The sequence below is a fragment of the Coregonus lavaretus genome, assembly GCF_964263955.1.
Source record: "Coregonus lavaretus genome assembly, chromosome: 27".
In the NCBI taxonomy this organism is placed as follows: domain Eukaryota; kingdom Metazoa; phylum Chordata; class Actinopteri; order Salmoniformes; family Salmonidae; genus Coregonus; species Coregonus lavaretus.
The window spans coordinates 42686415-42814571 of record NC_140014.1 but is presented as its reverse complement, the minus strand read 5'-3'; the positions used below and the strand labels follow the sequence as shown (position 1 = coordinate 42814571).

The 128157-nt window shown below is 43.9% G+C and overlaps 6 protein-coding genes across 8 annotated transcripts in view; 2 read left to right on the top strand and 4 right to left on the bottom strand.

Moving 5' to 3' along the window:
• Nucleotides 1-46812, bottom strand: part of trip11 (thyroid hormone receptor interactor 11) — a 61230-nt gene extending 14418 nt beyond the window's left edge. Inside the window, exons 1-24 of the mRNA XM_084144517.1 lie at nucleotides 46166-46812; nucleotides 36907-36962; nucleotides 35799-35909; nucleotides 34856-35167; nucleotides 34618-34686; nucleotides 33165-33333; nucleotides 29216-29548; nucleotides 28902-28939; nucleotides 28696-28809; nucleotides 26229-26432; nucleotides 25250-25975; nucleotides 22770-22928; nucleotides 21982-22149; nucleotides 21496-21580; nucleotides 19488-19873; nucleotides 19192-19320; nucleotides 18861-18974; nucleotides 13627-13829; nucleotides 13002-13140; nucleotides 8221-8325; nucleotides 3268-3783; nucleotides 1123-1233; nucleotides 655-825; nucleotides 49-198 (exon numbers count right to left, since the gene is read on the bottom strand). Coding sequence (XP_084000643.1) covers nucleotides 49-198; nucleotides 655-825; nucleotides 1123-1233; nucleotides 3268-3783; nucleotides 8221-8325; nucleotides 13002-13140; nucleotides 13627-13829; nucleotides 18861-18974; nucleotides 19192-19320; nucleotides 19488-19873; nucleotides 21496-21580; nucleotides 21982-22149; nucleotides 22770-22928; nucleotides 25250-25975; nucleotides 26229-26432; nucleotides 28696-28809; nucleotides 28902-28939; nucleotides 29216-29548; nucleotides 33165-33333; nucleotides 34618-34686; nucleotides 34856-35167; nucleotides 35799-35909; nucleotides 36907-36962; nucleotides 46166-46304 — 4707 coding nt within the window. The 5' untranslated portion in view covers nucleotides 46305-46812. The remainder of the gene's footprint in view (nucleotides 1-48; nucleotides 199-654; nucleotides 826-1122; nucleotides 1234-3267; nucleotides 3784-8220; nucleotides 8326-13001; nucleotides 13141-13626; nucleotides 13830-18860; nucleotides 18975-19191; nucleotides 19321-19487; nucleotides 19874-21495; nucleotides 21581-21981; nucleotides 22150-22769; nucleotides 22929-25249; nucleotides 25976-26228; nucleotides 26433-28695; nucleotides 28810-28901; nucleotides 28940-29215; nucleotides 29549-33164; nucleotides 33334-34617; nucleotides 34687-34855; nucleotides 35168-35798; nucleotides 35910-36906; nucleotides 36963-46165) is intronic.
• A 6114-nt stretch (nucleotides 46813-52926) lies between these two features.
• Nucleotides 52927-70206, bottom strand: golga5 (golgin A5). 2 transcript variants are annotated; one of them, XM_084144430.1, is made up of 14 exons: nucleotides 70030-70197; nucleotides 68922-69644; nucleotides 68493-68729; nucleotides 68066-68285; nucleotides 67353-67476; nucleotides 66458-66640; nucleotides 65908-66078; nucleotides 65489-65617; nucleotides 62322-62420; nucleotides 60700-60925; nucleotides 57010-57109; nucleotides 56561-56624; nucleotides 56160-56288; nucleotides 52927-54470 (listed from the first exon to the last, which is right to left on the bottom strand). In XM_084144430.1, the coding sequence occupies exons 2-13, from the start codon at nucleotides 69634-69636 to the stop codon at nucleotides 56202-56204; spliced, it is 2355 nt and encodes a 784-aa protein (XP_084000556.1). In that variant the 5' UTR covers nucleotides 69637-69644; nucleotides 70030-70197; the 3' UTR covers nucleotides 52927-54470; nucleotides 56160-56201. The 2 variants fall into 2 exon arrangements, with proteins under 2 accessions (XP_084000556.1, XP_084000555.1); XM_084144429.1 differs by lacking the exon at nucleotides 52927-54470 and having other exon boundaries at nucleotides 56045-56288; nucleotides 70030-70206.
• Nucleotides 70207-78498: 8292 nt separating this feature from the next.
• On the bottom strand, nucleotides 78499-102409 carry rtf1 (RTF1 homolog, Paf1/RNA polymerase II complex component). Of its 2 annotated transcripts, XR_014610038.1 has the most exons (18): nucleotides 102265-102409; nucleotides 100807-100950; nucleotides 100393-100552; nucleotides 99306-99504; nucleotides 98400-98544; nucleotides 98176-98287; nucleotides 97720-97861; nucleotides 97109-97286; nucleotides 96773-96855; nucleotides 95942-96029; nucleotides 95018-95125; nucleotides 92729-92806; nucleotides 90387-90508; nucleotides 89437-89494; nucleotides 89106-89180; nucleotides 84442-84664; nucleotides 78828-79251; nucleotides 78499-78764 (listed from the first exon to the last, which is right to left on the bottom strand). XR_014610038.1 is itself a non-coding variant. In XM_084144192.1 (17 exons), the coding sequence occupies exons 1-17, from the start codon at nucleotides 102346-102348 to the stop codon at nucleotides 79145-79147; spliced, it is 2106 nt and encodes a 701-aa protein (XP_084000318.1). In that variant the 5' UTR covers nucleotides 102349-102409; the 3' UTR covers nucleotides 78499-79144. The 2 variants fall into 2 exon arrangements, 1 of the variants encoding a protein (XP_084000318.1); XM_084144192.1 differs by having other exon boundaries at nucleotides 78499-79251.
• Nucleotides 102410-103580: 1171 nt separating this feature from the next.
• Nucleotides 103581-106129, top strand: ndufaf1 (NADH:ubiquinone oxidoreductase complex assembly factor 1). Its single transcript, XM_084144516.1, has 4 exons — nucleotides 103581-104055; nucleotides 104717-104895; nucleotides 105165-105169; nucleotides 105385-106129. Exons 1-4 carry the CDS (start codon nucleotides 104053-104055, stop codon nucleotides 105459-105461), a joined length of 264 nt encoding a protein of 87 aa, XP_084000642.1. The 5' UTR covers nucleotides 103581-104052; the 3' UTR covers nucleotides 105462-106129.
• On the bottom strand, nucleotides 105576-113969 carry nusap1 (nucleolar and spindle associated protein 1). Its single transcript, XM_084144194.1, has 12 exons — nucleotides 113771-113969; nucleotides 113520-113591; nucleotides 113110-113331; nucleotides 112714-112885; nucleotides 112441-112536; nucleotides 112228-112340; nucleotides 112016-112066; nucleotides 111638-111834; nucleotides 111206-111369; nucleotides 110171-110287; nucleotides 109931-110048; nucleotides 105576-106240 (listed from the first exon to the last, which is right to left on the bottom strand). Exons 1-12 carry the CDS (start codon nucleotides 113846-113848, stop codon nucleotides 106153-106155), a joined length of 1488 nt encoding a protein of 495 aa, XP_084000320.1. The 5' UTR covers nucleotides 113849-113969; the 3' UTR covers nucleotides 105576-106152.
• A 246-nt stretch (nucleotides 113970-114215) lies between these two features.
• On the top strand, nucleotides 114216-127898 carry oip5 (opa interacting protein 5). Its single transcript, XM_084144195.1, has 5 exons — nucleotides 114216-114405; nucleotides 126050-126116; nucleotides 126765-126887; nucleotides 127015-127096; nucleotides 127408-127898. The coding sequence occupies exons 1-5, from the start codon at nucleotides 114222-114224 to the stop codon at nucleotides 127504-127506; spliced, it is 555 nt and encodes a 184-aa protein (XP_084000321.1). The 5' UTR covers nucleotides 114216-114221; the 3' UTR covers nucleotides 127507-127898.
• The last annotated feature ends 259 nt before the right edge of the window (nucleotides 127899-128157 follow it).

Sequence of the window (128157 nt, the reverse complement as noted above, 5' to 3'; positions counted from 1 at the left end):
CCACCATTTTCCTAACGGAAACCCCTGGTTTGTGTCCATCTATCCTACCTCTGTCTGTACGGCTGTGGTCTCCATCTGTTTCTGTTTGAGCGCCAGCATGACCTGGTCCCTCTCCTGCTGGAAGGCCACAGCTTTCTCCTGCATGGACCGCAGCTCATTCAGGAGTTGGTTCAGCTCCCCAGACTTTTGACTGTTGCCCTGGGAAACATATAAATAAAATCAATCAATCAATCAGCTGGTTCTGCTTCCCGGGCCTTCTGACTGTTGCAATGGGACACCGCAATGGAACGGTCAGGTAAAAAAAATATAAAATATTGTCACATACACCGGATAGGTGCAGTGAAATGTGTTGTTTTACAGGGTCATGCAAATTATCAGTTTGTGAAACAGCAATGGAAGGGTCAGGAAAGAATACAACCATTTTGATCTGTTTGTGAAAAGATTCAACCGAGTGTTTCTCAATTTATTTAAACTATTTAATAGCCTATTTTACTGTGATCGCATTTCTCTGTCCTCCTCAACTAGATCTGTTATCTATTCCTAAATAAAGGATGTGAGTTATGGCATTACAAGTCTCAAATGATCATTATTCCCAGAAAAATAGTTAGTTAGTAGTTTACATTAACTGATGTGGCACAGTACAAACATCCTAACCTGTTCTCTGTCCTTGAGCATCTTCTCCATGGCGGCAGCCTTCTCCGACATGGCGCTCCTCTCAAACTCCTTCTCCCTCATGAGGAGGGACACCTGCATGTTGGTCTCCTGCAGGGCTCTGAACTCTGACTCCTTCTCCCTGCTCCGCTGGGCCACAGCCTCGTTCTCATCCTTCAACACAATACAGTAACTTTATTGTCCAGGTTTCAGCCAACAACGGAAATGTATCTTCCCTCCAGACAGCACACATACATTTGAGACAAGCAGAAGCCGCTGGATGGAGAGCATGTTGTGGGGTTAAGGGCCTTGCTCAAGAACCCAATGATAGAGAAATGTATTTAGGATGTGAACTTAGCAGCCCTCCAGTTGCCAGATCAATTTCCCCCTTTTTTTTTTGCACCCAGCCCAGGATTCGAACTGGCTACCTTTCGGCTACAGGTTTAACTCCTTAGCCGCTGGGCTACCTACCTTTAGCTTCCTGGTATCCATCTCCAGGATAAGGGCTCGCTCCTTCAGGTTGGTCACGGCCTGTTTTAACACCTCGTTGTCGCTTTCACGGTTCCTCAGGCTCTCACTCACCTGGAGAAATGAACAGATGCACAGATTGAATGCCTGCTTGAACGTCCTGTTTTGCACCTATGTGGACACTCAAAATGGCTGCCAGTCCACACTGTCATGAATCTCCTGGCTGAGGCTCAAAGGCCTAAGATCAGCTTTGGCAAATGGCTGACAACAACCAGACCCTCTTACCCACAGAAGATGGGAGGGGGGAGGGGGGCTGTGCTGGTTTTGACACCTTAACACTCTGCCATAAATTAGAGAGGGGGATCATCTCTGGCCCTCTAGTATGGTGAAAGGAATGTGCTTTGTCTCCAGAATACTTTTGCCGCCAAAACTTTTAAGTCCAAAAAGTAAACACTGGAACAATATTCCTAACATCCGAATGTTTGGAATGGCCAGTGGGGATCTAAAGACTAATCATGTCATATTGTTTATTATTTTGTGATGTCATTAAAAATGTTAAAACAATAATACTGTAATTTGGAAAGTATACACACTTTATCTGTCAAGTTTACATCCAATATGTTGTGTATATAATATGGAGAATTACAAGATTATTTTTGTTAAGGTAGGAATGTGATTTTAGTTTTCTAACGAGATCATAGGTTTTCATATAAGCTATGCGACAGTGACTAGACACGCCCCCCCCCCCCCCCCCGAGTGAGCTCAGAGTCCGTGTCAGCAAGTAGGAACGCCCCTTTCACCAGAGTGCATAAAAAGCCTTGGTAACGAAATTTACATTAGACCAGAAAGTGGTGTGGAGCCGTGGCTACACGGCTTAAAAATGGTTAGACCAGAAAGACCATAAAGCGTGGAGACGGTAGTCCACAGTGGATTGAAACGGTTAGAACTTTGAATCCCAACACGAGGAGAAGACGATAAACCCACTAGACCAGAACGTTGCCAGCTGGGCGTGTAAAGCATTCTAGAACTTTGACTAAAGACACGAGGTGGGAAGGAGAAAATCCCATCTCAGACAATCACCGAATATCTGCTGAGTACACTCCACTACATTTACATTCACATTTTTAAGTCATTTTAGCAGACACTCTTATCCAGAGCGACTTACAGTTAAGTGAGTGCATACATTTTTCATACTGGCCCCCTCCCCCGTGGGAAATCGAACCCACAACCCTGGCGTTGCAAACGCCATGCTCTACCAACTGAGTTACACGGGGCCAGAACAAAGAAGGAGGACATTGCGACCTCTGGTGGACAGTCAGAGCCTCACAAGTGAGCTGAGCGAAGACCCAGCTAAAACCATCCTTTCCCAAGAGGGCTTGGGTCTACTGAGGTTGACGAGCGGCAAACACGTAAATACATTCGTTGGTTTCTTACTCCGAATGGGCGGTGGTTAGGGTGCTAAGTATTACGATTACTTTGAGGGCTTCCAAATGTCTCAACAATGAGACTCTCTCATTTTGTCCCTCCTTCTATTGACCCCTCCCTCTTTTGATAACCAAGCAGTCGTGCTGCTGTTAGTCCGCTAGGGACTTTTTCTCATGTATTATGTATGTATTCTGTGTTATTATTTAGTTAGCTAGTAAATAAATAATTAAGCCAGTTTGTGTAGTGTTGAATGATAAGTAAAGTTGGGGTTTGTGCAGATCCAAGAAGTCTACGACCGTTCAGAATGACGACTGATAAGAGGTAATGACTGATAACGTTGACTGTTTTATACATATTGATAGGTAAAGACCTTTTAGAGTTTAATTCAGCAGATGATAACTCTATAAACAACTTATTCCGTGGTGCCCCAAATCCTAATGAGTTAATTGTTACATGATTCATTTAATAAGAGTGACAATTAAACATAGTTAGTTGATTCGATAAATAACAGTCATCATATTAATGAAAGTCACGTCACGACAACCCATTATGACATAATTGACCTGAATTGACAGTTGTACTCATTCTAATGAAGGGGTCATTACTCACTTGATTCAGTTGCAATTGAAGCTTTGTTTAATAAGATTTTTTTTTTTTAAGTTACATGTCTTAATAGCGCACCCGCTGTGCCTTCCTCACACACACACACACACACACACACACCTGGTTGAGTTGATCTCCTTTAGTCTTGATGAGCAGGTCTTTCTCCCTGACAGAGCGCTGCAGAGCGTCCAGTCTCTCTCTGACCTGTCTGGCCTCGTCGGCCTGGCCGCGCTGCTCGCTCTCTGACGCCTGGGCTGAGTTAGACAGGCGGTGGTTGTTCTCCTGCAGGGTCCTGATCATAGTCTCCCTCTCAGACAGGAGGGCTCTCAGAGACTCCAGCTCCTGTCTCAGTCCCTCCTGGTTCCCTGGAGGTGGTGCTGCCACCTGGTGTCTGGGAGGTTCTACTGCAGCAGGAAGCTGGGCAGCAGACAGCGTGGTGACTTCAGGACTCTGGGCCACACTGTCCAGTTTCCCCAGGAGGACATCTTTAGTGCTGCTCAGCTGGCTGATGGTCTGTTGGACGTTGGCTAGCTCATGACTGAGACTCCCCAGCTTCTTCTCCTTCTGCTCATAGCTGTGGATCAGACGGCTGTAGTCCACGGAGAGATTGGAGGTGCAGTCGTTGTCTGCATCCACCTAGGATTAGAGCAAAAACAGTCCCTTATTTCATCCCAATAAGGCTTCGGAATGACAATCACTAGTAGGTCCAGCGGGCTGGACACTTCACATTGGGTTGTGATATAATACGATGCCATCACCCCCATTGGCCAACCCCCCAAAAAAAACTAAACAGAAAACTCAGCTAAAACATGACAAAAGATAATGTTGGTGAAAGACATCCTTTCTGGTGGAGGAGAAGAACAGGTCTGTCTGTCTGCGGCGCACGCACGATGGAGCAGTCGCCGTCTGATGAGGAACAGGCTGTCTTCCCGTAGTGAGCTAGGTTATAAGGCTGTCTTCCCGTAGTGAGCTAGGTTATAAGGCCGTCTTCCCGTAGTGAGCTAGGTTATAAGGCCGTCTTCCCGTAGTGAGCTAGGTTATAAGGCCGTCTTCCCGTAGTGAGCTAGGTTATAAGGCCGTCTTCCCGTAGTGAGCTAGGTTATAAGGCCGTCTTCCCGTAGTGAGCTAGGTTATAAGGCTGTCTTCCCGTAGTGAGCTAGGTTATAAGGCTGTCTTCCCGTAGTGAGCTAGGTTATAAGGCCGTCTTCCCGTAGTGAGCTAGGTTATAAGGCCGTCTTACCGTAGTGAGCTAGGTTATAAGGCCGTCTTCCCGTAGTGAGCTAGGTTATAAGGCCGTCTTCCCGTAGTGAGCTAGGTTATAAGGCCGTCTTCCCGTAGTGAGCTAGGTTATAAGGCCGTCTTCCCGTAGTGAGCTAGGTTATAAGGCCGTCTTCCCGTAGTGAGCTAGGTTATAAGGCCGTCTTCCCGTAGTGAGCTAGGTTATAAGGCCGTCTTCCCGTAGTGAGCTAGGTTATAAGGCCGTCTTCCCGTAGTGAGCTAGGTTATAAGGCCGTCTTCCCGTAGTGAGCTAGGTTATAAGGCCGTCTTCCCGTAGTGAGCTAGGTTATAAGGCCGTCTTCCCGTAGTGAGCTAGGTTATAAGGCTGTCTTCCCGTAGTGAGCTAGGTTATAAGGCTGTCTTCCCGTAGTGAGCTAGGTTATAAGGCTGTCTTCCCGTAGTGAGCTAGGTTATAAGGCTGTCTTCCCGTAGTGAGCTAGGTTATAAGGCCGTCTTACCGTAGTGAGCTAGGTTATAAGGCCGTCTTCCCGTAGTGAGCTAGGTTATAAGGCTGTCTTCCCGTAGTGAGCTAGGTTATAAGGCTGTCTTCCCGTAGTGAGCTAGGTTATAAGGCCGTCTTCCCGTAGTGAGCTAGGTTATAAGGCTGTCTTCCCGTAGTGAGCTAGGTTATAAGGCCGTCTTCCCGTAGTGAGCTAGGTTATAAGGCCGTCTTCCCGTAGTGAGCTAGGTTATAAGGCTGTCTTCCCGTAGTGAGCTAGGTTATAAGGCTGTCTTCCCGTAGTGAGCTAGGTTATAAAGCCGTCTTCCCGTAGTGAGCTAGGTTATAAGGCCGTCTTCCCGTAGTGAGCTAGGTTATAAGGCTGTCTTCCCGTAGTGAGCTAGGTTATAAGGCTGTCTTCCCGTAGTGAGCTAGGTTATAAGGCCGTCTTCCCGTAGTGAGCTAGGTTATAAGGCCGTCTTCCCGTAGTGAGCTAGGTTATAAGGCTGTCTTCCCGTAGTGAGCTAGGTTATAAGGCCGTCTTCCCGTAGTGAGCTAGGTTATAAGGCCGTCTTCCCGTAGTGAGCTAGGTTATAAGGCTGTCTTCCCGTAGTGAGCTAGGTTATAAGGCCGTCTTCCCGTAGTGAGCTAGGTTATAAGGCTGTCTTCCCGTAGTGAGCTAGGTTATAAGGCTGTCTTCCCGTAGTGAGCTAGGTTATAAGGCTGTCTTCCCGTAGTGAGCTAGGTTATAAGGCCGTCTTCCCGTAGTGAGCTAGGTTATAAGGCCGTCTTCCCGTAGTGAGCTAGGTTATAAGGCCGTCTTCCCGTAGTGAGCTAGGTTATAAGGCCGTCTTCCCGTAGTGAGCTAGGTTATAAGGCTGTCTTCCCGTAGTGAGCTAGGTTATAAGGCCGTCTTCCCGTAGTGAGCTAGGTTATAAGGCCGTCTTACCGTAGTGAGCTAGGTTATAAGGCTGTCTTCCCGTAGTGAGCTAGGTTATAAGGCTGTCTTCCCGTAGTGAGCTAGGTTATAAGGCCGTCTTCCCGTAGTGAGCTAGGTTATAAGGCCGTCTTCCCGTAGTGAGCTAGGTTATAAGGCCGTCTTCCCGTAGTGAGCTAGGTTATAAGGCCGTCTTCCCGTAGTGAGCTAGGTTATAAGGCTGTCTTCCCGTAGTGAGCTAGGTTATAAGGCTGTCTTCCCGTAGTGAGCTAGGTTATAAGGCTGTCTTCCCGTAGTGAGCTAGGTTATAAGGCTGTCTTCCCGTAGTGAGCTAGGTTATAAGGCCGTCTTACCGTAGTGAGCTAGGTTATAAGGCCGTCTTCCCGTAGTGAGCTAGGTTATAAGGCTGTCTTCCCGTAGTGAGATAGGTTATAAGGCTGTCTTCCCGTAGTGAGCTAGGTTATAAGGCTGTCTTCCCGTAGTGAGCTAGGTTATAAGGCCGTCTTCCCGTAGTGAGCTAGGTTATAAGGCTGTCTTCCCGTAGTGAGCTAGGTTATAAGGCCGTCTTCCCGTAGTGAGCTAGGTTATAAGGCCGTCTTCCCGTAGTGAGCTAGGTTATAAGGCTGTCTTCCCGTAGTGAGCTAGGTTATAAGGCTGTCTTCCCGTAGTGAGCTAGGTTATAAAGCCGTCTTCCCGTAGTGAGCTAGGTTATAAGGCCGTCTTCCCGTAGTGAGCTAGGTTATAAGGCTGTCTTCCCGTAGTGAGCTAGGTTATAAGGCTGTCTTCCCGTAGTGAGCTAGGTTATAAGGCCGTCTTCCCGTAGTGAGCTAGGTTATAAGGCCGTCTTCCCGTAGTGAGCTAGGTTATAAGGCTGTCTTCCCGTAGTGAGCTAGGTTATAAGGCCGTCTTCCCGTAGTGAGCTAGGTTATAAGGCCGTCTTCCCGTAGTGAGCTAGGTTATAAGGCTGTCTTCCCGTAGTGAGCTAGGTTATAAGGCCGTCTTCCCGTAGTGAGCTAGGTTATAAGGCTGTCTTCCCGTAGTGAGCTAGGTTATAAGGCTGTCTTCCCGTAGTGAGCTAGGTTATAAGGCTGTCTTCCCGTAGTGAGCTAGGTTATAAGGCCGTCTTCCCGTAGTGAGCTAGGTTATAAGGCCGTCTTCCCGTAGTGAGCTAGGTTATAAGGCCGTCTTCCCGTAGTGAGCTAGGTTATAAGGCCGTCTTCCCGTAGTGAGCTAGGTTATAAGGCTGTCTTCCCGTAGTGAGCTAGGTTATAAGACTACATCATGGGCTGGATAAAAGCACTCTATCATCTTCAGAACTGGATAATCATTTCTTTAATTTCCCTCATAAAATAGAAAAATAAATGATATTGTTTGTTCTGTCTCTCATATATGGAGGACTAAAAGTGCCACAATTAAATAAATAAATACACCATTAAATAATTACTTAAATGTGTCATTAATCAATTAAAATTAGAATTAAATACATAAATGTGTTATTAAATGTGTCATTAATTAATTCAAATACCGATTCATTTTATGTAAAATACATATATAATAATTTCACTATTTACATTTACATTTCATGGTCCTGCGTTGGAGTGCTTCCTGAATTACTTAAAACTGTCAAACTGACCCATCAAAAGTTGGTAGGCGGAACCTAACGCCTGATTGGTTACCCTCTGCATCAAGCCAAGACAAATCAATTCCGGATAATGTCAGCAGGTCCTGCTTCTACATCCTCTGCTAAGTTTAAAATGTCTCTAACCAACTCCCTGGAAAGTTCACGGAGATCCTCCATTGTCTCTATCCAGGTTGGCCTACTCTACTTCAGACCAAAGCAATGGATCAGACTAGATTCGCGTTAGCCCCGCCCACTGACTTTGATGGGTCAGTTTGACAGTTTTAAGTAATTCATGAATCACTGCAATGCAGGATCATGAAATGTAAATGTAAATAGTGAAATAATTATATATGTATTTTACATAAAATGAATCGGTATTTGAATTAATTAATGATACATTTAATTACACATTTATGTATTTAATTCTAATTTTAATTAATTAATGACACATTTAAGTAATTATTTAATGGTGTATTTATTTATTTAATTGTGGCACTTTTAGTCCTCCATACTCATAAAGCTGTGATTGAGAATAGCCTATCCCAAGGCTATAGACTTTCATTCTTGGTATTTTTGAAAGCCACAACAACTTCAGGACAACACCTTTGTAGGCTAGAATATTTAGGAAATAAGCTACCGTTCATAACTGTAACTTGTTCGAAAAACCTTTTATGACAGGCCAGTAGGAGGATAGCTTATTGGACGTCAGTACTTTATCTCAACATCATTACTGCTGGGCAGACTCATTATCATTACGTTAGATAATCATTAATTATTCTAATATATTATTCTGGTTACCTGTCCCTGTAACTTGTGGAGTTCCTCTACCAGCTGGGCTGATTCATGCTGCATGTTCTTTACCGTGGTGATCACCTGCATCTTCCACTCCTCCATCTTCTTCACCTGGATACATCACAATATATACATTAGACACAGCTAAATTAGACCCACCTTTATGCACGGAATTGCACTATAAACAGTGATTCCTCATCTGTGATGTGAATCATTTTTTATGTCCTTGTAAGGTTTTATGACACAAGGCACAGTTCTGTAAAAACAGACAATAAAATGCTAATATCTTATCTTACCTGCTGTTTCAGTGTAATGCTAATATCTTATCTTACCTGCTGTTTCAGTGTAATGCTAATATCTTACCTGCTGTTTCAGTGTAATGCTAATATCTTATCTTACCTGCTGTTTCAGTGTAATGCTAATATCTTATCTTACCTGCTGTTTCAGTGTAATGCTAATATCTTATCTTACCTGCTGTTTCAGTGTAATGCTAATATCTTACCTTACCTGCTGTTTCAGTGTAATGCTAATATCTTATCTTACCTGCTGTTTCAGTGTAATGCTAATATCTTATCTTACCTGCTGTTTCAGTGTAATGCTAATATCTTATCTTACCTGCTGTTTCAGTGTAATGCTAATATCTTACCTGCTGTTTCAGTGTAATGCTAATATATTATCTTACCTGCTGTTTCAGTGTAATGCTAATATCTTACCTGCTGTTTCAGTGTAATGCTAATATCTTATCTTACCTGCTGTTTCAGTGTAATGCTAATATCTTATCTTACCTGCTGTTTCAGTGTAATGCTAATATCTTATCTTACCTGCTGTTTCAGTGTAATGCTAATATCTTATCTTACCTGCTGTTTCAGTGTAATGCTAATATCTTATCTTACCTGCTGTTTCAGTGTAATGCTAATATCTTATCTTGCCTGCTGTTTCAGTGTAATGCTAATATCTTATCTTACCTGCTGTTTCAGTGTAATGCTAATATCTTATCTTACCTGCTGTTTCAGTGTAATGCTAATATCTTATCTTACCTGCTGTTTCAGTGTAATGCTAATATCTTATCTTACCTGCTGTTTCAGTGTAATGCTAATATCTTATCTTACCTGCTGTTTCAGTGTAATGCTAATATCTTACCTTACCTGCTGTTTCAGTGTAATGCTAATATCTTACCTTACCTGCTGTTTCAGTGTAATGCTAATATCTTACCTGCTGTTTCAGTGTAATGCTAATATCTTACCTGCTGTTTCAGTGTAATGCTAATATCTTACCTGCTGTTTCAGTGTAATGCTAATATCTTACCTTACCTGCTGTTTCAGTGTAATGCTAATATCTTATCTTACCTGCTGTTTCAGTGTAATGCTAATATCTTATCTTACCTGCTGTTTCAGTGTAATGCTAATATCTTATCTTACCTGCTGTTTCAGTGTAATGCTAATATCTTATCTTACCTGCTGTTTCAGTGTAATGCTAATATCTTATCTTACCTGCTGTTTCAGTGTAATGCTAATATCTTATCTTACCTGCTGTTTCAGTGTAATGCTAATATCTTATCTTACCTGCTGTTTCAGTGTAATGCTAATATCTTATCTTACCTGCTGTTTCAGTGTAATGCTAATATCTTATCTTACCTGCTGTTTCAGTGTAATGCTAATATCTTATCTTACCTGCTGTTTCAGTGTAATGCTAATATCTTACCTTACCTGCTGTTTCAGTGTAATGCTAATATCTTATCTTACCTGCTGTTTCAGTGTAATGCTAATATCTTATCTTACCTGCTGTTTCAGTGTAATGCTAATATCTTATCTTACCTGCTGTTTCAGTGTAATGCTAATATCTTATCTTACCTGCTGTTTCAGTGTAATGCTAATATCTTATCTTACCTGCTGTTTCAGTGTAATGCTAATATCTTATCTTACCTGCTGTTTCAGTGTAATGCTAATATCTTATCTTACCTGCTGTTTCAGTGTAATGCTAATATCTTATCTTACCTGCTGTTTCAGTGTAATGCTAATATCTTATCTTACCTGCTGTTTCAGTGTAATGCTAATATCTTATCTTACCTGCTGTTTCAGTGTAATGCTAATATGTTATCTTACCTGCTGTTTCAGTGTAATGCTAATATGTTATCTTACCTGCTGTTTCAGTGTAATGCTAATATGTTATCTTACCTGCTGTTTCAGTGTAATGCTAATATCTTATCTTACCTGCTGTTTCAGTGTAATGCTAATATCTTATCTTACCTGCTGTTTCAGTGTAATGCTAATATCTTATCTTACCTGCTGTTTCAGTGTAATGCTAATATCTTATCTTACCTGCTGTTTCAGTGTAATGCTAATATCTTATCTTACCTGCTGTTTCAGTGTAATGCTAATATCTTATCTTACCTGCTGTTTCAGTGTAATGCTAATATCTTATCTTACCTGCTGTTTCAGTGTAATGCTAATATCTTATCTTACCTGCTGTTTCAGTGTAATGCTAATATCTTATCTTACCTGCTGTTTCAGTGTAATGCTAATATCTTATCTTACCTGCTGTTTCAGTGTAATGCTAATATCTTATCTTACCTGCTGTTTCAGTGTAATGCTAATATCTTATCTTACCTGCTGTTTCAGTGTAATGCTAATATCTTACCTTACCTGCTGTTTCAGTGTAATGCTAATATCTTATCTTACCTGCTGTTTCAGTGTAATGCTAATATCTTATCTTACCTGCTGTTTCAGTGTAATGCTAATATCTTATCTTACCTGCTGTTTCAGTGTAATGCTAATATCTTATCTTACCTGCTGTTTCAGTGTAATGCTAATATCTTATCTTACCTGCTGTTTCAGTGTAATGCTAATATCTTATCTTACCTGCTGTTTCAGTGTAATGCTAATATCTTATCTTACCTGCTGTTTCAGTGTAATGCTAATATCTTATCTTACCTGCTGTTTCAGTGTAATGCTAATATCTTATCTTACCTGCTGTTTCAGTGTAATGCTAATATCTTATCTTACCTGCTGTTTCAGTGTAATGCTAATATCTTATCTTACCTGCTGTTTCAGTGTAATGCTAATATCTTACCTTACCTGCTGTTTCAGTGTAATGCTAATATCTTATCTTACCTGCTGTTTCAGTGTAATGCTAATATCTTATCTTACCTGCTGTTTCAGTGTAATGCTAATATCTTATCTTACCTGCTGTTTCAGTGTAATGCTAATATCTTACCTGCTGTTTCAGTGTAATGCTAATATCTTATCTTACCTGCTGTTTCAGTGTAATGCTAATATCTTATCTTACCTGCTGTTTCAGTGTAATGCTAATATCTTATCTTACCTGCTGTTTCAGTGTAATGCTAATATCTTATCTTACCTGCTGTTTCAGTGTAATGCTAATATCTTATCTTACCTGCTGTTTCAGTGTAATGCTAATATGTTATCTTACCTGCTGTTTCAGTGTAATGCTAATATCTTATCTTACCTGCTGTTTCAGTGTAATGCTAATATCTTATCTTACCTGCTGTTTCAGTGTAATGCTAATATCTTATCTTACCTGCTGTTTCAGTGTAATGCTAATATCTTATCTTACCTGCTGTTTCAGTGTAATGCTAATATGTTATCTTACCTGCTGTTTCAGTGTAATGCTAATATGTTATCTTACCTGCTGTTTCAGTGTAATGCTAATATGTTATCTTACCTGCTGTTTCAGTGTAATGCTAATATCTTATCTTACCTGCTGTTTCAGTGTAATGCTAATATCTTATCTTACCTGCTGTTTCAGTGTAATGCTAATATCTTATCTTACCTGCTGTTTCAGTGTAATGCTAATATCTTATCTTACCTGCTGTTTCAGTGTAATGCTAATATCTTATCTTACCTGCTGTTTCAGTGTAATGCTAATATCTTATCTTACCTGCTGTTTCAGTGTAATGCTAATATCTTATCTTACCTGCTGTTTCAGTGTAATGCTAATATCTTATCTTACCTGCTGTTTCAGTGTAATGCTAATATCTTATCTTACCTGCTGTTTCAGTGTAATGCTAATATCTTATCTTACCTGCTGTTTCAGTGTAATGCTAATATCTTATCTTACCTGCTGTTTCAGTGTAATGCTAATATCTTATCTTACCTGCTGTTTCAGTGTAATGCTAATATCTTATCTTACCTGCTGTTTCAGTGTAATGCTAATATCTTATCTTACCTGCTGTTTCAGTGTAATGCTAATATCTTATCTTACCTGCTGTTTCAGTGTAATGCTAATATCTTACCTTACCTGCTGTTTCAGTGTAATGCTAATATCTTATCTTACCTGCTGTTTCAGTGTAATGCTAATATCTTATCTTACCTGCTGTTTCAGTGTAATGCTAATATCTTATCTTACCTGCTGTTTCAGTGTAATGCTAATATCTTACCTGCTGTTTCAGTGTAATGCTAATATCTTATCTTACCTGCTGTTTCAGTGTAATGCTAATATCTTATCTTACCTGCTGTTTCAGTGTAATGCTAATATCTTATCTTACCTGCTGTTTCAGTGTAATACTAATATATTATCTTACCTGCTGTTTCAGTGTAATGCTAATATCTTATCTTACCTGCTGTTTCAGTGTAATGCTAATATCTTATCTTACCTGCTGTTTCAGTGTAATGCTAATATCTTACCTGCTGTTTCAGTGTAATGCTAATATCTTATCTTACCTGCTGTTTCAGTGTAATGCTAATATCTTATCTTACCTGCTGTTTCAGTGTAATGCTAATATCTTATCTTACCTCCTGTTTCAGTGTAATGCTAATATCTTATCTTACCTGCTGTTTCAAGGTGTCCCTCTCCTGCAGCAGCTCTTCAAACTGGTTGGAGCTGACTCCTCCGGAGTCTCCTGCCTGCAGTACCGAGACCAGGGTATGGCACTTCTGGGTCAGCGCGTCGATCTCAATGTCCTTCTCTCTGATGATGATGATGAAGATGAAGATGAAGAAGAAGATGAAGAAGACGAAGAAGACGAAGAAGAAGAAGAAGAAGAAGAAGAAGAAGAAGAAGAAATTGTATTTGCACCTTTCGAGATACTCAATGATCATCTGTAGCTCAATTGGTAGAGCATGGCGCTTGTAACGCCAGGGTAGTGGGTTCGATCCCCGGGACGTAAAAATGTATGCGCACATGACTGTATGTCGCTTTGGATAAAAGCGTCTGCTAAATGGCTTATTATTATTATTTACACTAGAAAAAGGGGCATGATGGCACCAAAACACAACAATATATATAATTTATCGGACACTTTTATCCAAATGAACTTACAGTTAGTCATGCACGCATACATACTTTACGTATGGATGGTCCCGGGAATCAAACCCACTATCCTGTTGCAAGCGCCTTGCTCTACCAACAGAGCTACTGTCTTTTTGGCCACCAAATATTACAACACAACTACACCTGATGATCCGGGACAGGTTCTGGATGGTCTCTCTGAACATCTCCTGGCTGCCTGAGGGGTCTGACATGGTGGACAGCCGCTGGTTCTCCTGCTGGACCTTGAGGAGCACAGCCTCCTTCCCTGCTACGATGTCCATGATGCGGTGGTAGTCTGATCTCAGCTGACTGTTCTCCCGTGTCTTCTCATTCAGCACCGCCAACACCTACATTCATAATAATAATAATAATAATAATACATTTTACTTTAAAAGTCTACATACATTTGACTCTATACTATATACTGTATGTAGACTACTACATCTATACTATATACTGTATGTAGACTACTACATCTATATTATATACTGTATGTAGACTACTACATATATACTATATACTGTATGTAGACTAATACTACATATACTATATACTGTATGTAGACTACTACATCTATACTATATACTGTATGTAGACTACTACATCTATATTATATACTGTATGTAGACTACTACATCTATATTATATACTGTATGTAGACTACTACATATATACTATATACTGTATGTAGACTACTACATCTATACTATATACTGTATGTAGACTACATCTATATTATATACTGTATGTAGACTATTACTACTACATCTATATTATATACTGTATGTAGACTACTACATATATACTACATACTGTATGTAGACTACTACATCTATATTATATACTGTATGTAGACTACTACATATATACTATATACTGTATGTAGACTATTACTACTACATCTATATTATATACTGTATGTAGACTACTACATCTATACTATATACTGTATGTAGACTACTACATCTATATTATATACTGTATGTAGACTACTACATCTATACTATATACTGTATGTAGACTAATACTACATCTATACTATATACTGTATGTAGACTAATACTACATATATACTATATACTGTATGTAGACTACTACATCTATACTATATACTGTATGTAGACTACTACATCTACAGTGGGGAAAAAAAGTATTTAGTCAGCCACCAATTGTGCAAGTTCTCCCACTTAAAAAGATGAGAGAGGCCTGTAATTTTCATCATAGGTACACGTCAACTATGACAGACAAATTGAGGAAAAAAAATCCAGAAAATCCCATTGTAGGGTTTTTAATGAATTTATTTGCAAATTATGGTGGAAAATAAGTATTTGGTCACCTACAAACAAGCAAGATTTCTGGCTCTCACAGACCTGTAACTTCTTCTTTAAGAGGCTCCTCTGTCCTCCACTCGTTACCTGTATTAATGGCACCTGTTTGAACTTGTTATCAGTATAAAAGACACCTGTCCACAACCTCAAACAGTCACACTCCAAACTTCACAATGGCCAAGACCAAAGAGCTGTCAAAGGACACCAAAAACAAAATTGTAGACCTGCACCAGGCTGGGAAGACTGAATCTGCAATAGGTAAGCAGCTTGGTTTGAAGAAATCAACTGTGGGAGCAATTATTAGGAAATGGAAGACATACAAGACCACTGATAATCTCCCTCGATCTGGGGCTCCACGCAAGATCTCACCACGTGGGGTCAAAATGATCACAAGAACGGTGAGCAAAAATCCCAGAACCACACGGGGGGACCTAGTGAATGACCTGCAGAGAGCTGGGACCAAAGTAACAAAGCCAACCATCAGTAACACACTACGCCGCCAGGGACTCAAATCCTGCAGTGCGAGACGTGTCCCCCTGCTTAAGCCAGTACATGTCCAGGCCCGTCTGAAGTGCATTTGGATGATCCAGAAGAGGATTGGGAGAATGTCATATGGTCAGATGAAACCAAAATATAACTTTTTGGTAAAAACTCAACTCGTCATGTTTGGAGGACAAAGAATGCTGAGTTGCATCCAAAGAACACCATACCTACTGTGAAGCATAGGGTTGGAAACATCATGCTTTGGGGCTGTTTTTCTGCAAAGGGACCAGGACGACTGATCCGTGTAAACGAAAGAATGAATGGGGCCATGTATCGTGAGATTTTGAGTGAAACCCTCCTTCCATCAGCAAGGGCATTGAAGATGAAACGTGGCTGGGTCTTTCAGCATGACAATGATCCCAAACACACCGCCCGGGCAACGAAGGAGTGGCTTCGTAAGAAGCATTTCAAGGTCCTGGAGTGGCCTAGCCAGTCTCCAGATCTCAACCCCATAGAAAATCTTTGGAGGGAGTTGAAAGTCTGTGTTGCCCAGCGACAGCCCCAAAACATCACTGCTCTAGAGGAGATCTGCATGGAGGAATGGGCCAAAATACCAGCAACAGTGTGTGAAAACCTTGTGAAGACTTACAGAAAATGTTTGACCTGTGTCATTGCCAACAAAGGGTATATAACAAAGTATTGAGAAACTTTTGTTATTGACCAAATACTTATTTTCCACCATCATATGCCAATAAATTCATTAAAAATCCTACAATGTGATTTTCTGGATTTTTTTTTCTCATTTTGTCTGTCATAGTTGACGTGTACCTATGATGAAAATTACAGGCCTCTCTCATCTTTTTAAGTGGGAGAACTTGCACAATTGGTGGCTGACTAAATACTTTTTTTCCCCACTGTATATTATATACTGTATGTAGACTATTACTACATATATACTATATACTGTATGTAGACTACTACATCTATACTATATACTGTATGTAGACTATTACTACTACATCTATATTATATACTGTATGTAGACTACTACATCTATACTATATACTGTATGTAGACTACTACATCTATATTATATACTGTATGTAGACTACTACATCTATACTATATACTGTATGTAGACTAATACTACATCTATACTATATACTGTATGTAGACTAATACTACATATATACTATATACTGTATGTAGACTACTACATCTATACTATATACTGTATGTAGACTACTACATCTATACTATATACTGTATGTAGACTACTACATCTATATTATATACTGTATGTAGACTACTACATCTATACTATATACTGTATGTAGACTACTACATATATACTATATACTGTATGTAGACTACTACATATATACTATATACTGTATGTAGACTATTACTACTACATCTATACTATATACTGTATGTAGACTACTACATCTATACTATATACTGTATGTAGACTACTACATCTATACTATATACTGTATGTAGACTATTACTACTACATCTATACTATATACTGTATGTAGACTACTACATATATACTATATATTGTATGTAGACTACTACATCTATACTATATACTGTATGTAGACTATTACTACATCTACAGTTGAAGTCGGAAGTTTACATACACTTTAGCCAAATACATTTAAACTCAGTTTTTCACAATTCCTGACATTTAATCCTAGTAAAAATTCCCTGTCTTGGGGCAGTTAGGATCACCACTTTATTTTAAGAATGTGAAATGTCAGAATAATAGTAGAGAGAATTATTTATTTTAGCTTTTATTTCTTTCATCACATTCCCAGTGGGTCAGAAGTTTACATACACTCAATTAGTATTTGGTAGCATTGCCTTTAAATTGTTTAACTTGGGTCAAACGTTTCGGGTAGCCTTCCACAAGTTTTCCACAATAAGTTGGGTGAATTTTGGCCCATTCCTCCTGACAGAGCTGGTGTAACTGAGTCAGGCTTGTAGGTCTCCTTGCTCGCACACGCTTTTTCAGTTCTGCCCACACATTTTCTATAGGATTGAGGTCAGGGCTTTGTGATGGCCACTCCAATTCCTTGACTTTGTTGTCCTTAAGCCATTTTGCCACAACTTTGGAAGTATGCTTGGGGTCATTGTCCATTTGGAAGACCCATTTGCGACCAAGCTTTAACATCCTGACTGATGTCTTGAGATGTTGCTTCAATATATCCACATAATTTTCCTTCCTCATGATGCCATCTATTTTGTGAAGTGCACCAGTCCCTCCTGCAGCAAAGCATCCCCACAGCATGATGCTGCCACCCCCGTGCTTCACGGTTGGGATGGGGTTCTTCGGCTTGCAAGCTCCCCCTTTTTCCTCCAAACATAACGATGGTCATTATGGCCAAACAGTTCTATTTTTGTTTAATCAGACCAGAGGACATTTCTCCAAAAAGTACGATCTTTGTCCCAATGTGCAGTTGCAAACCGTAGTCTGGCATTTTTATGGTGGTTTTGGAGCAGTGGCTTCTTCCTTGCTGAGCGGCCTTTCAGGTTATGTCGATATAAGACTTGTTTTACTGTGGATATAGATACTTTTGTACCTGTTTCCTCCAGCATCTTCACATGGTCCTTTGCTGTTGTTCTGGGATTGATTTGCACTTTTCGCACCAAAGTACGTTCATCTCTAGGAGACAGAATGAGTCTCCTTCCTGAGCGGTATGATGGCTGCGTGGTCCCATGGTGTTTATACTTGCATACTATTGTTTGTATAGATGAACGTGGTACCTTCAGGCGTTTGGAAATTGCTCCCAAGGATGAACCAGACTTGTGGAGGTCTACAATTTCTTTCTGAGGTCTTGGCTGATTTCTTTTGATTTTCCCATGATGTCAAGCAAAGAGGCACTGAGTTTGAAGGTAGGCCTTGAAATACATCAACAGGTACTCCTCCAATTGACACAAATGATGTCAATTAGCTTATTAGAAGCTTCTAAAGCCATGACATCATTTTCTGGAATTTTCCAAGCTGTTTAAAGGCACAGTCAACTTAGTGTATGTAAACTTCTGACCCACTGGAATTATGATACAGTGAATTATAAGTGAAATAATCTGTCTGTAAAGAATTGTTGGAAAAATTACTTGTGTCATGCACAAAGTAGATGTCCTAACCGACTTGCCAAAACTATAGTTTGTTAACAAGACACTTGTGGAGTGGTTGAAAAACGAATTTTAATGACTCCAACCTAAGTGTATGTAAACTTCCGACTTCAACTGTACACTACCAGTCAAATGTTTGGACACACCTACTCATTCAAGGGTTTTTCTTTATTTTCTACATTGTAGAATAATAGTGAAGACATCAAAACTATGAAATAACACATATGGAATCACATAGTAACCAACAAAGTGTTAAACAAATCAAAATACATTTTATATTTGAGATTCTTCAAATAGCCAATGTAGAAAATAGTTTTTAAAAAATATAGAAAAACCCTGGAATGAGTAGGTGTGTCCAAACTTTTGACTGGTACTATAAATGTAGTCTACTTGGCGAATAAAGTTGATTCTGATTGTGATTCTGACCTGCTCTCTCTCAACAGCATAGGCCTGCAGCTGCTGCTGAAGAAACATCATGTCCTGGCTGTGGCTTCCTCCCCCCAGGGAGACTCTAGCGTGCAGCGCCTGGATCTCCAGGTCCTTGAGAGAAAAAAAAATGGTATATTTCAATAAGACGACGTTACATAGCCTCAAAAACATGGTTCAACTATACATCTGATATCATGGATGGTCAGTCCTTGCATCCATAGGTCAGTCTATGAATTTAGAGAGATTTTACATTTCTCCAGCCCCATCGTTCAGCTTTTTTTACCAAAACAGTTGTTTGAACTGCATATTGCGCTTTTAAAATACATACCTTCTGCAAGACCATCTGGGAGAGTTTCCCAATCTCCTCTCTGGAGACCGTCAGCTGGTCCAACTGTCTGGTCAGGTTCAGGTTCTTCTCATTCAGCTGGCTGATCTCCGTCTCCTTCTCCTTGATGCCCTTCAGATTCAGATTCAGATCAGATGTATTAGCGAGAAGGCCACCGCAGCTTAAGCCAAGTGAGATGGATGATGTCATTAAATGTATATTCACATTTTTGTCATTTAACAGATGGCAGATTATTTAGTAGATTCTTATAATAATAAATAATAAAATGCAGGAAATACCTTCACCAGACGGTCTATCTCCACCTTTGACAGGTCATGTTTCTCGTTGCAGTTCTCTCCGTTATTCAGAGACGACTGGGTCTTGTCTTCCTGTTGGAGGATGACCACTTCCTGTTCCTGGGAGGAGCGGGTGTGGCCGAGGTGATCTACTTCCTGCTGCAGGCGCCCAATCTCCTCGTCCTTGGCGTGGATCAGCCTATCGTAGTTCTCTCTGCTCTGCTCGTGGCGTTGATGGGCCTGATCCAACTCATTCTGCTGCGCCTGGACAGACTGCTGGGAGGAGAGGAGGCGATCCCGCTGCTCCTCCATTCTCCTCCTCAGGGCCTGCACCTCCTCCCCCAGCCCGTCTCTGGAGCTCTTCAGCTGGCTGATCTCAGTCTCCAGTTCTGTGATTCACATTTTCTGAATGTGACTGTCCTCAATGAGGTAATTCCTTTTGCAGCACTCTCAATACAATCAGGGCTCCAGACTGCAACCTTTTAAATTCGCATTTCGCGACCCTTTGTGCGAGTTAACATTTTTATAAAAATTGGTCGCACTGGTGTGAGCTGAACAGTCTACCTGGTCACCTCAATCAAAAACGTCCTATTTTTTTTGCGACGGATAAAACCATGAATTTGTTAAACAGTAAAATGGGGCTGGTGCCACCAACTGAAAAAGTTAGTGTCACCGGTGCCACCAGGGGAAAATGTTAGTCTGGAGCCCTGACAAAACATACAGACGGAATCACATATTTAAAAACAACAGCAGATAGCAAATTACAGTGCATTCGGAAAGTATTCAGACCCCTTGACTTTTTCCACATTGTAATTTTTTCCCTCATTAATCTACACACAATACCCCATAATGACAAAGCAAAAACAGGTTTTTAGACTTCAGCAAATGTATTAAAAATAAAAAACCGAAATACCTTATTTACATAAGTATTCAGACCCTTTGCTATGAGACTTGAAATTGAGCTCGGGTGCATCCTGTTTCCAATGATCATCCTTGAGATGTTTCTACAACTTGATTGGAGTCCACCTGTGGTAAATTCAATGGATTGGACATGATTTGGAAAGGCACACACCTGTCTATATAAGGTCCCACAGTTGACAGTGCATGTCAGAGCAAAAACCAAGCCATGAGGTCGAAGGAATTGTCCGTAGAGCTCTGAGACAGGATTGTGTCGAGGCACAGATCTGGGGAAGGGTACCAACAATTGTCTGCAGCATTGAAGGTCCCCAAGAACACAGTGGCCTCCATCATTCTTAAATGGAAGAAGTCTGGAACCACCAAGACTATTCCTAGAACTGGCCGCCCGGCCAAACTGAGCAATCAGGGGAGAAGGGCCTTGGTCGGGGAAAAGGGCCTTGGTCAGGGAGGTGACCAAGAACCCGATAGTCACTCTGACAGAACTCTAGAGTTCCTCTGTGGAGATGGGAGAACCTTCCAGAAGGACAACCATCTCTGCAGCACTCCACCAATCAAGCCTTTATGGTAGAGTGGCCAGACGGAAGCCACTCCTCAGTAAAAGGCACGACAGCCCGCTTGGAGTTTGCCAAAAAGCACCTAAAGGACTCTCAGACCATGAGAAACAAGATTCTCTGGTCTGATGAAACCAAGATTGAACTCTTTGGCCTGAATGCCAAGCGTCACGTCTGGAGAAAACCTGGCACCATCCCTACGGTGAAGCATGGTGGTGGCAGCATCATGCTGAGGGGATGTCTTTCAGCGGCAGGGACTGGGGAGACTAGTCAGGATCGAGGGGAAAGATGAACGGAGCAAAGTACAGAGAGATCCTTAATGAAAACCTGCTCCAGAGCGCTCAGGACCTCAGACTGGGGGCGAAGGTTCACCTTCCAACAGGACAACGACCCTAAGCACACTTATGTAAATGTGATATTTCCTGCGGGTTTTATTTATACATTTGGGGGACTTGTAATCCATTTTAGAATAAGGCTGTAATGTAACAAATGAGGAAAAAGTGAAGGGGTCTGAATACTTTCCGAATCCACTGTAAATTTACCTGTGATGATGTCCAGGGTGCGTGGCTCGGCCAGGCCGGGGTGCTGGGGTCTGCTCTGCTGGTCCCTGAGGCGGTCAATCTCCTCCTGATAGGATGATAAGAATTTATTAAACTTTTATTTTATATTTTACTTTTCATTACATAAATTAATTATATCAAAGTACTTTAAAGCGGGGGGAGGGGGGGGGGAACAACAATGCAATTTAAAAAAACTTAAACAAATAATTAAATGGTTAAGATGGACAATCATGGCAGGACGGGTGGTTCAGTCAGTGAGATTTGTAAGAGTGGCGGTGAGGTTTAAGTTTAATTTCCCGAGGGGAAAAGTATCTTAGACACACAGTACTGCTGTATACAAAACAGACACTGTACATTCCACACTCAACATGTGTCAATGTGTACTTGTCACTATCCAAATAAACCCAAAACGCATAGCATAATAGATCCATTGCACGTTACCCCACGTCATTCATACTGTCGACGAACCTTCAGGTGACTCTTGTCTTCCTTCATGCCTCCCAGCTGCTTGTCCTTCTCCTCCAGAGCTGCCCTCAGGGCCCCAGCCTCCTCTGTGGCTGCCTGGACCACGGCCTCCATCTCCCTCTGGGTGGCGGCCATGCTAGACCTCAGGCTCTCCATGAAGGAGTCCTTCTCCTGGAGATTCACATTTAGAATCAGAAACATTTAAAATGCGCAATCTAGCGATTGCTACATACATTTTTGGAATTTTAAATTAACGATATATAGTCATTGATTATAAAAAATATATATATAACTTATAAATGTGAGCTTAGTTCAACTTCAGACTAAAGACGTTCTACTCCATTGTTTGTAAACAACGTAATTGTAAACAAACACTATATCTCCAAACCATGGTTAAATGTATCATGTTGATCTCATGGTCAGTCCTTGTATCCATAACCGTCTAAGAATTTGAGCGTCGTTACATTTCTTCAGCCATATCCATCCCTAATACCCCAAAAAAGGTGGCGGGGTGACCGCTTTGTTGTTGTTTTAAACTGCAGATTGCCCCTTTAATGTACTTAATGTGGTAATTCCTTTTGCAGCAAACACAATACATACAACCAAAATTATACAATCCAAAACAACAGATTGCAAAGGATATTTACAAGCAAACTAGGCTGGATAAGTGCTATAATTTCATAAAACATGTCAGAAAGGTCTGTCACATATTTAGATAGAGGACTCATTGATATACCCATTATAACACAACAGATGAGTCCTCTATCTAACTCTATGGAAGGTCAGCTGACCTGGAGGAGGTCGGTCAGCTGTTTCTGTCCGGCCACGGTGATGGACAGCATCTCGTTGGTGTCTCGGTGGTCGGAGGCCATCTGCTCCACGTCTCTCCTCAGCTGGGAGATCTCCAGATCCTTCTCCTGGTTCAGCCTCACCGTCCTCTCGTGCTCCGTCTGCAAGTAATCAAATCAAAGTTTATTTATATAGCACTTTAAACAAAAAATGTGGTTCAAAGTCAACGCTTAATGAATTAATTTAAATAATGATGAAAGTGAGAAAGATAAAAACAACTTTCTAGATAAATATGAAATGAAGACAAATATGAAATGAAGACAAATATGAAATGAAGACAAATATGAAATGAAGACAAATATGAAATGAAGATTAATATGAAATGAATACAAATAAATATGAAATGAAGATAAATAAATATGAAATGAAGATAGATATGCAGGTGTACAGCAATCTTTAAGTCATACCACATATTCTCAATTGGATTGAGGTCTGGGCTTTGACTAGGCCATTCCAAGACATTTAAATGTTTCCCCTTAAACCACTCGAGTGTTGCTTTAGCAGTATGTTTAGGGTCATTGTCCTGCTGGAAGGTGAACCTCCGTCCCAGTCTCAAATCACTGGAAGACTGGAATAGGTTTCCCTCAAGAATTTCCCTGTATTTAGCGCCATCGATCACAATTCTGACCTGTTTCCCAGTCCCTGCCGATGAAAAACATCCCCACAGCATGATGCTGCCACCACTATGCTCATCTGACCAGAGCACCTTCTCTTCCATATGTTTGGGGAGTCTCCCACATGGCTTTTGGCGAACACCAAACGTGTTTGCTTATTTTTTTCTGTAAGCAATGGCTTTTTTTCTGGCCACTCTTCCGTAAAGCCCAGCTCTGTGGAGTGCACGGCTTAAAGTGGTCCTATGGACAGATACTCCAATCTCCGCTGTGGAGCTTTGCAGCTCCTTCAGGGTTATCTTTGGTCTCTTTGTTGCCTCTCTGATTAATGCCCTCCTTGCCTGGTTTTGGTGGGCGGCCCTCTCTTGGCAGGTTTGTTGTGGTGCCATATTCTTTCCATTTTTTAATAATGGATTTAATGGTGCTCTGTGGGATGTTCAAAGTTACGGATATTCTTTTAACCCAACCCTGATCTGTACTTCTCCACAACTTTGTCCCTGACCTGTTTGGAGAGCTCCTTGGTCTTCATGGTGCTGCTTGCTTGGTGGTGCCCCTTGCTTAGTGGTGTTGCAGACTCTGGGGCCTTTCAGAACAGGTGTATATATACAGGTGGACTTTATTTAACTAATTATGTGACTTCTGAAGGTAATTGGTTGCACCAGATCTTATTTAGGTGCTTCATAGCAAAGGGGGTGAATACATTTGAACGCACCACTTTCCCATTATAAATTTATCGCATTTTTTGAAACAAGTAATTTTTTTCATTTCACCAAATGAAAAATATGAAATGAAGATAGATAAATCTGAAATGAAGATTAATAAATATGAAATGAAGATAGATAGATATGAAATGAAGATAGATAGATATGAAATGAAGATAGATAAATCTGAAATGAAGATAGATAAATCTGAAATGAAGATAGATAAATCTGAAATGAAGATAGATAAATCTGAAATGAAGATAGATAAATATGAAATGAAGATAGATAAATATGAAATGAAGATTAATAAATATGAAATGAAGATAGATAGATATGAAATGAAGATAGATAAATATGAAATGAAGATAGATAAATATGAAATGAAGATTAATAAATATGAAATGAAGATAGATAGATATGAAATGAAGATAGATAGATATGAAATGAAGATAGATAGATATGAAATGAAGATTAATAAATATGAAATGAAGATAGATAGATATGAAATGAAGATAGATAGATATGAAATGAAGATAGATAGATATGAAATGAAGATTAATAAATATGAAATTAAGATAGATAGATATGAAATGAAGATAGATAAATATGAAATGAAGATAGATAAATCTGAAATGAAGACAGATAAATGAAGATATTAAGTGTCCTAGCCTGATGCAGCAGCCTCCGCCACACATTGTCTACAACCCATGTCAAACTCATCCCACGGAGGGCCGAGTGTCTGCGGGTTTTCACTCCTCCCTTGTACTTGATTGATGAATTAAGGTCACTAATTAGTAAGGAACTCCCCTCACCTGGTTGTCTAGGTCTTAGTAAGGAACTCCCCTCACCTGGTTGTCTAGGTCTTCATTGAAAGGAAAAAACCAACAACCTGCAGACACTAGGCCCTCCGTGGAATGAGTTTGACACCCCTCGCCTACAATGTCTGCATAGGTTCGAATCTGGCCTACTGCCCTTTGACACAACCTCTCTCTGTACCTCCCCACTGACATCCTCTCCCTCTCTATCTGTTCAATAAAATACCTTAAAATATAAAAAATAAAATGAAGATAAATAAATTGATTAAACAGTAAAACTAATGAAACAGCGGACCTGCAGTGCCGAGGCGTCCATGGAGCGGGCAGCGGTCAGCTCCTCGACGGTCTGCTGGTACTGCCTGGTCTGCTCCTGGAGGCCCCTCTCTGCCTGAACCAGCTCCCCTTCCAGCTGGCTCTTCTCCAGCTTCAGAGCCTCGATGCGGGTGTCTTTCTCCAGGACCGTCCTGCTGAGAGCGGCCTGGACCTCCCTGACCTGCCTGGCCAGCTCCTCTATCCTCCCCTGGGCCTGCTCAGCCTCTGTCTTCAGCCTCTGGTTCTTCATCTTCATCTCGTAGTCTTCTGACATCACCTTCTCCTGGGAGCTCCTCATCTCAGCCAGCTCTCTGCTGAGCTCCTCTAGTTCCTTCTCCAGTTGCTCTCTGGACCCACCGGATTCTCTCCCTCTCTCCCCAGCCTCACACAGCTCTGCCCGGGCAGCAGACAGCTGCTCCTCCCTCTCCAGTAAGGTTCTCTGGAGCTCCTGGGTCTCTCTGCGTGCCTCATTGCCCATCTCCGCTGCCTGTCCCAGTTTGTCTCTCAGCGCCTTAACGGTGCCCTCCAGCTCCTGCTTGCCCATGTGTAGGTCGTTGAGAGTGAAGGCACTCTGGCTCAGTTTCTCCTGCTGGGCCTGCAGCGCCACCCTCTGGTCGGTGGCGGTACTGAGTTCTGACTTCAGCCTGGCCACCTCGGCCTCAGATTCCTTCAGCTGAACGGAGAGCTGCTCCTTCACTGAGATCACATGCTGTCACGTGGAGACAACACAAAACAATAACAGCATGTCAATAACCTTGTCTAGGTAGTGTTACTTTGCTGTGTCTCTACCTAATATAGACCTTTGCCTTGTTTGATAGCATAACACAAATGTGAGTGGAAAAACCATAACCCGATCTTGCAACCTTGTCTTTAAATAAATTCAAAATGAGATGACCATTTCCCTTTCCATTTTCAACATGTTCTCAAAAACCCAGTGTGGTCTGTACGAGTTCAAACCCGACCTGCGTAGCCTCCTGGTTCTGTCTGTCCAGTTCTTCCAGCTCGTTGAGGAGGGTATCTCGTTCCTCCTGGGTCTCTCTCAAGGACTGCTCGCTCTTCTCTAGCTCCGCCCTCAGCCCCGATAGCTGCTCCGAGGACTCCCCTCCGTCAAGGCTGTCCGACTCCACTCTCCCCTCGGCACTGGCAAGTCTCTCCTGTAGAGTCAGCTGAGGAGTTAAAAAAAGAAATGCATAACAAAATGTGCACAATAATGAAATAATCCAACTGAATCAAACACCATTGTAGAAAATCCTTCTCAGGGCCATCTCTTACCCTCTCTGAGACAACGGTCTACTATGTCACTTTGTTTCTAGTTATATGCACAGTTGAAGTCGGAAGTGTACATACACCTTCGACAAAGACATTTAAACTCAGTTTTTCACAATTCCTGACATTTAATCCTAGTAAAAATTCCCTGTTTTACAGTGAGGGGGAAAAAAGTATTTGATCCCCTGCTGATTTTGTACGTTTGCCCACTGACAAAGACATGATCAGTCTATAATTTTAATTTTATAATTTTGAGAGACAGAATAACAACAAAATCCAGAAAAACGCATGTCAAAAATGTTATAAATTGATTTGCATTTTAAATGAGGGAAATAAGTATTTGACCCCTCTGCAAAACATGACTTAGTACTTGGTGGCAAAACCCTTCTTGGCAATCACAGAGGTCAGACGTTTCTTGTAGTTGGCCACCAGGTTTGCACAGATCTCAGGAGGGATTTTGTTCCACTCCTCTTTGCAGATCTTCTCCAAGTCATTAAGGTTTCAAGGCTGACGTTTGGCAACTCGAACCTTCAGCTCCCTCCACAGATTTTCTATGGGATTAAGGTCTGGAGACTGGCTAGGCCACTCCAGGACCTTAATGTGCTTCTTCTTGAGCCACTCCTTTGTTGCCTTGGCCGTGTGTTTTGGATCATTGTCATGCTGGAATACCCATCCACAACCCATTTTCAATGCCCTGGCTGAGGGAAGGAGGTTCTCACCCAAGATTTGACGGTACATTGCCCCGTCCATCGTCCCTTTGATGCAGTGAAGTTGTCCTGTCCCCTTAGCAGAAAAACACCCCCAAAGCATAATGTTTCCACCTCCATGTTTGACGGTGGGGATGGTGTTCTTGGGGTCATAGGCAGCATTCCTCCTCCTCCAAACACGGCGAGTTGAGTTGATGCCAAAGAGCTCGATTTTGGTCTCATCTGACCACAACACTTTCACCCAGTTCTCCTCTGAATCATTCAGATGTTCATTGGCAAACTTCAGAAGGGCCTGTATATGTGCTTTCTTGAGCAAGGGGACCTTGCGGGCGCTGCAGGATTTCAGTCCTTCACGGCGTAGTGTGTTACCAATTGTTTTCTTGGTGACTATGGTCCCAGCTGCCTTGAGATCATTGACAAGATCCTCCCGTGTAGTTCTGGGCTGATTCCTCACCATTCTCATGATCATTGCAACTCCACGAGGTGAGATCTTGCATGGAGCCCCAGGCCGAGGGAGATTGACAGTTCTTTTGTGTTTCTTCCATTTGCGAATAATCGCACCAACTGTTGTCACCTTCTCACCAAGCTGTTTGGCGATGGTCTTGTAGCTCATTCCAGCCCTGTGTAGGTCTACAATCTTGTCCCTGACATCCTTGGAGAGCTCTTTGGTCTTGGCCATGATGGAGAGTTTGGAATCTGATTGATTGATTGCTTCTGTGTACAGGTGTCTTTTATACAGGTAACAAACTGAGATAAGGAGCACTCCCTTTAAGAGTGTGCTCCTAATCTCAGCTCGTTACCTGTATAAAAGACACCTGGGAGCCAGAAATCTTTCTGATTGAGAGGGGGTCAAATACTTATTTCCCTCATTAAAATGCAAATCAATTTATTACATTTTTGACATGGCTTTTCTGGATTATTTTGTTGTTATTCTGTCTCTCACTGTTCAAATATACCTACCATTTAAATTATAGACTGATCATTTCTTTGTCAGTGGGCAAACTTACAAAATCAGCAGGGGATCAAATACTTTTTTCCCTCACTGTAGGTCAGATAGGATTACCACTTTATTTTAAGAATGTGAAATGTCAGAATAATAGTAGAGAGAATGATTTATTTCAGCTTTTATTTCTGTCATCACATTCCCAGTGGGTCAGAAGTTTACATACACTCAATTAGTATTTGGTAGCATTGCCTTTAAAATGTTTAACTTGGGTCAAATGTTTTGGGTAGCCTTCCACAAGCTTCCCACAATAAGTTGGGTGAATTTTGGCCCATTCCTCCTGACAGAGCTGGTGTAACCGAGTCAGGCTTGTAGGCCTCCTTGCTCGCACACGCTTTTTCAGTTCTGCCCACACATTTTCTGTAAGTCATGTAAGGGAGTTTATTTAAGAATTAACATTGTGGCGTGCAAAACAATGGGAACGTTAGGACCCATTAAGCAAGCTGAAATCACCTCATATAGAACTTTAAGTTTTTGTTTCACCAATTCTTCCTCCTTCCTCAACGTCCCGGTGACGGTGTTGAGTTCTAGAACGTCTGCGTGTTCCACCTCCATCTTTGGTTCACTCTGTTTCAAACAATCAACACAACCATAAAATCAATGAAGAAACAACATATTTCAACACCATTGTAAATACAGTACGTGATCAGGATGCACACCTGAAGACTCTTCAGCCTCGAGATCTCCTCCTCTGCACCTTGAAAAGATGACCCCAAAAAAAGTTTGAGTTAACCTGAGCTTTTGACAAATAACTAAAACCCACTAAAGGGATGGAATCAATTCCATTTCAATTCAGTCAGTAACTGAATGGAAAATGTGAATTTCAGTTTTCCCCTCACTATACTTTGTGTATAATGTGTATTTTATATTGTATTATACAGGACGCATTTGGAAAAGAGACCTAGGTCTCACAATATGTCTTCCCTGTTAACGTAAAGGTTCAATAAAAAAAAAATCAATACTGAGACTGTACCTGCGAGAGCTTTCCTCAGCCCCTGCATCTCCTGGTCTAGCTGGGTCTTATTCCGGGCTTTCCCCTCCTGCTCCTGGACACGCGTCTGGAGCTCCGTGACAGACGTCTGCAGCCGAGTGTAGTTCTGCAACAGCTCAGCGTTCTCGGCCCGCGCCTCCTCTTTCTCCTGCTGCAGCGTGGCCTGTCTCCTCCCTGCCTCCTCCAGACCGGCTGTCAGCTCCTTCAGCCGCTCCTCCTGCTCCTCTGCTGCTTCCTTTAAGGTCTGGATGGTGCTCTGGAGGTCAGAGGGCACGGAGGAGTCCTGAGGAGCGTTGGCTGTGGCTGGACTAGTACCTGGAGGGTCCGGATACAGAGGGTAAACATGTAAGGGAAATCTGTGAGTCTTAGGTCAGGGTGGAGAAATCAGGCAGTTACAGTGCATTCGGGAAAGTATGCAGACCCCTTCCCTTTTTCCACATTGTGTTACGTTACAGCTTTATTCTAAAATGGATTAAATTAATGTTTTTCCCTCATCAATCTACACACAATACTCCATAATGACAAAGTGAAAACAGGTTTTTAGAATTATTTGGCAAATGTGTTACAAATAAAAAACAGAAATACCTTATTTACGTAAGTATTCAGACCCTTTGCTATGCGACTCGAAATTGAGCTCAGGTGCATCCTGTTTCCATTGATCATCCTTGAGATGTTTCTACAACAATTTAATCTATTTTAGAACAAGGCTGTAAAGTAACTAAATGTGGAAAAAGTCAAGGGGTCTGAATACTTTCTGAACGCACTATATGTGTTGTACAACAGCTGATGAGACTAACATTGTAAAAGTTTGAAAACATTTAAAATCAGTTTTATTTCCTGATAATTGCTGGTTGAAAATACAATCTGCACAGACCCTTTTAAATCAGCAGGTTTGCATGGGCAGGAGTTTTGGCTTTCCATGGTGACATCCCATACGGCAGTGCTGTAGTACTCGAGTTCGGTCTCCAGACCACATATTGAGTGTCTCTGTCTTTTCTCAGTGTTGGACACATTTTTACTGGGTCTTGACTCGGACAATAAGGTCTCGTAACCAGCCGAGACCAGTGGAGTAAAACATTGTTTGGTTTTATAAAACCTTTTGCCAGGCCAACTCTCCACACTTGTAACCTCAAACTTTGTCACGCTCGTTGGAATATTCGGTTTATTTTATTTTTAATACATTTTTTACCCCTTTTTCTCCCCGATTTCGTGATGTCCAAATTGGTAGTTACAGTCTTGTCCCATCGCTGCAACTCCCGTACGGACTCGGGAGAGGCGAAGGTCGAGAGCCATGCGTCCTCCGAAACACGATCCTGCCAAGCTGCACTGCTTCTTGACACAGTGCTCGCTTAACCGGGAAGCCGCACCAATGTGTCGGAGGAAACGCCGTAGGGCTGGCGACCGTGTCAGCGTGCAGGCGCCCCGGCACGCCACAAGGAGTCGCTAGAGCGCACGATGGGACAAGGACATCCAGGCCGGCCAAACCCTCCCCTAACCCGGACGACGCTGGGCCAATTGTGCGCCGCCTCATGGCACAGCCTGGGATCGAACCCGGGTCTGTAGTGACGCCTCAAGCTCTGCAGTGCCTTAGACCGCTGCGCCACTCGGGAGGCCCCTTGTTGGCATATTCTTGCTCTTTTAGTAGGGGAGACTGGGGGATGTCGTCTTAAGATGACTGCACTAATAACTAAGTCGTTCTCGATAAGAGTGTCTGCTAAATGACTCAAAAGTACATGTTTGAGTCACTGGCTCGCGAAGGGGAGACCGGGGATTGTAACATATCTAGTCATTTTTATCTATTATTTAGTGATCGTTTGTAGAGTGACTATTTGCCTTCAACATTGCATTGTTTTACCATTTTAAAAAGGCTGAAGAATCCATATGTTCTTCTGAAATATTAAAGATTTTTACTGCATTGGACCTTAAGGCATTCATTCCTACTGTCTCCGGTACTGTCTCCGGTACTGTCTCCGGTACTGTCTCCGGTACTGTCTCCGGTACTGGCTCCGGTACTGTCTCCGGTACTGGCTCCGGTACTTTATTGACTAGTAAGTCTTTTTTAAACCTCCCGCTTTGGGCTGGATGTGTCACTATGTGTTTTTCATACATGCAGAATCTATGAGCAGAATTACTGTACCTCAATTAGCTACGAACTCCCTAGTTTGAAAGCGACTGTTTTCTGGAACCTGCGCGGCAACATTTACCCTACATTTACCCCCCCCCCCACGTGGGCCAGCCCCCCTAGCAATTCAAGTTTCAGCCCCTCGCCATATGATTGACAGCTAGCAAGAAGCACACTCAGTAGAGCAAGAGAGAGCGATGAAGTGGTGCTCATATTTGGTAAAAGGTCTTTTATGTACTCTGCGCCATCGTCTTGGAACACCTTACAAAATAATTTTAAACTGGAAGAACTTGTCCCGATTGGTGTTTTTAAATCTCTGATGAAGGATTTTGAGGCTGATTCCCTGACCTGTCAATGTTTTTAATTTGCTGTTTTTGATATTGTTATACTCTTGTGAATTCATGAATGTTTTTTTACTAGATTACTTGTAGTTTTTTATGTTGTCTGTCTGTAATTTTTTGTAATGACTTGGTGCTGCCTATCTTGGCCAGGACGCTCTTGAAAAAGAGATTTTAAATCTCAATGAGCCCTTCCTGGTTAAATAAAAAAAAATATCTACACATTCTGTGTGTGACGTAGAACACAATTTTCCAGGACCACTTTTGGCTCGTTGGCGCTACTTTCAGAACTACTGGCTAAAAAGTATACAAAAGTACCGGAGAATCACTAACCCAGAAATACTCTTATTATGGTGACGACCTGACAAAATTACATTCATGGTCTTGAATTGGACTCGCATTGTTCTGGTCTTGACTCGGACTCGGTTTAGGTGGTCTTGAACACAACACTGCCATGCAGTAAATAGTTCCAAACCTCTCTGCCAATAACAGATAGTTTTCAGTTTACCTCTCCCCACTGCAGTAAGGTACTTAATTGTTACCCGGAAATGATTTGATACTGATATAAAAACAGCTGCATTGGGCCTTAAACTAACAGAAATATACTTCACTATACTTCCTTACATGTTTTTGAAAATGCGAAGACAGAGTAAGCTAAAGCCCATGCTTCCTCCCCCCCCAGTCTGTTTCTGTTCCTCCAGCTCCTCTCCTCCTACCCCCAGTCTGTTTCTGTTCCTCCAGCTCCTCTCCTCCTCCCCCCAGTCTGTTTCTGTTCCTCCAGCTCCTCTCCTCCTCCTACCCCCAGTCTGTTTCTGATCCTCCAGCTCCTCTCCTCCTCCCCCCAGTCTGTTTCTGTTCCTCCAGCTCCTCTCCTCCTCCCCCCCAGTCTGTTTCTGATCCTCCAGCTCCTCTCCTCCTCCCCCCAGTCTGTTTCTGTTCCTCCAGCTCCTCTCCTCCTCCCCCCAGTCTGTTTCTGATCCTCCAGCTCCTCTCCTCCCCCCCAGTCTGTTTCTGATCCTCCAGCTCCTCTCCTCCTCCCCCCCCAGTCTGTTTCTGATCCTCCAGCTCCTCTCCTCCTCCCCCCAGTCTGTTTCTGATCCTCCAGCTCCTCTCCTCCTCCCCCCAGTCTGTTTCTGATCCTCCAGCTCCTCTCCTCCCCCCCCAGTCTGTTTCTGATCCTCCAGCTCCTCTCCTCCTCCCCCCAGTCTGTTTCTGATCCTCCAGCTCCTCTCCTCCCCCCCCAGTCTGTTTCTGATCCTCCAGCTCATCTCCTCCTCCCCCCAGTCTGTTTCTGATCCTCCAGCTCCTCTCCTCCTCCCCCCAGTCTGTTTCTGATCCTCCAGCTCCTCTCCTCCTCCCCCCAGTCTGTTTCTGTTCCTCCAGCTCCTCTCCTCCTCCCCCCAGTCTGTTTCTGATCCTCCAGCTCCTCTCCTCCTCCCCCCAGCCTGTTTCTGATCCTCCAGCTCCTCACCCCCAGTATGTTTCTGTTCCTCCAGCTCCTCTATCCTCTCCTCGTACTCTGCCAGCTCGTCCCGGTGGCGCCGGGTGATGTCGGCCATCTTCTGTCTCTGTGCGTCCTGCAGCGCTGCTAACTCATGCTGGTGTTCATCTACCTCACGGCCCATCTCCTCACGCAGCTCCTACAATCAAATAGAATGTTCCACAGACATTCTCTTAGTCCAAGCAGGGTTTTTAACAATCATTTAAATGTTATTCACAAAACCCTTTTTACATAAACAAAAAGGTTCTATAGCAAGGCTCTCCAACCCTGTTCCTGGAGAGCTACCCTCCTGTAGGTTTTAACTCCAACCCTGTTCCTGGAGAGCTACCCTCCTGTAGGTTTTAACTCCAACCCTGTTCCTGGAGAGCTAACCTCCTGTAGGTTTTAACTCCAACCCTGTTCCTGGAGAGCTACCCTCCTGTAGGTTTTAACTCCAACCCTGTTCCTGGAGAGCTACCCTCCTGTAGGTTTTAACTCCAACCCTGTTCCTGGAGAGCTACCCTCCTGTAGGTTTTAACTCCAACCCTGTTCCTGGAGAGCTACCCTCCTGTAGGTTTTAACTCCAACCCTGTTCCTGGAGAGCTAACCTCCTGTAGGTTTTAACTCCAACCCTGTTCCTGGAGACCTACCCTCCTGTAGGTTTTAACTCCAACCCTGTTCCTGGAGAGCTACCCTCCTGTAGGTTTTAACTCCAACCCTGTTCCTGGAGAGCTACCCTCCTGTAGGTTTTAACTCCAACCCTGTTCCTGGAGACCTACCCTCCTGTAGGTTTTAACTCCAACCCTGTTCCTGGAGAGCTACCCTCCTGTAGGTTTTAACTCCAACCCTGTTCCTGGAGAGCTAACCTCCTGTAGGTTTTAACTCCAACCCTGTTCCTGGAGAGCTACCCTCCTGTAGGTTTTAACTCCAACCCTGTTCCTGGAGAGCTACCCTCCTGTAGGTTTTAACTCCAACCCTGTTCCTGGAGAGCTACCCTCCTGTAGGTTTTAACTCCAACCCTGTTCCTGGAGAGCTACCCTCCTGTAGGTTTTAACTCCAACCCTGTTCCTGGAGAGCTACCCTCCTGTAGGTTTTAACTCCAACCCTGTTCCTGGAGACCTACCCTCCTGTAGGTTTTAACTCCAACCCTGTTCCTGGAGAGCTACCCTCCTGTAGGTTTTAACTCCAACCCTGTTCCTGGAGAGCTACCCTCCTGTAGGTTTTAACTCCAACCCTGTTCCTGGAGAGCTACCCTCCTGTAGGTTTTAACTCCAACCCTAATCTAGCACCACTGATTCTAATAATTAGCTGGTTGATAAATGAATCAGGTTAGTGACACCTGGGGTTGGCGTGAAAACGTACAGGAGGGTAGCTCTCCAGGAACAGGGTTGAAGAGCCCTGCTTGACAGTAACCCGGTCCTAGACTCCCAAAGAGAAAGCACACCTTGATGATCCTCTGAAGCTTCAGGACCTCTCCCTGGTCACCGTTTCCTGCTCCTGGGGGTATGGATGCCTGAAACATATAAATATCAGAATTAAACTTTAATATGGGTTTTACGTGTATGTATTGCAAGGCTTTTCGTTGGAATTTGACATGAACCTTTAGAAATCCTTACAGTAAAACAGTAATAGATCAAATGTGTTATATTCTATGTAATGAACGGTGTTGCAACGAAACCTACCTGAGACACGCTTCTCCAGTGGGAGACCTCAGCCTCCAGCCTCATCAACTCTGCAGACAGACGGTTAATCTCCTGCTGAGACCAGATGACGTCACTGAAGTCCATCTCGTCGCTGCTGCCATGGAAACCCTGGTGGAGGGCGGCCCCCGGGGGGCGGGACATGTAAGAGGAAGAGGTAGTGGTGGTGGTGGAGGCGGTGGTGGTGACCGGAAGTACAGCTGGGTCGGAGGTAACCGATTGAGCAGAGTGCTGCAGCTTCCGGACCTCTTCCTGTAGTCCACTCTGAAGGGCTTTCAGGTGGCTGATCTCCACCTGGACAGGTAACATCATGACATGACACGATGACACAGTTAAGAAGTAGCGTAGACACATCCAGTATCTTGCAGGGTGCATGACACAAGAAGTAATGTCCTGAAAGACGGGGCAGCAGGTGGCTTAGTGGTTAAGAGCGTTGTGCCAGTAACCGAAAGGTCGCTGGTTCTAATCCCCGAGCCGACTAGGTGAAAAATCTGTCGATGTGCCCTTGAGCAAGGCACTTAACCCTAATTGCTCATGTAAGTCGCTCTGGATAAGAGCGTCTGCTAAATGACTAAAAAAAAAATATATATATATATATATTTTTAAAAAAGACAAATGGATACCAGCACACTGTGGAATGCTCCCTCAGAAGACCGTGGCTATTTTACATTTACATTTTAAGTCATTTGGCAGACGCTCTTATCCAGAGCGACTTACAGGAGCAATTAGGGTTAAGTGCCTTGCTCAAGGGCACACCGGCAGATTTTTCACCTAGTCGGCTCGGGGATTAGAACCAGCGACCTTTCGGTTACTGCCACTGAGCTCTTAACCCCTAAGCTACCTGCCGCCCTATCTATCCTTATTTCAAGATGATGACGTTTCAATTTCATAGTGTATCATATAGTTCCATGTATCAGCCCCGTACATCTTTCTGTTGCATCAGGGTCCTGTACTCAGCAGACTGACGTTTAATCTGGATCTCTGAGGCCTCCAGCTTCTCCTCCAGCTCTGCATGGATCCTCTTTAAACGCTCGTGCTGAAACAAGAGGAAAGGTAGCGTTAAAGTCCTCCCTCCAGTCTCCTTTTCACATCATTTAATAACCTGATTTACTTAACAAACGGGCACATCTCAATAGGTGGTCCAGGTGTAACATGACATGGGGGGGGGGGGGGGGGGGGGGTTCCTCTTTTGTTCTTCAAGCAAGGGGGGAGGCCGTTGACATCACAAATTACCATCAGACTCTGAATGCCCTACTCCTTGACGTTTGCAAAAAATATATTTGTTTTACCCTTAAAACACTCATACTGCAACACAGAGAGAACACAGCTTAAAACACTCATACTGCAACACAGAGAAAGCAGAGATGTAAAGGCTTGTACTGCAACACAGAGAAAGCAGAGATTTAAAGGCTTGTACTGCAACAAGGAGAAAGCAGAGATTTAAAGGCTTGTACTGCAACACGGAGAAAGCAGAGATTTAAAGGCTTGTACTGCAACACAGAGAAAGCACAGATTTAAATGCTTGTACTGCAACACAGAGAAAGCACAGATTTAAAGGCTTGTACTGCAACACAGAGAAAGCAGAGATTTAAAGGCTTGTACTGCAACACAGAGAAAGCAGAGATTTAAAGGCTTGTACTGCAACACAGAGAAAGCACATATTTAAATGCTTGTACTGCAACACAGAGAAAGCACAGATTTAAAGGCTTGTACTGCAACACGGAGAAAGCAGAGATTTAAAGGCTTGTACTGCAACACGGAGAAAGCAGAGATTGAAATGCTTGTACTGCAACACGGAGAGAAACAGGAGTGAGGACAAACACAATTATCAGAATCAGATGAACAATGAACACACAGGGAATCTGTTAGAAATCTATACTTTTAGGACTGGTTTCACAGACACAGATTCAATCTAGTCCTGGACATAAAAGCAGAACTCAAAGGAGAATCTGAATTAAAATAGCCGTTTAGTCCATGACTAGGCTTAGTCTGAGTCCGGGAAACCGGCCCTATGATGGTGAGAACCCTCGTACCTCAGCCTCCACTTGCTCCAGTTTAGAACTGGACGCCAGCAGCTCAGTGGAAGCATCTGAAAGAAAAGTATGAAATACTGTGTAATAACAAGTAGAATACCATTCACAGCCATGCACCCTCCATATACCCATGTGCCACATGTAAAAAATAAACCAATCTAGTTTTACTTCAACACTCTTTATTTCTACAGGGTGTGCCCTGTCCTATAATACAGGGTTGCCGTTAGCCGGTAATTGTATCTACTGTCGTATAATACAGGGTTGCCGTTAGCCGGTAATTGTATCTACTGTCGTATAATACAGGGTTGCCGTTAGCCGGTAATTGTATCTACGGTCCTATAATACAGGGTTGCCGTTAGCCGGTAATTGTATCTACTGTCCTATAATACAGGGTTGCCGTTAGCCGGTAATTGTACATACTGTCGTATAATACAGGGTTGCCGTTAGCCGGTAATTGTACCTACTGTCCTATAATACAGGGTTGCCGTTAGCCGGTAATTGTATCTACTGTCGTATAATACAGGGTTGCCGTTAGCCGGTAATTGTATCTACTGTCGTATAATACAGGGTTGCCGTTACCCGGTAATTGTATCTACTGTCGTATAATACAGGGTTGCCGTTAGCCGGTAATTGTACCTACTGTCGTATAATACAGGGTTGAAGTTAGCCGGTAATTGTACCTACTGTCGTATAATACAGGGTTGCCGTTAGCCGGTAATTGTACCTACTGTCGTATAATACAGGGTTGCTGTTAGCCGGTAATTGTACCTACTGTCCTATAATACAGGGTTGCCGTTAGCCGGTAATTGTACCTACTGTCCTATAATACAGGGTTGCTGTTAGCCGGTAATTGTATCTACTGTCGTATAATACAGGGTTGCCGTTAGCCGGTAATTGTACCTACTGTCGTATAATACAGGGTTGCCGTTAGCCGGTAATTGTACCTACTGTCCTATAATACAGGGTTGCCGTTAGCCGGTAATTGTACCTACTGTCCTATAATACAGGGTTGCTGTTAGCCGGTAATTGTATCTACTGTCCTATAATACAGGGTTGCCGTTAGCCGGTAATTGTACCTACTGTCGTATAATACAGGGTTGCCGTTAGCCGGTAATTGTACCTACTGTCCTATAATACAGGGTTGCCGTTAGCCGGTAATTATACCTACTGTCCTATAATACAGGGTTGCCGTTAGCCGGTAATTGTACCTACTGTCCTATAATACAGGGTTGCTGTTAGCCGGCAATTGCCGGCTTTTGGCCTATAAAAAAAAATGAAAAGCTGATAAATAAAATAGTTGCTGGCAAAATTGTCCGGGAGAAAAAAAACAATCCCATTGCAAATATATCAGCCGATGTAAATACATTTCACAGTCATGCTTATCAGTCTATAGGTTAATTAGCTAATCATTTTGGAGTGTTGTTTAGGGTCATGGCACCCCTTACAGGACTCCAATTTCTTCCAAATACCCTAGGCAACACACTCCCCTGTTCCCACTCCCCTGTTCCCACTCCCCTGTTCCCACTCCCCTGTTATCACTCCCCTGTTCCCACTCCCCTGTTCCCACTCCCCTGTTATCACTCCCCTGTTATCACTCCCCTGTTATCACTCCCCTGTTCCCACTCCCCTGTTATCACTCCCCTGTTCCCACTCCCCTGTTCCCACTCCCCTGTTCCCACTCCCCTGTTCCCACTCCCCTGTTCCCACTCCCCTGTTCCCACTCCCCTGTTCCCACTCCCCACTCCCCTGTTCCCACTCCCCTGTTCCCACTCCCCTGTTCCCACTCCCCTGTTCCCACTCCCCTGTTCCCACTCCCCTGTTCCCACTCCCCTGTTCCCCCTCCCCTGTTCCCACTCCCCTGTTCCCACTCCCCTCCCTTCTTCACCCCTTTTAATCCCCATATAAGCTGCATGCTCCTTCCCTACTTACCAAGGCCCGGTTTCCCGATAGCGATGGAACTTAACGAGTGTTTTTAACGATGCATCTTTCCTACAACGGCCGAAGATGTAACACGCTTTATTACCAAACACCACGCACGCAGAGAGAACGGTTGCTAAGTGCGTAGTTGGAGCAAGTGTCGATACTGATAGGCTCGAAAGAAAGGGAGCGCTGCTCTCGGAGCAGCTTTCTCCATTCAAATCGTTCCTTAACGTTATAATTATTTACCAATACTGAGGACGGATCAGCTCCTAGAGAGATATTACCACCTACCGATGCAAATATTGAGGCGGCTTATTCTAATGCCTTACGCCCAAATAAAATTCATAAAAATCCCTGATTTGGCACATCATTACGCACACGTTAGGCTACACATCATGAAATATATTGAGACAAATTACAGACAGTAGCCTACAAGTAGCAAAATAGAACTCCATTGATTGAACATGAAATGTATTTCAATATGATTTAAAATAGGCCTATAGCCTACTGTTGATATTTTAACGCAGTCATCTCGGTTTTCTCCCCACTGTATGAAGCATCATTTCATACAGTGGGGAGAACAGGTATTTGATACACTGCCGATTTTGCAGGATTTCCTACTTACAAAGCATGTAGAGGTCCGTAATTTTTTATCATAGGTAGTGTGTTACTAATGGTTTTCTTTGAGACTGTGGTCCCAGCTCTCTTCAGGACTTTGGCCAAGTCCTGCCGTGTAGTTCTGGGCTGATCCCTCACCTTCCTCATGATCATTGATGCCCCACGAGGTGAGATCTTGCATGGAGCCCCAGACCGAGGGTGATTGACCGTCATCTTGAACTTCTTCCATTTTCTAATAATTGCGCCAACAGTTGTTGCCTTCTCACCAAGCTGCTTGCCTATTGTCCTGTAGCCCATCCCAGCCTTGTGCAGGTCTACAATTTTATCCCTGATGTCCTTACACAGCTCTCTGGTCTTGGCCATTGTGGAGAGGTTGGAGTCTGTTTGATTGAGTGTGTGGACAGGTGTCTTTTATACAGGTAACGAGTTCAAACAGGTGCAGTTAATACAGGTATTGAGTGGAGAACAGGAGGGCTTCTTAAAGAAAAACGAACAGGTCTGTGAGAGCCGGAATTCTTACTGGTTGGTAGGTGATCAAATACTTATGTCATGCAATAAAATGCAAATGAATTACTTAAAAATCATACAATGTGATTTTCTGGATTTTTGTTTTAGATTCCGTCTCTCACAGTTGAAGTGTACCTATGACAAAAATTACAGACCTCTACATGCTTTGTAAGTAGGAAAACCTGCAAAATCGGCAGTGTATCAAATACTTGTTCTCCCCACTGTATGTCGCTTGTTTGTAACAATTGCAAAGACATTGGCAACTTTGTATTTGTAGTCAACTTTTTTTTCTGAAGTTATCAGCGTAACGAAGAGACGGGATAAACCATGTGATTCAATGTTTAGGGGAGATCTGTGTATAAAGTGATGCGGAGGGCAAAAAAGCATCTAACAACGCTCTTAGCTTCTACGCGTGGTCTGAGGCAGGCGTTGGATTTCAAGCTTTTTCAAGTGCAACATTTTACATTTTTAACCTTTATTTAACTAGGCAAGTCAGTTAATAACAAATTGTTATTTACAATGACGGCCTACCCCCCCGGGCCAATCCCGGACGACGCTGGGCCAATTGCGCGCCGCCCTGTGGGACTCCCAATCACGGCCGGTTTCGAATACAGCCTGGAATCGAACCGGGGGGGGGGGTCTGTAGGTTCTAACGATTAACTTAGTCTTAAAAATGCTTTTAGGGAAACCGGGACCATTTCAGTTCATGCTTTGTGATGGGGCGGCCCTATCCTTCCTCCTCCGACTGCGCGTGATAGGATGATGCAAGTGCGCTCTGTTATGATCCCGTTTGCAGAATGTACAGTGGGGGAAAAAAGTATTTAGTCAGCCACCAATTGTGCAAGTTCTCCCACTTAAAAAGATGAGAGAGGCCTGTAATTTTCATCATAGGTACACGTCAACTATGACAGACAAATTGAGGAAAAAAAATCCAGAAAATCACATTGTAGGATTTTTTATGAATTTATTTGCAAATTATGGTGGAAAATAAGTATTTGGTCACCTACAAACAAGCAAGATTTCTGGCTCTCACAGACCTGTAACTTCTTCTTCAAGAGGCTCCTCTGTCCTCCACTCGTTACCTGTATTAATGGCACCTGTTTGAACTTGTTATCAGTATAAAAGACACCTGTCCACAACCTCAAACAGTCACACTCCAAACTCCACTATGGCCAAGACCAAAGAGCTGTCAAAGGACACCAGAAACAAAATTGTAGACCTGCACCAGGCTGGGAAGACTGAATCTGTAATAGGTAAGCAGCTTGGTTTGAAAAAATCAACTGTGGGAGCAATTATTAGGAAATGGAAGACATACAAGACCACTGATAATCTCCCTCGATCTGGGGCTCCACGCAAGATCTCACCCCGTGGGGTCAAAATGATCACAAGAACGGTGAGCAAAAATCCCAGAACCACATGGTGGGACCTGGTGAATGACCTGCAGAGAGCTGGGACCAAAGTAACAAAGCCTACCATCAGTAACACACTACGCCGCCAGGGACTCAAATCCTGCAGTGCCAGACGTGTCCCCCTGCTTCAGCCAGTACATGTCCAGGCCCGTCTGAAGTTTGCTAGAGTGCATTTGGATGATCCAGAAGAGGATTGGGAGAATGTCATATGGTCAGATGAAACCAAAATAGAACTTTTTGGTAAAAACTCAACTCGTCATGTTTGGAGGACAAAGAATGCTGAGTTGCATCCAAAGAACACCATACCTACTGTGAAGCATGGGGGTGGAAACATCATGCTTTGGGGCTGTTTTTCTGCAAAGGGACCAGGACGACTGATCCGTGTAAAGGAAATAATTAATGGGGCCATGTATCGTGAGATTTTGAGTGAAAACCTCCTTCCATCAGCAAGAGCATTGAAGATGAAACGTGGCTGGGTCTTTCAGCATGACAATGATCCCAAACACACCGCCCGGGCAACGAAGGATTGGCTTCGTAAGAAGCATTTCAAGGTCCTGGAGTGGCCTAGCCAGTCTCCAGATCTCAATCCCATAGAAAATCTTTGGAGGGAGTTGAAAGTCCGTGTTGCCCAGCGACAGCCCCAAAACATCACTACTCTAGAGGAGATCTGCATGGAGGAATGGGCCAAAATACCAGCAACAGTGTGTGAAAACCTTGTGAAGACTTACAGAAAACATTTGACCTGTGTCATTGCCAACAAAGGGTATATAACAAAGTATTGAGAAACTTTTGTTATTGACCAAATACTTATTTTCCACCATAATTTGCAAATAAATTCATTAAATATCCTACAATGTGATTTTCTGGATTTTTTTTCCTCAATTTGTCTGTCATAGTTGACGTGTACCTATGATGAAAATTACAGGCCTCTCTCATCTTTTTAAGTGGGAGAACTTGCACAATTGGTGGCTGACTAAATACTTTTTTCCCCCACTGTAAGTCCTAAATAATTTCTAGTTGTTGCTCTACGTTATATATATATATATCCATGCCCTCAGTTGGTAATGATGCTAAATACTCTGGCAGAAAGTTGTTTCTCCTGGCAGTCTCCTACGTGTGTAGTTACAGTATATTAAACCCATATTATCCCCATAGTTACATGGCACTAGTTCGTCAAGTCTGCACCTTTATGCGACGTGTTCCTAATGTTTCCCTTTTGTATCTCCCTTGTAGACCACCTCATCCTAACCTCATCCTAACCTCATCCTTCCTGGCTTCCTACAGGCCTTACAAGCCACAACTCCTAACCTCATCCTAACCTCCATCAAAAACCCTCCCCCATGTGCTCTGTTCGTTCCAGTGTTCAACTGTGTGTGTAATAACTCCCCCTAAACCTGGATCCTGCTCCATCTCCTCATTTGCATTCTGACCATGGTGGCAGTAACAGTCCTGAACCTAGCTTACAGTCCATGGTGGCAGTAACAGTCCTGAACCTAGCTTACAGTCCATGGTGGCAGTAACAGTCCTGAACCTAGCTTACAGTCCATGGTGGCAGTAACAGTCCTGAACCTAGCTTACAGTCCATGGTGGCAGTAACAGTCCTGAACCTAGCTTACAGTCCATGGTGGCAGTAACAGTCCTGAACCTAACTTACAGTCCATGGTGGCAGTAACAGTCCTGAACCTAGCTTACAGTCCATGGTGGCATCAACAGTCCTGAACCTAGCTTACAGTCCATGGTGGCATCAACAGTCCTGAACCTAGATTAAACTCCCATTAGACAGCTCTGCAAGCGATATAATGTCAAAATGTGTTAATTACTCACCAGATATGCATCTTCGCTTAGCAACTATCTTCATTTACTGCCGTTACGGCCGGAAACACTGATATAATATTGATTTCTGTGCCTTTCAAATAGGCTACTGTCATTCCGAGGGAATCTGATATTGTCTGGAAGGAGATGAGGTATTTCATTTATCCGGCAGCTATGAGGCTCTACCAGGGTTGTCAACTACATGTGACACATATAAAGAGATCTGCTTAAAAGTAATTCACATGACAAAACAACATTCTAAGGCAAACAAAAAAAAAACATTCTAAGGCAAACAAACAAGCCTTCACCAGCACTCTCTACACGATCCCACAAACAAAAATAGACTTTCTAACTAATCTCAGTCCAATTAGCCTAAGTTCTCAATAGTTACGTAATATACTTATTTAATTTAAAAATCTACTGTAGGCTGTGCATTGATTTCAGAACTGAAACAGCCCTCCCTGAGCTACTGACATCAGTCATGCCTAATCTTGCTTTGCGTACAGTATGTGTCTGTTGGAATGTAGTGATCAAAGTTCTCTGTGGTTCCTGTCTGTCTGTCTGTCACAAGTTTATCACTCAAACCTTGTTTACTTATGGCAGCAGCACTCTTTCTTGACAACATAAGTGGACTAATGAAAGCGCCCACACACTAAAGTATGGAGACAGAAATCTCTTGAAAAAACGGCTGTCCTTTAGTAGTGGTTTCTTTGCAGCAATTCGACCATGAAGGACTGATTCACAGTCCTTTGCCAAAGGACTGATTCACAGTCCTTTGCCAAGAGTGTGCAAAGCTGTCATCAAGGCAAAGGCTGGCTATTTGAAGAATCTCAAATATAAAATATACTTTGATTTGTTTAACACTTTTTTGGTTACTACATGATTCCATGTGTGTTATTTCATAGTTTTGATGTCTTCCCTATTATTCTACAACGTTTGTGCCAGACATAGCGTTTTCCTTGATGGCCCAAAAGCTCAATTTTAGTTTCATCTGACCAGAGTACCTTCTTCCATATGTTTGGGGAGTCTCCCACATGGCTTTTGGCGAACACCAAACGTATTTGCTTATTTTTTTCTGTAAGCAATGGCTTTTTTCTGGCCACTCTTCCGTAAAGCCCAGCTCTGTGGAGTGTATGGCTTAAAGTGGTCCTATGGACAGATACTCCAATCTCCGCTGTGGAGCTTTGCAGCTCCTTCAGGGTTATCTTTGGTCTCTTTGTTGCCTCTGATTAATGCCCTCCTTGCCTGGTCTATGAGTTTTAGTGGGCAGCCCTCTCTTGGCAAGTTTGTTGTGGTGCTATATTCTTTAAAAATGTTAATAATGGATTTAATGGTGCTCCGTGGGATGTTCAAAGTTACTGATATTCTTTTACAACCCAACCATGATCTGTACTTCTCCACAACTTTGTCCCTGACCTGTTTGGAGAGATCCTTGGTCTTCATGGTGCCGCTTGCTTGGTGGTGCCCCTTGCTTAGTGGTGTTGCAGACTCTGGGGCCTTTCAGAACATGTGTATATACACTCAGATCGTGTGGCACTTAGATTGCACACAGGTGGACTTTATTTAACTAATTATGTGACTTCTGAAGGTAATTGGTTGCACCAGATCTTATTTAGGGGCTTCATAGCAAAGGGGGTGAATACATATGCACGCACCACTTTCCTGTTATTTATTTTTTTGAAATAAGTTATTTTTTTCATTTCACTTCACCAATTTGGACTATTTTGTGTATGTCCATTACATGAAATCCAAATAAAAATCACATAGCCTGTCTTCTCTTGAGAGCCAGGTCTGCCTACAGCGGCCTTTCTCAATAGCACGGCTATGCTCACTGAGTCTGTACATAGTCAAAGCTTTCCTTAAGTTTGTGTCAGTCACAGTGGTCAGGTATTCTGCCACTGTGTACTCTCTGTTTAGGGCCAAATAGCATTCTAGTTTGCTCTGTTTTTTTGTTAATTCTTTCCAATGTGTCAAGTAATTCTCTTTTAGTTTTTTCATGATTTGGTTGGGTCTAATTGTGTTGTTGTTGTTGTCCTGGGGCTCTGTGGGGTCTGTTTGTGTTTGTGAACAGAGCCCCAGGACCAGCTTACTTACGGGACTCTTCTCCAAGTTCACCTCTCTGTAGGTGATGGATATTTTTGCAGAATTCTGCATGCAGAGTCTCAATTTGGTGTTTGTCCCATTTTGTGAATTCTTGGTTGGTGAGCGGGCCCCAGACCTCACAACCATAAAGGGCAATGGGTTCTATAACTGATTCAAGTCTTTTTAGCCAGATCCTAATTGGTATGTCGAATGTTATGTTCCTTTTGATGGCATAGAAGGCCCTTCTTGCCTTGTCTCTCAGATCGTTCACAGCTTTGTGGAAGTTACCTGTGGCGCTGATGTTTAGGCCGAGGTATGTATAGTTTTTTGTGTGCTCTAGGGCAACGGTGTCTAGATGGAATTTGTATTTGTGGTTCTCTCTCTCTCTCTCTCATATATATATATAAGAAATCAAATACTATTCGCATGTTAAAATGTAGGCCTCTACCGAGATGCATTTTCTCCATGGTTTATGTTTTGGTTGGTGCTGATATGTATGCTCATATTGCAATCTTGGAATCTGATCACAGCTCAAATAGAAAGCTCTCTTGATTAGGCATACTGTAGTCCGGTTATAGAATAACCAACAAGCAACATGGCATGTAGCGCAGTGCTTCTCAAACCTCTCCTCTCCCAGAGGTTTCACAATTGTGTAGTAGCCCTGAACTAGTTCGGCTGATTCACCAAGTCAAGGGCTTGAGGATTAGTTGACGAGTTGAATCAGGTCTGCTAACTCTGGAATAGATTAAACACATGGAACAGCTGGGGGTCCCCGAGGAGAGGTTTGAGAACCACTGATGTAGAGAACTGAAACCGCTTCTAGCTATTACTTTCCTGCTGACTTGAGTGCCCTGCTGGCTGTTACTGGGGGTACCTACCGTAGGTAGCTTCTGCCATACGATTTCACTCACCTCCGACTTCTTCAACTCCTTCCAGAAGCATATCTTTGGTGAAGGTGGATATTTGTCCGGTGAATGAGGAGAGGCTTCCTCCGACCTGGCCGAGAGACTGGCCCAGGCCGGAGCCCAATCCACCCAGCCACGATGACATCTTCGAGAATAACTAGCTAGCTAGTTAGCTAAACAATAACAAACAGGCCGAACACTGGCTAGCTGAAGTTAGGCTAGCTAGCTGGTAAGGTGGCGATCGACTTTGACCCTACCCTCATACAATTCAGCTCTCTTGTCAAAACTCATAGAAACGTTCTTTGTGAATTCTTGTACTTTTTTTTTTTTAAACTAGCTTTTGTCACCTTTGTGAAGTTGTCAATTTGGTAGAGTGAAACTGGTTGGCAAGCTAGCTACTGTAGTTGGCTGGATAGCTAGTATGCTAACCTCGGCTTGCTAGCAGGACATGTCACTCACTGCAGTCAGACTAGTCCGGTGGATTTACGAACCTAAACAAGCTCGATACTGGATGATCCGCATAACATTAACGAGAAAGATTATCTGGTCTGTTATATCAGTCGTCTTTATCGTGTATGTATTTACCGGTTCAGACAACGCACTAAGTCTGCCATCTCAGCTTGGTGCTGTGCTGTCACCAGAGAGAGCTTGACGTGGACAGCCCAGCCGCAACACGGAATCATGGGATGTTGGAGGGACACAACACTAGGAGCGCATTCAAGACAGCAATGCTTTCCACACTGTTATTAAATGCTGTCATGGAAATTATAATGCGCTTTTCTCCATAATGTAGATTTCATACATAGATTCCAGTCAAAAGTAAACGCCCACAATATGTTCCTATGATATTTTTTTGCAAGTTCATATGACCTTTTTGTAAGGCAATGATCAAATCAAATCAAATGTTCAAATATAATCAAATCAAACTATGTATAGATAATAAACAGCGAGTAACAGCAGCAGGGGGGTTAATGCAAATAGTCCGGGTAGCCATTTGATTAACTGTTCAGCAGTCTTATGGCTTGGCGGTAGAAGCTGTTAATTGAAATGCATTCCAGGTGACTACCTCATGAAGCTGGTTGAGAGAATGCCAAGAGTGTGCAAAGCTGTCATCAAGGCAAAGGCTGGCTATTTTAAGAATCTCAAATATAAAATATACTTTGATTTGTTGAACACTTTTTTGGTTACTACATGATTCCATATGTGTTATTTCATAGTTTTGATGTCTTCACTATTATTCTACAACGTTTGTGCCAGACAGCGTTTTCCTTGATGGCCCAAAAGCTCAATTTTAGTTTCATCTGACCAGAGTACCTTCTTCCATATGTTTGGGGAGTCTCCCACATGGCTTTTGGTAGAAGCTGTTAAGGAGACTTTTGGACCTAGACTTGGAGCTCCGGTACCGCTTGCCGTGCGGTAGCATAGAGAACAGTCTGACTAGGGTGGCTGGAGTCTTTGACAATTTTGAGGGCCTTCCTCTGACACCGCCTAGTATAGAGGTCCTGGATGTCAGGGAACTTGGCCCCAGTGATGTACTGGGCAGTACGGACTACGCTCTGTAGCGCCTTGCGGTCGGATGCCGGGCGTTGATGCAACCAGTCAGGATGCTCTCGATGGTGTATCTGTATAACTTTTTGAGGATCTGAGGACCCATGCCAAATCTTTTCAGTCTCCTGAGGGGGCATAGGCATTGTCGAGCCCTCTTCACGACTGTCTTGGTGTGTTTGGACCATGTTAGTTTGTTGGTGAACTGGACACCAAGGAACTTGAAGCTCTCAACCTGCTCCACTACGCCCCGTCGATGTGAATGGGGGCGTGCTTGGCACTCCTTTTCCTGTAGTCCACGATCAGCTACTTTGTTTTGATCAAGTTGAGGGAGAGGTTGTTTTCCTGGCACCACACTGCCAGGTCTCTGACCTCCTCCCTATTGGCTGTTTCTTCGTTGTCGGTGATCAGGCCTACCACTGTTGTGTCGTCAGCAAACTTAATGATGGCGTTGGAGTCGTGCACGGCCACGCAGTCGTGGGTGAACAGGGAGTACTGGAGGGGACTGAGCACGCACCCCTGAGGGGCCCCCGTGTTGAGGATCAGCGTGGCAGATGTGTTGTTGCCTACCCTTACCACCTGAGGGAAGTCCAGGATCCAGTTACAGAGGGAGGTGTTTAGTCCCAGGGTCCTTAGCTTAGTGATGAGCTTTGAGGGCACTATGGTGTTGAACGGTGAGCTGTAGTCAATGAATAGCATTCTCACATAGGTGTTCCTTTTGTCCAGGTGGGAAAGGGCAGTGTGGAGTGCAATAGAGATTGCATCATCTGTGGATCTGTTGGGGCGTTATGGAGTGGGTCTAGGGTTTCTGGGATGATGGTGTTGATGTGAGCCATGACCAGCCTTTCAAAGCACTTCATGGCTACATACGTGAGTGCCCCTAGGTCGGTAGTAATTTAGGCAGGTTACCTTGGCGTTCTTGGGCACAGGGACTATGGTGGTCTGCTTGAAACATGTAGGTATTACAGACTCGGTCAGGGACAGGTTGAAAATGTCAGTGAAGACACTTGCCAGTTGGTCAGCGCATGCTCTGAGTACACGTCCTGGTAATCCGTCTGGCCCTGCGGTCTTGTGAATGTTGACCTGTTTAAAGGTCTTACTCACATCGGCTACGGAGAGCGTAATCACACAGTCGTCCGGAACAGCTGGTGCTCTCATTCATGCTTTAGTGTTGCTTGCCTCGAAGCATGCATAGAAGTCATTTAGCTCGTCTGGTAGGCTGGTGTCACTGGACAGCTCGTGACTGAGTTTCCCTTTGTAGTCAGTAATAGTTTGCAAGCCGCTCTACCCTTTAGCTCAGTGCGGATGTTGCCTGTAATCCATGGCTTCTGGTTGGGGTTTGTACATAGGGTCACTGTGGGGACGACGTCATCAATGCACTTATTGATGAAGCCAGTGACTGATGTGGTGTCCTCCTCAATGCCATCAGATGAATCCTGGAACATATTCCAGTCTGTGCTAGCAAAACAGTCCTGTAGCTTAGCATCTGCATCATCTGACCACTTTTTTATTGGCCAAGTCACTGTTGCTTCCTGCTTTAGTTTTTAATTGTAAGCAGGAATCAGGAGAATAGATTAATGGCAGATTTGCCAAATTGAGGGCGAGGGAGAACTTTGTACGGATCTCTGTGTGTGGAGTAAAGGTGGTCTAGAGTTTATTTTCCTCTGGTTGCACATTTAACATGCTGGTAGAAATTAGGTAAAACGGATTTAAGTTTCCCTGCATTAAAGTCCCCGGCCACTAGGAGTGCTGCCTCTGGATGAGCGTTTTCCTGTTTGCTTATGGCCTTATAAAGCTAATTGAGTGCGGTCTTAGTGCCAGCATTGGTTTGTGGTGGTAAATAGACAGTTACAAAAAATTTAGATGAAAACTCTCTTGGTAAATAGTGTGGTCTACAGCTTATCATGAGGTTCTCTACCTCAGGCGAGCAAAACCTTGACACTTCTTTAATATTACATTTCGCGCACCAGCTGTTGTTTACAAATATATATGTTCATGACAAATAGACAGACCACAACCCCTCGTCTTACCGGAAGTAGCTGTTCTGTCTTGCCGATGCACGGAAAACCCAGCCAACTATATATTATCCATTGAAACATTTTATACACTATATATATAAAAGTATATGGACACAATTCAAAGTAGTGGATTCAGCTATTTCAGCAACACCTGTTGCTGACAGCCATGCAATCTCCATAGACAAACATTGGCAGTAGAATGGCCTTACTGAAGAGCTCAGTGACTTTCAACGTGGCACCGTCATAGGATGTCACCTTTACAACAAGTCAGTTCGTCAAATTTCTGCCCTGCTAGAGCTGCCCCGGTCAACTGTAAGTGCTGTTATTGTGAAGTGGAAATGTCTTGGAGCAACAACGGCTCAGCCGCGAACTGGTAGGCCACACAAGCTCACAGAACGGGACCGCCGAGTGCTGAAGCGCGTACAAATCGCCTGTCCTCGGTTGCAACACTCACTATTGAGTTCCAAACAAGCAACCTCAGCACAATAACTGTTTGTCAGGAGCTTCATGAAATGGGTTTCCATGGCCGAGCAGCCGCACACAAGCCTAAGATCACCATGTGCAGTGCCAAGCGTTGGCTGGAGTGGTGTAAAGCTTGCCGCCATTGGACTCTGGAGTAGTGGAAACGCATTCTCTGGAGTGATGAATCACACTTCACCGTCTGGCAGTCCAACTGAAAAATCTGGGTTTGGCGGATGCCAGGAGAACGTTACCTGCCCCAATGCATAGTGCCAACTGTAAAGTTCGGTGGAGGAGGAATAATGGCCTGGGGCTGTTATTCATGGTTGGGACTAGGCCCCTTAGTTTCAGTGAAGGGAAAATCTTAACGCTTCAGCATACAATGACATTCTAGAATATTCTGTGCTTCCAACTTGGTGGAAACAGTTTGGGGAAGGCCCTTTCCTGTTTCAGCATGACAATTCCCCTGTGCATAAAGCGAGGTCCATACAGAAATGGTTTGTCGAGATCGGTGTGGAAGAACTTGACTGGCCTGCACAGTGCCCTGACCTCAACCCCATCGAACACCTTTGGGACGAATTGGAACGCTGACTGCGAGCCTAATTGCCCAACATCAGTGCCCGACCTCACTAATGCTCTTGTGGCTGAATGGAAGCAAGTCCCCCGCAGCAATGTTCCAACATCTAGTGGAAAGCCTTCCCAGAAGAGTAGAGGCTGTTATAGCAGCAAAGGGGGGACCAACTCCATATTAATGCCCATGACTTTGGAATGAGATGTTTGACGAGCAGGTGTCCACATACTTTTGGTCATTCAGTGTAGATTATGCAGTTGGCCAGGTAGATTATGCAGTTGGCCAGGCCAGGTAGATTATGCAGTTGGCCAGGTAGATTATGCAGTTGGCCAGGTAGATTATGCAGTTGGCCAGGTAGATTATGCAGTTGGCCAGGTAGGTTATGCAGTTGGCCAGGTAGGTTATGCAGTTGGCCAGGTAGGTTATGGAGTTGGCCAGGTAGGTTATGCAGTTGGCCAGGTAGGTTATGGAGTTGGCCAGGTAGGTTATGCAGTTGGCCAGGTAGATTATGCAGTTGGCCAGGTAGGTTATGCAGTTGGCCAGGTAGGTTATGCAGTTGGCCAGGTAGGTTATGCAGTTGGCCAGGTAGGTTATGCAGTTGGCCAGGTAGGTTATGCAGTTGGCCAGGTAGGTTATGCAGTTGGCCAGGTAGATTATGCAGTTGGCCAGGTAGATTATGCAGTTGGCCAGGTAGGTTATGCAGTTGGCCAGGTAGATTATGCAGTTGGCCAGGTAGATTATGCAGTTGGCCAGGTAGGTTATGCAGTTGGCCAGGTAGGTTATGCAGTTGGCCAGGTAGATTATGCAGTTGGCCAGGTAGATTATGCAGTGTGCCAGGTAGGTTATGCAGTTGGCCAGGTAGGTTATGCAGTTGGCCAGGTAGATTATGCAGTTGGCCAGGTAGGTTATGCAGTTGGCCAGGTAGGTTATGCAGTTGGCCAGGTAGATTATGCAGTTGGCCAGGTAGGTTATGCAGTTGGCCAGGTAGGTTATGCAGTTGGCCAGGTAGGTTATGGAGTTGGCCAGGTAGGTTATGCAGTTGGCCAGGTAGGTTATGGAGTTGGCCAGGTAGGTTATGCAGTTGGCCAGGTAGATTATGCAGTTGGCCAGGTAGGTTATGCAGTTGGCCAGGTAGGTTATGCAGTTGGCCAGGTAGGTTATGCAGTTGGCCAGGTAGATTATGCAGTTGGCCAGGTAGGTTATGCAGTTGGCCAGGTAGGTTATGCAGTTGGCCAGGTAGGTTATGCAGTTGGCCAGGTAGATTATGCAGTGTGCCAGGTAGATTATGCAGTTGGCCAGGTAGGTTATGCAGTTGGCCAGGTAGATTATGCAGTTGGCCAGGTAGGTTATGCAGTTGGCCAGGTAGGTTATGCAGTTGGCCAGGTAGGTTATGCAGTTGGCCAGGTAGATTATGCAGTTGGCCAGGTAGGTTATGCAGTTGGCCAGGTAGGTTATGCAGTTGGCCAGGTAGATTATGCAGTTGGCCAGGTAGGTTATGCAGTTGGCCAGGTAGGTTATGCAGTTGGCCAGGTAGGTTATGCAGTTGGCCAGGTAGATTATGCAGTTGGCCAGGTAGGTTATGCAGTTGGCCAGGTAGGTTATGCAGTTGGCCAGGTAGGTTATGCAGTTGGCCAGGTAGGTTATGCAGTTGGCCAGGTAGGTTATGCAGTTGGCCAGGTAGGTTATGCAGTTGGCCAGGTAGATTATGCAGTTGGCCAGGTAGGTTATGCAGTTGGCCAGGTAGGTTATGCAGTTGGCCAGGTAGGTTATGCAGTTGGCCAGGTAGGTTATGCAGTTGGCCAGGTAGATTATGCAGTTGGCCAGGTAGATTATGCAGTTGGCCAGGTAGATTATGCAGTTGGCCAGGTAGATTATGCAGTTGGCCAGGTAGGTTATGCAGTTGGCCAGGTAGGTTATGCAGTTGGCCAGGTAGATTATGCAGTTGGCCAGGTAGATTATGCAGTTGGCCAGGTAGATTATGCAGTTGGCCAGGTAGGTTATGCAGTTGGCCAGGTAGGTTATGCAGTTGGCCAGGCAGGTTATGCAGTTGGCCAGGTCAGTGCTTGCAGGGGCTCACCTCTGGTTGTTCGACAGAGTATATGAAGGCCTACAATAGTTTCAAAATCAGTTGAGTATAAAGAGGAATTATTATTATTTTTTTTATTAATTTTTTTAGCAGACGCTTTTATCCAAAGCGACTTACAGTCATGTGTGCATACATTTTTACGTATGGGTGGTCCGGGGTTCGAACCCACTACCCTGGCGTTACAAGCGCCGTGCTCTACCAATTGAGCTACAGAGGAACACATCTCACTGCAAGTTCTTCTTTTGGTCAGAGTGAGGAGGAAATGCCCCAGAGATATTTCAGATGATCAAAAACGTATCATTTGATTATCAATCAAAACCTATACAAGTTGTATACATATTATAGAAGTTGCCACAATAAACAAAAACATCCATTGTACAATAAAACAAAGACATGTACACATTTGAAAACAGGCTGATGGTGATAGCAGAGGGAAAGGCTTTCAACAATTCTCATTATTTTAAACTCACAACAAAATGCACACAGGGGTAACTCAAAATCCAAAACATCAAAAAAGCACCTCACCGCCATGTAAGAAAGGTTTTAAATTAAGTGCTTAATAAAACAGGGTGGTATTCACAACACATACAGAACACAAATGCATGTGACTTGGGTAAACATGGCAGTGGAAGTCCTGGAACTCTGCCAGAGACTTATTATTATTATTATTATTACTATGATTCATCTACAGCATGGTAGTTTGCACTGCTAAGAAAAGCAGTGATGTGTTTTAACTGAAGCAAATCATTTATGCATCCACAGATAAATGAAACAAAAACAAAAAACATCGTTTTCATCTTGAGAGTTGATGTTTATTAAAATAATCCTTTTCACATTTAAATACAATCTCAGTAGCTAGGTTTCCATCCAGTTGGAGACAGATTTTCATGTGAATATTCTAGAATCCGCATAAAGAAAATATGCACATTTCTATTTGTCAAACAGCAGTCAAGCGTCGATCATCATGTCACCAGAATAAGAGACTCTCAATATTTATTGGAAAGGAGCATCAAGCTCATCACCCGTGGCCCTTTCACCACCCTGTGAAGTTCATCATAACTTATTTCATCTGTAGCCTAATAAACTGCATGGTTTCCCGAGTCGTAGTGGGAGGACCACACACCATATCATCGCGTGACTCAAAGTTTACGTCGATTTGATAGTTATTATATCGATATTTGCGCATAAAAAGACGTTTTCCACTTCAATTTCTCGCGTAATTAATTTTACACAGACAAAAAGATCGCACCGAAACTTTCAGGTTTCCATCACAGCTTTGCTTGCATAAAAACTGTGGATGGAGACGTCGTTTCTAAGGGGGAAAATAAACAGATTTAAGATAGCGAGGGTAACGTCATACAGGAGAAGGGATGAGGAGAAATTAATATAACTTTAATGAATACGCAATCATCACTGCACCGCCCACCAGCATCTGACTGCACAATAGCTATAAAAACCCATTCTACTGTGAATAATCTGTGGATCTTCGGGTAGGGTTGCACCAATTCTGGTAACTTTCAGAAAAAGTCCCAGGTTTTCCAGAAATCCTGGTTGGAGGATTCCAGTTAGTTGATTCCCTCCTTGGTTATTCTCCCGATTCCAGGAAACCTCCAACGAGGATGTCTGGAAAACCTGGGAATTTGGGGAAAGTTATATGAATTTCGCAACCCTTAGAGGGGGATAACAGGGAAAAGGTGATTATAAGTCAGTCAGTGTCCCATAGAGTAGCCATCATGTCAGTTCTGTACAAATCGAAAAGGAACCAACGAGCTCCAAGAGTCATTATCAGCAGCTTGCCCCATCCCTACTCCAACTAGCATCTGGTCCCAGATCTATTTGTGCTGTCATTGTCATGCGGGGTCCGGAGGGGTCAGTCAACTTCCCCCTCAGGAAGTTGGAGCATTTTGAATTTTTGGAGCATTATGAATTTTTTTAATGATTTCTTTTTTAAACCTTCAACTGCCATTTCCTGAAACCTAGAGTCTTAAATTATATCAAACAATGTAGTCTTGTGTTTGATCCTAAATTAAAATTGAGGTGGCCTCAGTGACACTTGAAATTACATTTAGGGGCAATGATTATTCTAATGAATAGGTGTCTTTATGTGGATAGTCTTATGAAAGTGTAAATTGGCTTCATTTTTGTTTGTGGAGAATATTCTGAATAATTAAATTACTGGATGCAATGTATTAGTCTAGCTTACTGTAGGCTATTTGGAATATGAAACAAATTGAACGAGGCCTAGATGAGCTTGTTTCAGATCTCCATCCCTGACCTCATCCATCAGGTCAGACTACTAGGCTACCATTCATTCAACATGCCTTGTGGCGGCAGTTAGCTTAGTGGTTAAGAGCGTTGTGCCAGTAACCGAAAGGTCGCTGGTTCTAAAGGTCGCTGGAAAAATCTGTCGATGTGCCCTTGAGCAAGGCACTTAACCCTTAATTGCTCCTGTAAGTCGCTCTGGATAAGAGCGTCTGCTAAAATGACTGAAATGTAAATGTAATGAAAATGTTGTCGTCATTGGTGAACTGGCTATTATGACATCATTAGCAGCCTACAGTTGACCTCCAGCTATATGACGAGGACAGATCCACAACTGATTCATTAAAACACAGGCCTGCTAATCTTTACACGTCCAACATGGCTTTCTTATTGGGTACTAGGGGAAGAGCCCTCCCCGCCATGTCTGTTTCCATCCACGCAGCGAAGCGCACGTTTCCGTGCTCGTCAACGCGCTCGTGCCTACCACTGTTTGCGGGGGATCAAAGCATGTGCGGGGCAACGAAAGCGTTCTCGGTTAGTTTCATAAACGCTGTAGCTAACTACTTCCGTCGTAATGACACGCCTTGACTAAGGAGCGAACTAGGAAATAATAGTGGTTATGTGCTTGAGTAACACATAACATTTTGGAAAATGGTGTTAAGCAAACAATTCTTTCTCCATTTTCCCTCACACATCAGTGGTATCAACGGACGAAGTGGAGTGCTGCCATCTAGCTTGAGGGAGGAAAATAGTACAGCGACTTTGGGGTGGGGGGGGGGGGGGGGGGGTTGGGCTGGAGCCCGAGAGCTAGAGATTTTTCCTCCTCGCCCAAGTCCTCCGATTGGCTCTGCTCCAACTTCAGACGGTTGAGTCAAAAGCCACAAATTTGCCAACTAAAAGCCTATTTTTGCTATTATTTTAGGGTCGTTTTTTTTTTTTTCTTTCATACCAGCGTACTTTGACCTAAAGTTGCGTGCATGGTAGGCAGGTGTGAACAGCAGAAACAGATCTGGCACCAGGCTAGTCTTCGACGACAAGGAGAACACGTCTTCACCTTACCCCAGATCACAACAACATATCTATTATGACATCATTCATGTTCTATCTCCCTCCAGGAACGTCGTGGATCTCGTGCATCTCTGGTGAATAGGTCAACAGGACAACCATGACCCACAGGTGCAGTAGCGCCTGAAACAAACACAAAATGGGCCCACAGACATTTCAGTTGATTCAACTGGGCTTAAGATCATTGTGACATTTTGAACAAAAGAGTGTGTAAAACAACTTTAAAAACAGCAAGAGACTGGTACTGGTTTTATTGGTATTATTCAGTTAAAAAGGAGTAGAGAATTTCAACTTACATTTCGGTTAGCCTTACTATGTACAGTAATTATAGTGGTTGCAATAAAAGTTTGCATTACAAAAACATATGAGTAGCATTAGAGCAAAAAGACACTCACCATATACAGTATTACAAAAACCCGAGCCATGGGGTAGCGTCTCAGGAAGATTCCTAATCGGATGCTGGAAGGACAAGATTTTTTTTGGTTTGTTGTCGAATTGTGAGATATGATGCGACACTCGTGTGGTTGAATGGTAAACATTTGTGTCTATAAAATCTGAATACAGCGTCGCAAAATATATATTTTTAAAAAACGAGAATGGAATTCCAATGTTCTTTAACAAAACAAAACACAAAAATAGCTCATGTATTTGTGACAAGTTAACAATACCAAAACAATTCCTCAAACTTAACTTGAGGTAAGGCCTGTGTGGTTGAGTGGTAACATTCCAGAGACTAAGAACAAACATAACAGAGACCTGAAGGTCTCTGGCCTGTCTACCCGTTTCTGTACTGTCTGTAAAAAGTGTGTTTTGATCCAGCCAACCCTCTGGTGTAATAGCTCACCTGAACCGGTCGATAGTGCTGGCAGCCTTCCGTACCTGGCCATACACTCCTGGACTGTCATGGTCATTGAACAGGATTGGTGCATTCCTCTGTCGTGTCCCTGTGTGAGGTCAACATACAAAAGGCTTCAGTCCTGCCATCCAAGGGGTTATGGTGAAATCATAAACAAATCTCAGAAACATATTTTGCTAGTAACATCTCAGCTTCCAAATCTGCTCAATCGCCTTTTTTTTTTATTAAAACCTGCAAATGCATTCTCTTGGACTGGATAAAAAGACCAGAGCCACGAACGATAAATTAGTGGATCTTTAAAGTCCTGCCACTGGAGAAAATTAGTGCTATATTTAGGAACAAGGAACAAGACTTATGGGATTCCTTTTTGCTATCTGTTCCCGCTAATCTTGCAGATACCTCGAGAAGTGTCAATATAAAAAAAATATTGTGAATCTATAGGTCTTCAAAATTTACAACTGGACTCTGGTCATTTTGATTTCGCTTTCTTGTTGTATAGCTGTACTTTTCCTTGTTGTATAGCTGTATTCTTTGTTGTATAGCTGTAATTTTTTCTTGTTGTAGAGCTGTATTTTTCTGGTTGTAGAGCTGTATTTTTCTGGTTGTATAAATTTACTTTTTTTGTTGTGTATAGCTGTAATTGTTATTGTTGTATAGCTGTAATTTTCTTGTACAGCTGTATTTTTTCTTGTATAGCTGTAATATTTTTGTTGCATAGCTGTAATTTTCTTATTTTTCTTGTTGTACAGCTGTCATTTTCTTGTTGTACAGCTGTCATTTTCTTGTTGTACAGTTGTATTTTTCTTGTTGTATTTTTCTTGTTGTATAGCTGTAAGGCCTCTGATACACTACGCTACAGTTAACTTAATAAAGACAATAAAAATAAATAACTTTAGGGGTAATGAAACATTGTACGAGCAGAGAACTGAAAGTGAATCAGTTTTGTTTAGTTCTGTTGGTTATGCCATGTTTAATGTCATCTTGTTTCTTCTTGTTATTGAAAGATACGTACAATTTGTTATGATGTTGATCTGAAACAAGGACAATTAAATAAATAAAAATATATCTAAAAAGAACCAATGACATTCAATTGGAGGCGGGATTAAGAAGATAACCAGTATGGTTGAAGCCCATTAAGAAGGAAGTCATACAAGGGTCAACAACCAACGATTTTGAAACGCATCTCGCTTTGATCCAGTACGTCTATGTTGAGATATGTCTGTGCACCTGTTTGCTGTTGTAAAGAGTATGTAGCTTGGGGCTACACATTATTTATGGACGTATGTCTGGTGGCTGAGTGGTAACACTGGGTGGTCCTCTGTAGCTCAGTTGGTAGAGCACGGCACTTGTAACGCCAGGGTAGTGGGTTCGATCCCCGGGACCACCCATTACGTCAAATGTATGCATGCATGACTAAGTCGCTTTGGATTTAAAAAAAAGTGTCTGCTCAATGGCATACTATATAATTAACATTATTATAGATTATGACAAACTGGTGTGCTTTTGTTAAACGCTAGTCGTTTCCTCAAATCCTAGCAATGGAATTTCACATAGCGGTCTTGATAGACGCTCCCTCATAAGTGGCAGTAGTCTCCAAGGTTACAATGTTGCAACAATCTCTGAAAAAACGTTGTGCAGACTCAAATTTATATTTCAATTAGTATTCTGAGCAGTGAGCACACACACTGCAAATTTTTCATCTACACTGCAAATTTTCATCTACAGATTTCTTTGATGAAACATTTCTCAGTTATGATTTTATGCAGATGTCACAAAAAGCTCATCTAGAAACACCTAAAGCATGCTGTCTATGTTCTAAAAAAAAGATGCATTTCATGGCCATGTTTAGTCAATTTCACATGGAATAACACTGTTTTGTTGTGTGCTTTCATATAGCATCTAGCTGTGAGGCGAGTTGTGGCTTGTTCACCAGAACCAGCCTTCCTGCTTCCTGTTTTTGTGAAAAGTGAGCCTGATTCTGGACCAGCGGCTGACCAACAAACAGGCTTTTCTTCCTGACAGGAGAGTGAAGAAGCCTGGTCACATGCTGTCAGCACATCAGTATTACTCCTGGGCCTTGGCCAAATCTTCACATCAAAACTGAAGCAACAGGGAGCAACAGAAGTGGGTTGAAAAGTCACCCGGCTGAATGCTTTGATGACTTAAGAGACTTTGAGAAACAAAGAATTATACAGGAATCTGAACATCTAAAATGAAACGGGCTGAGGTCTTGTTGTTACAGTGGCTTGGGGATGACAGAGATTAGAGTTTGTCTCTAAATAGACAGAGGACCTCCTAAATGCACCACAATGTCAGACAGAGGACCTCCTAAATGTATAATAATAATAATATATAATATAATATATAATATGCCATTTAGCAGACGCTTTTATCCAAAGCGACTTACAGTCATGCGTGCATACATTTTTACATATGGGTGGTCCCGGGGATCGAACCCACTACCCCTGGCGTTACAAGCGCCGTGCTCTACCAGCTGAGCTACAGAGGACCACATGCACAGAAGATCTGAATAAAACAGGTTCTCAACCCACCAAAACACATGGAAATGATCCGAGCAAAACACACAAAGGAGATGGAAAGATAGATTGAAAAAAAAAATCATTTTTTGTGATCTGCGTGGAAAGAGTGATCTTCACAAGCGACACCTTGATGTGCATCTGCAAACACACACAGGAGATAGACCACACAGTCGCCAGCAACGTGGAAATGCTTTCTGTCAAAAACACCTGCTGAAAAGACACACGATAACTCACACTGGGAAAAGACCATACATCTGTGACGGATGCAGGAAGAGCTTCACCATCAGATAAAACTTAAAAAGAGACACCAGGCACGGCACACAGGAGAACGCCCTCATCACTGCACTGAATGTGGGAAGACATTTGCCGACACCAGCGATCTTAAAAAGCCACCAGCGGATCCACACAGGATCCGAGTGTGGAAAGAGTTTCCGTCATTCCTGTACGCTCAGTGAGCACAAGAGATTTCCCTCCCTCTGCTCTTAATGTGGGAAACGCTTTACATGTACAAAACATTTGAGAGGCCATCTGAACACAAAAGAAATCAAGGAAAGAGCTCGAGTGTTGAGTGCTTGTTCATCAAATACAAAAAAAAAAAGCTTCTTAAATCTCAAATCAATGTATTTATTTACTTGCAATGACGATCTATCAAATAAAGTTAGCTTTTGGCATCAAGAAAAGTACTACTTTAAGCTGGCTGACCATTTAGTCCAGGGGTGGGCAATCATTTTGTCTCGAGGGCCACACCAGGATTAGAAAATTCAGCGGAGGGCAGCAGAGATTTATTTCCGGACCAATTTGTTCGTCAAAAACAAAAAGGGCAGTTATTTGAAAATATATAGGTCTATTATAATTTCGACATACTTTATCTAGTTTTAGACGTTCAAGAGTGGCCTGGAGTGTTTAAAAAAACAAAATAAATTATAATTCCCCCCCCCCCCCCCAAACTAGCCATTAGCCTGGACCCAGACCAATACACCTAAAGGAGTTGGCTATACATCATTACCAGATCTGGGACAACCAGGCGACCTAGTCATATCTATCCACATGACATTAGTCTCACCTGAGCTAGTCAAAAGTAGTGTACTACCGTACATAGGGAATAAGGGGGCCATTTGAGACGCAGTCCCAGCCTCACCTGGGCTCTCCATGCTGCTCATGTTAATGGCCGGCCCCCCGGTCTGCCCTCCTCCCTGGACGCTCTTCAGCTGGGCCTCCAGCCTCTCTAGCTGGACGAGCAGTGAGCTCTTCTCTGTTCCCAGGGACTCCAGCACGGTCTGTTTCTGGATCAGCGTCTCGGTCAGCTGGTGCAACCTGCTCTCCAGTTCCACCTGGCTACTGCTGCTCAGAGCCTTATTGGTCAACTAGGGAGGAGGGGGAGGGAGGGGAGGGAGGGAGGGAGGGAGGGAGGGAGGGAGGGAGGGAGGAGGGAGAGAGAGAGGAGGGAGGGAGGGGGGAGGGAGGGTAGGGAGGAGGGAGGGAGGGAGGGAGGGAGGGAGGGAGGGAGGGAGGGTAGGGAGGGGGGGAGGGAGGAGGGAGAGAGAGAGGAAGGGGGAGGGAGGGAGGGAGGGAGGGAGGGGGGAGGGAGGGAGGGAGGGGAGGGGAGGGAGTGAGGGAGGGGAGGGGAGGGAAATGTAACAACATTACTTGTGCTACTTCTAAAATCAAATACGTTTGTTGGTAGCATACGGTCTAGCAGATGTTATAACGCGTGCAGTGAAATGCTTATGTTCCTAGCTCCTAACAATGCAGTAGAATGTCAATAAAGTACACAATATTATATATATACACTACCAGTCAAAAGTTTGGACACACCTACTCATTCCAGAGGTCTTCTTTATTTTTACTATTTTCTACATTGTATAATTATAGTGAAGACATCAAAACTATGAAATAACACATATGGAATCACGTAGTAACCAAAAAAGTGTTAAACAAATCAAAATATATTTTATATTTGAGATTCTTCAAATAGCCACCATTTGCCTTGATGACAGCTTTGCACACTCTTGGCATTCTCTCAACCAGCTTCATGAGGTAGTCACCTGGAATGCATTTCAATTAACAGGTGTGCCTTCTTAAAAAAGTTAATTTGTGGAATTTCTTTCCTTCTTAATGCGTTTGAGCCAATCAGTTGTGTTGTGACAAGGTAGGGTTGGTATACAGAAGATAGCCCTATTTGGTAAAAGACCAAGTCCATATTAAATGGCAAGAACAGCTCAAATAAACAAAGAGAAACGACAGTCCATCATTACTTTAAGACATGAAGGTCAGTCAATCCGGAAGATTTCAAGAGCTGTGAAAGTTCCTTCAAGTGCGGTCGCAAAAACCATCAAGCGCTATGATGAAACTGGCTCTCATGAGGACCGCCACAGGAAAGGAAGACCCAGAGTTACCTCTGCTGCAGAGGATAAGTTCATTAGAGTTAACTGCACCTCAGAAATTGCACTTTTTTTGATTCCATATGTGTTATTTCATAGTTCTGATGTCTTCACTATTATTCTACAATGTATAAAATAGTACACATAAAGGAAAAACCCTTGAATGAGTAGGTGTGTCCAAACTTTTGACTGGTTCTGTATATATTTACAATAATATATATTGGTGGGATTGGAAGTGATGCAGACAATTACATTGATGAAAGTTACAATCTACAGTTTTTCTTCTCCTTCATGTTTTATTTTATTTTATTTTTATTGTGTTTTTGAATGCACTTTAAATAAAGATTGGATTTGACGATGAATAAGAGTGATTGTTTACCTGGTTCCTGAGCTTCTGCATCTCATCCTCCCGATCCTTGATGCGACTCTGCAGTGTGGTCTTGGAACGGTGGCTTTCTTCCTCTGCATACTGCAGCTCCTACGTGACACAAAAAGGCACACACTTAAAACGTTCCCCTTAGCCCAGATACAGAGAATGAAACAGACTGGGACTACCTGGACCTGTGGTCGAATAAAAAATAAAAAAAACGCACATTTTCCAATTGCGAAACGCTTCGTAATGTTTTTCCGTTACACACCTTAAATGAATAGGACCAAGTTTCACGTTTTATTAGTCGTATGCATTGGATATGCTTGGTCCATTGAAATGCTTACTTGCAGGTTCCTTCGACAGAGCAACAATAAGAAATAAAAACACAAATAAAGTAAATGTCTCAGTAGAATAGAATATACATTTTAGCATCAGTATAATACAGGAAGGAACCATTTATAATATTTACACGTGTATTGGGGAAGGGGGGGGGGGGGGGGGGTAGTGTATAAAGTATAATAAGCAGTATAATAAGAGTCTGGTAGCAGCAGGTGTGATGTGTGTGTAGCATGAATGTACACTACATGGCCAAATGTATGTGGACACCTGCTTGTCGAACATCTCATTCCAAAGTCGTGGGCATTAATATGGAGTTGGTCCCCCCTTTGCTGCTATAACAGCCTCCACTCTTCTGGGAAGGCTTTCCACTAGATGTTGGAACATCGCTGCGGGGGACTTGCTTCCATTCAGCCACAAGAGCATTAGTGAGGTCAGGCACTGATGTTGGGCGATTAGGCCTGGCTCGCAGTCGGCGTTCCAATTCATCCCAAAGCTGTTCGATGGGGTTGAGGTCAGGGCTCTGTGCAGGCCAGTGAAGTTCTTCCACACCAATCTCGACAAACCATTTCTGTATGGACCTCGCTTTGCCCACGGGGGCATTGTCATGCTGAAACAGGAAAGGGCCTTCCCCAAACTGTAGCCACAAAGTTGGAAGCACAGAATTGTCTCGAATGTCATTGTATGCTGTAGCGTTAAGATTTCTCTTCACTGGAACTAAGGGACCAAGCCCGAACCATGAAAAACAGCCCCAGACCATTATTCCTCCTCCACCAAACTTTACAGTTGGCACTATGCATTCGGGCAGGTAGCGTTCTCCTGGCATCCGCCAAACCCAGATTCTTCCGTCGAGCTGCCAGATGGTGAAGCGTGATTCATCACTCCAGAGAACGCATTTCCACCACTCCAGCCGATGCTTGGCATTGCGCATGGTGATCTTAGGCTTGTGTGCGGCTGCTCGGACATGGAAACCCATTTCATGAAGCTCCCGACGAACAGTTCTTGTGCTGATGTTGCTTCCAGAAGCAGTTTGGAACTCGGTAGTGAGTGTTGCAACCGAGGACAGACAATTTTTTTACGCGCTTCAGCACTCTACTGAAGTCCCGATGATGTGGATCGGGGCATGTTCCCTCCTCTGCTTCCTGAAGTCAACAATCACTCCTTTGTTTTGCTGACGTTGAGGGAGAAGTTGTCATGACACCACAACGTCAGTTCACTGACCTCCTTGCCTATAGGCTGACTCATCGTTGTTGGTTACCAGGACTACAACCGTGGCGTCGTCAGCAAACTTGATGATGGAGTTGGTGTCGTGCAAAGCCGCGCAGTCGTGGGTGAACAGGGAGTCCAGCAGAGGGCTGAGGACACACACCCCTGGGGGGGCTCCTGTGTTAAGGGTGTTGTTGCCAATCCTCACACCATGTGGTCTGCCCATCAGGAAGTCCAGGATACAGCTGTAGGGGGCGGTGTCCAGACCCAGGGCTCTGAGGTTGGGGGTCGAGCTTGGAAGGAACAACAGTGTCGAATACTGAACTGTAGTCACCAAACAGCATTCTCACATAAGTGTTCCTCTTGTCCAGATGTGGCCGTGTGAATAGCCGTGGAAATGGCATCTTCCGTGAATCTGTTGGAGCGGTGGGCAGATTGGAGTGGTTCCAGTGTGCCGGGCCTTGATGTGGGCCATGACCAGCCTCTCGAAGCACTTCATGATGACCGAGGTGAGCGCGACAGGGCAATAGTCATTTGGGCATGTCACCTTGTTTTTCCTTGGGCACTGGAACGATGGTGGTTTCCACAGCCTGGGACAGGCACAGGTTGAAGATGGTCAGCAAACACTCCGAGGTGGCTCAGGGATGCCATCTGGGCCGGTGGCTTTGGGAAGATTCACTCTTTTGAGTTTTCCTCACGTTGAACCTCGGAGAGTGAAAGCACCTGGTCGTCTGGAGCAGTGAGAGTCTTCCTGGATTGTCAGCGGTTTGCCTCGAAGCGAGCATAGAATGTGTTAAGCTCGTCTGGGAGGGAGGCGTCGGTGGGCACCGCACAGCTGGATTTTGCCTTTGTAGTCTGTGGTAGTCTGTAGTCCTTGCCACATACGACGCAAGTCTGAGTTTCACATTAATTCAAGTTAGAGGCTGTATTGTCTTTTTTGTGTCCTTAAATGGATTTGCCTTGTACGCGTCGCTCGCCACCGAGTCATCGGGGTTCGTTCTGCTGACATTGAATGCTGCAGTACGGGCTCTCAGCATTGGACGGATTGTTATTGGAAATTACTGCACGAACATTCTGCGCAAACAAAGTAATAATTAAAACGCAAAAAATCAAAGTCGAGCAGGAACAGGGCAAGACGCGCTCCCTCCTCAACGCCGCCATCTTTACCCACTAGTAAAGCCACAGGTGATTCCTCCCATCTCTGTCCTCCGTAGCGGGGGTCGACGCGTTAGCAGAGTGCCACCCACTTTTCACGGAGTCGCAATACATTCCCCGCTTATACCAAGGCTGTATTTGCCGCTAAACAAAAATGTGTTCAACATCCACTGACGTAACTAGCACTTTTTTACTAGATAGCTACAGTAGTTGCCTTGGTAACCAAACAAACAGACTCCCTAGCTTAGCTAACTAAACCGTCAGTCCTAGCTTGATATTATGAAAATCGAATTCAACATTTCAAACTACTTTTGCTTTCAACAGCAGCTCAAACATAAAACATGTAAGAACGAACTTCATAGCCATTAAAAATTATACCGTACATTACAGGGAAATAAAGCATGCTCTAGAATGCCCATCAAGCCAATCAGAAAGGAGTATTCAACAATGCCATGGTATAATATTGTATATTACGCTACCTGTTTGTAGCGCTCCACCTCGGCCTCCACTTCCTGCTTGGCTCTGGTCTGTTTGGCCTGCTGCTCCTGCATTTCCAACTGCTGCTCTCTCCATGTCTCTGCCTCAGTTAGGGCTGCTACCTCCAAGTACTGAGAGAGAAAGACCACAACATCGCACTCTTACAGCCAGGCCATCCGACCACCAAGGTTGTCTTGAAATGAGCATGTTCTGTGTGGCTCAGTAGGTTGCTAACAACGGCAAGGACACGAGTTCAATTCCCGCCGCAGGGATACCGCAGGAATCACATAAACACACTAAGAATGCATGCACTCACACTGTACTTTAAGTTGCTTTGTATGTGTGCTAAGCGGGTCTGCTAAAAGAGGGTCTGCTAAAAGAGGGATATATATCATTGCAACCGTCTCCAGTCCCTTCTCACCTGTATCTCAGCTCGGAGCGTCTGCATCTGTCCCTGTAGTTTCTGGATCTCATCTCTCTGCAGCTCCTTCTCGTGTCTGAGCTCCTCAAGCTCCAGAGCTAATGTTCCTCCTCCCTCCAGCCCGTCCAAGCCTGACCCTTCCTTCAGACTGCTGATCAGCTTCTCTTTGGACTGGAGGGGGGACACACACACGGGTGGGAGAAAAATAAAAAATAAAAAATAAAGCATTTGAAAGGAAATAGTGACTTGTGTCCTAAATCTAAAATGTGTAAGTGGCTCTGGATAAGAGCATCTGCTAAATGACGAAAATGTAAATGTAAAATGTGACAGATGAGAGTTAAATCTCTATCTCTTGAAAAAGAAAAGGAGAGCCTCTCACTCTAGCAGCTCAGATGCAATAATTTAATATCCTAATGACCAACGTTTCGACAGACAAGCTGTCTTCATCAGGGTATAATTTCATTTTTCAAGACTTTTACGCCGTCAGCTAGCACCTCCCCTAAATAGGTGAGCGTTTCTTTCGCCTCTTATCTAAATCTCTCTCTCTTGCCTGTAGTATGCGGGAGGCCTTGTGCTTATAGTCCTGGAACTCCTGCTTGGCATTCTTCAGCTGCTGTTGGAGGTCCTCCACCCGGTGCCTATCCTCCGACGCCCGTCTCTCGGCACCCGTCACAGCCTCCGCCAGCGTCTGCCTCTCCGCCTCCACCTTGGACAGCCGCGCCGCAAACTCACTCTGTGGGTCCCAAGCAGAGGAAGGACGTGTTACAGTCCATGGTTGACTTACAGGAAGAACTTGCCCTGTTACCACTAGTTATCTGTATTTGACAGATTAAAGATTCATAAAAAAAAAACTGTCTAACAAATATCAATGTGTACTTGACAGCTGGGACCGTGTGTGTGTGTGTGTGTGTGTGTGTCTGTGTGTCTGTGTGTCTGTGTGTGTGTGTGTGTGTGTGTGTGTCTGTGTGTGTCTGTGTGTGTCTGTGTGTGTCTGTGTGTGTCTGTGTGTGTCTGTGTGTGTCTGTGTGTGTCTGTGTGTGTCTGTGTGTGTCTGTGTGTGTGTGTGTGTGTGTCTGTGTGTGTGTGTCTGTGTGTCTGTGTGTGTGTGTCTGTGTGTGTGTGTCTGTGTGTGTGTGTCTGTGTCTGTGTCTGTCTGTGTGTGTGTGTGTGTGTGTGTCTGTCTGTGTGTGTGTGTGTCTGTGTGTGTCTGTGTGTCTGTCTGTGTGTGTGTGTGTGTGTCTGTGTGTGTGTGTGTGTGTGTGTCTGTGTGTCTGTGTGTGTGTGTGTGTGTGTGTGTGTGTGTGTGTCTGTGTGTGTCTGTGTGTGTGTGTGTGTGTGTGTGTGTGTCTGTGTGTGTGTGTCTGTGTGTGTGTGTCTGTGTGTCTGTGTGTGTGTGTGTGTGTGTGTCTGTGTGTGTGTGTGTGTGTGTGTGTGTGTGTGTCTACCTGCATCTGTCTGTAGCTGTCCTGTTCCCTGCGTAGGGCCATGTCTGCCTCCCTCAGTCTCTCCTGCATGGTCGCCATGGCCTGGGACTGCATACTGCTGCCTTCCGTGGTGTCCTGGAGGATCCTGGACATGAAGGGGCTACAAAGTTAATTTACTTGTCGTCTCCCTAGTGCTATAAAAAAAAAAAACTTCAGTGTGATGCTTCACTTCCTCCACTGTCCCGGTTCCCTTACTTAGTGGGCTCGGACCAGTGGTCCTCTGATCGTAAAGACATGTGACCGCCGTCCTTGACAACATACCAACCAGTTGTCCTCCAGAAAAGGATGCGATTCACTGGCTCCGTCGGCGACATTTCAAGCTAGCTGTGGAGTGATCCTACGGCACGTTCTTACCTCCGTTACACGTAGACTACCCTATTCAGAGAGCGCCTCACACAGAGCCTTCCGGAACAAGCCTTTACCATTTCTACCCATGTAAGTGCTGTAGCACATTGTTTATTCTCAGACTTTTCTGGGGGTTTTTAAAACTAATATGTAAATGTTGAAGCAGCAGGACATCCCCATTGAATACATCTATTAATTCACAAAGATTTGGTTCATTAAACGTACCTGGACATATGTCTGACAAATTGAGTTGTCTTTTACTAATAATGAATGAAGCAGCCAGATTTAGTCCTTACAGGCCTATCCATCTACAAAGATTGTAAACATACCGGGACCTCTCAGTCTGTGCCTCCTCCAGAGCAGAGCTCCGTGACTTCAGTAACTGATCTGCCTCATCTAGCCTGATCTTCAGCACAGCCAACTGCCCGTCCTTAGCACTGAGGGCCTCTGTGAGGTCATCAACCTGCGACCGCAGCTCCCTGACCGTGCGGTCTGTGCGAGACTGGTCCGAATTCCACTTCTCTGTGCGTAACCGTGCCTGGTTCAATTCTGTGGGAAAGAGTTTATGACCATACAGTTACACCCACCACAGATACACATACATGAGCATAGCCTGATCCCAGATCTGTCAGTGCCGTCTTGGCATGACAACATCCATCATCATGACAATGACCATAGGAGTTGGCAAGACAGCAGAAACTGATCTGGGACCAGACATGAGTCTTCTTCCTAAGCCTTCTCTCTCAGCTCTCTCACCCTCCTGAGTGTCTTTTGCTCTCTGGATGATGGAGGCCAGTTCCTGGTTGAGGGAGGTGACCTCTGACCTCAGCAGCTGGTTCTCCAGACGCAGACTAGACATCATCTGACTCTGCTGCTCCACTATAGGGGGCGGGGCCTGGGCTGGGGGAGGGGCCTTGTATGTGGGCGTAGACTCTGATAGGTAGCTGATAGACTGGGGAACAGCCAACCCAGAATCAGAACCATCAGGTGTGTCTGGGAAAAAAAGACAGCAGATATATAAAAGGAGGGAACTTTGAACTGATCTCAATTAGCAATTGTAACTTTAACACTGTCTTGATTACTTCATAAACGTGTATGATGTCGGCCAAACATTCGAGATCAAAGAACAAAACAGCATACATGTTGTGCCTTGACATTAAAAATTACCAGTTTAAGTGTCAGTACCTTGACTTTCTTTGGCAGAGCCATCCTCTGAACCCCCTGTTTTGGCACTGTGAGTACTGGTGGATAGAGAGCTGGAGCTGGAGGTACGAGACATGCCCCGTAGGGAGGGGGGCGTGGAGGGGGCAGAGGGGACCATGAGGGGGGCAGCTGCCAAGGCAGGAGGTGCTGGCTGGGGGGAGCCTGATCCTTCAGGAGACACTCTGAGAGGATCTCTGGGTCTGACCTCCCTCCTCTCATTGGCCGGAGGGTCTGAGCTGTTAAGGAAGTCAAACAACAGGTCATCATCCACATCTTGCTCACTCTGACTCTTCTTACTGGGCCTCACGAAGCTGGAGGACGGTTTGATGGAGCTGGAGGAGGAAGCAGTGCTGCAAGACCCCAGGGGAAGGGTGCTGGTGGTGGAGACGGTGGCTGAGCTAGTCAACAGGGAGCCTTTGGATTTCTTGATGTTGCCAGCAGCTGCAGTAATGAAACCAGATCCTGATGCATTGTGGGAGGTGGAGTTCCCATAGGGGTGTTGCTGTGTCTCTGATGTGTTGGTGCTGTAGCCAGTGCCGGTGCTACTGTACTGAGAGTTGTCGGTGGAGTCAGGAGCATCGTAGGCTGAGGAGAAGGAGGAGGTGCGGCCTTGGGGTTTGGTCAGGCTGGCAGCTCCTGCATCCACTTTATTCAGGAAGTCTTCAGCTTTCCCTGCCAGGTCGGCGAACCAAGACATTCTGCATCCTAGAAACACAAATGAACCAAAACCTAAATGAATCAGTTTGTCAGATTCGAGAATTAAATTACAATAAATAGCTTTTTGTGACAAAAGACATTATCCTAAAACCAAAACATCATGCTAAATGTTATGATGACATAGCTTCTACCGTACAAACAGATAGCAAGATTGTTGATGTTATGGCTAACATCTTTGAAGGTTAGCTAGAAATCCGGGTAATCACTTAACCCTCAAAATAGTACAAATGGTCTGTGTGGGTAGGTTTAACAACATACTGAGATATCAACTTTCAGCTATTGGCATTAATCACGGGTGGATTACACAGGGTTCGACAACTAAACTAGCTTAACATACTAGCATCCATTAGCGCTAACTAGCTAGTCGATTTACCGTATAACAACAACGACGTCCAAAATTACAAATATCCCAGACGATTTATAAGCCGGGATTAATCATCAACAATAGACTGTAGTGTCACATTTACACATTATCTGGTAAATCTTTGTTAGCTAAGTATTTGCTTTGGATCTGGCTCATACGTGGACCAGGAACTACCGCAAGGACCCCAAAACAGAACGTCTATCTCAACGCCTGATTAAAAATACAAACCAGCTGTCAGAGTTTTGACACAGATAAAACAATGAGCCAGATGTTTCACCGGATGTATAAAATCTGAAGCATCCGGTTGGCAATTCCACTCACCACCAAGGTGACGAGAGGAAGCCCAGTGGCCGGCAGTGGGAGAATTGAATTTGGCCGATATTCTGCTAATTTTCCCTCATCGATGGAACATTTGATCTCAATATAGTTTTCTGTTCCCAAAACTAGAATTTGTTAAGAACAGAGTGGACTAAGTTTGGTAGACTTTACCATTTTCCAATGTTTCAAAATGTGTGTTTGTTCTTTAGCAGGAGTACAAGGGTGAATTGAGTTATTACACGCGCACACTTAAGAGTAGGCGTTCCCTAAAGGAAATATGCAAATAATGCTAAAACGCACCAATAGGATCTCGATAGCTCGTACTTGGGTCTGCCCACTATGATTCATTGGTCCATCTTGGGTTAGTTATAACAAAATATTTGTTTTTTAACACGTCACTGGAGAGAAATTGTTGACCACTGTGATATTGCAGTGGGCTTTGAGTATTACTAATTCCCTAATATTCATTTTTAATTTAAATATCAGTAGTCCAAATCCCTCATCTAATCCCTGATACTGAAAATCAAATCCCCGTTTATTTGATCGAACAGAAATGTCGTAATGTTTAGGCTGTTACAAACGTACTGATATGAGTGAATGCAGGTGGCATTCTGGCAATTGTTCACACGCATATCTGCCATCTCATTGGCTAGAATGGTCCCACCTGGCCTCACGCCTTCACTCGTTTCCATTTTCAATATAACAAATAATATTTTGCCCTGTTTAATTTGGGACTGCGGTCAAGTGACCAGGCCTAAAACTAGTGACTGGTCGTTTGCGAACTAACCGCTCTTTTTTGAACGAATTGCATCTTTGAAAGAGCCGTTCAGCTATCATAAATTGAATGCACCAATTTGTAAACCGCTCTGGATAAGAGCATCTGCAAATGTTTTGGCTCCCTGATTTACATACTGCTACTACTACTGCTTTTTGAGCTCATAACTCCGTATGATGCTTGCTAAAATGATAGGTTTACAGAGTCACGTATAACAATACAAAATCAGCGTTTTCTACTCTATGTTTTGGGTTAATAATGGATTTTTACGGCGTTATAGCGATTCACTTTTCACACATAACAATGTTTGTTTTTACTCCGTTGCTATGGTCGCCGGCGGTTGTCGCCCTAACACGCCTGGTGGCTAAATTGATGATGTAGTTAGTGGCTACTGCCTAGCCAGTTTTTTTCTTTTTCATTTTAGCAGACCCTCTTATCCAGAGCAATTAGGGTTAAGTGCCTTGCTCAAGGGCACATCGACAGATTTTTCACCTAGTCGGCTCGGGGATTAGAACCAAGCGACCTTTCGGTTACTGGCACAACACTCTTAACCACTAAGCCACCTGCCGCCCAGTGATCTAGCTACCTATATTTCAGTAATTAGCTATCCTTCTAGATGCGGTAGTCAGTGGATAAACTAAATTGAATAGTTGGAGATATTTGTCTGAAAACGAATTAGTCGCCAGTTATTGTTGCCCGTGGTGTAACGTCAATCATGCCCCCTAGACGATGTCTTTCCGTCACACTTTCATACCAACATCACCTTAGCCACTGTTCCTCGTGAAACATCAGCAAGTTGAGCAGTCTTGGCCCTAAAATTGACCCTAAGCATGATGGGATGTTAATTGCTTAAACAACTCAGAAGCCACACTTGTGTGGAAGCGCCTACATTGTATCCCTCATTTCCTCAAGTGTTTCCTTTATTTTGGTAGTTACCTGTAATTCCATGGTTGATTTAATTGACCCTCCCTTTTAACTGCCCCTAATTGACCCATTTTTATATACAAATTCCGAGTCCGTTGGAGAGGATCAGACTGAGAAAAGTGAGGTGTAGAATCACTGATCTACACATAGAATTCCAGGCCGAATAATAGACTTTGTGTGATTAAGATTCGCAGATTAAGATACGCCTCCCCTGGCTTAGGCGATCCCCCCACCAAACACAACCAGACATTGATTGATTGATTGATTGGAGACAGCTTGTGTCAATTAAATAACATTTCCTAGGATGTCCTACCTGCAGCAAACATGTTGGAAATACCGGTAAAAGGAAAGCGCCAACATTTTTTTGTGTGAAATCATGGCCCTAATCAAGTATCAAATAGGGCTAAATTGTAGTGTATGTACAGAATGCCCCTGTGTTGTACACTTTAAGCCACTAGATGGCAGTAATGTGCTATTACCTCTACTGAAAGTCCACCACACCTGTATTGAGTTACAGTGCCTTCAGAAGTATTCACACCTCTTGACTTTTTCCACATTTTGTTGTTACAGCCTGAATTTAAAATAGATTAAATTGAGATTTTGTGTCACTGGCCTACACACAATACCCCATAATTTAAAAGTGGAATTATGCTTTTAGACATTTTTACAAATTAATACAAAATTGAAAAGCTGAAAAATCTTAAGTCAGAAAAGTTTTCAACCCCTTTGTCATGGCGAGCCTAAATAAGTTCCGGAGTAAAAATGTGCTTAACAAGTCACATAATAAGTTGCATGGACTCTGTGTGCAATAATAGTGTTTATATGATTTTTGAATGACTATCTCATCTCTACCCCAAACATACAATGATCTGTAAGGTCCCTCAGTCGAGGAGTGAATTTCAAATACAGATTCAACCATAAAGACCAGGGACGTTTCCAATGCCTCGCAAAGAAGGTATTAAATATCCCTTTGAGCATGGTGAAGTTATTAATTACACTTTGGATGGTGTATCAATACACCCAGTCACTACAAAGATACAGGCGTCCTTCCTAACTCAGTTGCCGGAGAGGAAGGAAACTGCTCAGGGATTTCACTGTATTATGTACTGTGTTCTACTATACTGTATTTTAGTCAATGCCACTCCGACATTGCTCGTCCTAATATTTATATATTTCTTAATTCCATTCATTTAATTTTAGATTTGTGTATTGTTGTGAATTGTTAAGATACTACTGCACTGTTGGCGCTAGGAACACAAGCATTTCACTACACCCGCAATAACATCTGCTAAATATGTGTATGTGACCAATAAAATTTGATTTGATTTGATACAGAGTTTAATGGCTGTGATAGGAGAAAACTGAGGATGGATCAACAACATTGTAGTTACTCCACAATACTAACTTAAATGACAGAGTGAAAAGAAGGAAGCCTGTACAGAATATAAATATTCCAAAACATGCATCCTGTTTGCAATAAGGCACTAAAGTTAAACTGCAAAAAAAAGGAAAATAAATTAACTTTATGTCCTGAATACAAAGCGTTATGTTTGGGGCAAATCCAACACAACACATCACTGAGTACCACTCTTCATATTTTCAAGCATGGTGGTGGCTGCATCATGTTATGGGTATGCTTGTCATTGGCAAGGACTAGGGAGTTTTTTAGGATAAAAATAAACTGAATAAAGCTAAGCACAGGGAAAATCCTAGAGGAAAACCTGGTTCAGTTCGCTTTAGAAAAGACACTGGGAGACAAATTCACCTTTCAGCAGGACAATAACCTAAAACACAAGGCCAAATATACACTGGAGTAGCTTACCAAGACGATATTGAATGTTCCTGAGTGGCCTAGTTACACTTTTGATTATATCGGCTTGAAAATCTATGGCAAAACTTGAAAATGGCTGTTTAGCAATGATCAACAACCTTGAAGAAGGTAAAAAATAATAATGTGCAAATATTGTACAATACAGGTGTGCAAAGCTCTTAGAGACTTACCCAGAAAGACTCACAGCTGTAATCTCTACCAAAGGTGATTCTAACATGTATTGACTCAGGGGTGTGAATACTTAGTGTGTAAATTAGATTTCTGTATTTCATTTTCAATAAATTTGCAAACATTTCTGGTCATTATGGGGTATAGTATGTAGGTGAGAGAAAAAAATCAATTTAATCCACTTGAATTCAGGCTGTAACACAACACATTGTGGAATAAATCAAGGGGTATGAATACTTTCTGAAAGCACTGTAGCTGTTTCAAAAGGGTAATGTGAGCATAAAGCCCATTTTCTAGCGTGTTTTACTAAGAGACAAAAAAAAACCCGAGTAAAAACACACCAATCTCAGTCCTAATTTCAATGTAGTAAATGTTCGCTCATTTCTCCCTGATAGTCAAACTGAGCCATATATTTCCTATATGCAACTTCAGTACCAAACTGTTCTTGCTGCTCCCACAGGACAATCCTAATGAAAAAGGTGTACACCACAAAGTAGAGACTGGATTTAAAACCTCCCGTAGTGGGGTTTTGACACTGGCAAATTTGGTGGGGTGCTATGCGTGGTCCTCTGTAGCTCAGCTTAGCGTCTGCTAAATGGCATATTATTATTATTATTATTATTATGCTGGCCCAATGGTTCCATGGCCACATTGAAATAATGAATGAGACTGTCATGGTCATTTTTAGTGCCAAATTTGGAGAATAGTTTGCCTCACTGCTCTACCCCTGCCTACTCAGCGTAATATTTCTGTTGCTGCTAATGGATTTAGGGATTGAGCCTAGTCCTAGTCTAAAAAGCGAGATCAATGGAGTTTTATTCATTGAAAAGTGCTTTTTTTTTAGCTTAATCTGTATCAGGGAAACCTGCCCTTAGTGTACGGCAGGTAGCTTAGTGGGTAAGAGCATTGTGCCAGTAACCGAAAGGTCGCTGGTTCTAATCCCCGAGCCGACTAGGTTAAAAATCTGCCGATGTGCCCTTGAGCAAGGCACTTAACCCTAATTGCTCCTGTAAGTCACTCTGGATAAGAGCGTCTGCTAAAATGACTAAAATGTAAAATGTGAAAAATGTACCACGGGTAGGCTTTACTTTCTTCCAGTTGTTTCCTAGACACCTCCTGGTGTATATATTGCTGTGTCTGTTGTAACGTTGTTTAGCTCCTGGCTGATATCGTGTTTTATCTGTTGTAACGTTTACATTAAATGCTCATCAAATAAGCCAATAGGCAGAGGGGTAGCCTACATAGTCTAATTCTCTGCATGGTAATAATAATTAATTGTATTTTGTAAAGTGGTTTCTTGCATCATACAACACAAAAACAATGCAATTTACAGTCAGCTATTTGTGCCCATGGTGTTACAGACCAAGTATAAAATCAATAATTCATGTCAAGCCCTTCATAATGTAAAAACGTTTTTAGAAGTATCACGCAATGTAGGCCTGCATTGAACACCACATAGTGCATTCAGAAAGTATTCAGACCCCTTCCCTTTTCCCACATGTTGTTACATTACAGCCTTATTCAAAGATGGATTGCATTTATTATTTTCCACATCAATCTACACACAATACCCCATAACGACAAAGCGAAAACAGGTTTTTATAAATTTTTGCAAATATATAAAAATAAAAATAAAAAAATACCTTATTTTGACTTTTAACTTATACAATATTCAATTTCATTAGATTTTGGATCACAGTTAAAATGCAGCAATTACTCATCAAGAGAAGGAGGGAAGATGGTAGAGAACTTCAAGTCAGACATTTTAAAGTGAAAGTTACAAACTTTAGACGCCTTTTATACACTACAAGTTTGGAAATTTCATACAACAACAGGGTGATCAAACTAATATCCTACACCCGATCAAACTAATATCCTACACCCGTATACATTCAGAGAAGTAAGCCAATTGTTGCAGCAATAGTCGTGTTCACAACAAGAGTCTAGCCTACGTATAATAAGCTTTTCAGTGAGCAGGAAAGGATGTTGGTGAAGCATACCCATACCAATAAAAAATAAGCTTATTTTAACTGACTGTAATTGGCTGATTTTAACTACATGAAGTTCATGATGATCAGCTGAGATGCCATACGGTGTCCTTCTCCTGCGGGAACATTCAGAACACACACAGACACATCAGCACTGACTATAGCTTTAATTTGATATTGTTGAATGTGTGAGCAATAGCGAAGTTAGCTATTCAAAGTGCCAGATAGGTAACCATGTACATTAACTGCTCATCATTATTACTCACGTCAATAAGCACCATCAGCTGACAGAATATCTCGCTAAGTTAGCTACAGAAGTAATGGAGAAATCTGACCTTTCTGTAGCCGGTACCTCTGGCCAGGCAGCTTCCTCTACTAGCAGGTTGACCTTTCTGTAGCCGGTACCTCTGGCCAGGCAGCTTCCTCTACTAGCAGGTTGACCTTTCTGTAGCCGGTACCTCTGGCCAGGCAGCTTCCTCTACTAGCAGGTTGACCTTTCTGTAGCCGGTACCTCTGGCCAGGCTGCTTCATCTTCTAGCAGGTTGAGGGACTAAGTTACTTCCACTAGCTAGCATGACTATAGCCAGTAACCAGGTAGCTAGCGCAAGGCAACTTTGTTCAGTTGTTGAGTTTATTCTATTGGCATGCTAACTTCATAAGTTTTGCATCATGAGTATTTTTAACTTCATGTCACTCACAGAGTCTAGCCCTTTCTTTGTGATGCCAACCTAGGCTTTAGACACATCCCCTAAGCCCTGTGAATATTCTATGAGGGGGGAGTGTACTTCCGGGTATGAACAAAACATTAAACAAAAAATATAAAAAAATTGAACACATTTTATTGTTATTTGTTTTGTTATTCCATGTCCAATTTTGACACAATAAATAAACAAACTCTCCGTTTTGACTCGGAAATCAAAACGGAGTCTGACGCAAAGTTTACTGTGTAGCCTATGCGAAGGTTCTGAATTTCATTATAAAAAATAAATCGAAGCCAAATTATTGTTCAGATGGAAGACAGTTCAAATAAACATTTGCTGCTTTTCAGCCAACATCTGCACATTGCTTTAAAGTAGGAAGTAACTCCAGAAACGTTTTGGTCGTCGGTAGCCTAAGTCTGCAGCGCATGCTGACAACGATGAGAAATGAAATGTCAACATGACCGGGCGGAGCCAGCAGCAGTGTAGGATGATATTATGCAAATATAAATTGAACTATCATTGGTCTATTATAATCAGATCGCTGTGTGACGTTATGCGGTTGGTAAAAAAAATACATCCCACCCAAACACTCTGAAATACCAGGATTTTTTTTTCAAACAGCTGTTACAAAAATAAGGCGTTATCATAGTTTTCTAAATTTTGTGTGGAAATATTTAAAATCTCATTTGACTTCACTGCCCCTTTAATGAAATACAAATAAAAACAATTGTGTGTCTTCAACTGAGTACCTTCGACTCAGTTTCCGGAAAACATGTGATACCATAAAGTGTTGTGTATTCGTGCACCCAAATTCAGGAGGGGACTGAAGCGTGAATGGCTTGACTGCAGTAATTTGGGGGACCCTACAAAAAGCACACAAAAAAAACTTGGACAGAACATTTTGTGAATAATTGGATGGGATAGAGCTAGGGTTAATATTTCTGTTAAAAATGACCATAGACCAAAAATCACTCATGGGGATAGTTCCAACACCCCCAGTTATCTCAATTGTTTTTCCAAATTTTAGTCATTTAGCAGACACTCTTATCCAGAGCGACTTAGAGGAGCAAATTAGGGTTAAGTGCCTTGCTCAAGGGCACATCGACAGATTTTTCACCTAGTCGGCTCGGGGATTAGAACCAGCGACCTTTCGGTTACTGGCACGACGCTCTTAACCACTAAAGCTACCTGCCGCCCCACTGGTAATGGGGAGAAAGACTAAAACACAAATTGGACACAGACGTTACGAAACAGCGCCTCTCTTTATTCTGCCGTATTATTTACATGGCATGCCACATCAATACAGGAACTGACTTAACGACACAATCGATAACACTTAGAATCTGCTCTGGAAATGGGGAGGTACCAAAAAACTAGATATATATAAAAAAAAAAAATCAACAATTCTCTCTGTGATCCATGTAAAATGGATTAATTTTAAACCATTTCTTTTTGTAGACTTTACAAAGTGCTGTCCAGGCAGATAATGGGTCAGCGCTGCTGTCTGAGAGAGAGAGGGTGATCAGGTGATACTGTCCTCAAAATCTTAGGTTGGGGGGAAAACCTAAATCATGTACGAAAGAAAATCCAGTCGGTGTTGACGACAGGGAAATCAAGATTGAGCCCCTAATAAATGTTGACAGTCCAATAAAATCTCAAATGATCTCAATCTAAGTCTTACAAGACCGTGTTCTTCAAGGTTAGAATCCACAACCACCGTGCCCCTTGCAAAAGAACTGGACACCAAAGGAGTGAACTTCAGATCCGTACGAGGGAGAACCAACGTTAGATTTATTTATAAAAACGTAGAAATTACAAAAGAAAAATAACACAATTCCAAGTACGATTTACCACATAATACCGGAAAAAAAAAAGTAAAGGTGGACAACTGTCTTCTAAGAGAGAACCTTTGAGAAAAAAAGTTGTCTTCTCTTAATTAATATTTCCTATCATTTTAAGATGGACAGTATCTAGCATACACACTCAAGTTTACGGTCACACACACACACACACACACACACACACACACACACACACCCCTTCACTCCCTCAAACACTCAGTCATACAACACACACACACACACACACACACACACACACACCCCTTCACTCCCTCAAACACTCAGTCATACAACACACACACTCAAGCACAAGGTCATACACACACACACATACACTCCTTCACTCACTCAAACAACACACACTCACTCTCTTCCCTTAAACACACACACACACACACATCTCTCAAACACACACACACATCCCTCAAACACACACAGGGACCCTGGGGTGAATGGCCAACCAACACATGCAGGTGGTTCTGACTGAATGAGGTTTTAGGCCATTAGATCATAAGATGAAGCCCCTCATCTACTTCCTGTAGTTCTTTAGACCAAGCCCCTCCTCTTCCTGTAGTTCTTTAGATCAAGCCCCTCCTCTTCTTGTAGTCCTCCAGGTTGAGAGACCTGCGCGGAGCACCGTCCTTCACTGCCAGGGTGTTAGCGCTCACTGACAGAGACTTGGCTTCTGAAACACACCGGAGGAACAACATTAGTGTGACACATTTGCTGTTACAGTACAGGTGCCCCCAGACGCTGAGCTTGAGTGAGTTTAGCATTTTCCTGACTAATGGTTAAGGGTAGGACTCGGGGAGGGGATAAGGTAGGACTCGGGGAGGGGATAAGGTAGGACTCGGGGAGGGGATAAGGTAGGACTCGGGGAGGGGATACGGTAGGACTCGGGGAGGGGATACGGTAGGACTCGGGGAGGGGATAAGGTAGGACTCGGGGAGGGGATAAGGTAGGACTCGGGGAGGGGATAAGGTAGGACTCGGGGAGGGGATAAGGTAGGACTCGGGGAGGGGATAAGGTAGGACTCGGGGAGGGGATAAGGTAGGACTCGGGGAGGGGATAAGGTAGGACTCGGGGAGGGGATAAGGTAGGACTCGGGGAGGGGATAAGGTAGGACTCGGGGAGGGGATAAGGTAGGACTCGGGGAGGGGATAAGGTAGGACTCGGGGAGGGGATAAGGTAGGACTCGGGGAGGGGATACGGTAGGACTCGGGGAGGGGATAAGGTAGGACTCGGGGAGGGGATAAGGTTAGGACTCGGGGAGGGGATAAGGTAGGACTCGGGGAGGGGATAAGGTAGGACTCGGGGAGGGGATAAGGTTAGGACTCGGGGAGGGGATAAGGTTAGGACTCGGGGAGGGGAAGCTGATCCCTTAGCTGGTAATAGCCGGCTTTTGGTCGATAAAAAATAAAAAGGCGATAAATAAAATTGCCACCGGCCAATTGTTAGAAAACAAATAATAATCCCATAGCGAAATAATGCTTTTTAGCCGATTAATTTATGTAAATACAGTGAGGGAAAAAAGTATTGGAGCCCCTGCTGATTTTGTACGTTTGCCCACTGACACAGAAATTATCAGTCTATAATTTTAATGGTAGGTTTATTTGAACAGCGAGAGACAGAATAACAACAACAAAAATCCAGAAAAACGCATGTCAAAAATGTTATTAATTGATTTGCATTTTAATTAGGGAAATAAGTCTATAGGTTAATTAGCTTAATTTAGTGGAAATAATTGGTGCATGTGTATATTCATTATGTATCTTATTTATTACATGCACACAGATAAAGACTTCTGTCAGACAGCGCGAGAGCTGCTACAGCTTCTCAAACACTGGAGTGAAACGTGCTTTTAGAAGCCCAAATCATTGCGCGATGTTGTAACGAGAGCCCACGATTGAGGTCACACACCCTCCAGGCAAAGACGGCGTTTCGTTGTTGACAAATGCCCCTCAATTACGAATGGTGGAGAACAGATTTTCCCTATGTACCACGTTCCAGAGCCAGAGCGAGTGTTCTGTTATTGACAGCGCTTCCTCAAGCTATGATTGATGAAGGAACCAGAGCTCTTTGACTTCTGGCAGAAAGCCGTTATAAAGATATCTGACGGCAAACATTTAGTAGTGAATTGCCTCATGTGCCTCATCACCTCATGTGTGCCACACAGAGACTCGCCGATAGATACATGACTGTAAGTCGCTTTGGATAAAAGCGTCTGCTAAATGGCATATTATATAGAACGCTATGGACTCACCCGCTCCCGCTGTGTTATTTACAAACAAACACGCGACTGGCTCAACTGTTCTGGGGAACTACGGTAAGCTTCATAATGTAAAATAGTGTGACAGTTGAAATGAAGAACTCAACCTGCTTTATCTCCTAACGTATTGCACAAGTTGACTGCAGGTATAAACTTAAAAAGTAGCTACAAATATTCACATTTATTTAAAAAATGTCAAATAAATAGTTTTCACATTATTGAAAAACCATCCTGTGGCTTTTTCCAAATACCCCGGTATAATATATATATATATATATATTGTATACCGCCCAAGCCTGTTGAGTATGTTAAGACTGCAGGTCTAATTGACAAACCAATTACCAATACTGTCCCCATCGGATGCTAATTGGTAGCCTAGTTCATGTCTGTTCCTGGTTGGTGTGCTGTAGCCCTCTCACATCTTCTCTTCCCATGAATAAGATCACGTCATTAACAACTACGGATACAGTTCATTCAAGGGTCTCACTATATTCAACACTTAATGGTGCCCTCTTAGAATCATTTACATTTTAGTCATTTTAGCAAACGCTCTTATCCAGAGCGACTTACAGTTAAGTTAGTGCATACGTTATTCATACTGACATGAGACATGATATGATATATGATATGCCATTTAGCAGACGCTTTTATCCAAAGCGACTTACAGTCGTGCGTGCATACATTTTTTTTTGTGGAATGGGTGGTCCCGGGGATCGAACCCACTACCTTGGCGTTACAAGCGCCGTGCTCTACCAGCTGAGCTACAGAGACATGAGGGGTGGGATGTGTGTTCTGGGTGACGGGTCCACAGTGTCAGAACCACAGCGTCCCCGTGCTGACTAGTGGGTTGGCTGGCTGTGGACATCTTTTTTTGTCTTGTTACTGTGCTACATTTGGACATGCTTAATTACCCTATTTTCCTAGCTGTGGTTAGTTAGTTAGTTAGTTAGTATATTACCGTAGCTGCATATCAGACGAGGTTAGCTACTCCTGAAACTCACAGCCAGAGCTAACGCCACCAGCAGCCTAGCCATGCCGCGCAGCTAGCTAACCGTTTATTCATTAAAAATCAGACTCAGTCACTCTTTGGATACGATAACCAAATTATTCAAATCAGATAAATGAATTATTTTAGTAATTAAATCAGTAAATGATCTTGAATATTAATTAGCCAAGTCAAAACAGCAACAATTCTAAATGTAATCGCATGTAAAAAAAAAAAAAAAAAAAAAAAAAAAAAACGTTTTGATGGCCACGATTAAAAATAGGTATTTTTATTTCTCAACTGGTAATTGAAGTGCGCTTCCCATTCGCCTGTACATACGAAATGGAAGGCAGGTTTCATCAGCGCGTCACCACTTTGCATTGAGCTGGAGGCAGTATGCATTTTGAAAACATTTACTTAATTGTTTGAAAAATGAATGTTTTACTACATATTATGAGGCATATTTTACCTTGCTTCTAAGTAGACTAAATCTGACCATATACGTAGAGGCAATTCTCTTATAAAGACTTCCACATGCCATTGAAACCAGTAGCCTAATTCTCTCATGTTGCATGTGTGGTGCACTTTTGACAACGGTATTTTCCAGCTAACTGCGTTACGGAACGAACATTCAAGCGTAGACTACTGCCTGGTGCACATTGCTGTGCTTAAACTGTGAAGAAATAATTGTTTATTAAAATGTTAAGCTAAACGTTCTTATCTGCCTAATAGCTTTTTTTATATATATATATATATATATATATATATATATATATATATATATATATATATATATATATATATATATATATATATATATATATATATATATATATATATGTAGCCGAGGCCTATTGGTTGTATGAAATTAGGATCTATCTTCCCACAACTGTCCCAGAGTCTGATTGGAACAGGCCATTTCTTTCTCGACCAATACAACGTGGTCCTCAGTAGCTCAATTGGTAGAGCATGGCGCTTGTAACGCCAGGGTAGTGGGTTCGATCCCCCGGACCACCCATACGTAAAAACGCATGCACACATGACTGTAAGTCGCTTTGGATAAAAGCGTCTGCTAAATGGCATATTATTATATTATATTATTAGAATAGGTAAACGTTTCTACTATGGGGGATAGTAGATTGACATAGGCTACTGATTTTGATGTTCGTTACTTGTCTTGTTGGCTGAGGAAGAGTACATTTGGACAGTTATTGTAACATCTTCAAAGTGTGTATCGGAATTGCATGTTCTGTTAAGATGAATTACCGTAATCTAAAATGTGATTTCTGTCATTCTGAGCACAGTGAGTGGACACCCTAATCAAGTTACGCACAAAATGCATATGGGTCTGGTAAATTTCTCAAATGTCCGGTCAATTAAAATGATGCCGGTCAAATGTCCGGCAACACATTTTCCCTAACGGAAACCCTGATCTGATCTGAACCTGATCTGATCTGTACCTGATCTGAACCTGATCTGAGGCCTCCCCTATCATTGCTACGCAGACGACACACAATTAATCTTCTCCTTTCCCCCTTCTGATAACCAGGTGGCGAATCGCATCTCTGCATGTCTGGCAGACATATCAGTATGGATGACGGATCACCACCTCAAGCTGAACCTTGGCAAGACGGAGCTGCTCTTCCTCCCGGGGAAGGACTGCCCGTTCCATGATCTCGCCATCACGCTTGACAACTCCGTTGTGTCCTCCTCCCAGAGTGCAAAGAGCCTTGGCGTGACCCTGGACAACACCCTGTCGTTCTCCGCTAACATCAAGGCGGTGACCCGATCCTGTAGGTTCATGCTCTACAACATTCGGAGAGTACGACCCTGCCTTACACAGGAAGCGGCACAGGTCCTAATCCAGGCACTTGTCATCTCCCGTCTGGATTACTGCAACTCGCTGTTGGCTGGGCTCCCTGCCTGTGCCATTAATCCCCTACAACTCATCCAGAACGCCTCAGCCCGTCTGGTGTTCAACCTTCTCAAGTTCTCTCACGTCACCCCGCTCCTCCGCACACTCCACTGGCTTCCAGTTGAAGCTTGCATCTGCTACAAGACCATGGTGCTTGCCTACGGAGCTGTGAGGGGAGTGGCACCTCCGTACCTTCAGGCTCTGATCAGTCCCTACATCCAAACGAGGGCATTGCGTTCATCCACCTCTGGCCTGCTGGCTCCGCTACCTCTGCGGAAGCATAGTTCCCGCTCAGCCCAGTCAAAACTGTTCGCTGCTCTGGCACCCCAATGGTGGAACAAGCTCCCTCACGACGCCAGGACAGCGGAGTCACTCACCACCTTCCGGAGACACTTGAAACCCTACCTCTAAGGAATACCTGGGATAGGATAAAGTAATCCTTCTATCCCCCCCCCCAAATAAATAGAGAATAATATATTGTAAAGTGGTTGTCCCACTGGCTATCATAAGGTGAATGCACCAATTTGTAAGTCACTCTGGATAAGAGCGTCTGCTAAATGACAAAAAATGTCAAATGTAATGATCTGTACCTAGGGGAAACGTCACCCTGGAGAGCCATGTCTAGCAGTAGTGTTACCGACCGCACATTGACTACCCTCCTGGAGACAGGGATCGAACCCACCACTTTGTGCTCGGTCCATCTCACCTGCATTGGGAACCTGTAGGTCTATCTTGACGTCAAAGTCGTGAACTTTAAATAGGTCCTCTGAGAGGTCGCTGGTGTTCTTAGTAGGGTCAATGACTTTCAGGGCAGCCTGTCCCGCTCCCCTGCCCATCTCAAACTCCAAGTCCATCTCTTTGCCCGACCCTTCTCCGTACTTCTCATTGAGGTGTTGGAGGATAGCTGCATGGACTGAAGGGTCTCTGGCCTGTGGGAACACAAAACACAAAACGTAAATACTGCAGACAGACAAGTTATTCTGAATATTACGTGTTACATACAGTTGCTTCTGGACTCAAAGCACTCAAACCATGCAACCATGGGCTCCCGAGTGGCGCAGCGGTCTAAGGCACTGCATCTCAGTGCTTGAGGCGTCACTACAGACCCCCCCCCCCTGGTTCGATTCCAGGCTGTATCACAACCGGCCGTGATTGGGAGTCCCATAGGGTCGGCGCACAATTGGCAGGAACCCAGACTTCATCAAAGAAATCGGAAATACAGACATTGTCATCCTACAAGAAACATGGTATAGAGGAGACGGACCCACTGGTTGCCCTCTAGGTTACAGAGAGCTGGTAGTCCCATCCACCAAACTACCAGGTGTGAAACAGGGAAGGGACTCAGGGGGTATGCTAATTTGGTATAGAGCAGACCTAACCCACTCTATTAAATTAGTCAAAACAGGAACATTTTACATCTGGCTAGAAATGTATAAGGAAAGTATCTCAGAGAAACATGTCCTCATGAGTGCTACCTATATCCCCCCACTAGAATCCCCATACTTTAATGAAGACAGCTTCTCCATCCTAGAGGGGAAGATCAACCATTTCCAGGCCCAGGGACATGTACTAGTCTGTGGCGACCTAAATGCCAGAACTGGACAAGAACCTGACACCCCCAGCACACAGGGGGACAAACACATACCTGGAGGTGACAGCATTCCCTCCCAAATATGCCCCCCTAGACACAACTATGACAAAACAACCAACAAAAACGGGTCACAACTCCTGCAGCTCTGTTGCATGCTGGGTCTGTACGTAGTCAATGGTAGGCTTCGAGGGGACTCCTATGGTAGGTACAGCTATAGCTCATCTCTTGGCAGTAGTACTGTAGACTACTTTATCACTGACCTCAACCCAGAGTCTCTCAGAACGTTCACAGTCAGCCCACTGACAACCCTATCAGATCACAGCAAAATCACAGTCTACTTGAACAGAGCAATACTCAATCATGAGGCATCAAAACCAAAAAGGTACTGCATAATATTAAGAAATGCTATAGATGGAAGGAAAGTAGTGTAGAAACCTACCAAAAAACAATTAGGAAACAACAAATTCAATCCATTCTAGACAACTTCCTGGACAAAACGTTCCACTGTAATAGTGAAGGTGTAAACTTCGCAGTAGAAAACCTAAACAGTATACTTGACCTCTCAGCTTCCCTATCAAATCTAAAAATGTCAAGCAGACAACCTAAGAAAAGTAACAACAGTGACAAATGGTTTGATGAAGAATGCAAAAACCTAAGAAAGAAATTGAGAGACCTATCCTACCAAAAACATAGAGACCCAGAAAACCTGAGCCTACGCCTTCACTATGGTGAATCACTAAAACAATACAGAAATACACTACGGAAAAAGAAGGAACAGCACGTCAGAAATCAGCTCAATGTAATTGAAGAATCCATAGACTAACCACTTCTGGGAAAATTGGAAAACTCTAAACAAACAACAACACGAAGAGTTATCTATCCAAAACGGAGATGTATGGATAAACCACTTCTCCGATCTTTTTGGCTCTATAACAAAGAACAAACAGCATGAAGCTCCCGACAAACAGTTATTGTGCTGACGTTATTTCCAGAGGCAGTTTGGAACTCGGTAGTGAGTGTTGCAACCGAGGACAGACAATTTTTATGCACTACGCGGTCCCGTTCTGTGAGCTTGTGTGGCCTACCACTTCGCGGCTGAGCCGTTATTGCTCCTAGACGTTTCCACTTCACAATAACAGCACTTACAGTTAACCGGGGCAGCTCTAGCAGGGCAGATATTTGACAAACTGACTTGTTGGAAAGGTGGCATCCTGTGACGGTGCCACGTTGAAATTCACTGAGCTCTTCAGTAAGGCCATTCTACTGCCAATGTTTGTCCATGGAGATTGCATGGCTGTGTGCTCGATTTTATACACCTGTTAGCAACGGGTGTGGCTGAAATAGACGAATCAACTAATTTGAAGAGGTGTCCACATACTTTTGTATATATAGTGTATCAACGAATTGGCGAGGGCACTAGAACAGTCTGCAGCACACGGCCTCCCCCTACTATACTGAACTAAAATATAAACACAACTTAAACAATTTTACTGAGTTACAGATCATATTTTAAAAATCTGTCAATTGAAATAAATTAATTCGGCCCTAATCTATGGATTTCACATGACTGGGGAGCCAGGTCCAGCCAATCAGAATTAGTTTTTCCCCACAAAAGGGCTTTATTACAGACAGAAATACTCGTCAGCAGCACCCCCCCCACAGACAATCCCGCAGGTGAAGAAGCCCCATGTGGAGGTCCTGGCTGGCGTGGTTACGCGTGGTCTCCGGTGTGAAGTCGGTTGGACGTACTGCCAAATTCTCCAAAACGACGTATGGTAGAGATATGAACATTCAATTATCTGGCAACAGCTCTGGTGGACATTCCTGCAGTCAGCATGGCAATTGCACGCTCCCTCAAAACTTGAGACATCTGTGGCATTGGGTTGTGTGACAAAACTGCACATTTTAGAGTGGCCTTTTATTGTCCCCAGCACAAGGTGCACCTGTGTAATGATCATGCAGTTTAATCAGCTTCTTTATCTGCCACACCTGTCAGGTGGATGGATTATCTTGGTAAAGGAGAAATGCTCACTAACAGGGATGTAAACTAATTTGTGCACAAAATTGTAGAGAAATAATATTTTAGTGCGTATGGAACACTTCTGGAATCTTCTTTTTCAGCTCATGAAACATGGGACCAACACTTTACATGTTGCGTTTATATTTTTGTTCTGTATAGAATCTGAAGTCAAATGTATACTGTTTGCTGATGATCTGGTGCTTCTGTCTTCAACCAAGGAGGGCTTACAGCAGCACCTAGATCTTCTGCACAGATTCTGTCAGACCTGGGCCCTGACAGTAAATCTCAGTAAAACAAATATAATGGTGTTCCAAAGAAAGCTTGCATCTATTTGCCAGGACCACAAATACAAATTCCATCTAGACACCGTTGCCCTAGAGCACACCAAAAACTATACATACCTCGGCCTAAACATCAGCGCCACAGATAACTTCCACAAAGCTGTGAACGATCTGAGAGACAAGGCAAGAAGGGCCTTCTATGCCATCAATTCACAAAATGGGACAATCACCAAGATGAGGCTCTGCATGCAGAATTCTGCAAAAACATCCTCTGTATACAACGTAAAACACCAAATAATGCATGTAGAGCAGAATTAGGCCGATACCCGCTAATTATCAAAATCCAGAAAAGAGCCGTTAAATTCTATAACCACTTAAAAGGAAGCGATTCCCAAACCTTCCATAACAAAGCCATCACCTACAGAGAGATGAACTTGGAGAAGAGTCCCGTAAGTAAGCTGGTCCTGGGGCTCTGTTCACAAACACAAACAGACCCCACAGAGCCCCAGGACAACAACAACAACACAATTAGACCCAACCAAATCATGAGAAAACAAAAAGAGAATTACTTGACACATTGGAAAGAATTAACAAAAAAACAGAGCAAACTAGAATGCTATTTGGCCCTAAACCGAGAGTACACAGTGGCAGAATACCTGACCACTGTGACTGACCCAAACTTAAGGAAAGCTTTGACTATGTACAGACTCAGTGAGCATAGCCTTGCTATTGAGAAAGGCCGCCGTAGGCAGACCTGGCTCTCAAGAGAAGACAGGCTATGTGCACACTGCCCACAAAATGAGGTGGAAAATGAGCTGCACTTCCTAACCTCCTGCCAAATGTATGACCATATTAGAGACACATATTTCCCTCAGATTACAGCGATCCACAAAGAATTTGAAAACAAATCCAATTTTGATAAACTCCCTTATCTACTGGGTGAAAAACCACAGTGTGCCATCACAGCAGCAAGATGTGTGACCTGTTGCCACAAGAAAAGGGCAACCAGTGAAGAACAAACACCATTGTAAATACAATCCATATTTATGTTGAGTTATTTTCCCTTTTGTACTTTAACTATTTGCACATCATTATAACATTGTATATAGACATAATGTGACAATTTAAATGTCTCTATTCCTTTGGAACTTTTTTGAGTGTAATGTTTAATGTTAATATTTATTATCTATTTCACTTGCTTTGGCAATGTTAACATATGTTTCCCATGCCAATAAAGGCCTTTGAATTGAGAGAGAGGATCTGCAACTTACGTAAGACACCATGGTGGGATTGGGGGGGGGGGATGAGTGAGTGAGTGAGTGAGAGAGAGTGAGAGAGTGAGAGAGTGAGAGAGTGAGAGAGTGAGAGAGTGAGAGAGTGAGAGAGTGAGAGAGAGAGAGAGAGAGAGAGAGAGAGAGAGAGAGAGAGAGAGAGAGTGAGAGAGAGAGTGAGAGTGAGAGAGAGGATCTGTGACTTACATTAGACACCATGGTTGGTTTGCACTGCCGTCTAGTGAACGGGTCCATCTGCAACTTGGCATTCTGTCCCTCAGCCTGACAGAAACAGTATATTATATATATTAAAAACATATTTTTTAAAAAGTATCACCATTTATTAATTTTTACAGGACATTTGTTTTGATCGGTCACAGTAGGCAGTAGTTTAGGTGTGAGACCTAATGAGAGAACGAGAACTGCAAGTATTCCGTGAATTTAAGTAAATCACAAGGCCCATATGAATTTCCTGCGGCGTAACAACAGTGATCAAATTAAGATACTACATCTGTAGTACGGATGCTGGGATACTTACCACTAGGGCCTTCTCAGACTCCACAATGTTCCAGCTCCGATTTCTCTGGTTGATGTAGCTGGAGAAAACAGATGGACAGGCAGAGAGGTTCATATATAGACAGAGAGATAGAAAGAGAGAGAGCAAGAAAGAAAGAGAGAGAAAGATAGAGAGCAAGAAAGAAAGAGAGAGAGAGAGAGAAAGAGAGAGACAGAGACAGAGACAGACAGAGACAGAAATAGAGAGAAAGAAAGAGAGAGAGAGAGAGAGAGAGACAGAGAGAGAGAGACAGAGAGACAGAGAGAGAGAGAGAGAGAGAGAGAGAGAGCAACAGTCCTGTGTGTCTCAGTTGGTAGAGCAGGGGATGAACTTTGACCTGAACTCATCATGGGGGGCCACAGTAGCCTTTTGGAGGCCCCCACCTTGCGATCAAAACATTTTAGAGGCTGTCCTCTTGACAGCGGAGAGGAAGAAAAGTGTTTTAGAGTAAATATCCTGCAATTCTACACATTTTGCCATGGGATGGAGAGAAGATTTTACAATTTCATAATACATTTCATGCAATTCTACACATTTTGCCTTGGGCGGAGAGAAATGTTTTTAATATGATATCTGAGTGAGAGTGACTAACACAATTAACGGAGGCCCACGGTCCGTAATTTGACAATATCTACAAGTTTAGATGGCTGGTCGCTAGACTAACTTACCGATCTAAAAAATGTTAGCTGACATGAGCTACAGGGTTGTGAGTTTGTTTCTCACGGTGGACCAGTATGAAAAAGTATGCACTCACTACTGCAAGTCGCTCTGGATAAGAGCGTCTGCTAAATGACTCAAATGTAAAAAAGGTAGAAAAACATGATCACCCGTACACTACAGAAAACAGAATTTTACCGATCAGCAAAATATGCATCAGGTCAAAAACTACGTTCTAACAATACCAAGTGGTGAAAGACTGGTGGTCGTCTCACCTGATGGCAGAGATGTTTTTGGTCCTCTGCCTGTCCAGATGCTCTGCCCTCTCCTCCAGCTCGTTCAGTTGGTCCTGGATCTCTTTGGCCTTGTCTCCTTCTCCACTCTCCTCTGCCATGGCCTAGGGGTGAGCACACGCACATTATAGCATGCCTATGGAGGCTCCTCAGAGGAGGAAAGGGAGGACCACAGACGATGCAAACAGTACACACAGAACACAGTAGTACACACAAGTATAAACAAGTACACAGCAGTACACACAGCAGGACACAGTACATAGGCTTGCAAAAGTATTCACCCCCCTTGGCATTTTTCCTATTTTGTTACCTTACAACCTGGAATTAAAATTGATTTTTTGGGGGTTTGTATCATTTGATTTACACAACATGCCTACCACTTTGAAGATGCAAAATATTTTTTCTTGTGAAACAAACAAGAAATAAGACAAAAAACGGAAAACTTGAGCGTGCATAACTATTCACCCCCCACTCTCTTGGCGTATGTCTCTATAAGCTTGGCACATCTAGCCACTGGGATTTCTGCCCATTCTTCAAGGCAAAACTGCTCCAGCTCCTTCAAGTTGGATGGGTTCCGTAGGTGTACAGCAATCTTTAAGTCATACCACAGATTCTCAATTGGATTGAGGTCTGGGCTTTGACTATTCCAAGACATTTAAATGTTTCCCCTTAAACCACTCAAGTGTTGCTTTAGCAGTATGCTTAGGGTCATTGTCCTGCTGGAAGGTGAACCTCTGTCCCAGTCTCAAATCTCTGGAAGACTGAAACAGGTTTCCCTCAAGAATTTCCCTGTATTTAGCGCCATCCATCATTCCTTCAATTCTGACCAGTTTCCCAGTCCCTGCCGATGAAAAACATCCCCACAGTATGATGCTGCCACCACGGGACGGTGTTCTCGGGGTGATGAGAGGCGTTGGGTTTGCGCCAGACATTGCGCTTTCCTTGATGGCCCAAAAGCTCAATTTTAGTCTCATCAGACCAGAGTACCTTCTTCCATATGTTTGGGGAGTCTCCCACATGCCTTTTGGCGAACACCAAACTTATTTTTTTCTGTAAGCAATGGCTCTTTTCTGGCCACTCTTCCGTAAAGCCCAGTTCTGTGGAGTGTACGGCTTAAAGTGGTCCTATGGACAGATAATCAAATTTCCGCTGTGGCGCTTTGCAGCTCCTTCAGGGTTATCTTTGGTCTCTTTGTTGCCTCTCTGATTAATGCCCTCCTTGCCTGGTTTTGGTGGGCGGCCCTCTCTTGGCAGGTTTGTTGTGGTGCCATATGCTTTCCATTTTTTAATAATGGATTTAATGGTGCTCTGTGGGATGTTCAAAGTTTCTGATATTCTTTTATAACCCAACTCTGATCTGTACTTCTCCACAACTTTGTCCCGGACCTGTTTGGAGAGCTCCTTGGTCTTCATGGTGCCGCTTGCTTGATGGTGCCCCTTGCTTAGTGGTGTTGCAGACTCTGGGGCCTTTCAGAACAGGTGTATATATACACTGAGATCATGTGACAGATCATGTGACACTTAAATAAAGCCCACCTGTGTGCAATCTAACTAATTATGTGACTTCTGAAGGTAATTGGTTGCACCAGATCTTATTTAGGGGCTTCATAGCAAAGGGGGTGAATACATATGCACGCACCACTTTTCCGTTATTGATTTTGCAGAATTTTTTTTTAACAAGTAATTTTTTCCCATTTCACTTCACCAATTTGGATTAATTTTGTGTATGTCCATGAAATGAAATCCAAATAAAAATCCATTTAAATTACAGGTTGTAATGCAACAAAATAGGAAAAAACGCCAAGGGGGATGAATACTTTAGCAAGGCACTGCACACAGTAGTACACACATGGTAGTAAAACAACTTTCTGGGTCAAGAGAGGTTTCTTTATCTACCTTATCTTTCAGTAGAGATGTTTCTTTATCTACCTTATCTTTGAGTAGTGATGTTTCTTTATCTACCTTATCTTTCAGTAGAGATGTTTCTTTATCTACCTTATCTTTGAGTAGTGATGTTTCTTTATCTACCTTATCTTTCAGTAGTGATGTTTCTTTATCTACCTTATCTTTCAGTAGAGATGTTTCTTTATCTACCTTATCTTTCAGTAGAGATGTTTCTTTATCTACCTTATCTTTCAGTAGAGATGTTTCTTTATCTACCTTATCTTTCAGTAGAGATGTTTCTTTATCTACCTTATCTTTCAGTAGAGATGTTTCTTTATCTACCTTATCTTTCAGTAGAGATGTTTCTTTATCTACCTTATCTTTCAGTAGTGATGTTTCTTTATCTACCTTATCTTTGAGTAGTGATGTTTCTTTATCTACCTTATCTTTGAGTAGTGATGTTTTCTTCATTGCATAGTTGGAAGGCGCCTTTCGGAATCTGTCTTTCTCTTTTACGATCTGTGAATCAACAAATAAACAACAACAAATCACATCTGGGTTGAAATTCAACATTATACGGTATACTAGGGTTGGGCAGTATCCAGATGTTCATACCGTCATACCGTCTCTGTACCATACCGGGGTATATGGTATTACCGGAAGTGCACACAAGGGGGCGCTATTGCCCCCCCCCCCCCAAAAAAAAAAAATACATAAAGAAATAATAATAATAATAATAATGTTTTAAACTCTTTTTAAACAATTTAGGCAATCCGGATCTTGATCCAGGAGGGGACTGAATGTCTCTGCTGTAACCAAGGAGCTTGATCTTGACAGCTAGCCACTTAGCTAGCAAGTTAGCAAACCAAACACACACAGTTAGTGCATACATTATTATTTTTCATACCCCCTGTGGGAATCGAACCCACAACCCTGGCGTTGCAAACGCCATGCTCTATCAACTGAGCTACATCCCTGCCGGCCATTCCCTCCCCTACCCTGGACGACGCTGGGCCAATTGCACGCCGCCCCATGGGTCTCCCGGTCACGGCCGGCTACGACAGAGCCTGGATTCGAACCAGGATCTCTAGTGGCACAGCTAGCACTGCGATGCAGTGCCTTAGACCACTATTTGACACATCTTAGATTTATAAGCAGTGGCCCCGCGAGGCTGCGTTTTTATATATAAAAAATAATAATTTAACAGTATTGAAAATCATACCGTCGCCATTTCGAAACACCCCGGTATAAAATGGTATATCGCCCAAGCCTAGCATACACTATGAGCATAATTAATACTTCACAAAATAGGTATGGCAGGAAATTGAGCCAGATGAGAAACACATACTGCGTTCCAAATGGCACCCTATTCCCTATAGTGTCCTGGTCAAACGTAGTGCAACACATAGAGAATAAGGGCGCCATTTGGGACGCACACAGATACACTACATCACCAAAAGTATGTGGACACCCCTTCAAATGAATGGATTCGGCTACACCCCTCCACTTCAATGATCCTCAACAGGGGCCCCACAAGGGTGCGTGCTCAGCCCCCTCCTGCACTCCCTGTTCTCCCATGACTGCGTGGCCAAGCACGCCTCCAACTCAATCATCAAGTTTGCAGACGACACAACAGTAGTAGGCCTGATTACCAACAATGACGAGACAGCCTACAGGGAGGAGGTGAGGGCCCTGGCGGAGTGGTGCCAGGAAAATAACCTCTCCCTCAATGTCAACAAAACGAGCTGATGCACCATTGAGAGCATCCTGTCGGGCTGTATCACCGCCTGGTACGGCAACTGCACCGCCCGCAACCGCAGGGCTCTCCAGAGGGTGGTGCGGTCTGCCCAACGCATCACCGGGGGCACACTGCCCGCCCTCCAGGACACCTACAGTACCCGGTGTCACAGGAAGGTCAAAAAGATCATCAAGGACATCAACCACCCGAGCCACAGCCTGTTCACCCCGCTATCATCCAGAAGGCGAGGTCAGTACAGGTGCATCAAAGCTGGGACCGAGAGACTGAAAAACAGCTTCTATCTCAAGGCCATCAGACTGTTAAACAGCCATCACTAGCCGGCCACCACCCGGTTACTCAACCCTGCACCTTAGAGGCTGCTGCCCTATGTACATAGACAGGGAATCACTGGTCACTATAATAATGGAACACTAGTCACTTTAATAATGTTTACATATTTTAGCTTTACTCATCTCATGTGTATATACTGTATTCTATACTATTCTACTGTATCTTAGTCCATGCCACTCCAACATTGTTCGTCCTAATATTTATATATTTCTTAATTCCATTATTTTACTTTAGATTTGTGTGTATTGTTGTGTATTGTTAGATACTACTGCACTGTTGGAGCTGGGAACACAAGTGGAAACGCGTTCTCTGGAGTGATGAATCACGCTTCACCACCTGGCAGCCTGCACAGAGCCCTGACCTCAACCCCATCCAACACCTTTGGGGTGAATTGGAACGCCGACTGCGAGCCAGGCCTAATCGCCCAACATCAGTGCCCGACCTCACTAATGCTCTTGTGGCTGAATGGAAGTAAGTCCCCGCAGCAATGTTCCAACATCTAGTGGAAAGCCTTCCCAAAAGAGTGGAGGCTGTTATAGCAGCAAAGGGGGGGGACCAACTCCATATTAATGCCCACGACTTTGGAATGAGATGTTGGACGAGCAGGTGTCCACATCCTTTTGGTCATGTGGTGTACGTACGTCTTCTATGTCTTTGTCGTTGAATTTGTAGTTGCAAGCCTCTTTGATGGCCTGTTCCTTCTTATTGATCTCGTCCAGAGTGGGAACCTGCATACTGGCTATGATCATCTGTAGACAGAGGAGACATATCAAACAAGTTCAATACTCCACAAGAGAGACTGCTCTACGACAGGCCTGACATAACCCATCCAACTACCCATCTAACTACCCATCCATCCACCCATCCAACGATCCATCCAACTACCCATCCATCTTAGATCCATCCACCCATCCAACTACCCATCCATCTTAGATCCATCCACCCATCCAACTACCCATCCATCCACCCATCTTAGATCCATCCACCCATCCAACTACCCATCCATCCACCCATCTTAGATCCATCCACCCATCCAACTACCCATCCATCCACCCATCTTAGATCCATCCAACTACCCATCCATCCACCCATCTTAGATCCATCCAACTACCCATCCATCCACCCATCTTAGATCCATCCAACTACCCATCCATCCACCCATTCTAGATCCATCCACCCATCTTAGATCCATCCACCCATCTTAGATCCATTCTCTCGTTATTCAACTGGTCTGTTGTTAGAAATCTTGCCATCTACCAGGTGGAGGAGTTAAAGCAACCATGCCTCATCCAATCAGCACACTTCCACTGGCACTTCCTCAAGTCAACAATCCAATCAGCACACTTCCACTGGCACTTCCTCAAGTCAACCATCCAATCAGCATTCTCCCACTGCCACTTCCTCAAGTCAACCATCCAATCAGCATTCTCCCACTACCACAAGTCAACCATCCAATCACCATTCTCCCACTGCCACTTCCTCAAGTCAACCATCCAATCAGCATTCTCCTCCCGCCACATCCTCAAGTCAACCATCCAATCAGCATGCCCCTCCAGTCAACTCACCGCCTCCTTCCACTTCATGAACTCGTTTTCTGTGAACTCCTGATTGGATACAAATTCCAGTCTGAAGACTCGGGTGTCACCACCATGCCTAGAGGAGAAACATTTAGTCAGAACAGAGAAACAGTCAGTCAGAACAGAGAATGTAGTCAGCATAGAGAAACAGACCGGCATAAGAGAGAAATGGGACAGCAAAAGAAACAGGCAGAGGAGAAGGAGGAGGAGAGAAACAGGCAGAGGAGGAGGAGGAGGAGAGAAACAGGCAGAGGAGGAGGAGGAGGAGAGAAACAGGCAGAGGAGGAGGAGAGAAACAGGCAGAGGAGGAGGAGAGGAGGAGGAGAGAAACAGGAAGAGGAGGAGGAGAGAAACAGGCAGAGGAGGAGGAGGAGAGAAACAGGCAGAGGAGGAGGAGAGAAACAGGCAGAGGAGGAGGAGAGGAGGAGAGAAACAGGAAGAGGAGGAGGAGAGAAACAGGCAGAGGAGGAGGAGGAGGAGAGAAACAGGCAGAGGAGGAGGAGAGGAGAAACAGGCAGAGGAGGAGGAGAGGAGGAGGAGAGAAACAGGCAGAGGAGGAGGAGGAGAGGAGAAACAGGCAGAGGAGGAGAAGGAGGAGGAGAGAAACAGGCAGAGGAGGAGGAGGAGGAGAGAAACAGGCAGAGGAGGAGAGGAGGAGGAGAGAAACAGGAAGAGGAGGAGGAGGAGAGAAACAGGAAGAGGAGGAGGAGGAGGAGGAGAGAAACAGGAAGAGGAGGAGGAGGAGAGAAACAGGAAGAGGAGGAGCCAAGGGTAGCAGCAGGTAAGAGCTGAGTAGTTTTTAAATGAAGGATGCCGTACCTTAACTGAAGTCCTTTGTTGGTCCGGGTCGTTCCCAACTGGTAGACTTTAGCCGTCTCTACCACGTCAACTATTTCAGCCACCTTCTCACAGGGAATGACAAGAAGTACTCATTATTGAACATAGCTAACTGAAAATCTAAATCAAACATATAGAAAATGGTCTGCAGCAACATTGACAAGGAACAATCTCCTAAGTTAAATAGGAGTAAGGACTCAGGCAGGTTTCCCAGACAGAGAGTACGCCTAGTCACTTTCAATTGAGATTCACCATTGAACTCTAATTTTTGTCTTAATCTGGGTCCAGGAAACTGGCCCAATAAATGCGTCTCCTCACCCTGTAAACCGGTTTGCTACTACTGTTCCCAATGCCAATCCGCACGAAGCAGCCGCTCACGGTCTTCTGGAAGAAGGGCATGTGGCACCAGCGCTCCAGCTTGTGTCGGGACAGACGGACACGGTTCAGCTCGTCTGGTAGTGAAACGGGCTGCGACTTCGGTGGCGTATCCTCTTTCCTGGACCGCCACAAGACAGGAAACACAAACGTTGGTCACTGGTTGTTGGTCATGAAGAAATGTGTTAAATTGTTGGTAAAAAAAATGTGTTTTCTTATCTCAAGAAAAACTTCCAAGACCGAATGGAACAGGTCCTATAGAGCAATGATGAAAACGCTCTGCAGTACCCGACAACGAACTCCAGTCCTGCCAGTCAAACCACCCAAAGCTGACACGCGCAATAATAATAATATGCCATTTAGCAGACGCTTTTATCCAAAGCGACTTACAGTCATGCGTGCATACATTTTTGTGTATGGGTGGTCCCGGGGATCGAACCCACTACCTTGGCGTTACAAGCGCCGTGCTCTACCAGCTGAGCTACAGAGGACCAATGTAGTAGTCCTACCAATGAAATGCATTATCTGCAGCCGACAGATAGATAGACACTTACTCGTCGTCTTCGGAATAAGATGAGGAGTGTGAACTGCGATCGCTCTTTACGGACGATTTGTCGTCATCCTCCTCCTCTTCCTCCTCATCGTCCGAGTAAACCTCGCTGGTCTTCAGGGGCTGCCGTTTCGCCAGGAGCTCCGCTGTCCAAATTTACATTTTAGTCTATTTAGCAGAACAAATCAAACTATATTTAAAGTACATTTCACAAACATGGCCTTCTGATCTCCCAACAGAGATTAAAAAAGGTCAATAACACAGGAACACCCACCAAAATGTTTAGCAACAAAAAAAAAAAAAAAAAAAACATTTCTTATTGGACAAATACAGATAACACCACCCTGTTTCACTACCACACGTTGACCCCGGGTGACCCCGGGTCCATAGATGCAATCTATTGACTAGATGTGTGGTTCGATGAGAACGGAAACGTGAAGACAAAACATCGACAACAGACCTGTTCTGGTCTTCTTCTTCTCCCGCTCTGCTTTCAGTTCCTCCATGGCCTGAGACTTCTTATCCAGCTTCTCATCCCGTTTAGTCCTCCTCTCCTTGTTATGAGACATAACCTAAAAAAGGAGAACGCAGTCGCAACGTACCGGTAAGGACTACGGAAACACAATATTACTGAATAGAGTAGTGTGTTGTTTAAACAGGTTTGGGATTAGACGGTGAACTCACCACTTGCTGGTCCTGATGAGTTCTGTCTTCGTGATGAGCGCCGGACGATTTCTCTCTTTTCTTCTTCTGTTCTTCCTCATGTTTCTTTTTCTTTTCCTCTTTCTCCTTCTTCTTCGCTGTTTTCAGCTTCTTTTTGATTTCAAATCTGACAGAAAGATTGACAGTGTCAGGCAGACGGTGTTCCACGACGAGTTACATAGTAATGATCGCAGGAAAGAAAGATTGTGGTAGGCATGTTGTGTAAATCAAATGATACAAAAAAATATATTTTTAATTCCAGGTTGTAAGGCAACAAAAATAGGAAAAATGGCAAGTGGGGATGAATACTTTCACAAGCCACTGTAGTAGCAAGAAGAACAAAATAACTAGAATAATGTTCACAACCAGGCTCTGTACTGTTATGGCTCCAGACACAGTAACAACTCTCCTGCTGAACGCACCCCAGGCTCGGTACTGTTATGGCTCCAGACACAGTAACAACTCTCCTGCTGAACGCACCCCTGGCTCTGTACTGTTATGGCCCCAGACACAGTATCAACTCTCCTGCTGAACGCACCCCAGGCTCTGTACTGTTATGGCTCCAGACACAGTAACAACTCTCCTGCTGAACGCACCCCAGGCTCTGCACTGTTATGGCCCCAGATACAGTAACAACTCTCCTGCTGAACGCACCCCTGGCTCTGCACTGTTATGGCCCCAGATACAGTAACAACTCTCCTGCTGAACGCACCCCAGGCTCTGTACTGTTATGGCCCCAGACACAGTAACAACTCCTGCTGAACGCACCCCAGGCTCTGTACTGTTATGGCCCCAGACACAGTAACAACTCCTGCTGAACGCACCCCAGGCTCTGCACTCTCATGGCTCCAGACACAGTAACAACTCTCCTGCTCCTCCTAGTCTCACCTCCTCTTGAGCACCTCCCTCTTCTCTATCCTGTTAAAGAGCTCCTGCTCCCTCTCCTTCTCCGTCATCTGCTCCAGCCGAGCCCTGTCCTCCTCGTCCCCCATCAGGTCCTCTCCGTAGCCGTCCCTGAACACATCGTCCTCGGACGAGGAGTCGGAGCTGGAGGCAGAGCTGTTGCTCTCGGAGTCAGACACCTCACCTGGACGAGGAGAACGTTACATGGCGTTAGCATTGTTGTAGAGAGACGGCATAAATTAGATCCTCTTTTAGACCGCATTGCATCTGTATGACGATACAGTGCCGTCTCTATAGCCATGACGATACAGTGCCGTCTCTATAGCCATGACGATACAGTGCCGTCTCTATAGCCATGACGATACAGTGCTGTCTCTATAGCCATGACGATACAGTGCTGTCTCTATAGCCATGACGGTACAGTGCTGTCTCTATAGCCATGACGATACAGTGCTGTCTCTATAGCTATGACGATACAGTGCTGTCTCTATAGCCATGACGATACAGTGCCGTCTCTATAGCCATGACGATACAGTGCCGTCTCTATAGCTATGACGATACAGTGCATTCTCTATAGCAGCATATTTTGTCTTTGATAAGGCACCTTTCGATACAAGAGTCAAATCAACTGTTGGTCAAATTAACCAAAGGCAGCAATCAACCACTCTCTTGGGGTCTGTCTCAATTTGTCTTTATATGATTCCTTGCATCCTATCTCCTCACCTCCTTCTCAACCGTATTGGAGGAGAAGATAGAAGGTCCCTCCCCTCGGATCATCCTCTCCAATGTGTTTTGAGAAGGAGCCAAGGACAGAGGATTCCAGAATGAGTCCGGACCTTCAGAGAACTTACTATTGTTAGTCGAACCACTGACAGCTACCACTCTCTTGGGCTACCTCCTGAAGTGTGGCCTTGCACACTGCCCACCATGGATGTAAAATGCATTGGATTGTTGTAAGCACTGGCTGGAGGGAGTTTCCACTATTCAATCCACGAGAGGGAGTATGCAAGTTCACACTTTGTAAGAAAGGGCGTAGAATCGGGCTGCAACCCTAAGTCTCAGGACAACGTACCCTCCTCTGGGGCAGAGCTGTCGGCAGAACTGTCTCCGTCAGAACTTCCGGACGATGCATCTTTATGAACCCTCTTCTTCGCTGCCTCTCTCTTCTTTTCTGTTGCCGTCGGTTTCCCTGGCTTGACCTTCTTCTTTACTTTAGGACCACCGGCGGTCCACTATGTGAAAACAACACAAAAAACAGAACACTGTCACGTGACGTATCAAGGACTGTATGAAAGTATGTTAACTAATACCGTGTCTCTTTCATACCACTACTGTAAGGGCTGGTTTCCTGGACACAGATTAAGCCTAGTCTGGGATTAAGAAGTTATTTTTTAAAGGTGACCCTACATTGGGCATGCTTCTTAGTCCGGGAAACCAGCCCTAAGAAGATCAAACTATATGGAGAGAGGACATCACCGTGACATACCTCATCATCACTGTCTGATGTCTCAGAGTCTGATGAGGCTGCAGGCTTGCTGACTGGCTGGTTATCCTGCTGGTCGTCATGCTGGTCGTCCTGCTGGTCGTCTGAGTCCACCCTCTTCCTCTTGGTGGCCAGAGACAGGAGCTCCTGGGGGGCCACAGGGTGAGAGAGACAAAGCAGAGGTGAGTTTAAATCATGGGGTGAGTGAATTTACAGTGATTGGGGAAACAAAGGCCAAAGTGGAGGAGCACATATTAATGTTACGATATAGATGTTGTTATAAAGATAGTCTAAATACAAAATAGGCACAATAGTGGAGGAACTGACATCCTGTAACAACATAGATCAATAGTTAATATGGATAGATTTTCACAAGATGAATGCTGCATGGTTTGCTCAGGGGCCAGCTGACGTGTAAAGGAAACCTTTCAGTTAATAATATAATATAATAAGCCATTTAGCAGACGCTTTTATCCAAAGCGACTTACAGTCGTGCGTGCATACATAATTTTTTGTGTATGGGTGGTCCCGGGGATCGAACCCACTACCTTGGCGTTACAAGCGCCGTGCTCTACCAGCTGAGCTACAGAGGACCAGTTGACTGACAATCTCCTTTACAGCATATTTAGTGGCTGCTGCAATGTTAGGAAGCATTACAGTACTGTAGCGGTAAATTATTCATAGTTTATCACTCACTCACTTTTATTATGTTGTCTTTGATTTTATAGTGTGCAACTTAACTTATTGTATTTCAATATGGTGCTGTGTAAATAACTAAATGAGACATCATTGGGTAATAAGATCTCTCTGTGGAAGTTTGTCTAAATGTTTAATTGTAGCTATGTTTGTTTATGTTTTGTTTCTACGTTTCCCCAACAGGCCGAATTGTTACCTACCAACACCAGCATTATGACATTAACTAGCTGCTAGCTAACTAGTATTAGGTTTAACACCAAGGTAGCAAAGATAACTAGCCAACTAGCTAGTTAGCAACTTCAAAGCGGCAAGTTACGTGATGTTAAAATCTACGATTGGCGTGTTTTTATAGCACAATATTGGCTGTAAAATAAGTAACATGACAGGTTACCTTTCAACACGTTCCCTCCGAAGCTAACTTTAGCGTATGGTTAGCTAGCTAGCTAACTGTTTTGTCAACACCAATATAGAACTTTAGTCATGCAGGAGATAACGTTATAAATCCGAAGGTCACTGTAGTCTTTGATTACCAAATGATCACAACAACACATTAGATTAAATGTTGCCCACAGGATATTATACTGGGATTTAAATGAAGCCAATAAAACTTCAGGCCTACGGCGCGGTGTTTTCCTCCAAACTCAAGGCACAGCCAGCACGCTAAACATTAGCTAGCAAGCTAGCCAGCTAACCCAAACTGTTCTTATCCAGTTGTCAACCCCGCTAGCGGTAAACAAATTCAAACCAGACAAGGTGCATCCTCACCTGATCTAAATTATCATCACTAGCGCTGTCTTCAGAGTCAGAGTCGATAACGACTCGACCTTTCCGCTTCTTTACATTCACCATGATGAGCTAGTTTGACTAGCTCGGCTACCCGTGTGTGCGAAACGGCGGTAGTTAGCGGCGCAATCCTGCGCTAGAGTACCACTGGGCATGCGTCTCAATGACAAACCGCGCAACAACAACAAAACTAGCGGAACGGAAAATACCAGCCGTGATTCCAGGGAGGAAGTTCATCTGCACGGACCACAACATTGGACATGGGAGCTACACGTTTCTTTCAAAAATGATTACACATGTATAAGTATGTGGTACACATGTTATCATATGTATTCTACGCTGTGAGTGATGAACACAATGCAATCTAACAAAAGGCCAGTTCTAAATCAATTCACAAAGACAGATCCAACCGGCAAAAATTAGCTGGCTAGCTAAAGCCATCAGTCAATGTGTAACGTTGGTCGTTGAGTAAGTAACTACATCGAGGTTCTTGCTATGTACTGTCAAAACTAGCTTATTGATAGTGTACATTCGGCGATTCACTTCATCAAATAGCTTGTCGTCGTGGCTATGAACCAGAATGCCCTGCTACAAAATATTGATGTGGCCATCTACCTATTGCTTAGCCCAATAATGGAACCAAAGGAGCCTAACGTTACTCCTTCTAGTCCAAGGACCTTACATGTTCTGTTTAAAGGTGAATTGGCTCTATCTAAACGTGAATCGATTCTCAATTGCGGTATGGTTCTAGAAGCATAAATCCTTCTAGTTTCATATCACATCCAAATACATTCATAAATGCAAAATAAACACTTACTGTACACTGTTTTAACCGCTTTTAACACAGTTGCAGCCGACAGTATTTTTCAGTGACAACACCGTCTTCCGTTTACACACAGGGGTTCGGAGACGCAGATAGCTATAAGCACAGATAGTCCACCCTGTCTTCCGTCTGTTTTCCATAAACAAGCGCTGTAACATCGAAATATGGCGGTGTGGGAACCCTAGCCCCATAAAGGTGTTTATCAATTTAACGTTTTTTTTTTTTGCTGATATGAAAGATCCTTGTGCTTCCAACCCCGTACCGCAAGCGATTCGTGTTACTGTTCGGTTCAAGCGCTGGGACTCTTAACAAAACACCCACATACAGAAGACACCTTCATCCTATGACTCTTATGTGTAATGTAATGGAACTGAGAGTCATGGTCAAGGGCTACCTATGGCTAAGAACATGAGAATGCCCTGGCTGATGCGTTTTATTTGATCATATTGACAGTCACGACTTGAAAACCTATTTTTTGTCTTTTTCTCAACACCAGGATTACCTATCATGGCCGTGTCAAGGGCTACACATTTCACCCCAGCAGTAAGGTTTCTGGGCTCCTGGCTACAGAGACTCTTCATCCCGGGGGCCCTCAGCTGTCTGTGGGATGTAGGACCGTATCTGGGGGAGAGTACAGACATCCAGGCCAGACACAGGACAACACCCCTATCTGGAAGAAGTTTGACTTCCAAAAAATAGTGCAGGGGATGAGGAAGCATTTTACCCTGATGAAGAATGAGTTTCTGGGCTGCTGGACAGGGCCGGAGTGGAAACAACTGGTTGAACACATTCTGGAGCAGACCAGAGTGATCTAGGAGTTTAGAGGGCCAGAGAGCCATCTGAAGCTGGGCAAGAACAATGCTACATATCTGGTGTGTGGAACTCTGCTCTGCTCCCCCCCGGGATGGAGTGACACGTTATAGTGGATACTGCGCTCCAAGCTGCCCATGGTTAGTGAATGATGCTGTCTTAAATGTAGCCTGGGTGCCCATGGTTAGTGAATGATGCTGTCTTAAATGTAGCCTGGGTGCCCATGGTTAGTGAATGATGCTGTCTTAAATGTAGCCTGGGTGCCCATGGTTAGTGAATGATGCTGTCTTAAATGTAGCCTGGGTGCCCATGGTTAGTGAATGATGCTGTCTTAAATAGTGGTCCTCTGTACCTCAAGTGGTCCTCTGTAGCTCAGCTGGTAGAGCACGGCGCTTGTAACGCCAGCGTAGTGGGTTCGATCCCCGGGACCACCCATACGTAAAAATGTATGCACGCATGACTAAGTCGCTTTGGATAAAAGCGTCTGCTAAATGGCATATTATATTATTATTATTATTATTAAATGTAGTCTGGGTGCCCATGGTTAGTGAATTATGCTGTCTTAAATGTAGCCTGGGTGCCCATGGTTAGTGAATAATGCTGTCTTAAATGTAGCCTGGGTGCCCATGCTGTTTCTGCTCTCTTGCCAACTCCTTATGGAATGACAACTTGGCATGATCGCAGACAGACTGGCACTCAGGCTAGTCTTTCCTCCCCAAACGATGAGCATGTCCTTTCATGTTACAGAATTAGTTTTAAAGTATCCATTTATTATGTTAACCCTAAACCTGGTTTTTACAGGGTCCGTTTGACAGTAAGCATCATGATTGGTCCAGTTTCAACACCCTGCACATCTGTGGTGCCGGGTGTCCATGGATGATCAACGTCGGTGCCGGGACTTACTTCTCCCACCAGAAGGATGACATGTACAGTTACTTCCTGTACAAATGGGGAGGGCCTTACTGGCAAGATACAGTATAGCCAGGTCTCCTGAGTTTCTTTTCATTTGAGTACTGAACTGTCTTCAGTGGTTTGAGTCCCACACAGTACATATTAACCTGGGTACCAGTCTGTTAGTGCCTTCATGCCAAAGGAGTTGACATGACAGCACTAACACATCTGGGACAACGCTAAGTACTTGTATTTCTGGTATCACTGTGTGATCTTGTGAGAGCTAATATGTTCGGGTCAAAAGACTAACATATGATCACTCCTTTACAAATTCCATGCTCAAAATACTTCCCTCTAGTCACGGTAGGATACAATGTGATCAAAATCCCCTCTGGTTAGACAAGGTATCAATGGATTTTCTTACGGTACTACATTGCAGAAGGGAGGTATCACGATTTACTTGCTATGCTAACAAAATTCTGTTTCAAATATGTTAATTGAGAAGCATACAAGCAAGTAAACAGACAAAAGGATTCTATGCTAACTCAATTATAATGCCTGGATCTTCTGTTCTTAAGTCAACACCATTGGAATCATGTTGAGTGATAAGGCCGATGGTCCGTTTCAACTGGAGATTGATTTCATAGCCACCTAACGATCGCGCACACACAGAGGAGTCTGCATACGAGGTATACAAGAGGACCCCTGAAGACCGAGGACAACAAGCATCACCCACCAAGTCCTCAATAACAACAAGAAACGTTACACTACTTTAGGAAATGATTTTTTTTTTTACTACCGGTATTTACATTGGCTTTACATGAGCTATGTTCGAAATGGTATAAAAAAAACAACAACATACAATTCACATGAATTAGATATGACCAAACTGTACAACATTTTAGACTATGGTCCTGTGTGGCTCAGTTGTATAGCATGGTGCTTACAACATCAGGGTTGTGGGTTCGATTCCCACGGGGGGCCAGTACGGTGAAGATTTAAAAAAACGTACAAAAATGTACGCACTCGCTACTTTAAGTCGCTCCGGATAAGGGCGTCTGCTAAATGACTAAAATGTAATGTAAATGTCTACCAATGACACTGGTATACAAAAGATTAAACATTATTTGTACCATACTAAATTAATAAAAAACGTTTATTAAAAAAGTTGTTAGGTGTTTCTAAAATCGAACAATCATAAAACAGGTTGGAACTGAAAGTCAAAGTAGAACAGAGGAAAAAGTAGAGAAAGTGGGACTATTCTTCGTCAAAAAGGGGACAGGCATCAAATCAGCAGGTCTGAAATAACACGGTTTAAACTTCACAAGAGTAAAAGTGTAGAATAATCAGGTCAAGACGAGGCCTCGTCTGGCTCCAAGCAGCTTCTCTTTCTTCCGCTTCCTGACTTCAGTCTGTTTTGTCCTCCTTTCCTCCCTGGAATAAAAGCAATAGGGAAATCAACATAACAGGTTATACATTCAAGCCATTCGGAGAGAAAACAAGTTTCAAAACAGAGGCTCTCAATCTCAGTCTTTCCTTGATTCCTCATCTCCTTATCAAATCAAATGTTATTGGTCACATACACATATTTAGCAGATGTTATTGCAGGTATAGCGAAATGCTTGTGTTCCTAGCTCCAACAGTGCAGTAGTATCTAACAATTCACACATCTAAAAAAGTAAATGAATGGAATTAAGAAATATATAAATATTAGGATGAGTAATGTCGGAGTGGCATTGACTGAAACACAGTAGAATACAGTATATACACATTATTAGTGATGGCTATTTAACAGCCTGATGGCCTTGAGATAGAAGCTGTTTTTCATTCTCTCGGTCCCAGCTTTGATGCACCTGTACTGACCTCGCCTTCTGGATGATAGCGGGGTGAACAGGCAGTGGCTCGGGTGGTTGATGCCCTTTTAACTTTTTGGCCTTCCAGTGACATCGGGTGATGTAGGTGTCCCGGAGGGCAGGCAGTGTGCCCTCAGTGATGCGATGGACAGACCGCACCACCCTCTGGAGAGCCCTGCGGTTGCGGGCGGTGCAGTTGCCGTACCAGGCGGTGATATAGCTTGACAGGATGCTTTCAATTGTGCGTCTGTCAAAGTTGGGCCAAGACGAATTTCTTCAGCCTCCTGAGGTTGAAGAGGCGCTGTTGTGCCTGCTTCACCACAGTGTGTGGGTGGACCATTTCAGATTGTCAATACTCAGAGGAACTTGAAGCCCTTTACCTTCTCCACTGCGGTTCCGTCAATGTGGATAGGGGCGTGCTCCCTCTGCTGTCTCCTGAAGTCCACGATCAGCTCCTTCGTTTTGTTGAGGGAGAGGTTATTTTCGTGGCACCACTCCGCCAGGGCCCTCACCTCCTCCCTGTAGGCGGTCTCGTCATGGTCTCTCAAAGCACTTCATGATGACAGAAGTGAGTGCTACAGGGCAATAGTCATTTAGTTCAGGTACCTTTGCTTTCTTGGATACAGGAACAATGGTGGACATTTGAAGCAAGTGGGGACAGCAGACTGGGATAGGGAGAGATTGAATATGTCAGAATATTCCAGCCAGCTGGTCTACGCATGCTCTGAGGACGCGACCAGGGATTCCGTCTGGGCCGGCAACCTTGCGAGGGTTAACACGCTTAAACGTCTTGCTCACGTCGGCCACAGAGAACAAGAGCCCACAGTCCTTGGGAGCGGGCCGCGTCGGTAGCACTGTGTTATCCTCAAAGCGGTGAAGGTGTTTAGCTTGTCTGGGAGCAAGATGTTGGTGTCCGTGACATGGCTGGTTTTCCCTTTGTAATCCGTGATTGTCTGTAGACCCTCCCACATACGTCTCGTGTCTGAGCCGTTGAATTGCGACTCCACTTTGTCTCTGTACTGATGTTTTGCCTGTTTGATTGCCTTACGGAGGGAATAACTACACTGTTTGTATTCTGCCATATTCCCAGTCACCTTGCCGTGGTTAAATGCGGTGGTTCGCGCTTTCAGTTTTGCGCGACTGCTGCCATCTATCCACGGTTTTTGGTTTGGTTAGGTTTTAATAGTCACAGTGGGAACAACATCCCCTATAAACCGACCCGTAGCACTCACGTCTGTAGCCATGAAGTGCTTTGAAAGGCTGGTCATGGCTCACATCAACAGCATTATCCCAGACACCCTGGACCCACTCCAATTCGCATACCACCCCAACAGATCCACAGATGATGCAATCTCTATTGCACTCCACACTGCCCTTTCCCACCTGGACAAGAGGAACACCTACGTGAGAATGCTATTCATTGACTACAGCTCAGCGTTCAACACCATAGTGCCCTCAAAGCTCATCACTAAGCTAAGGATCCTGGGACTAAACACCTCCCTCTGCAACTGGATCCTGGACTTCCTGACGGGCCGCCCCCAGGTGGTAAGGGTAGGTAACAACACATCTGCCACGCTGATCCTCAACACGGGGGCCCCTCAGGGGTGCGTGCTCAGTCCCCTCCTGTACTCCCTGTTCACCCATGACTGCATGGCCAAGCACGACTCAAAACACAATCATTAACATGACCAAGACAAAGGAGATGATTGTGGACTACAGGAAAAGGAGGACCGAGCACACCCTCATTCTCATCAACGGGGCTGTAGTGGAGGCCGGTCAGGAAGTCCAGGATCCAGTTGCAGAGGGAGGTGTTTAGTCCCAGGATCCTTAGCTTAGTGATGAGCTTTGAGGGCACTATGGTGTTGAACGCTGAGCTGTAGTCAATGAATAGCATTCTCACATAGTTGTTCCTTTTGTCCAGCTGGGAAAGGGCAGACATTTAGGCAGGTTACCTTAGTGGCCACAGGGACTATGGTGGTCTGCTTGAAACATGTTGGTATTACAGACTCAGTCAGGGATAGGTTGAAAATGTCAGTGAAGACACTTGCAAGTTGGTCAGCGCCTGCTCGGAGTACACGTCCTGGTAATCCGTCTGGCCCTGCGGCCTTGTGAATGTTGACCTGTTTAAAGGTCTTACTCACATCGGCTACGGAGAGCGTGATCACAGTCGTCCGGAACAGCTGATGCTCTCATGCATGCTTCAGTGTTGTTTGCCTCTAAGCGAGCTTTGAAGTAATTTAGCTTGTCTGGTAGTCTCGTGTCACTGGGCAGTTCGTGGCTGTGCTTAACTTTGTAGCCTGTAATAGTTTGCAAGCCCTGCCACATCCGACGAGCGTCGGAGCCGGTGTAGTACGATTAAATCTTAGTCCTGTATTGACGCTTTGCCTGTTTGATGGTTCGTCGGAGGGCATAGCGAGATTTCTTATAAGCGTCCGGGTTAGAGTCCCGCTCCTTGAAAGCGGCAGCTCTACCCTTTAGCTCAGTGCGGATGTTGCCTGTAATCCATGGCTTCTGGTTGGGGTTTGTACGTACGGTCACTGGGGACGACGTCATCGACGCACTTATTGATGAAGCCAGTGACTGATGTGGTGTACTCCTCAATGCCATCAGAAGAATCCCGGAACATATTCCAGTCTGTGCTAGCAAAACAGTCCTGTAGCTTAGCATCTGCGTCATCTGACCACTTCTTGATTGACTGAGTCACTGGTGCTTCCTACTTTAGCTTTTGCTTGTAAGCAGAAAACAGGAGGATATAATTATGGTCAGATTTGCCAAATCAAGGGCAAGGGAGAGCTTTGTTAGCATCTATGTGTGTGGAGTAAAGGTGATCTAGAGTTTTTTTTCTCCCTCTGGTAGATGGTGTCGGACTAGAAGTCCACTCCGAATACCTCTTCTCCGCCGGAGGCGTCTTGGAGCAGCCTCTGGGATAAGTTCAATTGCCCTGGGGGGTACGAGCAAAGCATCCAATTCGTGAAAGTTGTATTTCTGGTCGTAACGCTGGTGAGTTACCGCCGCTCTGATATCCAAAAGTTATTTCCGGCTGTATGTAATAACACAAACAAAATACTGCAAAGTTGCTTAGGAGCTAGAAGCAGAGCTGCCATGTATGTCGGCGCCATCTTGTGGATGGAGGACAAGGTCCAAAGTCCCTTCCCTCAGACATTCCTCTCCAATAATGTTTTGAGGAATCAAGGAAAGGTGAATTGAGAAAGAGCCAGGAATTCAATACATTTCCCCCCTCCACTTTTAACCGGTTGTTCCGGATACTGACCTTGTCTGAACCTGATGCTGTTTGTAGTTCTTCTGGTGGGAGGGAACGGTCATAGACTGGCTGGTCATGGACTGGTCCACTGTGTTCTCTTTGGTCACTCCGAATGGCTTCAGCTTTCCTATACAGGCAGACCAGAAACGATGACCACTAAAATAAAATGTTTTTATTAGCCTACAGACAACCAGGCTCGTGCTGAATGCGCTGGTATACAGTCAGAATCTGAATGGTGACATATCTTACCCTTATGAGGCTTATAGGAGAGAGGTTTAGAGAGACTGGCCTTCAGATCAAAGTTGGCCTTCTTGTTGGTTTCAGGAGAGTTAAAAAGAACACTGGTGTTTGCATTAAACACAAACGCTGAATAAAATAAAGAAAATAAAAGCCAGTAAGGGATACATTCAGTGCATAGAAAAAAACTAGTAAAGACTACTTAAATTAATCTACATTTAGCAGGATGTATATTAGGCAGAAATACAAAACGCAACATGCAACAATTTCAAGATTTTACTGAGTTACAGTTCCTATAAGGAAATCAGTCAATTGAAATAAATTAATTTGGCCCTAATCTATGGATTACACATGACTGGGCAGAGGCACAGCCATGGGTGGGCCTGGGTGGGCATAGGCCCACCCACTGAGGAGCCAGGCCCAGCCAATGAGAATGAGTTTTTCCCCACTAAAGGGCTTTATTACAAACAGAAATACTCCTCAATTTCATCAGCTGTGCGGGTGGTTGGTCTCAGACGATCCCGCAGGTGAAGAAGCCGGATGTTGAGGTCCTGGGCTGGCGTGGTTACATGTGGTCTGCGGTTGTGAGGCCGGGTTGGACATACTGCCACATTTTTACATACGGCCAAATTCTCTAAAGCAATGGAGGCGGCTTATGGTAGAGAAATGAACATTCAATTCTCTGGTGGACATTCCTGCAGTCAGCAAGCCATTTGCACGCTCCCTCAACTTGAGACATCCGTGGCAGTGGTTTGCGTGACAAAACTGCACATTTTAGAGTGGCCTTTTATTGTCCCCAGCACAAGGTGCACCTGTGTAATTATGCTGTTTAATCAGCTTCTTGATATGCCAGACCTGTCAGGTGGATGGATTATCTTGGCAAAGGAGAAATGCTCACTAACAGGGATGTAAACAAATTTCTGCACAAAATTTGAGATAAATAAGCTTCTTGTGCGTATGGAACATTTCTGGGATCGTATTTCAGCTCATGAAACATGGGACCAGCACTTTACATGTTGTGTTTATATTTTTGTTCAGTATAGTTACCTGGGGTCTTTGTGCTGGAGAGGACAAATGTCTTGTTGACTTCAAGTTTCCCTCCAACTTTAGTCTCTTTCCCAGGAGTGAGGAGGTCCACGCGGGTTGACATGCGTGCTGGCGTCTTCACCATGGACCTCTTGTGCTCATTATCCTGGGTAGCCTGAGAGAACCTGAACACAAACCAACAGTTGGACTGACTATATACAGTTTCATTCCACAAACTGACAATAGTATTCAGAAGTAGCTAAATCCTTCCCAAAGAAATGTCAATACATAGTTGTCACCTGAACTAAGCCAGTTAGCAACTCATGACAGTGCATCTTGTGTAATGATGTGAATGTTAAAATCAGAAGTGGTAAATCAACATAGACACCTAGAAGCTTCAGCACTGCTAAAATACTCAGGAATACTCAGACGAATAATGTTTGAGTGTCTCACCGAACGTTGATCCGGCGAGCAGACAGGACTGTGGGTCTGAATGGGACAACAGTGTCCTTCTGGGGGTGTTTTCTGGCCGAGAGTCTGCGTTTGTCGGTAGCAGGCTTGCTGGCAGAGACCTGGGTAAGTCTGTGTCTGTCTGTAGCTGGTTTCTGGGATGCAGGGCTGAACAGGGGGGCACGGCTCGAGGTTGAGCTCTGCAAAAACACATCAATACATTGACCACACCAATCAACATATTTTGGGATGTTTTGGGATGATGATTTTGGGATCATCCCTCTCAAAATAGCCATCTGGTTTTACATTTGAAAGGAAAAATGTTTCATTGGTTGTAGTACTTCACTTTTTACAACTATGGAAACCAAAAAGTCTACTTACTGCTTGAGTTTTTCCTTCCGTTGGTTTCAAAAGAGTCTTATCTGAAAGAACCTGAATAATAAAGAGAGTGTTTATAGTTAACTACTTGCAAAATGTATAAATGATGACTACAATAAAACAATTTTTCATTGTTGGGCTTAATATTTAAATGAAAACCACACCATGGCCAGATCCCAACGATCTCCACTATGACGTTATATACAATTCATTACCTTCAATTCATTCACTGAATTTCTGAACGAACCCATTTGCTTGGTCTTCCTTTCCACGTATGAATCAATTGACTCCATCCTTTTGAAATGCTCCTCGTGGAGTTTTCTGAAGTCTAAAATAGAAAGTGGTTATTAGTATTTTAATGACAGAACTGAGAGTTTGTACATGCTTTAGATCATGTAGCTACGGCAAATATAATTCAGATGACTAACTTGGTGTAGTAGGCTTCAGCATAGGTTTAGTCCTCTTCAGGAGCCCCTCATGGCGAGGGATCTTTCCTACTGGTTTCACCACCTTCTGTCCCTCTCCTGTGCAAAGCAATATGAGAACGTGATCAATAATAAGATTATTAAAACCCAGAGTTGATGCTCATGTAGTCACCTATTTCATAAACAAAAAAGGACAGGGACACAACCACATAAGACTTCTGCAAAAAAATAAGTCTAAAAAAAATCATCATGGCCTTTAGAGTCTTCCAGACTAACCAAACATCACTGCTGCAACTTTGTGTTCAGAGTCAGGCTGTGTCTCAACGTTGGCGTCTTGTGACCCCTCCACTGATGGTGGCACAGCCACCCCAGAATCCTTAACGGCAGACACCCTCCTTCTCTTGGCACTGCCTTTGCCGATGATGGATTCAGTCACCTTGTTAACAACCTATATTGAAAACACTAGTTTAGCTTGTTATTCCTCGATAAATGTAAAGCAAAAATGCATTTTTTTGGTTGACAGAGGTACATGCACAGCACTATTTCAGTGCATTAAAACACTTCTCAAGGTCTTCTCACACCTCTTACATTTTAGTCATTTAGCAGATGCACTTATTCCAAAGCGACTTCCAATAGTGAGTGCATACATTCATTTTCCTAGTGGTCCCATACCTCGGCTGGTTTGAGTGGCGCTCTGGCTGGCTCACACTCTGCCTCCTCATCTTCAGGCTCCTTCCTCGTCTTCCGTTGCCCTCTACAACGACGTTTAGTCACAAACTCCTGAGCTGGAGGTTTTGGTGAAAGCTCATCAACCTGTGCCGAATTGCTGTCATCCTGGGTTGAGTTACTGTTAACCGTGTTATCCTGTGCATCAACGCCAGTCTCAACTCCCTGCTAAATACACGACCATCAGAGGTTTGCTATTACTAGCAATAATTACAATGACATTGCAAAACAGATCTATCTACAGACATAAAGAAACAAAGCAAGCTAAAGAGGAATCAAAAAATATACATAGCATCTCATGTTTGAAGTGTGATCGTTTGAACAGAAGAGGGAGGGAGCTTCAAGCCAGAACTTACGTCCACTGCAACATCTTCCTGAGTTTGTTGTTGCTGGAAATGCTCCTTGAGCGCCTTCAGAAGCTTATCAGCCTGTGTAGCAGTGGACACAGGTCGAACACAGTTAGCAAGGTACACTGCATCACAAACGAGCTGGATAATAGCTAGTTAGCTAGCTATCTGGTTAACGTTAGGTATTGTAACTAACTAACCACTCGCAACACAAACAAACAACCCAATGCAATAACTCTTAACTATCGTTTGCGATTTACCTTCAGTTTTGAGGATTTGAGCCCAACCTCCTTGGCAAGACTGCGCAATTCGGCATACTTCATGGAATCCAAGTCCATTTTTCTTGTTTTAGCTTAATAAAAAAAACAATGTGCTTGCCAGTGCCACTGGAACTCGTTTTATGAATCAGCTCCTGTTTATTGAACGAGTAACGCTACACACACACAGTCAACTAAATGTATCTTTCGCGCCTGACCGTTAAAATGCGGAGGTTCAAAAAATTGGAGAATAGGCCATTTGATTGGCTGGCAGATGTATACGGAAGTACCTTGCGACCAATCAACAAATATTCCCGTTGGCACCTAGGTTCTCCGCTAGATGGCGATAAAACCACGGGAAAAAAGAACCACATAAGACACTTGAAAGTAACAGAAGCGGTTATCACTGAAGTTGAACAACAACGTGACATTTGAAAGAAAATAAATTTAAAAAATGTATGATTTTGAGTCATTTCTGTCCTGCGAAACAGATGACCAAAAGCTGGAGAATGAGTCAGTGAACCAATCCATCGTCGAGAATCCAGTGACTTTCCATTGTGGACAATGCAACACCGTGTGGGCTGATTCCCGAGGGGTCTGTGGAGAGGCGACATCCGTCAACTCTCTCATTTGTCTTGGTGAGTTACTTCATTGCATCTAGATAGCTAATTAGGTGTTCAATGTTTTTGCTAACAAGAAATCGTGACCAATGACTTATATACACACTAGATGACTGTTGGGGGCGCTGTGTTGAAGCCACTGTGCCGCCATCTTGGCACTACCTCACCGGTGTAACAAAATATTTTGTAAGTTATCCACCTCATTTTCATTTTCTGCTAGCTGATACATCCTGAAGAAAATACACGATATTACTGGCCTGCTAATATGCCTGGACCTTGTAGGCTAAACTGCCGTGTGAAAAAGCCCATAACTGATCCAAATGGTTGCCCAATCAGGCAGGCTGCATGCAGTTATTTCGAAATGAATATACATTCAAAACGCCAAAATCACTTAGGCTATTCACTGCAGTTTACAGCCTAGACTAAAGTTTTGTACCCACTTGATAACAATAATAACATTCATCATTACATTGTGTGGTTGTAGCCTAGGTAGGATACATTTCTTGTCCCTAAATAAATAACTGAAACAATAGGGTAGCTTTTCGAGCTGCTAACCAGGGACAATATCACATTGAGCTTGTGAATTATGGCCTAATATGCATACTCTTCTCACTGAGGCTATAGTCTACACGTCGAGCCTGTCTGTCTTTGTTCTGTTGCGCAATTACGCACCTGGCCTCTCCACTGCAACGGCTATTCCAATTAAATCTTGTAGAGGCCCAGGAAAAGCCAGACTACAAAAGCTTGTTGGACACTTATTTCGACTTTCTTTAGCCTATTAGACGAGAGATGCACGCTTGCTGGATGTAAAATAGGCTACAGCATTAAGAACGGGCAGGGTAGTTGGAAAGGAGAAGCCCATCTTTTCCAATAGTCCAATCTTAACACTGGGCTACATCCTGACAAAATACATAATATGAGTGGCCGGCTAATGTACCTTTCTTTACCAGCGATTACAGCCTCAAGTTTTCTTGGGTATGATGCTACAAGCTTGGCACACCTGTATTTGGGGAGTTTCTCCCATTCTTCTCTGCAGATCCTCTCAAGGTCTGTAAGGTTGGATGAGGAGCGTCGCTGCACAGCTATTTTCAGGTCTCTACAGAGATGTTCGATCGGGTTCAAGTCCGGGCTCTGGCTGGGCCACTCAAGGACATTCAGAAACTTGTCTCAAAGCCACTCCTGCGTTGTCTTGACTGTGTGCTTAGGGTTGTTCTCCTGTTGGAAGGTGAACCTTCGCCAAGTCTGAGGTCCTGAGCGCTCTGGAGCAGGTTTTCCTCAAGGATCTCTCTGTACTTTGCTCCGTTCATCTTTCCCTCGGTCCTGACTAGTCTCCCCAGTCCCTACCGCTGAAAAGCATCCCCACAACACGATGCTGCCATCACCATGCTTCACCGTAGGAATGGTGCCAGGTTTCCTCCAGATGTGACACTTGGCATTCAGGCCAAAGAGTTCAATCTTGGTTTCATCAGACAAGAGAATCTTGTTTCTCATGGTCTGAGAGTCCTTTAGGTGCCTTTTGGCAAACTCCAAGCGGGCTGTTATGTACCTTTTACTGAGGAGTGGCTTCCGTCTGGCCACTCTAACATACAGGCCTGATTTGGTGGAGTGCTGCAGAGATGGTTGTCCTTCTGGAAGGTTCTCCCATCTCCACAGAGGAACTCTTGAGCTCTGTCAGTGTGACCATCAGGTTCTTGGTCACCTCCCTGACCAAGGCCCTTCTCCCCTGATTGCTCAGTTTGGCCGGGCGGCCAGCTCTAGGAAGAGTCTTGGTGGTTCCAAACTTCTTCCATTTAAGAATGATGGAGGCCACTATGTTCTTGGCCTTTCAATGCTGCAGACATTTTTTGGTACCCTTCCCCAGATCTGTGCCTTGACACAATCCTGTTTCGGAGCTCTACGGGCAATTCCTTCGACCTCATGGCTTGGTTTTTTTCTCTGACATTACATTTTATTCATTTAGCAGACGCTCTTATCCAGAGCGACTTTACAGTTAGTGAGTGCATAATTTTATTTTTTCATGCACTGTCAACTGTGGGACATTTCTTTTTACATAAAAAAAACAACATTTTTAGTCATTTAGCAGACGCGCTTGTCCAGAGCGACTTACAGTTAGTGAGTGCATACATTTTCATACTGGCCCCCCGTGGGAAACGAACCCACAACCCTGGCATTGCAAGCGCCATGCTCTACCAATTGAGCTACAGGGGACTACAGGGGACCTTTTATATAGACCGGTGTGAGCCTTTCCAAATCATGTCCAATCAATTGAATTTACCACAGGTGGACTCCAATCAAGTTGTACAAACATCTCAAAGATGATCAATGGAAACAGGATACATCTGAGCTCAATTTCAAGTCTCATAGCAAAGGGTCTGAATACTTATGTGGTATTACTGTTTTTTATTTTTTATAAATTTGCAAACATTTCTAAAAACCTGTTTTCGCTTTGTCATTATGGGGTATTGTGGAGATTTGATGAGGAAAAAACATAATTTAATCGATTTTAGAGTAACGCCGTAACCAAATGCGGAAAAAGTGAAGGGGTCTGAATACTTTCCGAATGCACTGTCGTCTCAAACTGATCCAAATGGTTGTATAAATCAGGCCTAGAGTGTAGGCCTATTCAGTTATTTCGGCATGAAACGAAGCAGGATGTTTGAGCGGTTATTCAAATTAGCCTGCATCACCGCATTTTAAAGCCCATGGACAATCATTGTGTACTCACTTGATATTGTGTACTCGCTGTGTTGTAGATATAATTATTTTTCTTGTCTGCAAAGCTAGGCCTGTTAACTCTTGACACAACCAGTAGTGTGTCAACTGCTAAATGATGTAAATGTACTATGGGTAAAATTACTGGGGAAGCCAGATAAAAAAAAAAAAAAAAAGCCATATCACAACCTACACTATATATACATAAGTATGTGGACACCCTTTCAAATTAGTGGATTCGGCTATTTCAGCCACACCCATTGCTGACAGGTGTATAAAATCGAGCACACCGCCATGCAATCTCCATAGACAAACATTGGCAGTAGAATGGCCTTACTGAAGAGCTCAGTGACTTTCAACGTGGCACCGTCATAGGATGCCACCTTTCCAACAAGTCAGTTCGTCAAATTTCTGCCCTGCTAGATCTGCCCCGGTCAACTGTAAGTGCTGTTATTGTGAAGTGGAAACGTCTAGGAGCAACAACGGCTCAGCATCGAAGTGGTAGGCCACACAAGCTCACAGAACGGGACCGCCGAGTACTGAAGCATGTAGTGCATAAAAAATCGTCTGTCCTCGGTTGCAACACTCACTACCGAGTTCCAAACTGCCTCTGGAAGTAACGTCAGTACAAGAACTGTTCGTCGGGAGCTTCATGAAATGGGTTTCCATGTCCGAGCAGCCGCACACAAGCCTAGGATCACCCTGCGCAGTGCCAAGTGTCGGCTGGAGTGGTGTAAAGCTCGCCGCCATTGGACTCTGGAGCAGTGGAAACGCGTTCTCTGGAGTGATGAATCACGCTTCACCATCTGGCAGTCCGACAGACCAATCTGGGTTTGGCGGATGCCAGGAGAACGCTACCTGCCCTAATGCATAGTGACAACTGTAAAGTTTGGTGGAGGAGGAATAATGGTCTGGGGCTGTTTTTCATGGTTCGGGCTTGGCCCCTTAGTTTCAGTGAAGGGAAATCTTAACACTACAGCATACATTCTAGATGATTCTGTGCTTCCCACTTTGTGGCAACAGTTTGGGGAAGGCCTTTTCCTGTTTCAGCATGACAATACCCCCGTGCACAAAGCGAGGTTCATACAGAAATGGTTTGTCGAGATAGGTATGGAAGAACTTGACTGGCCTGCACAGAGCCCTGACCTCAACCCCATCGAACACCTTTGGGATGAATTGGAACGCAGACTGCGAGCCAGGCCTAATCGCCCAACATCAGTGTCCGACCTCACTAATGCTCTTGTGGCTGAATGGAAGCAAATCCCTGCAGCAATGTTCCAACATCTAGTGGATGGCGTAGTAGTGCAGTCCTGTTTTTGTCGTGTGTCTGTAAATAGCCTGTAAATACCCTATTTTTCTGTATTTTTCGTACATATTTCCATATCAGACTTTTCATCCTTCTACAAAATAGACTTTCCTGCAACCCGCCTCACTCAATGTGGAACGGATTCTATTATTGACTTACCTTTATCTAGAATCTAGAATCTCCAGTTGAAACTAGCTAGCCAGCTAGCCAGCTAACTAGCTACTTGCTATTAGCCTCAGCTAGCGGTATTTCACCCAGAACATTGGATTTTTTCTGCGGGATTAATTTTAATCACTGGACATTAATCACCGGATATTCGGCCAGTCTGCACAGCGCGTTATCGACTCAGAACATATCAGTTTTTCCGCCGGAATCACTGAATCACTGGACCTTTAACTCCGGATTCATCGCTATCAGCTAGCTACAACAAAATGGACGCTGTGGTCTGGCTAATCATCCTGAGCTAGGCCCATCTCCCGGCTATCTACCTCTCTGTCAACCGGACGGGACCACCTAGTGTTGACACGGAGCCCCGCCGATCCTACACGACTGGTCTGCCGACGAAATCGTCTGATGTGGTTACGACGTTAACCACGAAGATTCCATCCATCTGCTAGCCCTGGCCCGCTAGCACACGCTAGCCGTGGCCTCTTACTCACTAGTACTTCACCACCGGACCTTATGATAACTCAGCTATACAGCTGATATCTGCTGGACTGTTCCTTTTTACGGTACTACATGCTGTTTATGTTTAGCCTCAGCCCAAACATGGTTAGTTTATTGTTGTTTCGGTTATTTCTAATTTTACTATATCACTGTAGACCCCCCAGCCTAGCTAAACCTGCCTTAGATAGCTCCTTTGCCCCTCCCCCTATACACGCGGAGACCAACTCAATTGATGCCTCCAGCGATGCTATCTCTTTCATTGTTACCCAACGCTTAGGTTTACCTCCACTTTACTCATATCCTTCCATATCCTTGTCTGTACATAATGCCCTGAATCTTTTCTATAACACCCGGAAATCTGCCCCCTTTATTCTATGTACCCAACGCACTAGAAGACCAGTTCTTAAAGCCTTTAGCCGTATCCTTATTCTAGTCCTCCTCTGTTCCTCTGGTGATGTAGAGGCTAACCCAGGCCCTGCAGCCCTCAGTATCACTCCTACTCCCCAGGCGCTATCATTCGATGACTTCTGTAATCGCAAAAGTCTTGGTTTCTTGCACATAAATATCAGAAGTCTACTTCCTAAGTTTGAGTTATTCACTGCGTTAGCACACTCTGCCAACCCTGATGTTCTAGCAGTGTCTGAATCCTGGCTCAGGAAGGCCACCAAAAATTCTGAAATTTCCATCCCCAACTATAACATTTTCCGTCTAGATAGAACTGCCAAAGGGGGTGGAGTTAGCCTGCAGAGCTCTATCATACTATCCAGGTCTGTGCCCAAACAGTTTGAGCTTCTACTTCTAAAAATCCACCTTTCCAGAAATAAGTCTCTCACTGTTGCCGCTTGCTACAGACCCCCCTCAGCCCCCAGCTGTGCCCTGGACACCATATGTGAATTGATTGCCCCCCATTTATCCTCAGAGTTTGTACTGCTTGGTGACCTAAATTGGGATATGCTTAATACCCCAGCCATCCTACAATCCAAGCTAGATGCCCTCAACCTCACGCAAATTATCAACGAACCTACCAGGTACAACCCTAAATCCGTAAACATGGGTACCCTCATAGATATCATCCTGACTAACATACCCTCTAAATACACCTCAGCTGTCTTCAACCAGGATCTCAGCGATCACTGCCTTATTGCCTGCGTCCATAACGGGTCCGCGGTCAAACGACCACCCCTCATCACTGTCAAACGCTCCCTAAAACACTTTAGCGAGCATGCCTTCCTAATTGACCTGGCCCAGGTATCCTGGATGGATATAGATCTCATTCCGTCAGTAGAGGATGCCTGGTTGTTCCTTAAAAGTAATTTCCTCTCAATCTTAAATAAACATGCCCCATTCAAAAAATACAGAACTAAGAACCGATATAGCCCCTGGTTCTCCTCAGACTTGACTGCCCTTGACCAGCACAAAAACATCCTGTGGCGTACAGCATTAGCATCAAATAGCCCCCGCGATATGCAACTTTTCAGGGAAGTTAGGAACCAATATACACAAGCAGTCAGGAAAGCAAAGGCTAACTTTTTCATACAGAAATTTGCATCCTGTAGCACTAACTCCAAAAAGTTTTGGGACACTGTAAAGTCCATGGAGAATAAGAGCACTTCCTCCCAGCTGCCCACTGCACTGAGGCTAGGAAACACTATCACCACCGATAAATCTACAATAATCGAGAATTTCAACAAGCATTTTGCTACAGCTGGCCATGCTTTCCATCTGGCTACCACTAACCCGGCCACCAACTCTGCACCCTCTGCTGCAACTTGCCCATGCCCCCCCCGCTTCTCCTTCACACAAATTCAGACAGCTGATGTTTTGAAAGCGCTGCAAAATCTGGACCCCTACAAATCAGCTGGGCTAGACAATCTGGACCCTTTCTTTCTAAAACTAGCCGCCGAAATTGTCGCAACCCCTATTACTTGTCTGTTCAACCTCTCTTTCATAACGTCTGAGATCCCCAGAGATTGGAAAGCTGCCGCGGTCATCCCCCTCTTCAAAGGGGGTGACACTCTAGATCCAAACTGCTACAGACCTATATCCATCCTGCCCTGCCTTTCGAAAGTATTTGAAAGCCAAGTTAACAAACAGATCACCGACCATTTCGAATACCACCGTACCTTCTCCGCTATGCAATCCGGTTTCCGAGCTGGTCACGGGTGCACTTCAGCCACGCTCAAGGTCATAAACGATATTATAACCGCGATTGATAATAGACAGTACTGTGCAGCCGTCTTCATCGACCTGGCCAAGGCTTTCGACTCTGTCAACCACCGCATTCTTATTGGCAGACTAAATAGCCTTGGTTTCTCAAATGACTGCCTCGCCTGGTTCACCAACTACTTCTCAGATAGAGTTCAGTGTGTCAAATCGGAGGGCCTGTTGTCTGGACCTATGGCAGTCTCTATGGGGGTGCCACAGGGTTCAATTCTTGGGCCGACACTTTTCTCCGTGTATATCAATGATGTCGCTCTTGCTGCTGGTGACTCTCAGATCCACCTCTACGCAGACGACACCATTTTGTATACATCTGGCCCTTCATTGGACACTGTGTTAACAAACCTCCAAACGAGCTTCAATGCCATACAACAATCCTTCAGTAGCCTCCAACTGCTCTTAAACACTAGTAAAACTAAATGCATGCTTTTCAATCGAACGCTGCTGGCACCCGCCCACCCGACTAGAATCACCACTCTCGACGGGTCTGACCTAGAGTATGTGGACAACTACAAATACCTAGGTGTCTGGTTAGACTGTAAACTCAACTTCCAGACTCGCATAAAGAATCTCCAATCCAAAGTTAAATCTAGAATCGGCTTCCTATTTCGCAACAAAGCCTCCTTCACTCATGCTGCCAAACATGCCCTCGTAAAACTGACTATCCTACCGATCCTTGACTTCGGCGATGTCATTTACAAAATAGCCTCCAACACTCTACTCAGCAAATTGGATGTAGTCTATCACAGTGCCATCCGTTTTGTCTCCAAAGCCCCATACACTACCCACCACTGTGACCTGTACGCTCTTGTTGGCTGGTCCTCACTACATGTTCGTCGTCAAACCCACTGGCTCCAGGCCATCTATAAATCACTGCTAGGCAAATCCCCGCCTTATCTTATAGCTCATTGGTCACCATAGCAGCACCCACCCGTAGTCTGCGCTCCAGCAGGTATATCTCACTGGTCATTCCCAAAGCCAACACCTCCTTTGGCCGCCATTCCTTCCAGTTCTCTGCTGCCAATGACTGGAACGAATTGCAAAAATCTCTGAAGCTGGAGACTCAATAACTTTAAGCATCAGTTGTCAGAGCACCTTACCGATCACTGCACCTGTACACAGCCCATCTGAAATTAGCCCACCCAACTACCTCATCCCTATATTGTTATTTATTTTGCTCTTTTGCACCCCAGTATCTCTATTTGCACATAATCTCTTGCACATCTAGCATTCCAGTGTTAATACTATTGTAATTATTTTGCACTATGGCCTATTTATTGCCTTACCTCCATAACTTGCTACATTTGCACACACTGTATATATATATTTTCTGTTGTATTTTTGACTTTATGTTTTTTTACCCCATATGTAACTCTGTGTTGTTTTTATTGCACTGCTTTGCTTTATCTTGGCCAGGTCGCAGTTGTAAATGAGAACCTGTTCTCAACTGGCTTACCTGGTTAAATAAAGGTGAAATAAAAAAAATAAAAAATAAAAAAAGTGGAAAGCCTTCCCAGAAGAGTGGAGGCTGTTATAGCTGCAAAGGGAGGACCAACTCCATATTAATGCCCACGACTTTGGAATGAGATGTTGGACGACCAGGTGTCCACATACTTATGGTCATGTAGTTTATGTGTCGTGATAATTGCGTTGTTTGCTCTATAACCTGTTAGTTCATGTGCCTTGCGACTGTGATATATAGGCCTAAAGGCCGAGACGATAAGAAGACACACCTTTTTGTTTCATCACAAAACCGGAGAGCAACCGCTATCTGGTGAGGTACATTTCCCCCTTCTGATAACCAGGTGGCGAATCGCATCTCTGCATGTCTGGCCGACATATCAGTATGGATGACGGATCACCACCTCAAGCTGAACCCTGGCAAGACGGAGCTGCTCTTCCTCCCGGGGAAGGACTGCCCGTTCCATGATCTCGCCATCACGGTTGACAACTCCGTTGTGTCCTCCTCCCAGAGTGCGAAGAGCCTTGGCGTGACCCTGGACAACACCCTGTCGTTCTCCGCCAACATCAAGGCGGTGACCCGATCCTGCAGGTTCATGCTCTACAACATTCGGAGAGTACGACCCTGCCTTACACAGGAAGCGGCACAGGTCCTAATCCAGGCACTTGTCATCTCCCGTCTGGATTACTGCAACTCGCTGTTGGCTGGGCTCCCTGCCTGTGCCATTAAACCCCTACAACTCATCCAGAATGCCGCAGCCCGTCTGGTGTTCAACCTTCCCAAGTTCTCTCACGTCACCCCCCTCCTCCGCACACTCCACTGGCTTCCAGTTGAAGCTCGCATCCGTTACAAGACCATGGTGCTTGCCTATGGAGCAGTGAGGGGAACGGCACCTCCGTACCTTCAGGCTCTGATCAGTCCCTACACCCAGGCGAGGGCATTGCGTTCATCCACCTCTGGCCTGCTGGCTCCCCTTCCTCTGCGGAAGCATAGTTCCTGCTCAGCCCAGTCAAAGCTGTTCGCTGCTCTGGCACCCCAATGGTGGAACAATCTCCCTCACGACGCCAGGACAGCGGAGTCACTCACCACCTTCCGGAGACATTTGAAACCCCACCTCTTTAAGGAATACCTGGGATAGGATAAAGTAATCCTTCTACCCCCCCCCCCCCCCCCCCCCCCCCCAAAAAAAAAAAAAAAGTATAATTGTAAAGTGGTTATCCCACTGGCTATAGGGTGAATGCACCAATTTGTAGTCGCTCTGGATAAGAGCGTCTGCTAAATGACGTAAATGTGCCCTTGAGCAAGGCACTTAACCCTAATTGCTCCTGTAAGTCGCTCTGGATAAGAGCGTCTGCTAAATGACTAAAATGTAAATGTAAATGTACATGAAGCGTAGGCCTTATTGCATGTAACAAACAGTTACGTGACCTACAGCATGGTCAAGCAAGTTCATGTTTTCAGACCACTGGACAACTATTGATTTTAGAACCACGGAGAGTTACCGCAGGTCGCAGAGAAAACAGGAGCTGCCGCCACTATTCCTGCCCCATTACAACTTCAAATAAGATGTACAGTGACAACTAAAAGAGAACAAAAACTATTTAGTCCAATCAACGTAAGCTAAATATGATGTGGCTGTCCATGGTTTTGATTTGTGTGTGCGCGTAGGTTCATTCAAGTAGAAAAAAATGTCGACTCACCCTACTTGTAGAGAAACGCCATCCTCCTCTCTTTCTTGTTGACGAAACGGTCTACGACTCTGTCATACAGTACACGCATTTATTTTTTGTTGTCCTAGGCAACCTGGCTAAAATTCTTGCTCGCTAGCCTAACTTCCTTTCATGGGCAATGTTAGCTAGCAAGCATTAGCCCTGTACATCTAGTTATACAGTATATTGAACTACCATCCTCTCAGTCCAGGGGCACAATGGATTCATTAATGGTTGGATCAGGAGCGCCATTATAATCATTGGCCAGTACAGATAATTAAGTAAAACCACAAGTCCAAATCCCCATCTCCATCCATGGCTAATTTAGGAAAGGGCCAATAAAAAAAATCTGTCAATGAGGTATGCTCTTGACGCAATTTGATAGGAGTGAAGCTAAATCCAAACTGGCTTCCCTTGACACTTTTTTTAGTGCATCAGGACCATTCACAGTTTAGCTCAAAGCTGATTGGCTATTATTTTATACTTTTCTTTTTATCAAGCGAGGCCAAATGCTCGCTGGCTTCCCTTGCATTCAACGCTACGGGCGCAAACAATTTCACTCCTTTGGACCAGACAGCATCAGATAGATGGCCTACAAATACAGAGACAGAGGGGGCGCTGTTTCGCTTGCTCGGATGCTTTCTGCAGTGGGATACGTTCAGGCTCTTGCGAAATGAATGACAATTATGAAATACATAAGACACTAAATATTTGGCATCCATGAATACACGCCACTGGACACGAACACAACTAACGTTATTATCACAACGGAACTAGCCTACTAGTAGGTCTAGCTAACGTTAGCGAACTTGAATTTATATTAATATAAAATTACACTTCCTACTTGTTTACTTGACTTTGACTCCTTCAAATAATTTACTGTGGCAAGTTTGCCGCGGGAAGTAAAAGCAGAAGTCGAATCCATGACTTCCATTGTTTGGCTGTGCCCGTAGCAAAGTTAGAAAATGAGGTGAGGAAGTACGGGTGCTGACGGTGCTGGAGCGCTCCCAGAAAAATCGGATAGAAAATCCAAATAAAATCACGAAAGTAATGAATGGGACTTTACTAGTCCTGTATTAGCGGACCGATACGGCCATCTGTAGCGCGGTCACAATTTTTTTTTTTTTTTATCAGCAAAAATACTTAAATACATGTCATTTTGTCCTTCAAACATTTTAATTGAAATACTGTAGAATTCCATTCATACCTATGGAGGACTGCTCCTACTGGGGAGTTCCAATATGGCCGACCGGTGGCTTCAAAGCCTCTCAATGGCCAATAAATAGCATCAGCAATACAGGGTTTATATACATCATTGGTCGTGAAGAGGAGCACACAAACCCCATCAATTTGAACATAAACACATTTCATCAACAGCCTGAGACCTCATGGATAATCCTACCTTTGCCACCAATGTAGCGATTTTAGATGAAATGGCTTGAGTGGGCACTGGGGCTTGAACCAGTAACCCTGTGGTTACATCCTGACCTGTGCCATTAAAGTCCCGACCTCTTGGCAGAGGCAGTATGGATAGAGGATGGGATGCACTTGGGATAAAGCTTTTGTAATGATGTCATCTCTTTTCAGAGGTAACCCAAGATGTGACCATCAATGGTGAACGGGAGTGGAGCTTGGATGGTCGGTTCGGTGCATGGTATGATCAATGTGCAATGTTTTACTACAAATACACACCGAGTATACCAAACATTAGGAACACCTTCCTAATATTGAGTTGCACCCCCCCCCCCACCACCCTTTTGGCCCTCAGAACAGCCTCAATTCGTCAGGGGATGGAGTCTACAAGGTGTCAAAACCATTCCACAGGGATGCTGGCACCATGTCGACTCCAATGCATTCCCACAGTTGTGTCAAGTTGGCTGGATGTCCTTTGGGTGGTGGACCATTCTTGAGACACCCGGGAAACTGTTGAGTGTGGAAAAACCCAGCAGCGTTGCAGTTCTTGACACAAACCGGTGCGCCTGGCTCCTACTACCATACCCCGTTCAAAGGCACTTAAATATTTTGTCTTGCCCATTCACCCTCTGAATGTCACACACACACAATCCATGTCTCAAGGCTTAACAATCCTTATTTAACCTGTCTCCTCCCCTTCATCAACACTGATTTTGAAGAGGATTTAACAAGTGACATCAATAAGGGATCATATCGTTCACCTGGTCAGCCTGTCATGGAAAGAGCAGGAGTTCTTAATGTTTTGTAAACTGTGTGTGTGTGTGTGTGGCCCCGTCCAGAAGATATTTCAGATGTCATCAAACCCTTTCCCCCCCCCCCCCCATGTTAGTGTGTACAACACTCTCCGTTGCTCCGGCTGTGTCTGTCGCATGGGGGTTGTCCTCCACTCAACACCACAGCACCTGTCTGCTCTGCGCAACCTCTTTCTCCTCAAGAAAGACAAAATGTACTGGTAAGTAGGAAGCACGGTTACCTTTTTTTTTTTTTTGTTACCAACGCTAGTCATCGTTGGTTTACCTGCCATATGACAGGGATAGCTGTCAGAATAGATGTTTATTTCTTCCCCCCACCCTGTTTAGTTACATTTTCAGCAGTGGCCAAATGGTGAAAGCCTCTACACTCAACTTTGGTGTAACACCACTAGGAGAAGGTATAAGTGAGGTAAGAAGACAACTTGCGTTCTTCTTTACTCTGCACGTTGACACCCATCATATTTCCACGATAGTAGTCAAATCATGTTTAGCCTCTAGCCATGAATGCTATATTGAACTAATGCTAATTCCAGTGAAATATTTCCTTCAGGGTTGGGGTCAATTCAGGAAATAAAACTGCAATTTCAATTCTGTAATTGGGGAGAAGGAAAAAAAAAGATAATCTCAATAAACTGAAAATCATAATAACTTCCTGAATTAACTGCCTGCGATTCAAATTGACCCCAACCCTGGCCCTGTCTCGTCCGTTCTTCCTGCCAGCTGACGCAACTGATCCAGGAAGTGGAAAGTAACCTTGACAATGTGTCAGCCGTGATGGACGACACCCGCACGAATGACGCGACCTCGTCTGTCCAGTAGTCAAGCTGATCCCACACGACCAGCCTGTTCTGTTTGACAACCCTCCATCAACTGGACTTTATTCTCTTGTTCCGTGTTCTCTGTTTTTGAAGTGCCTTTTTGTAGCCTGGTTACCACTCTGGTTGTGCCATCATGCCAAAAAACAGCTCAGAATAATTTGACTAAATAAGAGGACGTTCCTATGTGTGGGTGTGCTGTTCCACCAAAATTGACAATTTTAGAGTGAAAATGGGAGTTCCCTCCTTGAGATAATGTTCAAAAGTAGCTACCTCGTATTCTACTGTTCAATGTGTTTCCCTCAGTTTATGCTAAACTATACTTTATAAATGTTTACTAATGTGACATGGCACCTTGTGTGTGTGTGTGTTCAGATATTAAAACTTATGTAAACCAATAAACGTCTCAATTGCATACTTCTATGACCATGTTGCATCTTTGTAAAGCCCTGCGCTATAATCAATGAATGTTTGCTATCCTGGAGTGTCGGTTGACATCTCTTGCCCAGGGACTAAGGACAGACACACTTTTCCCTTTATCTGTGCACTGAAGAGTTCAGACTTCACCTTTTACGAGATTTGGACGAAGAGGAAGTTGCAATCACGCACTGAAACCAGTCCGGTCGTTCGTGCTATTGGCACCATGCTGCTTTTT

What these genes read in the sequence shown, in the direction of transcription:
- golga5 (XM_084144429.1), bottom strand. Translation starts at nt 69,636, where the DNA reads ATGTCTTGGTTCGCCGACCTGGCAGGGAAAGCTGAAGACTTCCTGAAT. An exon ending in AGGCCTCCCGCATACTACAG is followed by an intron (nt 66,079 to 66,457) that starts GCAAGAGAGAGA and finishes TCCCCCCTCCAG; the next exon opens with TCCAAAGAGAAGCTGATCAG. An exon ending in AGGTGGAGCGCTACAAACAG is followed by an intron (nt 62,421 to 65,488) that starts GTAGCGTAATAT and finishes TGTGTCACGTAG; the next exon opens with GAGCTGCAGTATGCAGAGGA.
- rtf1 (XM_084144192.1), bottom strand. Translation starts at nt 102,348, where the DNA reads ATGGTGAATGTAAAGAAGCGGAAAGGTCGAGTCGTTATCGACTCTGAC. An exon ending in CTCATCAGGACCAGCAAGTG is followed by an intron (nt 98,288 to 98,399) that starts GTGAGTTCACCG and finishes CTCCTTTTTTAG; the next exon opens with GTTATGTCTCATAACAAGGA. An exon ending in ACGACAAAGACATAGAAGAC is followed by an intron (nt 92,807 to 95,017) that starts GTACGTACACCA and finishes GTTGATTCACAG; the next exon opens with ATCGTAAAAGAGAAAGACAG.
- nusap1 (XM_084144194.1), bottom strand. Translation starts at nt 113,848, where the DNA reads ATGGACTTGGATTCCATGAAGTATGCCGAATTGCGCAGTCTTGCCAAG. An exon ending in TCAAATCCTCAAAACTGAAG is followed by an intron (nt 113,592 to 113,770) that starts GTAAATCGCAAA and finishes ACTGCTACACAG; the next exon opens with GCTGATAAGCTTCTGAAGGC. An exon ending in GCTCGCCGGATCAACGTTCG is followed by an intron (nt 111,370 to 111,637) that starts GTGAGACACTCA and finishes GTTTGTGTTCAG; the next exon opens with GTTCTCTCAGGCTACCCAGG.
- oip5 (XM_084144195.1), top strand. Translation starts at nt 114,222, where the DNA reads ATGTATGATTTTGAGTCATTTCTGTCCTGCGAAACAGATGACCAAAAG. An exon ending in CAACTCTCTCATTTGTCTTG is followed by an intron (nt 114,406 to 126,049) that starts GTGAGTTACTTC and finishes ATCTCTTTTCAG; the next exon opens with AGGTAACCCAAGATGTGACC. An exon ending in TAGGAGAAGGTATAAGTGAG is followed by an intron (nt 127,097 to 127,407) that starts GTAAGAAGACAA and finishes TCTTCCTGCCAG; the next exon opens with CTGACGCAACTGATCCAGGA.